Here is a 144,179-nt window from a genome sequence, read left to right as displayed (position 1 = left end):
GACCTTAACCCCTCCCCTCTCAAAAGCAATCTCAAGCTAGCTCTTCACATAAGCAACTTACACACCAAGTTTTGTCAATATCTATCAATGCTAACTAAAGTAATTGGGCAGAAACCATTTTTCTATTTTTAGTAACAGTGACCTTGACCTTAGCCCCACCCCCCTCAAAAGCAATCCCAAGCTAGCTCTTCCCATAAGCTACCTACACACCATGTTTCATCAATATCTATCAATGCTAACTAAAGCTATTGAACAGAAACCAATGTTTGACGCCCGCCCGTCCGCCCGCCCGCCTGCCCAACGACAACCTCATTCTAATAACCTGTTTTTCGTTAAAAACCTGGTTAAAAATTAATATCACTTTGAAGTGAAATTTTGTCATTTTATAGCAAAGGAAGAACTTCACCACCAAAGCATTAGTGCATATAACCGGTATCCCCAATTATTATTGATGATTGGCGATATTTAAGTGAATTATGTTGCTTTTGATATAGCAAAATTTTATGTCAATATATTTACTATGAATAATAATAAACAAAAGGCTTTGTTATTAATTTCTGTATCAGGAAAAAAGTGACGTTTCTGTTTCCCAAAGAACATTTTTTCTCAATAATAAGTCCCTTAAAAGCTTAGCATGTTATTGTGTATTTTTCGAATTTTAGTGAGTTCTAACACTTTTAAGTTATCTTTACAATAATCATGATAGAATATTTTGTTAAATCGAGTTTAAGTAAGTTTACCAAATGAAATCAAAAACATAACCGATAGCCCCGATAGCTGAGTGGTACAGCGTTCGCTTCAGGTGCACACGGTTGTGGGTTTATACACCAGCTGCTTTCAAACTGAAAGATGTTAAAATATGGTACCAGTAGCTCCATTGCCTAGCGCTTGGCATTTAAAGGCTAGTAATAGGGAAATGGTGTAGTCGATACTGGTTTAACACAGGAAAGTTGTATCCCATAAATTGGTGCTTTACACCAAGCACATTAAAGAACCAAGAGGTCTCTCTGCAAAGAGCTAGGGTTCCCACCAGGATTTCTTGTATATCACTTTGTTTCTTCAAGTCTTCCAATATCTGGATTTGACTGCCGGTCACTTCTATATCATGTCACTTATGGCTACATGTCTACTTTGAAGACGATTTCAGATGTGATGGAGCCATGGTGGGGTCAAGCCATAATGCAGCCAAATTTTTGGGTGCTAGCAGACCTTCATAAACTCAAATAAACAAACAATCAAACATGATAACATATTTATTTTAAAAATAAAGGACTAACAGTTTACTTATTGCCACAATTAAGCCCCTGACTTATGCAAAATAAATAATACTTTGCATAAATTGGCTTTATCAACAGAATTTTGTCCATGTTAAAACTGTCAAACAGGAACAGAAATGTTGTCACTGTACAGAAATTTCAAAGCTTATACCTTTTGTAGTTTGTTATATTATATATTAGACAAACATAACACAAGACCTATTTATCAAAGACGAAAAACTGAACAACAAAACTACAACAGGAACAAGAAATGTAACAAGGACTGCTGTCAGTACAGACTTGTAAATGTGTCACCTTCAAACAGGGTCAATAGAACATCCAAACTGCAGACTGTTGGACGCCATGTTGACTTTAAGCCTCAACATTTCAAAACAATGCAGGCAGAATAAGCAGAAAATCCCCAAAAAGAAAACATCAAAAGGGCATGGTGCAATTTGAAATAAACTGACTCACTTACCAGGGGCAGATTTGGAGTGGGATGGTAGGTTGTTGGTTGGACTCACTCGCACATGCTTCTCCTGAAATTGTCAAAGTGATCTCCTGAAATTGTCAAAGTTTTTATGTCAATTAAAAAATATATAACCATAGAATAAACCAGAATACAAGATGCACCATTTCAGACTACAAATACTCAGTTTTCTGGAAAGAGAACCCCGAACCCATTTAAGACATTTAAACCATGTATTTTTGGCACAAGGAGCCAAAATTCCAGTCCAAAAGTCCAAAATTGCGCCCCCACTCCCAAGAAGTGCCCTCTCTTATACCAATTCCTGGATCCACCCCTTGCTATCATTATAACACTGTCAAACAAACAACACTTGGCAAGATACAGCCAAGGTTTCATAATTCTCGTTGACACAAGCATTAGTGGTACATTATCCCTTAATTAATGCATGTCAAAAGAATGAAGTGGTAAATATCAAATAAATGACAAAACAATGTAACATTTCATAACGGCCTTTTGAGAAATGTGAAACTGGCATGAAACTGATGCTATTTTATGCAGTACAACAATAAATCGTGTATTATAATGTAAAATGTGATTTACCTCTCTAGTCTAAAAGTGATAAGAGCTTTTTAAATCTATGAATTATGTCAAGGCAATAGAAGCTTTTCATTTTTTCTGGTGTTAATAAGAAAAGAAACTGATATTTTTCTTAAACTCGGAAAACAGGTGTATGTTTCAAAATGACAAGTGTGCTAACTTAGCTTCTGAATGCAATTGAGTGAACCCATATATTGTCAAAGTAATAGTTCCTGCACGCAACACCCTAGTTAAATAAATTATACATAATGAGCACATAACGTTTTGCACTGTAGCTGGCTCAATGTACTGGTTATGGTTCTTATTTGAGAATTAAGTCGTCATAAAAAAACAAAGAAAAAAATCTCCCACATGGTAAGTAAAAAAATAACCCAAAGTTGCAAAGAAAATCTTATAGGCCACCACCAAAACCATGGATCTTATATGAGAAATGTATATAAAAAAATCAGTGTTTTTCTGACCAATTTTGGGCCTATTCAAATTCAAAAATTGATACTTTTTTCCAATTTTAGGAACAATACTATTAATAAGAAATTACTTCTGACAATTATATTTTCTCAACAATTTCCAGCAGTTAAATGGGATCTGACATTTGAACTCCAGACCTTGACCTTAAAGTAACTCGCTCATGGTTTGTAAAATGCACTTTTTTTTTCAATAATGAAATAAAGTGTGTCGAATCATAAGGAGTTTTAAAACAAAAATACCAAAAGCTGGAACCCTTCCGCAAATGTTGATATTTGTTTAAATAATGTCTTTGAAGACCTCAGTTTTCATTAAAGTAAATAACGTGATTGATAATTAAATATGGCTGTGGTGTTGCGTGATTGGTTGATTGACATTATCATGTGATGTTATCAATGCATCCTCTACAGATTCAACATATCCACCACTTTTTTTAAAGTCCTGCTGGCCGTGTGGACTAAACAACTGTTTTCTACTTTTTTCTTGACTATAGCGGTGTGAGTTTGAACCCCACTAAAACCAAAATACTTTTTTTATGCTATAACTGTATATTTTTCTGCAATTTCGATATCTTAGAGTAAAATAATGATAAAATAAGTATTTTCAGATGCATAACCTGGAAAACTAATTTTTGGTCCAAAAACATGAGCAAGTTACTTTAAAGCAACATCTCCTTTAAGATAAACTATTTTGAAAATCCTCCCTGGGATTTATAATTATAGAGCAAGTATAAATAGGAGACAGATGGAAAAATGGTTATAATGACCGGGTAGATAGCTCAATGGTAGAGAGTCCGCTTCAGGGGCGGAAAGTTGTGGGTTAAAACCCTGGCAGCATCAAACCAAACGACGTTAAAATATGGTACCATTAGCTCCCTGCCTGTTGCTCTAAAGGGAAGTACTAGGGAAATGGTGTACTCAGTACTGTATGTATGTATTTCTTCAGACCTTGCGGTCAAGGATAACCCATGAAAGTGCAAGCACTTATTTCCAATGGGGTCCTTTGTTTTTTGCTGAAGGGACAGCACGCTGAAGAGACAGTGTTGGGATACAAGGAAGTCCGGGTGCGATACCCTAGCTCTTTTTCGAAGAGACCCCTTGGTTCTTTTACGTGCTCGGTGTAAAGCACCGATACACGGGGTACAACTTTCCTGGGTTAAACCAGTAGTGAGTACACCACTTTTCCAAGCACTACCCTTTAAATGCCAAGCGCCAGGCAAGGGAGCTACTTGTACCAATTTTTAACGTCTTCTGGTATGACGCGGCCAGGGATCGAACCCACGACCTCCCGCTCCGTAGGCGGACGCTTAACCACTAGGCCACGGAGACTGTTAATCCCAAGAAAATTGTTTGCTATCCAAACAGTTATAAATCAAATCAAATAAGTTGTGTTTTAATTGATATAATTTCTCAAATATTTTCAATTTAACATATTTCTCCCATCAGCATTTTACCCTGCCATAATTATTTTGTTTATCAACTGGCATGTTTTGGCAGCAGTAATAAAGTGCAGATTTTAGACCTTTCCTTAATCCATGAACCCTATGTCTGTTCCTATATATACCAAAAACAAACTCCCAATTTCCTGCCTTCCTCATTACATAACCTATTTTACTTTTAAAAACAGTCTGTACCGCCAATTATGATATGCCATATCAATTATTCCCATGATATTCACCAATTACTTCTTAGCATGCTGAGCAAATTTAGCCAATCTAACTCAGTGCATATTCAGCCATTGTTTATGTTTCCAGTCTTATAGCTGTTGGAATATGATAGCAGTTCACACATACTTGTTGGTTTTCTGAAACTAATGCTTCATGTGAGAAATTGCAATTCTAATATTACTTAATATCAACTTATTAAATGTCAAACAGCATACTATTGGTACAAACTGCCATGAAAAAGCAAAAAATTAGGCAATTACTCATTCTAAAGAAGTGAAAATGGGAATAAACAAGCAATCAAAACATATACTTAAAGCAATGCAGCCATTACTTAGAGAAAAAATAATTCCCAATACAATTGACAAACAATACCATTGGCAACAGAATAGTGTTTCCTAGAAAAGAACAGCCAATACCATTTGTAACAGAATATTGTTTCCTAGAAAAAGACAGCCAATACCATTTGCAACAGAATATTGTTTCCTAGAGAAGGACAGCCAATACCATTTGCAACAGAAGTGTTTGATAGAGAAGGACAGCCAATACCATTTGCAACAGAATAGTGTTTCCTAGAGAAGGATAACCAATACCATTTGCAACAGAATAGTTTTTCCTAGAGAAGAATAACCAATACCATTTGCAACAGAATAGTGTTTCCTAGAGAAGGATAACCAATACCATTTGCAACAGAATAGTGTTTCCTAGAGAAGGATAACCAATAACATTTGCAACAGAATAGTGTTTCCTAGAGAATGCTAACCAATACCATTTGCAACAGAATAGTGTTTCCTAGAGAAGGATAACCAATACCATTTGTGACAGAATATTGTTTCCTAGAGAAGGACAGCCAATACCATTTGCAACAGAATAGTGTTTCCTAGAGAAGGATAACCAATACCATTTGTGGCAGAATATTGTTTCCTAGAGGACAGCCAATACCATTTGCAACAGAATAGTGTTTCCTAGAGAAGGACAGCCAATACCATTTGCAACAGAATATTGTTTCCTAGAGAAGGATAACCAATACCATTTGTGACAGAATATTGTTTCCTAGAGAAGGACAGCCAATACCATTTGCAACAGAATAGTGTTTCTTAGAGGACAGCCAATACCATTTGAAACAGAATAGTGTTTCATAGAGAAGGACAGCCAATACCATTTGCAACAGAATAGTGTTTCATAGAGAAGGACAGCCAATACCATTTGCAACAGAATAGTGTTTCCTAGAGAAGGACAGCCAATACCATTTGCAACAGAATAGTGTTTCATAGAGAAGGACAGCCAATACCATTAGTGACAGAATATTGTTTCCTAGAGGACAGCCAATACCATTTGCAACAGAATAGTGTTTCTTAGAGGACAGCCAATACCATTTGAAACAGAATAGTGTTTCATAGAGAAGGACAGCCAATACCATTTGCAACAGAATAGTGTTTCATAGAGAAGGACAGCCAATACCATTTGCAACAGAATAGTGTTTCCTAGAGAAGGACAGCCAATACCATTTGCAACAGAATAGTGTTTCATAGAGAAGGACAGCCAATACCATTTGCAACAGAATATTGTTTCCTAGAGAAGGATAACCAATACCATTTGTGACAGAATATTGTTTCCTAGAGAAGGATAACCAATACCATTTGTGACAGAATATTGTTTCCTAGAGAAGGACAGCCAATACCATTTGCAACAGAATAGTGTTTCCTAGAGAAGGATAACCAATACCATTTGTGACAGAATATTGTTTCCTAGAGGACAGCCAATACCATTTGCAACAGAATAGTGTTTCTTAGAGGACAGCCAATACCATTTGAAACAGAATAGTGTTTCATAGAGAAGGATAACCAATACCATTTGCAACAGAATAGTGTTTCTTAGAGGACAGCCAATACCATTTGCAACATAATAGTGTTTCCTAGAGAAGGACAGCCAATACCATTTGCAACAGAATAGTGTTTTATAGAGGACAGCCAATACCATTTGCAACAGAATAGTGTTTCATAGAGGACAGCCAATACCATTTGCAACATAATATTGTTTCATAGAGAAGGACAGCCAATACCATTTGCAACAGAATATTATTTCCTAGAAAAGGACAGCCAATACCATTTGCAACAGAATATTATTTCCTAGAGAAGGATAACCAATACCATTTGCAACAGAATATTGTTTACTAAGCAACCAATACCTTTGGCAACAAAATATTGTTTCCAAGATATGGACAACCAATACCTTTGGCAACAGACAAATGTATCCTGGACAAGGACAGCCAATGGGGACAGACTATTGTATCCTGGACAAAGACACCCAATGGTATTGGGAAAAAAATGCTTATTTCCTAAACATGGACAACCGATGACTGTGGAACAAGACAGCCAATGACAAGGAAAGCCTAGACAAGGAGAGCCAATGATATTGGCAATATAAGAAAGTATCATAGACAAGGAAAGCCTAGACAAGGAGAGCCAATGACATTGGCAATATAAGCTTGTATCAACGACATGGAAAGCCCAGACAAGGAGAGCCAATGACATTGGCAATATAAGAAAGTATCATAGACAAGGAAAGCCTAGACAAGGAGAGCCAATGACATTGGCAATATAAGAAAGTATCATAGACAAGGAAAGCCCAGACAAGGAGAGCCAATGACATTGGCAATATAAGCTTGTATCAACGACATGGAAAGCCTAGACAAGGAGAGCCAATGACATTGGCAATATAAGCTTGTATCAACGACATGGAAAGCCCAGACAAGGAGAGCCAATGACATTGGCAATATAAGCTTGTATCAACGACATGGAAAGCCCAGACAAGGAGAGCCAATGATAATGGCAATATAAGAAAGTATTATAGACAAGGAAAGCCTAGACAAGGAGAGCCAATGACATTGGCAATATAAGAAAGTATCATAGACAAGGAAGGCCTAGACAAGGAGAGCCAATAATATTAGCAATCTAAGTTTGTATCATAGACTAGGAAAGCCTAGACAAAGACAGCCAATAACATTAGCAATATAAGCTTGTTGCTTAGACAATTGTGTTCAGACTAGACAAGGATCAATAACATTGGCCATTTAAGCTGGTGTCGCATAGACACAGCCTTTACCATTGCCAAAAAAGGACAGTAAAGGACAATTGACCAAAGAATTTTAAATACAATTCTGATTTTAGGCAAGCAAATATTTGACAAAATGGACTAACTTCTGACACAGGATTAGTCATCAAGTAAAGATTGATATATCTTATATATCTTATATATTGATATTGAATATCTTATCCAGTTTTCTACAATTGGATTCTGGATATCATACTTAAATTATTTTTTTAAACTTTAATTTTGACTTTTACATTACTTTTACAGTGACATAACCACAAAAATGTTGCGTCAAAATAAATTCATAATGTCAAATTTATGAATTATGTTTAATATGTGCAGATTATTTTAGGAATTAAAGCTCAGATATTAAAATAGATTCAAAACGTGGTAAAGAATTCTTTATCCTTTGAAGCAGATGTTTTAATACTTTAGTCTTCAAAAAATATCCTTAGCACATTAGTCTGCTCATTTTTCATTGAGATAAAAAAATACCGCTCAAAATTTCAGGAGTCAAGAACAGATATCTCACGGAAACTTGTGTGTAAAATATGCAAAAATGAAAAACCAGTACCCTCTCCTCATCAATAATATCTGCCGTATATACTTTGATGTGAAATCATAGCAACAAATTTCTTTTCTTAATAGAAAAATTCTCCATTACTAACAAATGAACAACATGTTAATGTGTTCTGCATTATCAAATGCTCGCTAGCAATGGATTTTAAATAACGTGGCTTAGAGCCTGTGTAAAAAAGGCATTATTTGGTGAAGGCTAAACTGTTTTAAATTCAGCACCCTGCTACACCCAGTAATATTGAGATGTGAAATAAATGACTGGAATTTTTTGGAATTCAGATTTTGCCATAAACACTCATCATAATCTATGCCATCAAATCAGCACCAATTTTAACAGACACAGTAAAGATGGTTTATGTCAAAAGTTGAGGCCAGAAAGGACATTGTCCCCTTCTTATATATCACAAAAAGTGCAGGTGTGCCAGTTATTTAAGTTAAAAAAATACAGTCAAACCTCGTTGGCTTGAACTCGCTTGGCTCGAATTCCTCATTGGCTCAAACTAGATGTAAAGGATCGATTTACTTAAAATGAAGGTAAACAGTCCCGCTTGGCTCCAATTTTTCGAGGCTCGATGTATTATTGCAGGTCCCTGTGAGTTCAAGCCATCGGTGTTCGACTGAAATGACATCGGGCAATTACTTTTTATAATATTTTTATAAACAATTCATATAAACATGTATTTTTTTATTTTTTATAATAATCAACATTATATGGGTTTATCTACATGGGTCCTAAAAACGGCTAAACCAGGGCAAATAAAAAGGATAAAACATTATGGCGGTTATTTATTTTCATTATTATTTATTTGTTTATAAATCCGAAGCCAAATGGCCAGAAAGTACATTCCTTACCTCATCAGTGGCACGGCCAAGTGGTATTTTTTTTATCAGTCTCAAAATCAGAGAGTCCCTGGGGCCAAGATTACAAACAAGTCTAAAGACTTAGTTCAAACTCAAGCATACACACCATATCCCCCGGCGGGGGGGGAAAAAACTCCGGAATTTCGATCCATCCCCCAGAATTAAAAAAAAAAAAAAAAAAATTTTTTGAAATTTTACATCAGGCAATAATGACAAAGTGAAACCACAGTATGTGAGTGAAACTCTCCAAAAGGAAACTTTTACAACAAGTGATCAATTAATTTGTAGTAATTATCAAAGGCAAAGAAATATTACTCTTTTGGAAGGAAGAAATAAATAATATTTATTCTATTCTCTTATTGTCTGAAAGTCATCAAAGCTGATAGAATTAAGCACAATTTTTCTAAAGACTTTGGAGGAAGGTGAATTTAATTTAATTGTCTCGAAAACATATTTTTCCAATGACATATTTTGTTCTGCAAGTGCATTACAGTATGACATGACAGTGTATCATAAAAATATGATAAATCATGACATAAAATAATTCTGTATAATGAAAAAGTTAAGAGGTTTTCAAAGCAAACTATTATGTGAATACACTTGTTCATACTTGCGTCTAAACATACTTTAAAATTTCGCCAACTCAGACCTGCTAAAAAAATCCCCCTGAATACAACCAAAATCCCCCTGAATTTTCAGCCTTTTGGACAAATCCCCCTGAATGGTCTCAAAAAAATACGGCATGTATGTATTATTATTTATTTATTGGTCAACACTATTTTTGTCCAATAGTAAGGCTGTATTTTTTAAGAAAATTTTATTTAGTAAATCAGCAGTCAGCTGTTTTTGATTTTGATCAGGTGAAATAATCAGTGGCTGGCCAAGTAAATGAGTAGTTTGCACAATATAATGTAGACCACTAAAAACTTACTGATTATTAGTACATGTATGTTCTTTACACAAAATAAATGGTTATGCGACTGTGTCTTATCAAACCATTAATTTTATTTTTGTAAGTACATACTAACATACAAAGTTGAATTTAGTATTTAGTAATAAGCTTGTTAGTTTGTACTTATAAAAGTTAATGGTTTGATGTGACACAGTCGCATAACCATTATTTTGTGTAAAGTACATACTAACAATTGTATTACTTAATACCAAATTAAACTTTGTAACTTTGCAACATCTATCTCATTTATCACATTTATTTCATCAATAGTTTCTTGCACATTAAAGTGCAACGAACCTATTAAAATCTGATTATTTCAAACAAGAAACCAATTTCAGCGCACATTAAAGTTCAAACAGTCATGCATGGAGCCTACATCTGCATACTCAAGTAATATTCTGCATCCAGTACAGCCATTCCTAAGCCAGGTACCAACAACCATTTAATTTATGTGTTTGATAATTTTGTAACTCATTATACTAATGGCCATTAGGCTTGAGTTTGGTGCCAATGTAATATATTGGTTGATAAATATGAGAAATATAATGGGGCACGTAAAGGGGGTGGGCATATGTTACTTTTAAAATTTATTGATGGCATTTCGATGAAGTGAAAGTTTGCGCTTTGAGACCTTGTGGCTATCCTTTCACTATCGGTGCCGTCTTATCCACAGATATCTTTTTTTATTTATAATTCACAGTAGTTCACCTAGATGCAGTCATTGAAATTAGAAGTTTGGATATAACAAGCCCAAATTCTTTTACTATATTGCTTGGCATCAAATTTTTTAACAAGCCCTGCTATATAAAATTCAGAATTTTAACAAGCCCGGAAGACATTTTACCAGTGCAGGGCTTGCGGACTTGTGTTAATATTGACCACTTTAAACGCTGTCATTTTTTTGATAATTTTTGTACTTGGCAGACTCGAGACAGGGGTACATAACGAATGTCAAAATGATTAAAAAGTATTCCTGAATGCTCATAATTGTGGCAATATTTCACAGTAGTTTTAATATCTGTATCAAAACTAAAAGCTTGATTGGTCAGATTAGGAAAAGTTTATATAACTTTGCAAGTAAAGCATTCAATTTGATTAATGACACTCTCTAAATATTTAACTAAAATTTCTGATCTTAAGATATTTTTGTCATACACTCTTTGATATAAAGATGGCATCATTTCCCCCAACAAGTTCAATTTTATAAACAATTTTTTTACTGGGTCTGCTGGGTTTTCTTTGCATATGTAACAGTCTTAAATGGTGTACTGTCTCTCAATGAAAATGTGAGAAGGTCAAGTGGTCTATGTATCATTCTTTCACAACGGTTCAGTCATATCTGGAGCACTTGGACACAGCAATGGTTTCAACCAAAGTTAATAGCATTGAAAGTGAAAACCAGCTGGTTGTCCAGTTAGCATAGTGGTTATGCACACTCGCTTCTCACCAAGGCGACCCGAGTTTGAATTCCGGCCTGGGTGCATGTGAGTTTGGTTAGTGGTCACCAAGCTGGACAAGTGGGTTTTCACTGGGCACTCTTGATTCCTCCACAACTAAAGACCACACTCATATGCAACATCATGCCAACGAGATTGACTAAGTTTAAGTTATCATAACTTTCTTCACAATTGTGGTAAAATATATAATGTTTAAACTAAAACCAGCTCAAGTAAAGTCTTAAACACTAACTCAGCTTGACAGCACCACCTTGCATAACGACCGTCAACTACAGTTGGCCAAGGCATTGTTCTCCAACAACCTCCTAACTAATAGACTAAAATATACGAAGAATATATGTGTATGCACCCAGATCTCTCTTCTAGCAAATGGTTTCACCGTTGGCGCCCCTTCCAACCCTTAAATCTTGATCAGTAGCAAGCGCACAAAAGATAATTGAGTTGCCTAAATGGCCATTAGTGTAATTACACTCAAATATTATCAGCCTTCACCGTTATCTTTTTTCTTTGGGTATACTTTAATATGCATCAAGAAGAAAGTCATAATTATGCAGTCCTGACATTTTTACTGGAATTCTGGTTGCCATGGTTACCATTCCTTCCTCACAGAGTGATGTAACTTGGACCGAAATAAATTTGCTAAATTAATTTTTATTATACATTGGTAAGTTCATAAGCTGATTGACAAAACTGAAAAAAGGCAGATTTGTTTGGAAAAGAAAGTACTCACCACATTTTTTTTCTATTATTTCTATCATTCACGTCAATAAAAACAACGGAAGCTTCATCAACCGCCATAGGCACCATTTATAAGTAGGCGACATTGCTGGCCTCTTTGTCTTGGTTAGTAAAGGGGCATAACTCAACAAATATTTTAGTCCCAGTAATGTGTTGTTCATATTTTCATTGTGAACTAGTGTATCCTGTTTTATGATAATACTTTTCAGTTTCAGGTTATGCTATGTTTACACTATGTTCCCAGTGGCCACGGCAGCCCCGTTTGCCCGAAACTATTGCGCCGTAGGATTTTGGCCATTTTTGTCTCCATAAACAAGTTTTGTTAGGTTGTGCTAAGTTTCCTTACGTTTATCAAGGTAACCGTGACAAGCCGTAGGGGCGAAAAAGTGGTTCGTCTAAGGCGCACTAAGGTCCGGGCGCGGTCTACCAGGGATGCATGTACGTTGCGTCCCGGTCCGATTAGTTCTGATGGGATCCCTCACGTTGTTCACGTCTTTATCCAGGTCTGATGCGTTTTCCACGTTTTGTCAAGGCCTCCTACCCATCGAACGCAAACACTGCAGAGCTTTGGATTACGTTTGTGTCCACAGTATAAAGAAAATCCCCCAAGCAGAATACTTTGACAAAGTAAACATGAATTCCCAAGATGAAGAAGATTTTGTGTTTTCTTGTTTGTTTGCTGCGTTTATTAAGTCTTTGCGTCAGTCAGAAGGCCAGCAGGAGTTGCAAACAGTGCACAAGGCAGGAAGAAGGCCAAGAAAGCGGAGAAGGTCAAGATCCCAGTGGGTTCGCGCATGGTTAACGGAATATAGAAGACAGCAGCAAGGCCACCACTACGCAACCATTCTCACCACGGAGCTCCACAATGAAGATATTAATGCTTTTCACAATTATCTAAGGATGCCCCCAGGACTCTTTGACGAAATCCTTGTGAAGATAACACCAGTTATGGAGAGACAAGACACAAAGTTTCGCTCTGCCCTACCACCTGGACTGAAACTGTCAGTGACTTTGAGACACCTGGCCACGGGGGACAAATACTCGTCACTCTCCTATGCGTTCCGGTGCAGTAAGGCATCCATCTGCCATATGGTGCCAGAAGTATGCAAAGCCATCGTCGAAGCCTACAAAGATGAAGCGTTCGCCGTTCCTGTGACACCCGATGAGTGGAGATCTCTTTCCCTGGAATTTGAAGACAAGTGGAATTTGCCTCATGTAGTGGGTGCTCTGGACGGGAAGCATATAGCCATTAGCAAGCCATCCAACACAGGCTCCTTGTACTACAACTATAAGGGATTTTTCAGTATCCCTCTGCTCGCCTTGGTGGATGCCCAGTATCGTTTCATATGGATTGAAGTCGGTGGAGTGGGACATATGTCTGATGCCCAAAATATAATGACTCTGAGCTCAGTGAACTTCTTGAAGAATCCAGAATAGGGTTGCCCCCACCATGTCCTCTGCCTAACATTGATCAGAATCAGGACATCCCATACTTTATACTAGGAGATGATGCATTTGCCTTAAGAGCCTACCTGATGAAGCCGTATGGGAGAAGAGTGATGCCAAAAGAAGAACTCATCTTCAATTACCGGATATCCCGTGGAAGACGTGTGGTGGAAAACGCTTTCAGGATCCTGGCCAAGAGATTTCGATGTTTCCTTGGAACTTTGGAACAGGGACCAGACACAGGTAAGCATCACTTTGTTACTATAACAACGTTCTCATGATACTTATTGAAAGGAATTTTAAGCCGCTTACAACATTATTTTCAGTTATGTCACGACAGTTACGTTAAGCATGATGTTCCTTGGTTTCACCAGTACTATGCAGGGGCTCTGTTCTATTATGCATAAAAACACCCCAGGTGCCTCCGGGGGCTTCTTAAAACATCTGAACTCCATGATTTGTCTGTCACTGTTTAGTCTTTCTATGAACAAAATCATCGTTTCGGTGTCTTAGTTATGTATTAGAAAAAGATTTTATTTTGTTTGTATTTTTTTCATCAGTTCATCAAATGGAGCACAGTTGCTTTAACTATATGATATATAAATTTTAATCAAATTACAGTGCGAGACATTATTGAAGGGTCTGTCATGCTTCATAATCTACTGAGGAGAAGGTTTCCAGTCATCCCAGTGAGCGAGGTGGACCATGAGGATGAGGAACACAATCTGGTTCCTGTAAACTGGAGAGACGAGGTTCAATGGCAGAACATAGATGTACCGCCAGAAGGAAGGAACAGAGACACGCTGGACGCGAAGCAACAACGGGAGTACCTGTAAGGATATTTCAGCTCCTATGCTGGAGCAGTAGAGTGGCAGGACAGAATGATCCAACCCCAGTGAAAGATGAAAACATTTAATGACTAATGCGACCAACAAATTTGCCAACGACTCCACAACCGCGCAGTCTAATCAGTGCCTTAAGTGTTCGCTTCTAGTATAGTGTCTATCTTGTAGAATTGTGTAACTAATTCCAAAAGTTAAAGTAATCTCGGTACTGGGCCGGGTAATTGCTAGATTGGGCATCACCAAAGACATTATTTGTCATTACGTACAAATTCAGCGACCACTTTAATCATACGTAGTATGATTAGAAGAAGTTTGCGAAGACATTTTGTAAGATATTGTTTTATTGACAAAATGATAGTAATAGACGTTTAAACAAATTAAACAGTTATAATGTCTGGACTTATTTTTATTATGTACATGCAAGATTACTTAATCCTGAAAACTGTAACCAATAAAAAAGGTATTGAACGTCTAATCACAAATATTATTGTGTCTTCCTGAGCATTCTCTCGTAAATGAAATGAAATCTTCTAACATGAATCAGTTCTAAATATAGAAATAATTTTCTAAGGATTTAAGGCTTATCATAAAAACAAAATAACAAAAATACAACAAAAACACACATATATAAATTTACATTTGTGTTGAACACTACACAATAATAAAACAAGTACTGTAAGTAACACTTCACTTGTCCCGTCTAGTCCAGTTGCTTCTCATAGGCCGATGTGCTAGAGCTATTTATCCTTCTCTTTTTGCTTGGACTTGTCATGTTGCTGGTGATCTGACCCGCCAAGAACGAGATAAGGGTCAGAAATGAGCATCTGGGTGTATGAGATGTCTTGCCCTTCGACATCTGATGTTGATAGTGACTGTGTACACGACGACCGCTGTGACTGATTTCCAGTGATGGGCGGTGAACAGGCGATGTTCATCTCAGGAAACTGCTGCTGTACCCATGGTCGATCCATTGAGTGCCAAATATCGGGTGAGTTAGTCACCTCAGACGGCCACTGTTGGACCGAAGGCTCCCTCGGGCGACCGACTGGACGCTGGTCTGGAGGCTCTCTGCATGCAGCCAGGTGTCGCTGTGATTCTACCGACCAGAGCTGCTGTCTTTCCCCTTCGTTATGGCACTCCTGCAACGCCCCCATAATTTTGGCTTCTGCTTTTCTTCGGATAGCTGGCGGGAGACTTCGAAGACATAGCAGCCAAACGCATTTGCTGGGTGTGCCTGATTCTGTCGCTGGGTCAGGAATATCTCCAATAGGCCCACAAGGGCATCTGGGTTAGCGCCGGCTGTAGACAACGTGTGTGTAGAAACTGGAGTGTCAGTAGATGGAGCATCTTCTGGAGCCTCAGGACCAGGTGGAGTTTCAATAGGATCAGGAGATGGTATAGCAGAGGAGGCTGTAGTAGAAGAAGGTTGAAGTCGGGCATGGAAGCTCGCAACAGTCCTTCTGGGCATCTGAGTAATGTGCTCCGACAGGAACTGGAAGTGCTGCCAAATCCACCTGATGAAATAGAGTTTAAAATTTATTACTCATAAGAAAATATCTGTATAAAATATAATCATTGTAATCATTGTTACGAGATAATTAACTATAAACTATTTCTATAGGTAAGGATGTTATTACAAATAATATAACAAGATTTTAAAACAATCATGGCGTAGAAGTAAAGTGAGACTTACTGTTCGGTGGCAGTGAAGCCATCTGCAGCTTGCCCCGACTTAGTGGCCACTTTCTTTAGCTTACCAAGCTTGGTTCGCATGCTGTCGTACCACATCTTGAGCTCGTTTGGGGTGCGCTTCATCAGCATGGCCTGCTCCACCCAGAGCCTGTCTTTCGCCGCCGCATCTTTGTAACCAGAAAGCCTCTTGGAATACAATGTTGAGTTCTGTTGGAGGAAGTCAATAATGAGCTCCTTTTCTTCCTCCGAAAAGTTAGTAACGATCCTAGGAGCTGCCCTCTTCCTTGCACAGGAGTCTACCTCTACCTCTTCAGCCTCACTTGTAGGAACCGGGTCAGTAGGAGCAGTGAGCTCCTCTTGAACTGGCGGCGGTATGTAGGGAAGAGGATTTTCAGACTGCTCCTCAACTGTTGTTACCTTTGCAGGACGGGGGCCCTTCATTTGTCGCATCTTTGGTGGCATTTCAGAGCTTGATTAATATAAACAGTTATTCGATGTTTCCTCGTCGAGTGCTCAAACTAAAATGAAGCTCTCCTGCCTGGTGCGGCCTTTTTATCCACATTTCAAGACTGCGTGCACCATGTCAGCCGTAGTAGAACTCAACATACCCTAACTCACTTGCCGCACCGCAAATGAAACATAACAAAACGGCTATCGTCCACCCTAGCTTGCCATGAAAACCGTGACAAAATGAAGCACAACGTGACAAAACTGGAAAGGAACTTCAAATGCGGGGGATTACATATGATTCCCGCCCCCTATGGACGATTTATAAGTTGTGTAACGGCCTATTACGTACTGTCACGTGTCATTGCGTTTACCCCGTTTTACTACGACCTACTACGTTTCTCATCCACACCGTGGCTGCGGTGGCAAATTTTTTGACAGTTTAAAATTCTGGCCCGGCATGCACGGCAATAACGGTCTGTCACGTTTGCATACCTCGTTCCCCCGCACTGTCTCACGTTTATCCCGTTTTCTCCACGGTGGTCTGAAACGGGGCTGCCGTGGCCACCGGGAACATAGTGTAAACGTAGCATTATGGCTAACAAGTTTTTGTATTAAACCTACTACTGCTTTCCAGCAGCTTCTAATAATAAGTTAGGACTAATTTAGGGCTATTCTGAACTAATTTTAGGATTGTTATAACAACTTACTAAAAAAATTGGAAGTGTTCCAGGAACCACATAACTTTCAGGGGCTCACATTGTAAGCCTGGTGTATTTGAGTGAGCCATCTTGCACACCAGCAACAACCAGTACCAAGCTGAAGGTCGTAACTCCACTGGTAACTAAATGAAATGCCAAACAAGAAAAATATTGTTAAATACAGAACTTTGAGATATAAAAGTAGGGAAAGTACTTGGTACTGAATAGGCGTATGCCAAGAACAAGTGTTAGAAATGTGAAAATTAGGAATACTGTAAATTTGTGTCTTTTTTAGGAAAAAAATAGGACTATATAGGAATTTTAAGGAAGCTGGAAAGCCTTTGTCGATGATGGCTACAGCAAGGCTATGCCAATACTACAGATACTTTTCCCCCCAAATATTTAACTGTCAAGCTTACATGTTACATGCATATTCACATTACCTAGCCATGTTCATGGTAGACTTGGTGGCCCTTTGCTGACTTTGGTGGAATTGAAAGCTGTCCACTGTACAGCAGCCAGGGTCTTCTGTTGGATGTTGATGGCCCTTGTAAATCGAAAAGTGTCCACTGTACAGCAGCCAGGGTCTTCTGTTGGATGTTGATGGCCCTTGTGAATCGAAAGCTGTCCACTGAACAGCAGCCAGGGTCTTCTGTTGGATGTTGATGGCCCTTGTGAATCGAAAGCTGTCCACTGAACAGCAGCCAGGGTCTTCTGTTGGATGTTGATGGCCCTTGTGAATCGAAAGCTGTCCACTGTACAGCAGCCAGGGTCTTCTGTTGGATGTTGATGGCCCTTGAGAATCGAAAGCTGTCCACTGAACAGCAGCCAGGGTCTTCTGTTGGATGTTGATGGCCCTTGTGAATCGAAAGCTGTCCACTGAACAGCAGCCAGGGTCTTCTGTTGGATGTTGATGGCCCTTGTAAATCGAAAGCTGTCCACTGAACAGCAGCCAGGGTCTTCTGTTGAATGTTGATGGCCCTTGTGAATCGAAAGCTGTCCACTGAACAGCAGCCAGGGTCTTCTGTTGGATGTTGATGGCCCTTGTAAATCGAAAGCTTTCCACAGTTTTCTGGTATCAATTATCTAGACAGAACTAATGGCTGAATAATAAACTTATCCTGATATATTTCTAAAATAGTATAGATAATTTTTTACTTTCATAACCAAAATTAAAATGCATGTTCTAAAAATGACTTGCACTATTTTGTTTAGAAATTAAGAGAATTATTAAGTGAATTATTACACTACTGGTCAAATTTAGCAAGTTGCTGGTTTAATTGAATAGAGGACCAAAAAATTGTTTGTCTTTAAAACTACCTTTTTCTTTTGCTTACCAACATGCCTGATATTTGACCTCAACTGTTCATAAAAGCAATTCAAAATGGTGTGGGTTCGATCCCCACTAAGGGTCGTTTCTCATGGCCTCTAAAAGTGGACACATGCAGGAAACAGACTCTTTATAAGATTTTATAAGCTATCAGCTTCCAATACAATTGAGCTCAAAGAAATCAGTATAAACTATTAAGACTAATACATTTTTGTCATATAATGTGCATAAATCATCAAAATGACTGATAACAAAGGCACAAACCTGTTAGAAGTGTTGTCTTGTTCGACAGTGTCATCTTCTGCAAGATAAACATTATAATGAAAGAGCACTTTTGCACAAAAAAAAGCAAAAAATTATTTTTTGAATTTAAAATATAATTAACTATTTGCTACATTTAAGTAACATGAAACACATTTTAATGAAATTTGCTGCATCATCTTGTAAAATTTACATAATTTTTCAATCAGTAGCATCCCTCCATTCTTTTGATTTCATTTCCCCCCATAAATTAGCAAATAACAAATCCGTTTCTTGTAAGCATAGGTTATCATAATAAATTAATTATAATATACTATACGTTTGAAGGTGCTTTTAAACTTTGAACTTCTGTTTCACTAATGTAGTTTCATAATTTTTATTTTCTAAATGTGAACATTAAACACAGATAGATCGGACACTAATGGACAGAATTCAAAAGGGCTTTTGAATAATCATCCTATTATTGTACATTACTATGTCAACATTATTAATGTGTTTTTGAAAATGAATGTAAAATATTATATTTGGGAAATAATTGTAGTGGTATATGAAAATAAAAGAAATTTGCCCGTGACTATATTTCACATAATAGACAATAAATGGACGATGTCAAATGGAATCCAAATATTACATCTGTAAAAGGCTTTGAAGATTTCCTCTTAATAATTTTTTTTTTTGGAAAGTTAAATCTAGTTGTAGTTACAGAATGTAAACTTATGAACTTCTCATTTTCGTTCAGGAAAGAATTAAAATTGAAATTCAATTCAGTTTTTCTAATTACATATATTTATAGGTCCCCCCCCCTCTCCTGGTATATTTGATATTTCTTTGAAAGCATGCAGTCTTCCCATTCTTGACATTACTTTATATATAAATGATACATGTACTGTTTTATTGTATTAGGCCAATATAAATGATTCTGCATTAAGCAACTTATAGTTCCTTAGTGCTACTGTTTATTGAAGTGCATTGTATCTGCTGCTATGCTATTTGTAACCTCTTTTGTGTTCAAAGGTAAAAACATTTCAAACTAAGATTTATTAAACATATGCAATACATAGTACTGTTATTCTAAATATCGAAACCTTTTTGTCAAAATTGTAACTTGATAACTGCATGCACTTTGAATATTACTGTTTTTGAATGTTGTAAGGGCCCATGGGGATGGCCCCGACCCCATGGTCCCTATTACGGGGCAAATAAAAGGGGTCCTCGAGATCTCAAAAAGAAAAAAACTGCACATGGAAGGGCTTCAAATCAGTATTTTATAATGAAATATTCACAATATATTGCCCGACATGTCGCATGTTATATTGTTTGCATCAATAACTTGTGTATTTGGTGCTGCCCACAATCTTTACAAACAGCCCTCTTATATCTATGTTTACAATATATCAATATATATATATTCTTTTCTGAAATAATTTAATTTGGGGAAGTAGCCAAATTTCAGCAAGTATTGTTCAAAGCATTTAATGACAATCGGGTTTTAACAACAGCACAATATGTTACTATTCACATTACTCAGGAGAAATATATTAGTGAAAACATATCAAGACTTCTGGCGCATACGCACTAGGGTAAATAGCACATTCCGTCACTAATCAATTATGCAACTATACACCAAATGTGTTTTTAAACCAAATATTATCAAACAAATGTATTTCTAAATCAGAAACTCCTTTGAACAGAATTTTAATGTGAAATAAATGGTAGTATTAAATGGCTTCAATTTTCGGCAAATAGTTATGGGAATGCACTAATGAAGTGGGTTTTGTCGCTCTGTGACAATGATGAGTTTTCTTTCTTAAAAAGCAACATTGCATGTAACAATAAAAAACATTTACGGCTTCTTTCTCATCTCAAGCCAAGAAGCAGATTGCTATGATAATGTATGTCCTCTGCAGAGAACATTTAATAATTAATGATAACATATTCAACCAGTATTCAGATAGCTTTTATGGCTTGTAAATCATTTGTAAATTGCCCAGCAGTTTTATTGACTAAGGGAAACAACTCAATATGAGAATCAGCCCTCTTAATCACCAAGATATAATTATTAATTTTCCCACAACATCGGGCGGAAATGACTGAAAAAGCACAATTAAGCATCTGGAAAATTAACAAAAACACGAGCATAAATCTGATATAAACTATTACAGAAAACGTAAAAACATTTATGTGAAATGGCAATATCAATGACTTCTGGTAGAACTACTGAAAAAAAAATCATCAAGAAATATTGACAAAACTTGAGAAAAAATAAATACATTTCGGCGTAGATTTACTTGAAAAACAAATTTATAAACCCATTCACACAACAATCTACCATTATATCTCATTAAGTTGAACTAATTTCCCGTTTGCATACGACTGGGATGTATTTTTCTAAGAGATACTACGCTCTCCCTCCAAGGGGGGAAAACACATTTGATAAACTGCTGATGAATTTTTGAAGTTAGGTGATGGCTTTTGAAAAAGCCGCAAAACCCTTAGAAAAACATCTAAAAATCTTTCGTCAAAATCCTGTTTCATTTTTAATCCATTTCTCATACAAAATCATCAAGAAAAACGCATAAAGGAAAACATTAAGATCATATCTCGTTGTGTTTTCTCATTAAAATACCCATAAGTAGCTTGGAGAGAATTATGATAAACGTAAATGTCTGCGTATTGTGCACAGGTAACACTAGAAAATGGCTCAATACAGCCAAACACTAAATGTTTCAGAATTGAATTAGCAGTAACAACAATCACAAAAATTGCATCAGCATACAATAGTAAAACAGTCATATAATGGTATATGACTATATTATGTTTAACTATTCTATGCTGATGCAATTTTCTACAAAAACATCAATTATAGCACAGTTCCAATAACCTCATGGAAGTTTATCATTAAACTACCTACATTTATGTACTTGACACAATATATATGATGCTAAATCAAATTATGACCTCCCTCAATAATTTATAATATACTTATATACTTATTTTTATATTGAATCGAAGTTTCAAAGCATTTGGAGCTTCTCGGCCATTTTTATTGAAAACAACCTCGGATGTATATCGTTACATCAGTAGAAGTAGTTTGTAATGTTTTTTATTATATCATTAATTAAATGTAGTGTTTTCGCTTGTATAAATTTATTGATCTAAGTTTAAATTGATTGCCAGTGAAGTGTATTATTGCACATAATTAAGATTCCCAAATGTTTTAAGTCATTAAGTTTAACTGCTTAATAAAATTACTACGCGATTAACTTGCAGCGGACTTAAACATACAAATTTTTTAGTATGGAAACCATCGATCCGAGGTTGTTTTCGTAAAAAATGGCCGAGGTGTTCCAAATGAATGACAAAGCATACATTTGTTTGTGCAGCAGAGGTACCATGTAACTAGTAAAACTTTCCATTAGTTTATATAAGTTATTATTTTGCATAATTTCTAATATAAATCCCTAGTCAATATAATTACTGCTTCTTGATCAGTCAAGTTTGGTTGACGGTCAATAGTCCATAATTTTCTTGTCTTTCAAAGCTATTCTTTTGGTTTATTTCATACTCAGCTGATGAAAATTCAATATAATACTCATATTTATATCTAAAAATTAATGAATTTGTCTGGAAATAACACAACCAGGGCTAGTGATTTTGAGGTCGAAAAAAGTGAGGATAAAATCTAACAAAACCTGCCATGATAGAGGCATTTTTCTATTGCAATATGCTGAATCTAAATTATATGGCACAACAATATATTAATTTGATATTATCTGCATGCATTCAAACTTCCCTTTTGTCGGCAAAATTCCCTTGCAGTGAAAAGTAATATTGAATAAACCTGATCAAAGTCTAACTTTCTCTCATTAAAAATTACAGCATAACTGTTGTTTTTTTCTGGAAAATAAAATGGAACACAAAGCGCTTTCCCAATCAGAAAGGTCCTGACCCACTTCCAAAATCGCAGAGAAAAACCTAATGCAAAATATTTCATGCCATGTATTAAAACACTTATTGAGAGGATTGTTGGTCAAAACCGTTTATCCAGTCGGACTGCAAAGTCAACAAAATAACTTAAGGGTGAACAAATCCTTATAAGTGTTTATAATCAACCTTTTTTTTAAAAGCCCCGATATATAAAAAATTGAAATTTTAAGCAAGCCTGAAAACACATTTTACCATTGCATTTCGACCACTGATTGCCCACAATCTACCTTTTCCGACCCTGAGAGAATTCACTGTTGACCGAAGAGCCATTTCATAAGAGTATAATAGATTTTTTTTTTTTTATCAGGGTTTCCTGGTGTCAAATGTTACACTAGGTCTAACCAAACCATTGTTTGTTGCATGATTTTGAAAATTCTGAGGATTCTATTTTCATTCTGCAACTGCACTGCGCCAGTGTTAAAGCAACACTCTCACAGATTTACCATTTTTACAACTTTTTTTATTTTTTGTCTTGGAAACAGAATTTTGTTGCGTAAATATCTGCAAACCAATGATATAATGCACCAGTCAATTGAAACGACGCCCCCCCCCCACCCCCACGTCCAAGGGTATACTGAGGATAGCCGGGGAAATGGGCCGTGTTTTTACCTTTCATGAATGCGATGGTTTTGTCATTGCTTTAAATATAGCAGGGAATGGGCCTTACCTAGGGTCCCTGGGGTGCGGGGGCATTTGGCCGGGATTTTACCATCTATTTGTCCCCGCAGGGCAGGGATTTTAGCCGGAGTTGGCTGGACCAAAAGTCAAAATCCCCACTATTTCCCTGACCTAGGGGGCCGTGGTTACAATTGACTGGTGCATAAGTTTGCTGACAAAAGATCAGATCGCACATTTTCATATTTTCGTTCAAAAACTAATTAATGTTTTATTGCTTAAACCGTTACTAATGGTTTAAGAAAAAGCATAAAACATAAATTTCTGAACTTAAATATAAAAATCTGCAATCTAATTTTTTGTCAGCAGTCTAACATAACTTGTTTCCATGGATTTTCGGAAAAATTGGCTCGTTGACAAAAAACTAAAGTTGTCAAAATGTTCATTCTGTGAGAGTGCTGCTTTAAAAGAAAATGTCAAAACATATTACAAACTTACAAATAGGCAATTAAGGGCAATTCTATATATATGCTATTAATATTTCATTAATATTGTTTAAAAATTAACAACAAATAATTAAAATTGATAAATGACATCAATAAATTTCTAAGAAACAAAATTGGAAAAAATATCATTTTATATAGATCTAATAATATAATGTTATTTAAAAAAAAATATATAAATAAAAAAGCAATATCAAATGACTGAAGGGCCATATTTTAGTGACCAAGCTAAGTGACGATCACCTGTGGACACGAAGGTCCATGGGCATGGATCTGATTAGACTAAAAACTATTTTTTATCTTGAACGTGTCTACTTAGACAATACCTCGATTATATTTATGAGCTGATACTCGGTAGTCTGTGTTGTATCTGATGCAGTAGATACATTGAAAATGCATCGGATTAAAGTTACAAGAAAACGTTCAGTATTGGGGAAATGACATGCCGTCTGCTTAATTGACACCTTTTCCCGCCATAAGTCATGAGACTGATTTCCACATGCAATATTTTTTCGCACTCCGTCCGGATGGGCGGTCATTTCAAAACAAAGTTGTGTTTTTGCCCCTATTAATTGGCAATTATTTTAAATCTAATATGAGCAATGGCTCTTGCTAAATCTATATTAAAAGCAATTAGTTCATGCAACCTCACTGGTGTAGCAAACAACATAGAGGTATTGTTCATCACCTTTAAATCGAAAAGTCACATAAATTCGCGACAAAATGTCTACTAAAATATTCATTATTACTATAAAGGAATAATCCTTCTCAGTTTATATATGTTTCTTTGTGTCGATATTTTGTTATGAAATATTATTTTTATTGCCAATTTATTGCAGAAAGAAGATTCTTAAGTTGTGTATGTTGATAGCTTTCCGAGTATTTTTCCTGCAACTTAACCGTACCTGGTACTGGGTGTAGGATTTGTTTTTGGTCCTTGTCCGTACACATACCTGATCAATTGAAGCCTACAATAAAATTAATATTAACCAATAGAGTAGTGTATCAATTGTGTTTCATATAATGTGAATCATTAAAGCTTGATTCTTGTATAATATATGATATCTAAGTCTGGTTTTTCTATTGACTTTTGGGCAAAATTTCGGCACCATTCCAAACCTTAAAAGTATATATTTTCCCCCAATTTCTGTGTCAAAATAATCCTCTGGGTTGTCCTGTTAAAATACCAGTGAATATAATGCGAATGTTATTGTCTATACCAATAGGCGAGTAGTTCTTGGACCCGTTTTGAAGTGTAACCGATATATTCTCCTGATTATTTCTGAGTAAACATTATTGATGATAAATTTCAGCTCTTCTGTAAAATAATAAAAAATTAAATTGAATAAAAAAAAATATATGAATTAAATATTTAAATACTATTTTTATAGGCTTAGAATGAGGTGTTCAAAAGGGGTCAAATTTTAGGTTGACAGAAGAAGTTCTTTGAAGCCTTCTGAAATAAACAACAAAACCAGAAAGCCTGCAATGCCGCTCGTTTTTATTTATTCTGTTTTAATGGATTTTCTTTTATTCTCATTAGGATGTTTTGAAAGGAGATGTTACTGCACTGGACAACAAAGTGCTTCAAAATCACATTTCATGCATACAGACATGGATGCATGCCCTTGTTTCTCATCTGGCAAGTGTGTGTGAGAAAAGGAGATTGGCTCAAGCACTTGAAATTTCCGTAACCTGTAGCAAATACTACACAAAATATATGGACCATGTTCCCCCAGACAAAGCCAGCCTCGTGCCACAACTGTTGTGCAAAATTGTGGAAGGTGTAGCACAGTCAAAGGTTTGAATTTTAAATCATCCGAACACTTTCTCAAGTTCCTTAAATGTTTTAGGAATTAATTAAGTAACAGATTGAGGTATTCAAAAATAAGTTAAAGATTTGGTTGATGTGTAATGTAATATTTGGCTAGAAATAAACCTTAATGCCAAAAAGAGATCAAGTTTGTTTCTTTTAGAAAACACCAGCTTTTCCAAACAAAATTGTTTAGGTGTCCAATTTTATTTTATTAAAAAACAACAACACTTAAATATTTAAAAAAAATATATAAAAATGGGTGTTTTGTTTCACATAAACTTGGGAAAAAAGATTGTTTTAGCAACTAGAATTAGGCAGAATTTCAGCAACTTTTAGTCAGAAAAAAACACACCTTGATTTAATTTTTGTTACTGGCTTTTGAATTTATACTTCAGGAACACATTGTTGCCACCTTAAAGCTGTCCGAAGATCTAATAGTTATGTTGGAACACTATAATGTATACAGGAAATTTGAAAGTGGTTCATCTTTCTTGTTCGCCTGTTTGTGGAATGCCTCTGTCGCTCTCTTCAAATCTGGCTGTTCAGGTTTGTATTGGTTTAGAGCCTGTATTATATAAAAAAAATACTTCTGGTTTTTGTTACCTACCTTTCTACAAAATAGGCACCCAACCCTACAGTTTTAATAGTCCTTCAGTTAAAAAAATGTAAATGTAAAAAAATATAACAAAACAACTGTGTGGTTTATGCACCAGTCAACTGTCACCACAGCCCCCCCAGGTCTGGGGAATAGCGGGGACTTTGACTTTCGGTCCAGCCAACCCCAGGTAAAATCCTGTGGGGACGAACTGATGGTAAAATCCCCGCCAAATGCCCCTGCACACAAGAGACCCTAGGTAAGGCCCATTCCCCGCTATCTTTTGCGTGAAGACAAAACCACCACATTCACCCGGTACTGCGGGGCCACCTGAAAGGTAAAAACACTGCCCATTTCCCCGGTATCCCCCGGACCTGGGGGGGCAGTGGTTACAATTGACTGGTGCATTAATATGTAGTTTAAAAAGTTTTTTAAATGCCATTCCCCAATGATGACAACAACTTTTTAATATTTACCTAAAGAATCATATTTTTGTTTAATTCTTCATACCCTTCCTGTTTTTTTAAAAAGATTTAGTCATAACTTCACAATGTTTTTGTTTTTTTTGGCCTTTTCCTCTAGGATATCAAGTTAACACCTAGTCAAAAATAGTACAGGTATGTACCTTCTGGATACCAAGGTGTTCACCAAGCCAGACAAGTACAGTTGGTTTTCTCTGAGTACTTGAGTTTATCGAACAGCACCATTTTCTTTTGTAGCATTGCCGTAATAATACTGTTTTAGATTTTTGTTTAAAATCTTTAAATAAAATAAACTTAATCAATTTTATTAAAAAAAGAAAAGAATGCACCATTTATATTTCAGAAAATGATTTTCTGAATGAACTCCAGCTGAGAAAATGTGCAGTCACTTTCTTGATGCAGTGCTACGGAGAGCATAGCAAAGCTTTGGAGAAGGTTTCTCGTGTCACTGCATTTTATCACAAGAACGTGAAAGAACACCCAGAGTGGGCAACCACTTCATCTATAGAGATTGTTGTGGATTTTTTTGAAGATTTATTTTATACAGCCAAAAGATCGATAGCGGATTCAGCCGGTATTGAAGAGGAACAGGATGAGATAAGAGTTTCGGCTCTCGGCTTAGAAGTGAACTTTGTGGATTTTTGTTTGAAGGTATCGGAAGTAGAAAGAGCAGAAAATATGATCTCAAATCAGTCCGAGAAATTTAACCATTCACTTATGCCCCTATTGACAAGAGTTTTAAAGCTGTATGTTTCCTTACACAAACTAGGAGAAAACAGTTCATCATCATCAGATTGCAAACTTGGCTTGGATTTGGAAAACCTTGGTACTGAAATAGGACAATTTGCTAAGGAGAAACGTCTTTTTGAAGAGGAGTACGTGCTAGCTCTGTGTTTAACACAGATAGTACAGAATTGTGGTCGTAAAGTTTCGAAACGATTTGCATCTGATCTGACAGGCATTAAAGATCTGACCTATTTTATAAAGCAAGCACAGTGTGTTGTGGGAAATTGTGTGGAACACTTTGAAAGAATTGGTCAAGCAGATAAGGCGGATGATGACATGGTGTCTAAGCTACAAACGTGGAGCTGTCAACTGTACTTCAGAAGGCTGCAGATGCTCATGACTCTCACACTAGCCACAGGTGCGAATATTTTTACCTAGGGCCTAAAAAAATATCCATTGTTCAGGTTACCCGACATTACACATGTACCTACGAAATAGGTGCTGACCCTGCTGATTTTATAGTCAGTTGGTAAAAAAAGTTAATTATGTGTTCTAATATGTAGTTTAAAGTATTTAAAGCTTTTTACAGGAAATAACTTTAACACCAAAAGTTCTCAAATGATGACAATATCATTCTTACATAAAGCCATGTAAAAAAACTGAAAAAATAAAAAGTCTACCGGTACCTACCCTTCTGTTTTTGAAAAGGATGTTACCCTAACTGAACCATTATTGTTTAGGCCTAGCCAAAACAAAGCTCCTCCAATGACAAGGTGCATGAATCAACAGAAAATTGGATTTATAGAGAAATGTTTTAGAAAATATGTTCAAAGAAATTTAATTCCAGAAACAGTTGTAACAGTAAGGTCAAACAAAACAACGTTACTATGGTTATTGTTACATGCTGATAATAACAAACAGGCTAGGTCGCTGAGGATTTTTTTTTATTTTGAAAAAATATTTTATCATTATTCAATGAATTGTTTACATACAAACACATCCTGACATTGATGTTGCTAAGAAAGTAACACAATACATGTAATCAGTATATCGTTGTACAAACAAAAGTGCCACATAATTTATATTTCAAATAATAAAATGTAATATTAATGATTGGCATCACTTAAAAAAATGGTCATTTTGGAAACCATATCTACAACATTTTACTTATTTGGCCTAAGTTTATTCATGTAAATTGTTTACAGATCAAATTATAGATTCAACAGGCAATCATTCTCGTTCTCTCTTCAGCACTCTTGTTTGTTATTTGCATTCTTATTTTATATTCAATTACCTTCTTGTGATTTTAGCAATCGTCAGACTTTCTTTAATGCTAACATGGGTATACTTATTCCATTTATTATCTAGAAAAAAGCAAGGAGGAAGGGGAAGCTAGTCAAGAATTTCTCAAGACCTTCTGGTTGTTCGAAGAAAGTCTGAACAAGTATAAAATGCTTCCAGCGAGTTACATAAACTCGTACAGACAGAACATAGGTGAGACCCATAACACATTAAATTGTATCGACCACACAGGTGAGACTAAATTTAATAAACTTGTACTGGAAGAACACTGATGATACTGGATCACATGTTCATGTACCCATGGACCACCGGACCACCAGTGGAACTAATTCACAACAAAAAAACGTACCAAAAGAAAAAGGTAAGACTGAACACATAAACTTGTACCGACAGAACACAGCCTCAGATGAGACTTATCACATGAACTCATACCAACAGTCTCTGGTGAGACTAATTCACATAAACTCGTATCATCAGGACACAGGTAAGACCGAACACAAAGTCATATACTCGTACCAACAGGACACAGGTGAAACTGATTCGCATTAACTTGTACCAACAGAACACAAGTAAGACGGAACACATTCACTTGTACCAACAGAACACAGGTGAGACTTATTTACATAAACTTGTACCAACAGAACACAAATGAAACTGATTCACATGAACTCATACCAACAGAACACAGGTAAGATTGAATCACATAAACTCCTACCGACAGAACACAGGTAGAACTGAACACGTTGATTTGTACCAACAAAACACAGGTAAGACCAAACACATTAACTCATAAGATCACATGTAAGACTGAATCACATAAACTCATAGAGCACAGGTGAGTGTTAATGACTTGATATATTTATAGCGATAGTAGGCAAGATGATTTAAGGCCCTTGACATCTTGAATGGGATGTTTACATAAAAAATTGTTAGGCTTTCTGATTATTGGGTCATATTTTATTTTGACCACTAGGGCATCGATTTCCCTTGTCCATTAAATAAGCCATTTAAAACAGGAGCAACATTCTCTATATATATATTGTAGAATTTAATAGGCAAAGAGACAAACAAAATAGTCTAGCTTGATCCCCAAAGTCAGAAGCCTCAATTTGGATAAACATCAATTTAAACCAATTGGCACCAATGGCAATCAGGACTGAGCAAGAATGTTTCTGAATGTATATGTATATTTGTCTTTTCTATTTGCACAGCTGAGTGTTTGATGGCACCCATGGCAAACCATGCAAGTGTGTACAACCAGTATTCTAACCAGGCCATCTACTGTAAAATCAGTGTCAACCAGATGGGGAAATGTGGCAAAAAGGTATTCCCCTTTCTAGGCAGTGTGAATGCAGCTGGTTTTAATTATACCCCCACAAACGAAATTTGAGGGGGTATATATGAGTGAGCTTGTCGGTTGGTCGGTCTGTCAGTTTTTATGGTTTCCAGACGATAACCCATGAAAGGCTGGACAGATTTAAAAAAAATTGGGTACACAGGTGTAACATCAGAAGATACAGGTCAAGTTCGATATTGGGGCTGGTGGGGCCAAGGTCACGGTCACTGTTACTAAAAATAGAAAAACGATTTTAGGTCGATAACTCATGAAAGGCTTGACAGATTTGAAAATATTTTTGGTACACAGGTGTAACATCAGAAGATACAGGTCAAGTTCGATATTGGGGCTGGTGGGGCCAAGGTCAAGGTCACTGTTACTAAAAATAGAAAAACGGTTTCCGGATGATAACTCATGAAAGGCTTGACAGATTTGAAATTTTTTTGGTACACAGGTGTAACATCAGAAGATACATGTCAAGTTCGATATTGGGGCTGGTAGGGCCAAGGTCAAGGTCACTGTTACTGAAAAAGAAAAACGGTTTCCAGACGATAACTCATGAAAGGCTAAACAGATTTGAACAATTTTTGGTACACAGGTGTAACATCAGAAGATACAGATCAAGTTCGATATTGGGGCTGGTAGGGTCAAGGTCACTGTTACTAAAAATAGAAAAATGGTTTCCAGACGCTAACTCATGAAAGGCTTGACAGATTTGAACATTTTTTGGTACATAGGTGTAACATCAGAAGATACAGGTCAAGTTCGATAGTTCCTTCAAAAACTAAATGAGCAAATATTTACCTTAAAAGTAATTGACACTTGGAAAGATGAACAAACAAAACAAATCCAGCATGCTTCATTTGAACCAGATGCCAGTGGAATACCAGCAGAACTTAAGTATGGCATATTTGCCACAGTAGTGCTTACTACAAATATTGACCTGTCAGATGGACTTGTTAATTCGGCTACAGGAACAGTCCCGGGATTTATTCCCAGGTGGATAAGGATGCATTCAAGCCCAAATATGTACTTGTAAAATTTGATGATGATCGTGTTGGAAGAAAAGCTCGTGAATGCTCTAGATGTCTTATTCCAGAAGAGATCAGGTAGAACATCAGCTAGTTTTTCTTGTCAGCAGTGTAACTTCTAAATTACTCAACAGATTTAAATAAAACAATACATGCATGATAAAAGAAGATGCAGTGTGCAGTAACCTTGGAGTTATGGCCTCTTTTCAAAGGAATGGTTTGCCATTCCTGTGTCCAGGCGGCATTTGGGGGTATTCGTCACTCCTGTGACAGTTCTAGTTATTATTGTCAAATAGAACTTTATGTGGATACCGTTTTTAGCTGGATATTGGACCAAAATCTCTACAAAAACTGTCTATTATTGGATATTCAGTCTGTCTATCATGAGATATTCAGTCTATATTTAATATATACAAATTTATTTAAGCTTGATTGTGAAGAAAGCTGATACATGTAGCTTATAGACTCAACTCTCGAGTCCGTTTCCTGGGCAGAAACCAGTCCAGTGTCATTTTTGAGAGGCCATGAGAAAGTACCCCTGGTTGGGATCAAACCCACGACCTCTTGGGTGAGAGGTGGACACCAATACTACGTGACCTCTCTCACCCCTAGTTCCAATCTTGATTAAAATTTTCATTTTTTTTTAAATGGGAGCTGAAGTATTCAGTCAAAACAAATGATACAAGCTGAATTCGCAAACAGGACTAAGTATTGGGTTCAAATTTTGGCCTTAGTTAAAAATAAATTACTCATGAATTCCTAAAGAATGAAGCATCAACACTTTTTGATGTATGTATAGTGCCAATTTTTTGCTATTTCCTACTATGATTTATTTTCTAGGCAAGCCTGCAAATGTACGAAATGCAGGTTCTTGCTACAGAGAAAGGACGTAAATGGTTAGAGGGAAGTACGTTAGCCGTTGAAACATTGATGGCTTACCCAGCAGGCCTCACAACTGTCACATACTGCTGGGCTAAGCTAAAATTGAGCGCAATTTCCTTGGAGCAGGATGAATTCAGGATGACGTAAGATAAAGAGGGATTTATTGTCAGTTTTCCATTTTCTTTTTACTGTACCGGCTTGGGTTTGCTCCCCACTAAAACCAGTGGTCGAAATTAACACAAGCCCGCAAGCCCTGCACTTGTAATATGTATTCCGGGCTTGCTCAAATTCTGAATAATATATATAGCAGGCTTGTTAAAAAAATTGATGCCAAGCAATAGTATAAGAATTCGGGTTTGTTCATCCTAAAGTCCAACTTCGATGACAGCTAAAACCAGTTGTTTTTTATATTTAATTGTATTTTTTTCTGTAATTTCATCATCAGAGTAAAATAATTATATAGTGTGTTCATATGCATTACCGTGAAAAAAACAATTTTGATCCAAAAACATGAGCGAGTCTCTTTAAACATTTATGAGATCTCCTACTTGATATGTTTTGTTGTTGACCAATAAGAATAAAATATGTAGAGAAAAATGGGCAGTGTATTGTGTTTTACAGGACCTTTTTATCAGCTGTGAAAAGCGTGCACGAATCCCTCCCTGGTAGCTTGACGGAGAAAGACGTGTTGTTTGCTGAGTACCGGAATCTCCTGCAGGGAACCAAGTAAGAGAAGTAACATGCAACAAATGAGAATATATTAAACAATTTCAGTGTTTAGAAAGGAACTCTTCAGCATTAGACAAGTTTGTTGTCTTTATCAAGGCACATTAATGCTAACAATTTATTACCAAGAATTCATCAAACTCTTATCAACTCCTACTATGAATTATGTATTCAAAAGCATATTTTTTTAATACATGCCATTTTTCTAGGGCTCATGACAAGACAGATATATATAAATAACTGTGGGTCAATTGCTCAGAACTCTGGAATTTTAATGGATATACTCGTGATATTCTGTATTTGAGACAACTGATTCACAGTGTGTGTATACCACATGATAAATTATGTCATATATGCTACGTCGGAAGGCAACATTTTGCTTAAGATAAAGACTTAAATCAAAGATAACTTTTTTTTACTTCACCATTTTAAATAAAACAAAGGGCAGTCTATGCCACTTAAAAAGCCACGCCTTCGTTCTATTACCGGAGTTTCATAAGGTGATTACTTTTATCAAACACTTCGACAGACCTGTTTCCAAAATAATGTTTGACAGTGCTCTGTCAGACGGCCGTATTGTGAAAAGGTTTGTCGAAGTGTTGTAAGAAACTAAACTTTCAATCAAACTCTGGTAAACGACTGAAGGCAGGGCTCCGTAAGCGGCATAGACTGCACTATGTTTCATTTAAAATGGTGAAAAAAATAGGAAAGTAATCTTTGTTTAAAGTCTTCATTCGAAAAACAAAATATTGCCTTCCGACGTAGCATTTATGATGCAATTTATCACGTGGTATAAACACACTGTTTCAGCTGTACATGTTTATATTTAAATATGTGAGCACATAATCAAATATTTCATGTTTAAAAGTTAACAACAATGTCATTAATCAAGTTTGTTTGCAAAGTTCCAAAAAAATCTGCCCAGTATTAACTAAAAATAGATGATCTCATTGGTCATGCAGTCAGTGCTTGCTTTATCCGTGTTTCAGGCGAAACTTTGAAGCCGAGTTCTACGTGCTGTCTGAATGCCTTGACATTGAACTCTTGGACAATGAGCGAGCTGAGGTCTTGATCGAAGTAGCAGAGAGCATGTTGGTTAATGGCACATCATATAAAGACAGGTGATGACAATATTTACTAGCAGCCATATTTTTTGGTCGCAGTTCTGTTTGAATCATACTATAAATAAGAACTAAGACATTTAAGGGCTATTCCACCCCTAGAAGGCACTATCAAATAGGACCATCCCCTTAAGTCTGTTTTATTTTGTACTGATGTCCTTATCTTTAGCTGAAGGCCTACTATTCCATGAAGAAAATGGTGGAATGGCACAATCTCTGAATGTGTAAAATTTGACACCTGACATTTACACGGTGATGATGCAAAGCGGATTCTTTCCGTCCACATTTTTCATTTGCTGGTTCTATCCGGCACCGATGTGGATACTATCCATAACATCGCAACAAAGTTCAGTACATCTCAGTATTTTCTTCGCATTGTTACTGTTATCGTTTTGGATTTAGGAAAATATCTTCTTTTTAAAGAATGACCATATTATTAGTGAATGTAAATCTATTTCTATTTAAGGGATGTCGTGTCAAATTAACCAAAAACAATGAAGAAATTGTACATGAAAAACGTAGGCGACGAGCAGAAACAGTGTTTTTTGTTTCTATTTTTGAAATATTACTTATTCTAACATATTATATGAATGCATAGCAGTTTTATCCTTAGAATCATGCTTCAAGTTAAACTAAATTCATTGTTTTATCGGGTTTTAAGAACTTTTTTTCGATTTAACACGGCAACGGAATCCAGGGTTTGTGGTCACCGGATTCTACTGGCACGTTACATGTTATATTGTTTTGGAGTCTGTAAGTTAGAGGCTAGAGGATTGTGTGTGTATTTAGTAAGGGTATACTCTGGTATGCTCGACCGAATAAAGGGTTGGGCCTAGAGTAGGCTGAAAAAGAAAAATCTGTGTTTATTGTAGCAGTCTCAAACGTAAAAGAAGGGTCGTGACACTTAGGTCAAATATAACGTTTGCAAAACATATATTTATCATATACTCGAAGGCACTCCCTGTTCGGGAGTGGGGGTGCTAGGTATATCAGGTTGCCTTTTACACATGCAGAAACAATTCTTTAGTCTAAGTCTGATACTTAGAAGTGTATTTAAGGTATTAGTTTAACTCACTGCTCATTTGTGTCGCAAATATGGCATGAGTTCTATATTCATAAACATTGTTACTGTAATTATATAATCATGATGCCTTTTCCTGATATAGGAAAACAGTCATTAAAAGGGAAGATGAATTAAAATTATGCAAAATAAAAGTAATCAATAAAAGTGTGTTATTGTATGTGGGGATGAATTATTTTAGTTTACAGATTATGGCCCAGGGAGTATTGCAATGTAGAAATTGTACAAGTCTCGTGCATGCCTTTATATTTGCCCGTGCACATGCGCATGCATCAGCTTCTAGATTCACGTAATAAAGCCAATTAATGACTAAATGGATAGTAGTTAAAACTAATCAACAATTTGTTTCTTTTCAGGACTTTTGTTAATTAGCAACTATGCTCCAAAAATAACGGTCTTGTTGCAACAATCGAAACCAAACAAAAAATAATCATTTGTTTTCAGGCAACAGCAAAGAAGCATTAAGTTATTATTTACTTTAAATAGTATAAGCAAATAATTCTCAAGACTTTGTAACTCTCATATGTGAATTAAGGATTTTGGATTTTGCTCCATATTTATTCATACAAGATGATCTAATCCCGTATCTTAAGAGTAACAAGTTATTAGTATATTTTGTTGTTTATGTCATTAGAATGCCTGGGAATGATATATTTGTTGATTTGATCTTCTTTTCCGGCTGAAAACAAACAAACAAAAAAAAGCAATTTCAAATCTTGGATAGAACCTGGTGCGAGTGTCAAAATATATCCGGTGCCCAAATTTCTATACAACTACTCATAAAAGATAGAATCCAAAGCTCCGCTGAACCGACAAGGGAGGACTTTATTTCCACTTTTTATCGCAAAGAGTATATACAGAAGCAAGAAATTAAACTACCGGTATACCTACTTCGATACATTATTTGAAAAGATAAACGTAATTATCAGGATGTAAATAGATGAAAGTAAGAAAATATTAAGGTTTCGTTTGCATGCTATTTGCTGTCAGAATTATGATCGCTGTTTTATTTTCATTCGTTTAGATGAATAAAAAGATATGGGGCTTTCATTTTTGTGTTTGTTTGTCGATAGTTGATGGAGTTATTCTTTAGGTATAAAACCACAAACATAATTACAGCACTTGTTGTTATTTTCACCGATTTACAATTCGGCATTCCACTTTTTAATGTAAACACGACGGAGAGAATATGCATCGTTGCCGGATAGAACCCGAAAATGAAAAATGTGGATGGAAAGAATCCGCTTTGCATCATCACCGTGATTTATATACTTCTGGTACCTTAACGGTCATCACTTTTGTAATTGATATTTAAATTAATTGTTTAAAAATTTCTCTGGGCAGGACAGGCATTTTTATAACACAGTTTTCTGTATATTTTAACTGCAAAGAGCTAAAAAATTTGTGTGTGAGTTTGTTAGGTGGTCAACAGGGCAGAGAAACTCTTGTTTCCTCCTCATTTCAAGAAAACACTCTTGTTCAAAACATTGTGCCAATGAGAGTGACTTAGCATTTTAGTTGAAATAACTTTCTTCACAATTGTTTTTAGATAAGTTAAAACAAACATTCTTTAATGGTTTTATTTTTGCAAATTTTCACAATTCCATCATGTTACTGACAGGTCAGTAGAAGATATTGCAGAAGAAGCTAAAATGCTGATTGGTGAGTCACCAACTGCTGAGATGAGCCTGCTCCTGGGACATTACTACTTTATAAAGTACCTCCTCCAACACAACGCAGACATCAATGATAAGGTATAATCTTTTTGCGGTGGATGAAATTACCATAAGCCGGCAAGCTCTGAACTGATTAAATACTTAAGCTCTGAACTGATTAAATACTTGTCTGCTCTATTTCTGGATTTCATCTGCTCTATTTCTGGATTTCATATAGCAGGGCATGTTAAAATGTTTAGCGCCAAGCACTAGTGTAACAATTCAAGCTTATTATCCAAAGGTCTTATTTCAATTTTTGTTCGCAGTCATGTTTTTAAAAAAATTAAAAAACTTTTGATAGTGTAGTAGTCAAAACTCTCTAATGGTTGGAGTTTTGAAGCCTAAACCAGTGGCACTTTCTCATGACGTCATAACAGACATCAGTATTGGTTTCTATCAAAAACACTGTTTGATTAAAATTCTATAAGCTATCAGCTTTTGTCGCAATCAAGTTTTATAAAAAAATAATTATTAACTAAAGTCTTTTAATTTTCATTTAACAAAACAACTCTTGCTGGTGCACTTGATGGAAATGGCAAACCGGTTTATATTTCAGTAACTGATTAAACGGTATTTGAAGTATCATTCTTGTGTTTGAAAACTTCAGACAAAGCAGGTTAAGCTTGATGTAGGGGTCGAGGGTGTCTCTATGTTTAACTCAAATCGCGAGATGAGGGAGCTAGTGCCACTTTCAACCCAGGAGAAGTACCTAGCAAACATCACAAAGGCCCTTGAGCTCTGGGAACAAGGCGCTAATCATTGGGCATCTACGCAAGGTGAGTGGAGAGTGGAGCATATTTCTTATTCTATAGTCATTCCCAACCCTAGTCTAGGGTTTAAGCCCGGTTATAAAAAGGACAGGGTGCTGCAGAAAAGGGACAGGGTGTTGAGGAACAAAAGGGTACATTGTATTGGGCAGTGAATAATTAAAGTATTATTAGGTTTCAACTATTAAATATGTAGAGTTTGTTAGAATTCTTAATCTTTTTTCATGTTGTAGTTTAAACGAATGAAATATTTGATTATCTTAAGGGCTATTCCATTCAAACATATAACCCCCGCTGAGAAGGCACTTTTAAAAAAAAAAATATATACCACCCTCCTATAGAAGCAAATTTACCCTTTCAGGACCCAAATAGCAAAAAAAGACTCCCACCCATAGTGTTGGGAATCGGTTGCAATTTTACTATCGATGATCGGTTCCACTCAAGTAACCGATTATCGATAGTACAATCGGTTTTTAAAATGCTAGATAGTACCTGAGTTGTAGTTTTATTCAGGTACAATATTAAACTCTTAATCATTATATGCATATACCTTATGTCTATGATTGAAGTTATTAAGTGTTGTTGTATAAAAAAAGTTCATTTCCTTGCGCATTGTGGCTTTCATCAGCCATATTGTTAAAGATAACATCTGAACACTTACAATTTTTTTTTTTTTCGATAATCGATTATAACTAAATACTATCGATTGTCGCCGATTTCAGGCCCAACCAATCGATTTTCGATTATAATCGATCATCGGAACATCACTACCCACCCATATACTATTTAAATAATTTCCTTCACTCGTGGGGTATATGTTTTACGGGAATAGCCCTATGCATTTAATTGTGCTCTTGTATAAAAAAATTAACAAAACAAAATCATTCACAAGCCCAGCTGGATTCAGCCTTGTTCTTATTTTCGATCCCTGGTTTAATGCCATATTTATGGTTTTCATGTGTCTTTTACAGCAGTATCCAAATACTTGCAACAACACTGGGAAGTCATCTTGCAGTGCGGCATACGACTCAACCTTCTGCTACAGGTGAGTTTCAGATTTCATTGCATTTTCATATTTTATCAGTATAATTTGCACAATATGGACTGGTCCATTTTGACTGGTGCATGGATAGTTGTATTGTAATGAAGAACATTTTATGTCAAGTTATTTCAGTGTTGTTCAGTTTAGCACAAAATGATGGAATCTTTTTAAGCTTGTCTGTTTTTTAGCAAGAAAACAGACATTTTTTGCAAGGAGTGGTGTCATTAGTTGCACTGTTGTTGGCTTGTTGCTTAACATACACATGTTGCCAACAACATTATGTACAGGAAGGCCTGTAACTCTGGCTACAATAATAATTGATTTATGCCCCTTGTTCCAATTTGAAGCATGGATAGACACATTGGAATTACTTTGTCAGGCAGCTGTAGTGTCTTTTGAATAACTTTGTGTAAATGTAGTCATTAAATTCATTAAGCTCTCATAGTATTATAATTCAATTTGTTACAGCCAGAGTTGGCTGTCCGGACAATGAGAGTAGCCCAGGGCATAGCATGCCAACAAAAACTTAAGAAGGGGGTTACGGAGACAACAATTCACCTGGCATCCAGTCTCATTCTGCAAGGGCAATATGCAGAGCCACATGATATCCTGTTTGGTCGTGGGCTAGATGAAGCAAACAAACAACTGCTGCTTGTCAGGGCTCAGTATTTTATGTACACAGGACAGGTAATGACAAAGATATATCAAAATATATTTTCTCTGCTTCTTTTATCTTTTTTGATGAAAGATCATGTTATTATACCCCAACAAACAAAGTTTGAAAGGAGTATATATATTGGAGTCACTCTGTGGTTGGTCAGTTTGTTGCAATTTACCATCTGGAGGATAACAGAAAACTACTGAATGGAATTTATTTTAACTTTCTATGAGGATAGAACATACTGGTAATGAGAGGAAGTGCAGTGTACAAGAACTGTAACTCTATTTTAGCTTATTACAGAGTAATTGCCCTTTGCTACTTTTTCATGTTTGGACCATAACTTTAAAACTTCTGGATGGAATTTAATTAAACTTTCATACAATGGTCAAGCACAATGAGATGAAGTGCAGTGTAGAGGAAGAATAACTATTTCACCTAATCACATGAGTTACTGTTCCTTTTTACTTTTTCTTGTCTGGAGCATAACTTGTTGATGGAATTTTATTAAACTTCATACAATGGTAAGGCACAATAATCCAAGGTCCAGTGTAGAGATGACAGATTGTAATTGTAACTTTTTGTAAGCAGTGTAACTTATAAATTACTATATGGATTTTAATAGTGCAACATTTCGTGGTCAAGCATCTTGAGTGGAATTGCAGTGTACAATAACCTCGAAGTTATGGCCTTTTTTCAAAGAAATAGCTTGCCATTCCTATGTCCAGGTGGCATTTAAGGGTATTCGTTACTCCTGTGACTGCTCTTGATAGTTTTCACTGCCCTTATTTTCACTGCAATATCAATATAGATTTTAGTTCCCATATTTCTTAGGTTGAAGTATATGAATAGTCATCACCAAAATGATACCAAGCTGTTGTATTTCTGACTTGATATAATCATCTTCATCATTACAGAATTCCAGCATTAAATGCCTTGTTTAAAAAAACACACAAAAAATACTAAAACTTAGTGAAAACAAATCACTTTATTTCAAGCCCCCAACCTTCTAAAAATGATGTGGGAAAATAACACTAAAATGCATAATTACCTGACATTTTTCAGAGAGAAAAGGCAGTTCAAAGTCTGGAAGGCTACCTTAAGGGGGACCAATCAGTTGGTACAACAGCAACCTTGTTTGATGGCATTGCACGTCGCCTTCTGTCCATGTGCCTGTGTTTTTGCGTGAATTCGATTACAGCAAAGACAAATGGCGTGAATTCAGACGGAGCAAAGACAGATGGAGTGAAGTCAGACATAAGGAGTTCAGACGGAACAAAGTTAGATGGAGTGAATTCAGATGGATTGAAGTTGGGCAAGGTTCAAGGGGTGGATGGATCAAACACAGCGTGTCATTTACTGAGTCTGGCGTACGAGGGCATGCACCAACATCTGTCTGTCTGTGACTGGGTGCTAAAAGGGCATAAAGACAAGAAGATGGGTTTGTTGATTTATGTGACACCATTGTATCTGAATTTTATCTTAGTGTTTTAAACTTGGGGGTCCTGTCACTCTGGTTTTAAGTCTTGTGATTATATGGGGTTACAATACATGGTTTACACTCAATGATGGGATATTTTGGAGGTCCCCAGGATTCACATTTAGTTTTAAATGGGAGTCCCTAGCTTGAAAAATTGAATTTGGGCGTTAGATAACATTGTAAATCCATCTGCTGACACATTGCTTAAATAAAGGGATTACTGTGAATAATGATTAGTAGAGGATCTTTATGGACATTGATTGACAAGTTTCTACAGGCGAAGGTCATTTGAATATGACAGTTTTCCAAGTTGGCCTATTTTGTTGAGATGGTTGCTTTTGTGATTGACTATCTGGGGAAAAACTTGGAATTTGGGTCCTTATTTTAAGAAGAAGGATGTTTATGTAAATGATATTTAGTAATTATGAGATGTTTGATAAACACGTATTATGTTGCAGACTTATGGTACTTCCAATATGAGCTCGTTCTGTCACTGTACCACTTGTGTCAGCTCTTCCGAATGGTGGGAATGCCTCGGGACGCTTTCTGCTTTCTTTCCATAGGAGTACGCCTCACCGCCCATCTCTGCCTTCCAGCCTGGTTTGTGGTGATATATATCATTTCTGTAAACAATTGTTTTTGTTTACATTTCAATATTTAGTCAATTTTAATCATCTTTGATTTACAATGGAGATTTTCTAGATCTGTGTGTCCGGAGGCATCTTTGTCACCGGCCTCATTATGTTAAACATTTAATGTATTTTCCTATATTTGATAATCATTCAAAATTTCTACATGAAAATAGCAGTACTTAAAACCATTTAAAATTGAAGATATTTTGAAACTTGGTGCACATGTTTACAATAACAATGTGTGCATGTGTTACAATTTACATAACTCAAGCTTAATTTTTATTGAGTTATACCCTTCGACCAAATGCTCTCATTAAAAAGATGATAGCTGTGTTGCATAACATTAATTGAGCAGTGTTTCCAACAAATCAACATTTCTACTGATTGTCTAAAACAATTAGATAACTTAAGTATTGTCATAATCTTAGTGTCATTGTTGTTGGCTCCTTCCTCTGCAATCAAAAACTAAAATCACCCATAGAGTTGAAAATATTCATGAAACTTGGTACACATGTTGACAGTTACAATATTCACATGTATAACCAGGCTTTAATAATTGTTAAGCTATGTCCCTTTATCAATGGAAAGAAACAGACCAGCATGCATCTTCTCTCTTGTTCTCTTCTTATTCATTTATTAACTGGTGATCGTATTTCGTTAGGTGCTGTCTCTTCTTAGCTGAGAAACTCCAGGTCCACGGAATGGAGGCAAACTTCTCCAAAGCAATGACGGTTTTAGATCCCATGTTTCGTGTGTTTGATATTAACACAGACTTCAGCTCGTTGGTGAATGAAGCTGAGGATGAGGGTAAAACTGCGGACGAAACTGAGAAAAAGGTGGAAAATACCTCCAAGACTCCGGCAAATAAGAATGGAGCTCAGAATCAAGGGAAAAAAGATAAAAGAACGCCTGAGAGAATAGGACATTGTACCGAGCTAAGCTTGGAGATCAAAGAGAAGCTCGAAAAGTTACAGCCACCTGATTGTAGCTGTTTGAAAGAGGTAGATAAAAAGAATCATTTGTGCTGCTCTGCTGTTGAGCATAGACTGTGTATAATCTCTGGAGTGACTCTAGCTGACTTCATGAAACAGGCAGGTCTACCACAAAAATCTGCTTCAATCTTAAACCATCTGAACAACTCCTATGACATTTTTAGAAAAGGTCCTTACTTGAATGCCAAACCATTTCTTGAAAAGGAAGAGGATACAAGGCAAGGCATATTGAATGGGAGAGGTTTTAAAAAAGATCAAGAACTGTTTTCATCCTGTTTAACAGCCACTTGCATCATGGCGGAATTGCATTTGAACAGCAAAGACTTCAGTGCAGTGAACAGTTTGTGGAAAATGACACAGGAACTTGACAAACAGGGATTTCTGACAAATGTTTTGCATGGAACAGTGTTGCTATCGCGACTGGCTCTCTGTGAGGCATCCAGTGTTCTTCTATCTCAGGTACGGAACAGCCAAGTGCAGAATTCCAAACTTCAAACAAACTTGGAAAGCATGATGACAGACATAGAGCCTCTTTCTTCCAAGAAAACTCTCTTTAATGAACCTGTAGAGGTTGATGATGTTGATGAAGCAAAAGAGGACAATGATACTGCTACTGCTGACAAAGCTACTCTTCAAAAGAAGGTCATGTTTGATGATGCAGCTAAGAAAGTGGAAGATGAAATAAAATCTGAGAAGAAAGATTCAGCATCTGTGAAAGCAGACATTGGTAAAACTACAGCTGCAAAAGTAAAGGCTACACCTCTTAAGCAGAAAAAAGTAGCTGATGTTTTGGCCACACCAAAAGTATATTCACAATTAGTGAATGTGTTTGCTAGTACAAAGAAAGTCAAACCAGCAGCTTCAAGTATTGCTCAAACCCCAGCCACAAGGATCAGAGACTTGAATGAACTCATTGCTAGTGATGATGAGGAAGATGTATTTTTCCCAAAGAAACGACCAATTACTCCGTCAGTATCCAAGTCGTTGAAAGCAAAGACTGAACCAAGAAACAGGACCATCAAATCAGAAAAATCAACTCTTCAAGGGACAAAAGCCAACCTGGCTTGCAAACTGAACTTCATATATCAGGATGATGATGGCAATGAGAGTGAAAAACAGGAAACAAAAGATTCAAAAAGAAAGTTTTTCAAAAGTAAGCATACAATACATGAAGAAAAAGAGCATGAAGAAGATAAAGAAATTACAGAAGTGAGCGAAAATATACAAGATGAGTTCACAGTTAAAAAAGATGTGTATGACATCAAATTAGAATTGTTCAAAGATATAAAAACCTCTCAACAGACTGTAAAGCCAGCTAAACAACCTTCAAAAGGTCGAAAAGGAGTGAAGAAGTCTGTGAATAAATCTGCTCAAGAAGCTGTGTCCATCATAATTAGTTCACCTGATGCTGATCCTTCAGAGGTTGTGGCAACAGATACAAACAGTGAAGAGAAAGTGACAACATCAAACACACAAAATGAAAACAGTATTAAAGATAAATCCAAGATTGAAATTGATGTGTATGACATTGAAACAGAGCTATCGCCAGCTGTGAAACAAAATCAGAAGTCAGTAAAGTCTGTGAAAGGATCAGCCAGAGCAGGGAAGAGAACTGTGAAGAAAAAAGAAACTGTAAAAGAGACTAAGGGTTTGGTTGACAGTGACACTAGCATTAGCTGTGAGACTGGCTCAAACAAGGGAAGCACTAAGAAAACAAAAGTCACCAAGAAAGCAGCTGCAAAAGAAACAATAAGTCAGTCAGAGCAAAAGAAGGCTGATAAAGAAAATAAAGATACTTTAAATGTTCCTGAAGCTGTTTCTGAAAAAAAGAAAGTAGTAAAACCGGTTAAAAGAGTAACAAGAAGTGCTAGGAGTAGGAAAACGGAGGAACCTGAAAGTGTTAGAATGCTTAACCCAGGCGCGGAGCTAGGTAAGGGGAATTTGGAATTGAGAACATTAGATGCTGAAAGTGATGTTGATCATCAAGATGCGAAAAGTAATGGAGATAGTTACATTGATCTTTGTATTGAAGGTGAAGAGGAATTATTAGATGATATATGTTTACCTAATATTGGAAATGAGATAGGATTAAGTCCTGTTGAAATTATTAGAAGTCATGTACATGGTGGTGGTAGAATTGACATGAGTTTGGAACCGGGAAAGGATATTGCACATGAATGTGATGAAATTGAAAGCATGAGAAGTGATGTAAAATCAGGTGGGAAAGCAGCAAGAGGAACATTAGCAAAAGCTAAAAAGGACACAGTAATCCGAAAAAGTGATAGAAAGAGCAAAGACAAGGTGAATTCAAATAAAAAAGTTGGTGCAGACAATCAGCATGATGTGGAAGATGATATAGGTGAGGATAGTAGTAGAGAAAGCATGAGAAGTGGTCGACTGTGTTCTACACAGGGTATGATGGAGAAACTGGGCTTTATGGAACTACTTGATGAAGGGGCCAATGCTGAACCATGTGTGGGTAAGTTTTGGTGTAGGGGTTTCAAGTTTAATTGAAAATTATCAGGAAAGGATTTGAAATTCCAAAGTTTTTTTAAAATATATGTAGAAAACAATTGTTTTATCAAAACTATGTGGCTGCAGAAAACAGAAGAAGGTAACTCTAATTATTAATATGATTAATTATGAGTATTACAAAAAGAAGTAGTTTTAATGAATTATGGAGAGTCCGAGGGGGGGGGGGAGCGGAAAGGCTCTATTTGCTACTTAACTTTATGTCACTTAAAACCTTGTTTCATTCACCCCCGATATGGAATAATAAACTAACCTTCAAGGTTTTTAACTGTGTTTGGGTTAGTTCATTCTAGCATTTTAGATGTGCAAAAAGAATATTTAGAGAATAGCAATGCTTTAAGTGAACCAGCCCCAAATGAAGTGTTTATATAACCTTTTATGTAAATCACAAGTCCATAGTTAACTTGATGAGTTAAACATAGAGTCAGAAATATATATCTTATTTTATGGCTAGTTCAAGAAATGTTTGATTTTGAGGACTGCAATTTCAGCGAATGAAGGTGAAACCAGTGCAGAAATCTTTAGCACACTCGAGTTCCTTTACAACCAAATGAGCTGCCGTCCTCCAAGCCCACAGCATGCAGACCTTTGTAACCTGTTAGCTTATCACCACTTCGAGCGGGACACTGTAAAGGCTGCATTCTACTTGAGCGATGGACTGGCAGTCACCTTCAGGCATCAGCTGCTGCTTAACCAAACCAAGAAAATGAGGTATACTGGATATATGGGAACATGTTGAAATACTATAATTCTTAATAAATTTATGCCCATCATAAGATGGAATGGGAATGTATTAACGATTCACCTGCAGAGTACAGGCAGCATCAACTTATTATTCAAGCTCAAACTTGAGAATTTTTTAGTATTGTGCTCTGCATTGGAGGACAATAAAATAAAATATGAAAATAATGCCACAATAAAGCTATTTATCACAGTTTGAAATTTTCTCATGTGTTTAACACAAATTATTCAGCTCTTATTGAGGTGACTGAACAGGTACAGAAAATAATGAACACTTTCTGTGTTAAACAAAGCAACTTTTAAATTTGAATTTGCATTGTTTTACAGGAGAGTGAAGTACAACGAGAATGACGGCGAAGTAAAGTTTCCCCCATCCATGTCATTCTCGGCTTTCTTCAACCAGAGGTCTGACAGCGTAGAGACCATGATTTCATCTATACCCTCTGGTCAGTATATCATGAATAAGGAAGACGTTATTTTGGTACTGAATTTTGATATTGGTAATTTCATTAAGTTGCACTATTTTTCTTCAATTTAACATATAATCAACTTGTTAGTTTCAACAGTTTTGGATTTCACAAGGTTCCCGGTATGGGTGAAAGAATGATCCGCGAAAGTTACCAGAGTTGTTTATATCCTCAAAGGTCTGAAGACAGTATCAGCAGGGATGATAAAAATGCATAATAAATCCTGAAAACAGGTTGATAGCTGTCCCAGTCTTTCATACATATATTAAGTTTTGTTTTTTTATGGACATTTACATTAAAACAGTATGAAGTATTTTGGAATGGATATAAACAGCTTTGAAACCATTTTAGTAGGGGTCAAACTTGGTACACGTGTTGCCTGAGACGAAATGTACATATACAGCAAGACCAAAGCTCTAGCTGTAATAATATTGTTGAGTCATGCCCTTTTTTGTCTGAAAAACAAAAGATGAGCATTTGTTTAGTCCATAGCATTCTTGATTTCTACTAAATGAGAAACATGTATGCATACTATCTCACCAGATCTTTAAACAGAACATTTCTGTAAATAAGGAGTTGATTTTAATTTTATCAATCATAAGCGGTACAGAATATCACTTTAATGAATGATGCTGGGTTTATTACAGAGTGGAGTGTGGTTCAGGTGTCCGTGGTGAGTGCTGGGTTGTCATGGAAACAGATGGTCGTCACACGGTTTACACGAGACAACAAACCTCTGGTCCTCAAGCTTCCAGCATTTAATACCAAGAAGGTAATATAGTGTTTTTCAATTTTGTTGGTCACAAAGTATTCTAAACATTTGTCAAAGGAAAGAACATTTTCCTACTTTGTATTAATAATACAAAGTAGGAAATATTAGTAATCCGTGAATCCAGATGCTGTGGTATATATAAGGGATGGCAACGAGTAGTAAAATTGGTACTCGAGTACTCGGACAATCTTTCGATCGAGTACTCGGGTACTCGATTACTCGGAAAAAATGAATTCGTTTTCGGGAAAGACAAGATCGTGTATACATGTATCATTCATGACGTACATTGTGCGTTGGTCGTAGTATTGTACAATATAGCTGGAAAGTTAAACCCGGATTTTATTCTAGCGTCTAGATAGTCGAGATTTATAATGAACAATCAGAATTACAATGAACGAATATTAATTGCATACATAAAAATAATGAACAAAATACTTTGTACTGTATTATTGTTGTTTACCTCATTAATATTCATAATTTTTTATTTAAACTATCAACCAATCAATTGTGATAATCATTGCAAAAATAGTTCAAATACGCCCATTAAGAAATCAATGCTCGTAACGGTAGCGTCCATTGTTTGGTGAAAGGTCTCTAATTGGTAAACAATAGAATTGTGTAGGTGAAAGTTCCGCTATCAAAACTTCGCTAATTGACATCAGTGCTGATTGGAAATAGGGACCCTTTGTTGACAGTTTGCAACTCTCAACTAATTTATTAGGGTCAATTGTGTACACAGCGCGGAAAAGAGGGACCGTTAATTGTCCTCTTGGCAACTAACCAGATCTGTTGCTTCGTCTGTAAATTGTGTATTTTGTGATTTTTATAGTTTTTTATATTTTTTTCCGAGTACTCGAGTAGTGATTTGGTACTCGAGTACTCGGACATTCGATTGAGTACTCGAGTACTCTCGTACTCGTTGCCATCCTTAGTATATATGGATGATTTGTAAGCATATTGGTAATTGCAGCTACATCCTTATTTGGGTTAGGAAATTATGTCCAAGCAGCCAATCTTTTGAAATTAAAAAATACAACTGCATATAATATACATGTTTGTTATCGTCATCATTGAAAGCTAAATCTTAATGAGCTCTGAAACCATAAACTAATAAAACATAAATGGGGCTACAATTAAAAAATGGTTTGTTTTGCCTATAACATCTCCCATACTGAGATTGTTATGGTAGGTAGGTGGGTAGGTATTATGTGATCATTTGGTACTAAGGGGGGGATACTAAAAACTGTTGGATCACGAGTACTTTAGTCAGTAGGTAGCGTTAGGACAGACAAACTATTCATTATCTTTATATGGGATCTGTCATGAGACGTCATATAATGCACAATTTTATTCATTTAGTTCAGAGAATATGTTAGTATGCAAGCCTTTGGCTAGCTTTATACTATTAAACTGAAAACATGGTACAGCATGTGATAACGATATAATTGTACTATGCATTGTTCAATATAACAATTACATGTCTATGAAATGCTATATTTTAGGGAAGTCAGGTGGTTGAGGACTTCATAAAGATCAAACAGAGTGTCCACATGCTGTGGGGGGAGAAGGACCGGGACAAGTGGTGGAAAAAACGCTTCCAGTTTGATGAGCAACTCAAGGTAAATGGTTATAGAACACTGTTCAAGCTGTCATTGGATGAATAAAATTTGTAACACAGATTTCAAGTAACAGTCTTTTAAATGCTGCTGCACAAAGTCCCAAGGCTGGCATGAGCCATACCTTCTGGGCTTTTTTTCCCCCAAATTTGTATAGGCCAATAATTTTGATATTTTAACATTGGCCCATTTGGGCATACATTTACTTTGTGCAAAGCATCAGAGAAAAGGTGAATTTTCTTCACACTGTATTGTTTTGAAGTGATACTGAACCACTTATAGTAATACACCCCCCCCCACCCCCCCGGTCCAGGGAATAGCGGGGACTGACTTCCAGTCCAGCCAAGCCCAGGCAAAATCCCCGCCACGGCCCATTTATCAAGGTGCCTCAGGTATACCCCCGGACCTGGGGGGAGCCGTGGTTACAATTGACTGGTGCATAATGTCTTGATATATTCTGGCTCTTTTACCAGTAGTCTCAATCCACAACATACTCTGAAAATACTCTGAAATATTGACTTGTTAGATGGCTTATCTAACATTAATTTTTCTTAATTCCCCAGAGTCTGGTGTCCTGCATGGAGAACCTGTGGTTTGACCACTGGCGGTGCGTGCTGGCCCCGCGAGAACACAGTACAGCAACATTGGAACTGGTGCAGTCAGAGTTGAAAGCAATCGTAGGGTCAGTGGTGGATACTTCAATCATAGAGGTGAGTGTGAAGTAATTAAGTACAATTACTCATGTATAAAGCTATTATATGGTGCCATGGTTCCCCCATATATATGTGTAGTCAAAAATCTGAGTATTAAAGCAATAAATACAAAAGAATGGTGAAATTATGAAGTACAATTTCTCATATAAGGTATATTATGGTGACATGGTTCCCCTGTATAGCCTTGTTGCTGAATCTTTGACAGTTAACTCAATAAATACCAAAGAATGGTGAAATAAAGGATGTCTTAACATTCGTAATATATTATGTATTTGCCTGGTGCCTTTAAACCTGGTCTTTGTTAAATGTTTGGCTACTGGGCTTGTCCCTTTAGTCTGGATTGTATAATTAGACTTAAAAATATAAAATTTTATATTTGATTGCCTTTTTCCCAGTCCCCCACTAAAAAATACATTTGGTTTGTGTTAAGCAACTCTATCTACGAGCTAGGCACGACCGAACTATTTTGATAGTCAGTTGGTAAAAAAAATACATTTTTTTTTCTTTCTTACATTAAGTCTAATAAAATAAACAAAAATGCCTACCTACCCTACCTGTTTTAGAAAAGGATTTTCCCCTTACCAAACCATTTTTTGGCCCTTTTGAATATTGTTGTTTGAATTACATATCTATAAAACAGGTTTTTTATATTTCTTCAAGGTTTTCAACTGTCTTGACCAAATAGTTATAACTCAGTCTCTTTTATTTATTTTGGATTGCAGTTCCTTCTGTTGGCAGCCAAACACCTGGTAAAGGGGGAGTTGGAGAAATGTTGTCTCAAGTTGATCCCCAGTGTTGATATTGTTATAAATGGTACAATCTCCATACTGAAGAAGCACAAGACTTCCACAAGCTCTGTGAATCCTCATCTTGTCCTCATACTGGATAAGGTAACAATTTAGTAAATACATGTACCAATGTTTATATATCATTCATGTGGCAATTGCTCAATGTTAATGTTATGGGAGTATAGATCACATTCAGTGATAAATCTAATAATGAACTGTATTAAAGAGTGTACAGCTTCCTTAAAGAAGATACAGTGATTTATTTGGTCAAGTTCACAGTGATTTTGTTTAAAAAACGGGTTTTCTTGAATCGAAAGCAAGCAAATGTTTCCTTGTCCGTTTTCCCAAAGAAATATGTGGAAGTATTGGTATGGATTTGGTATCATCAGCATGGATTTTTTTTATCATTTGCCATCATACAAGGAGCTTTCAATATATTTACATAAAACTTAGTGCATTTGTTGCAAGGAACAATACAGAGATGTGTAGCTCATCCAACAACTCTGGTTTTCATATTTGTTTAGTCATGCCACTTTTTGATAAGAAGACAAAAGATGTTGCGTTGATCTTATTTAAGTTCAAAGAATTTAAGTCAACAAATAGCATTAATCAAGGTTAGAATAGGCTCTGGGAATTAAAAAAATAATTCAAATACAATCTTATGGAGACTCGGGGATGTGTTTGTCCGCCGATTCGCGGAATTCCGCGGATCTAATGGTCCCAGGGACCCCACCCCCCCCCCCACCCCCCCCCCCCCCAAAAAAAAAAAAAATTTGCTTCAAATTTAAAGTCAGAAGAACCCTCAAAAGAGCTTCTAAAAAGCCAGTTTTTCTTCTACGGCAATGTGCTTTTGACCCCAAAAGTGTCCCAAGAACCCATGGCCGAAATGGTTTCAGCCCTCCAGCTTTCACGTCAGTCACATCCCTGAGACTGTAATGGACTTGGGTAAGTGTTGTTTGCATATGTGTAAGTCTTAAACTTCTTTTTTTTCCCAGACTGTGCAGCAGCTACCATGGGAAACCCTGCCGCTCCTGAACAAGATGTCCATCACCCGAATGCCGTGCCTCTCCTACCTGCACTCACAACTTTCCTACCTCCAGTCACTGGAGAGCTCAGTGTATTCAAGGGGAATAAACATGCGCAATACATCCTACTTCCTGAATCCAGGAGCTGATTTGAAGAATTGTGAGACCACATTCGAGAAGTGGTTTGAAGGGTTAGTTTCCCATGATGATCGTATGAAGTTATATTGGTGTAAATGTTTACAGTACCAAAGAGAAATTTGAGTTATTCATAGCAATATTGTTCTAACTTGAAAGAGGTATTACAAACTTTCTCTGTAGAATAATTTCATATTTTATATTTAATTTAACAATCAATTACTCATTTCTCTACAGTAACAAAAGCGCCATAATGTTACTGATTAGCTACATATCTATGGTCAATCAATGTCAGGTTGGTATAGTCAATGTTTGTCGTTGTCTAACAGTCCACACACAAATAAATGTTTTATTATAAATGTTAAAAGTTAATGTTTCATGACGTGAACTCTGTGTTTCAGGGAGAAGGGGTGGGTAGGTGTGTCCGGCAAGCCCCCGACAGAGGCACAGTTTGTTGAAGCCATCACGAGCAAAGACATGCTCCTGTGAGTACCATATTTACCAGTGTAAAGGTCACAAAGATCAATCATGTGTACCATATTAACTGGTGAAAAGTCACTAAAATAGATAAGTTGTACCATATTTACCAATGTAAAAGTAAGTAGTAGTTAATAGGATGTAAGAGTATTAATAAGATATACCATATTTATCAGTTTACAAGTCACTAAAATATATAATGCACTGTGAAAAAGATGTAATATAGAACTTAAAAATGGCACCATGTTACTAATTGCAAAGAAATAAGGAAAATATTGCAATGTTAAAATTCCTCACCTACTACATAAGGAATTATACAACACAAATTTAAAGATTTACTTAAAATCACCCTTTATTTATTTTTTATGCAACATTTTGTCACAGATGTTCATAGCAATAAAAGGGTATGAATAATAGATGTAATGTATAGTATACCGGTAATGATTGGCTATTTAGCACCAAACGGAGGGTATCATGAAGATAATGAAATATTACCCGACTCATAACAACAGCAGCAGCAGAAGCTGTGCCCATAACATGTGTATTCATAAAATTCTATATTTCTTACTTGTTACATGAAGTAAATAAACTGCAGATAATAAAATGTAAACTTTATTTTCAGTTACATTGGTCATGGTAGTGGTGGCCAGTATTTGGGCTATGATGAGATTGAGAAGCTGACCGGGCAGGCGCTGGTTGTGTTGATGGGTTGCAGCAGTGGGCAACTACAGGCCAAAGGTCAACTGGAACCCGCAGGCATGATGATCAGCTATTTCCTGGCAGGATGGTGGGTGACATTTGTAGCTTATTTCATACATGAACTAGTTTGATGCAAAGTTTATTATAATTTATTAACTAGTTTGATGGTAAAGTAGTGGTCAATTGGTCAAAGATCAATTGGAGCACACATGTTAAATGAACAGCTGTTTAATTTCGAAGCATAATGAACAAAGGTTTTTTTTATTTTAATGAAATATAAAAAATACTGTGAATTGATTTCCTTGGGTGTAAATGGAAGAACTTATGACTGCATAGAAACAAGGTTGTTTTCAATATAAAAATAATATAGTGTTAAGTCTTTTGAAAAACAGGACAGCTGAACATGTAAAATGTGAAGAAAATGCTAAAAACTTCCTCAAACTTTATCAAAGGATCTAATAGGGGCTCCATTGTTAATAACTGTTTAAAAATGTGACAGTATGTGCTCTTTTTGCAGAAAAGCTTTAGTAACGCTTTTAAAAATTATTTAAGGATTGGATTTCAAAATTCTGATCTGACAGGTATAATAATTTGCCAGTAGTTGTTTGAAAAAAATTGTTGCCAACATAAAATCTGTAAAGGAGTCCCATTAACACACTCGTTACTTCATACATTTCTTCGCAGCCCTTGCATGATGGGAAACCTATTTGACGTGACAGACAAGGACATAGATAAATTCACAGAGGAGTTCCTGAAACTGTGCATGGCAGCGAAACCAGGCACATACATTCCCCTGCTCATGCAGAAGGCCAGAGAGGTGTTCAAGATGAAATATATAAACGGATGTGCACCCATTATGTATGGATTACCCATGTTCATCAGCAAGAATTAAGTTTGAGTCTTGTTTCTGCCAAGACAAAGTACATTTACAGTAACGGTTGTGAATGGGTCGTGTATGGAAATGCTATGTTTTAAGCAGACTGAATCTTACTACGGTGTATGCCGAGATAAAATGTAGTTATGACAACAGTTGTTGGCTAGTTCTGTATTGATTTCCCATTTTTAAGATTGTGTCCATGTTCCAAGATATATGATGTTTATTTGGATGAAAAATGTTCAGAACAACATGCCAAAGCCTATGATACAAGATCCATATTAAGATGCAAATTTGCGCATGTTTATCCGAGAAAACTGGTGTTCAGATCATGCCAACATTTCATGTAGTAATGTTGACAGGTTAAATTTTGTGAGGTTTTAATATTTATCACTTTTTGTGCAAATCATTCTGATTCTGAATTAAAAAAAGAAAATGAAATAAAAATGAAATATAATTTGATGATATCTGCCAATGATTAATTCAGTGCTATAAATTTTTACCTTGTAAGATTGCCCCCAAAATATCGCAAAAAAAAATTACTGTGAGTTTTAAACAGTCTACCGTCAGTGATCTGAGCCAGTAAGTTATAATGTGTCCTTGGTCATAATTGGATTTTATTTATGTATTATGTATATCAGGGATGTCTTCATATATACAAGTTATTGATCTTGCTCAAACATAATAGGACACTACTGAGGACATAGCTCCATGAAAATGTGGTAAAGCTCCATGAAAATATGGTAAATTTCCATGAAAATGTGGTAACGCTCCATGAAAATGTGGTAAAGCTCCATGAAAATGTGGTAAAGCTCCATGAAAATGTGGTAAAGCTGTATGAAAATGTGGTAAAGCTCCATGAAAATGTGGTAAAGTCGTTATGACATATCTCACATTCTGAAGCTGCATTGACAGCATTGTAGTTTGCCACCAACTCATAAAGGTGTCATCAATTTTGTCATTGTCTGTAATTACTATTTCCTTATTATAGAAGTATGTACTTTTGCTTTGATTTCATGTGTAACTAGACATTGATTCTTGTATATGTAACATTTGATACTGTACTGACTATACTGAATGAAATTATATAAATGATATTTAAATGAAATGGACAGTATTTGTTTTTGCAGGCCTTCAAAATTGTATAGCTGTAGAGTTACATGTAATACTTGTGTGTGTTTCACAATCATAATTTGTGAATGCATTAACACAAATTGAATCATAATTCATTATACATATTTAGTGCTGTGATGTTTTTTTAATTAACCATAAACATTTGACCGCAACTTCAATTATTGCTTATACCACTTGTTTATACAAAACTTAAAAAGCATTTTATAAACAATATGGAAGAGCTTCAATATACTTCATATATCATGTTAGTTACCATTCAGGGCTATTCTAGTAAAACATATAACCCACAGGGGGAAGGCATTTATTTAAATGGTATAAAGGAGGCTCCCCTTTTCCCCTAATTTGGACCCATCTAGGGTAAATTTGCTTCTGTAGGGGGTGGCATAATTTAAAATTGCCTTCCCCTCGGGGGTTATATGTTTAAATGGAATAGCCCTCATTAAAAATCTTTGGAAGTTCATAGCAGGAATATAAAGCAATCAAACAGCCATAAGTCCATTTTACACACCATAATTACCATGTTTGAAAATAACCTAATCAAACCCTGTTGGCTCAACTTTAAGCGACTGGCCAAACTGTTTCAAGCCTTGGGAAATTCTAGCAAAACGAGAATGCTTAACATTCAGTTTGAGCCAGCAAGGAAATAGAGCACAGCAAGTTAGAGCCAATGGAGGTCGACTGTACTTGTATACTAGAACAGTAGAACTACATGTACAAGTACTGATTCTGATTTTTTATGTCACATATTGCACATTGTTACTGGTACTATTAAGTAACAGTAGTGTGTTTTTCAGGTATTCACTTGTAGATTGTTTCTGTAAATAGATGGTATAATGTTTATAAACATTTGTTTTGTACTGGTCTGTCTTGTATACAAATAACTGTGTGAATGACATAATTTGTGAATGATGAAATAAATATTTATTTGAAAAGTTTTTTTTATTGTCTATTCAATTATCTCTCTCTTTTGATATCTATCTTTAAGTTAGTGCTTTAATACTGCAAACTGTTGTAATTGCCCTGTTATTTAGGTTCAGATTCTCAATGCAACCACCTTTATCAAAATAGCACTGTACATCAGCCTGCAGAATTCTATCGGGGAATTACTTGGGGCTCTCTTATTATGTGCCATTGCATGAGAATTATGCTTCTGAGAGCTCCAAAGCAACAGCTGAAGCAATGCACCTCTGCACTTTGATTTAATTTTAAATACTACGGATACGTTTAAACTTTAAATGCAATCATAGGCTTTAAAATACTTCAAACCAAGGAGTTTCAGGAGACTTTGCCAGGAGGCTTTGCCACCTGCGACCCTCGAGGAGATGTTGCCCTAACTCTGGACCTTGGGCATCAAGTTAAGGGGATTTTGCTTTCAGCTTTTCTCATCATTATACAACCATCTGGAAAATGGGACATATTTTAGATCCCCAATGGTTGGTGTGGTTTCTATCAGTTTACATCAAATCTTTACTTGTGTAAAAAAAAACATGGACAATATATTAACATGGCCCCTTATTATGATTTGACTTAATTGACTGTGACCAATTCTCATCCAATATTTGCTAAACTTTGTCCCAATGTTAATAGTGTATACAGATCCGTCTAACAGCGTTCTTGTTAATTTTCATTATGTGTAATATTTATAATAGCAAGACAACAATTTTCTCTAGTTTTCACTTAGATTTTATTATGCAACACAACATATGACAAATATAACAAATCTGCACTTACTTCTCAAGAAAAGTTTAAGCTCGGCTTATCAAACTAAACATTTGGCTGATATGATGAAACCAAGTGCTGGACATATAGATTAACAAGTCTAAATGATAAACAAATTTACAAAAAAAAGTACAAATGTAACAGTTAAAATTGCATGCATTACTTTCCAATATAAAGATAAAAACTTCAGATTTTAGAACAGTTTAATAAGGAATTCTTAAATATACTTTGGATAAGTTCCAGTAGTTTTTACACAAAAAGATAAGAAACTTTTTACAGTACATGTTAAAATGTGTCAAACAATATGGAAGACATTACAAAATAAATCAATTAACATTCTCAGTATTGTTTGAATAATCTTGACACAAATGAATGTACAAAATTAATCAATTACTCTTTTCAATTTTCAAGTAAAATATTTCTTTTTCTCACCAGCATAATGCAGCAGGTTTTTTTAACAAACACACCATTTGCACAGACAGCATACAGCAGGCTCTCAAGTAGGTAAAACTTCTCTCTACTTCCTTCTTGGAAAAATCTACTATCCCTATTTGTTTGTGAAAATAGTTTCAAAAGGGTATTCCAAGATGTCCTTAGAAGGCAAGAAATGAAGCGAACAATTACAAAATTTCAAAATGAAAGGCCATGAAAAAGTACCCATGCTGGATGTATTTTTGGTATTTCATTTTATATATCAGTTATCAGCTCGCAATACCCTGTCAAATGGCATCAACACTTAAATCATTGTCAATGGGTTGATGAACTGATAATCTCATTTGTTCATCAGATCTCTTCCACTAATCCATCAAATCAAACATCCCCAGTGGCTGGCTCCCCATGCTGCTGGTATGATGGGAATGACCTTTCTGGTTCTTTCTTTTCTTAGACGACTTTTTACCATGTTTTCTTTTTGAACCAGAGTTGCCTGAAATACATTGAAAAGAATTACAACAAAAGAACGAACACTGACATCAAACCGATGTTTTCAGAGGCATAATAAAAGGGGGCATAATTTATCAATTATTAAAGTCAGCGTTATTAAAGGGCTTTGAGGTACATATGCATATTGTCTCTTACAACATGTGTACCAAGTTTCATTTGAATATCTCAAACAGTTTTACAGTTATGGTTTAAGGTTATATTTATATGATGATGCCAACACCAAGGCTATCCCAACACCCAATATTTTAAAAACAGACAAGGTAAAATACACATGTTGTCCAATATTATTTTGTCCCTCTTTTTCCTAAAAACAATCCCAACTTGGATTCGCAACATAAGGTATACAACTGTAGGGTTTTAGGCAGGTTTTAAAGGGCATGCTGCTGCAGGAGAGGTTCAGTGTGCTAAGGGAGAAAAAGGAACATTGTATGGGGCTGCAAAGAACTCGGCTATTTTGAAATTTTAAGGAATTGTTAGGAAATGTGTTTAATCAAAGTAATGTTAAGTTTCATCTGCCAAATTTATTATTAAAGTTTGTATGTATTTATGATCATATTATAAGTTTTGATCAAAACAAAAGATGTCATTTGTTATCTTATTTAGTTAATTCTTTGAAGGCAGAAAGATGCACATTTGCTGGTCTGCATGATGGCAGAAGGGTGCTATCAAAACAGATCGGTAGCTATGATAATTGCCACACTTTAGATAGCCAACGTTAACTGACGTTACAGTCCTGTGACTCAGTGTAAATTCAAAAATACCACGTAACAGTACTACGTTCTCACTACTTTAAGTAAGCCTGATTTGGCAGGAGACAAAGCTTCTGATATAGCTTTGGACAGAATGCTCTAACAATACATGTTTGTATAACAAATAGCAACGATCAGGTAAGTTGAATCTGAACTAAAAGCAAATAATTCTGCTTTGAAAACAATTCAATTTGAACCGGCTGTTAAGATTTGACTGATCATCGCCGTCCATGTATGAAAGGCGTTTTCTCTAAATGCGCTAATACCAGTGGTCCTGAACATACACTTACTATTATTTGTTGAAGTGGAGTCAGTAGGAGATGAAGCGTTAGACGCGGCCTCCCATTGTAAAGATTCCCTCAGTGACTGACTGTCACCGTCCACGTACGTGTCAATATCAACATGGTCGTCATCTTCACCACCAACACTGCAAGTACAAATGTAAAAATGTTAATATCCATAAATTATGATTTATGAATCACTAGTTATATCTATACTGTAATTATAATCACAATTATTATCAATATTACTTTATTATAAGTATTATTCTTATTATTTTTATAATTATTATTATATGTAACTCTTGTAAAAACTGCATAATTACCCTAGTTTCAATTTCATTTCATAATCTGATGCCAAGGAGAGGGAATAGCAAATAAAACAGTACAGTACATTCTTTTAATTTAGTTCTTACCCTGTCCCCAGTAAGAACTGCCTTACATGTCTTCTTTGGTCATCTGAATGTTGTGGACACTTGTGAGACCTGGAATAGAATGTTTAGTATTGTAGAGATAAGTTTGAATAAAAAAATCATCATTTTTTTTCTCAAGCCTGCTGTTGTGTTGTCATTCTAAATCCTGAAAAATTATTCTTTTCAAAGACTGAAATTGATATAAAGTGGAACGTCTGAAATCTGGAGCAGCAGGCCTGATTACTTCTGTTTGTTTAATCATACACAGTAATTCTTTGCTTTAAAATATATTGATAAAGAACTAGGAAGTCAAACATCTCAAATGGTAAACGGAAAATCCTGATCTTGAAAATTTAGTTTAAGTAAGAGGATTTCAGGCCAAAAGCAGGGCTGAGTGGCTTATGTAGATCCATGTCGAAATTGTTTTCAAAATAATTTATATCCATTCCAAGGCACTTCTTACTATTTCAATGCAAATGTCTAGTAATAACAATCTTAAAGTGTACGACAATCTTAAATCTTGAAAGCTCTCAATCCAGATTTTAGACTTTATCCTGAATTTAATCCCTGTGTAAAACTAATCAAAAGTTTGAACACTGGTGGATTCTTCATGCTAACTTGTTTGGTTTTAAGTTTTGAAGATTTCAAATATAAAGCCTATTATACATCAATTGTTGTTGCTTGATGACAAAGATATTACCACTAACTGATACTTAATTCCCCAGTATCCAACCTACCTTGTACACATCTTTTTTGTGTGACCCGATATAACGCCACAAGTCTGAAAATGCAAACATATTTTACTGCCCTTCAAAAGTCCACAATCAAAATTGAAGAAAACCACACAAGATATTTTATCAAAGAAAGACAACATTGAATCCAAATCACTAGTGCAGATCCCAAAAAACATATATAGCTTAACTTTAAATTGTTCACAGGAGAAAGATTCATTTCCAGCTGCACAAAAAGAAATTATTAAAAAAAACTATTGCAAATTTAATTTCAAGAAAACTACTTACAGACATCAAGAGTGTTTTCTTCTCCTCTGAAAAAATAGGAACTCATTTTATTCTGGTTGTATTCATACAAGAACTTATTAAAAATACTATCCATGAACAGAAAGCTCAACTTTTAAACCTTAAGCATTCTTCATAAAAACAAGTGACATGGATTTTTTTTGTAACACATATTCATCTTATTTTACACTGCATGTATATAATTAAATGTACTTTTGAGCATTTATGTAATAAGTTACAGATGTGTAGCTATTTCATGTTTTTTGTATTAACAAGACTTCAAGATGATCATCAATCCTCAGAAGGGGTGAGAGATCTCTAGTGGTATAGGTGTCCCCATCTCACCTAAGAGGTTGTGGGTTCGAGCCCCACCAGGGGTTCTTTAATGGCTTCTCAAAAAAGGACACAGTACTGCTTTCTGCCCAGGAAATGGACTCGAGAATGCTTTTGTCACAATTGAACTCAAATAAATTAGTATAAACTAAACTTATCCTCAGTTGTAGTAACACAGTAGCGTCAAGTCAAATAAACAACATGCAAATGAAGCATACCCAGAGTCATGAACTCGTATCCCCCGATAGAGTCTGGAGTGTCTGCTCTCTCCTGCTTCACGCCAACCTCTCCATACATCTCACCTGGAAACACAAATATCATAATGGGTATATGATATTATACCGCCTATGTGGCCTTATGTTATGGTGTCTGCCTACAAAGTAGCAGTTTGAAGGTTTGAGCTCCACGTACGGCTTCTCCTGATATGAGCAGTTGCTGACCAAGCAACTAGTTTAAAAATTGGTACCGATTGCCTTCCTGTCTGTCAGGAGCTCTGCATTTAGAATAGGAATCAAAAAAAAATGTTTATCAATCAAGGTGTCTCATAAGTCCAGTGAACAGGTAACCCAGTAATTAATAGGGGTTACACTATAATAAACAAACGCTTTACTTTACTTTTATAAAGTCAGAATATCTAAATATATTGTACGAAACCTGTCAAATGTGATGCTCTTATTGAAACAGAAAACAATCTAATACCTTTAATGTTTTTATGTCGAAACAGTTTAAAATTTATGTGAAGAAGGGTTTATGGGCTTAAAATAAACAACAGCACAGATGTTTGATGTTTTTAGGTACAAAGATTCTACCTGTAGAATACCCAGAGCCATTTTTGAGTCTTGAATTTTTGTGTCTTCTGGGGGAATTGCTTCTCTTTTCTTTCTTCAAACGCTTGACTGAAATAACAATTTCACCATACATATGGTACTGAATGCTCTTTTGCACATAAAACTGTCATACAGTTTACAAACTCCACTGAGATTAAATATTGCAAACGTTACAAAAAAAGAAATAAAGTCTAAAGCTTGAAAATTGTGACATACAATAATTTTATCACTTCTAAAAGGAATTGGGGGACAAGCAGTGTATATTTGGCTGAAAAAGCAAACTAAACAGATGATGTCCAGAAATTCAACATCATATCTAAAACTTCATTTGTAAAAGGCATGTAGAGCCCTTTACGGCTTTAGCACAACTGCATTAAATTTAATAATGAAAACACTATTGTAACCTCTTTTATCCGCATAGAGCGACCAGTCTGCATCATTGTAATCATCCTCGCTATCACCGCTGTCATGTTTCATACCATCTCCTGTGAGCCTAAAAATGAAGAATTTCGTTAAACAGTTGGTTTGAAATATATAGTGTACTCATTGATAATAAAGATGTCATCTAAAATTGAAGCAAATCCTTATATTGTTGATGCTGTATTGTCAAACCTTTTAGATAATTTTCTACGTATGAATATAATTATCAGATTATGATAGACCTTAAAATACTTCTTAAATCAAGCCCTTTTAAATCACTCTGGCACAACCAATTCCAAAACTTAATTTCTACTCCTGTTATAATCATGCTCTGCCCAGTACCTGTCTTTGAGCACCTTTTGTGAACGTCTGCTTGCAATACGAGAGCTGTTTCTCCCCATACCCATACACTTCTCCAGGTGTGGGGCAAACCTGGAGGCGGCCAAGTTACGATGGCAGTTTGGACATATACATTCCAGTTGCTTCTTAGCTGGTGGATTCCCAAACACATCTACTCCTGCACGGTCAACCATAGCTGTGATAATATTGAACATAATATTATATAATACTAGTATGTGAAATTGTTAATTTTTGGGATGCCTTTATAAGTCTTTATGTATAAAATAAATGTGTTAGACAGTTAGTATTGCAAAAAAAGAAGAAGTTATTTTCAATGTAAGTTGTAACAGGTTTTTTTTTGTAAAAATCAGGACATTACGAAAAGAATGTCAAATTATTGTGTTTTCAGCAGACGTAACATTTAATTTTCTCATTCATTATCAAAACTTACATTAGGCAGGATTTCATATGTTTATTGTTAATTTCATTACTTACCATGCTCAAGCTTAGACCTAAAAGATAAAAGTTTACAAAACTACTAAATTTTACATGGACCAGCTTTCAAATCTTACAACAAAGTCAATGCTATGATAAATAGTATGTACATTTAAAAATTCTAAATAGGGTAATTGAACATTTTCTTAAATCTTAAATGATAGAAATGCATAAACAATATGAGTCAGTTATCTAATGAGTCCTTGTATCCAAATTAAAATGAATGATTGACAATTGATATACATGTATTTATGACTATTTCTGGTACCAACTATTATTCTGTGATATTTTTTTAAGTTGTCAATAACTTGAAAAATATTAAGAAAAACAGCAGGCCAAGCAGTAACATCGAGATTCCATATTACTTACTGTGGGTCTGTGTCCCCAAGGAATAATGTCCCAAGTTTACTTGACCTGTGTACTTCGAAGCATAGACCAAGAGTAACATCATCTATGATGTCATTCACTACGAACTCTAAGGCATCCTGTAAATTGTAAATAAATGAAAATGATACCCTTACAATCACTTTTTAAAGGAACATCATTACAAAAGTGTATGCTGCCATATTATTGCCAAAGTATTGGTATTTGGATATACCACCATAAGCAAAAAAAATATTACATCAAAAATGGCAAGATAATAACAACACATAATTACATGATTAAGGTCAACAGCCTTAAATAAATAGACTCAAACAACTTTGCATATTAAGCGGCTTTAACAAAAGTTAATAGGCAGCAAGAGTTAAAGTACAATGTGAAGTAGAACTATAAGATGATAAAGGCGTATCAAAATGTCAAAGTACAACGAGAACATCCGTGACAACAAGCCAAAAATTCGATAAAACAACAACAGCAGATCAGCAACAACAACAGCATCAATGGCAACAACAATGCCATTATTTGATACACCACCACAACCACATCACAGGGATACCACCGCCATATCATAAGCAAACATAACACACTTTTTGTAATTACCATTTTTTTTCAATAATTTTGACAGATGGATTCTACGGAAATTACCATTTTTTCGGATACAAATTTTCGGACACGACAACGATCGAATTAACATGCTTGAAACATCGTAAAAGGGTTTGTTTGTGTGCATTTTATAATATAAAACGGACCTCATATTCTCCATTGTTTTCCGATAGTAATTTGCTTCTCTTTTCTGCCATTTTTCCACTTGTAATTATATATTGTTCTGTTGACTTTTTAACGGAAGCTGATTTTCTGTTAGACAAAACGGCATTAAATTGCAACAGGTCTCATACGCTTTACAGTCAAAAGAAATGTGTCAGCAATCTCCGGAAAAGTCGGGGTAATCTGTTTTCTATTTTTCAACATGATTTAAAAAGTTGATAAATAAACCCCATACACATATGTAAACATTTTGCAGGTATACTAATTAAATGGTACATTGCTTCGCTTTGGTCAAATGATGGAGACCGTCTTCGAACACTCACATTTTACGGGCCCTGCGAGGACTAAAATCCTGAAAACCCGAAAATAAAAGCACAGAAGGGTACATTGTTATGCCTTTTTCTCTATAATCGAAGCCATTCGACAGCACATATTATGAAAATTAAAGTGTTTTTTCGGTAATTCCACCAACCGTACATGTTACGTTACTTAATGTCAATTGTAACCACTGCCGTCGCCTCCCCCCTCCCCAGGTCCGGGAAATAGCGGAGACTTTCACCTACGGTCAAGCGAAGCCCGGGTAAAACCTCCGCCTAGCGGGAACGAACTGCTGGGAAAATCCCCGCCAAATGCCCCCCCCCCCCCCCCGAACACCATGGGCCATAGGCTTGAAGTTACGGGCCCATCCCCAGCTATTTTTGGCACGAAGAAAAAACAACCGCAAAACCCGGCGCTGCGGGCCCACCTGTAAGGTAAAACACGACCCATTACCTCGACTATAGCCCCGGACCTGTGGGAGGCGTGGTTACAACTGACTGGTGCATAAGGGCCTCGTCATGGCCTCACTCCTGATAACTCGGCGTAGGTAATAGCACGGTATGTAGTGTTGGTACTCACGTTATTTTATTGATTTTTAAACGATCCGAATGGGCGCTATAAAGCCGGTTGCTGAAAGTGTAGCGTGCATATATATTTTTATTTTTAGACACAGACGACTTATGGTGGTTGGCCCGTAGGCAGTCACACGTGGCTGTATGAGACCCATACCGACGCCTTGCATGCACATAGGCCTGCTGTCACGGCCCCATTTGACTTTTGATCAAATCGTATAATTTCCGTTGCGGGCCCCGTATAGTACACTGGACCCAAAATGAGATCGTATTCGGCAAGTCCCCGCACGAGCAGCCACGACTTAGTACGACCGGTTTGCAGACGACAGAACATGTCGTTCGGACATCCCAAACCCCACATGTATGACTCAACTGACATAAAATGAGTTAAGTCACAGTAAAATACGGATTTCGATATAAAAAAAAAATACTTCCAAAATCTAATTAAACGTTGTTCAAGGTTGTTCACAATAAAAAATGGCAAAAGTATATGCTTTTTTAGCACTTGTGTGGGTCACGCTAGCCTTGGACGTACCTGGTGCGCGCATCCATCTGTCCCAGATACATTGTTATGCCTGATACCCGGTAATGTTAATGGAAACTAATTTATAAATGCAATTATACCAACATTAACAATACTATTTGACGTTTCTTAAAGCTGTGATGGAACGGTTGTCACAATTCCTAGACTTTGCACATTAAAATATTGGAACACCCAATTATGAAATGTTAGATTATTCTGTCTTGTTAAACGGCGTCCTTCTGATCTACATTTTGCTGCGCATCCCTACTCAGTGTGTGTATACCACGTGATAAATTGTGTCATAAATACTACGTCGGAAGGCAATATTTTGCTTCGAATGAAGACTTTAAACAAATAACAGATAACTTCACTATTTCTTCACCATTTTAAATGAAACATAGTGCAGTCTACGCCGCTTACAGAGGCCCGCCTTCGGTCTTTTACCAGAGTTTGATTGAGAGTTGAGTTTCTTTAAACACTTCGACAAACCTTTTTACAATACGGCCGTCTGACGGAGCGCTGTCAAAACATTATTTTGGAAACAGGTTTGTCGAAGTGTTTGGTGAAACTAATCACCTTATCAAACTTCGGTAATAATACGGAGGCGGAGCTCTTTAAGCGGCATAGACTGCCCTTTGTTTTATTTAAAATGGTGTAGTAAAAGAAAAGTTATCTTTAATTTACTCTTTAAGTCTTTATTTTAAGCTTAATATTGCCTTCCGACGTCGCAAATATGACGTAATTTATCACGTGGTATACACACACACACTGCTACTCATATACTCATCGTTTTTCCCCCTGGGTACCCATTATTCTTAAATATGTGCTTCAACAAGTTGGATTTTTTTTTCATTTAAATGTGCACATATGCTTTGGACCCTCAACGTTTTCCCCAGTACTGTACCAATGGTTGTGCGATATGTGAGTCCAGACTGATGCACTTCAGCAGATTTGAAAACGAAGCACTGGATCTATATGCCAATACAAGGCAGGCAACCATTAGATCGATCGACACCGTTATGTGTTATTATGAAAATATACTCGAACGTGTCTTCATTGGTAGTACCGTAAGAAACGTGAACGGTAAGTATGGTCTCTTATTTTTGAAGTTCAGAGGTTAATACGAGTTATATTAAGCTCTCGGAATTTAGTTGCACATAGGATTAACTACGTGTTGTGAACACAAATCAAAATCTGATCGTCTAGAACTTGCATTACTTACTAGAGATTAAAGTGACACTCTTATTCAATATCAATACACACACATATATTACAAACATAAATTTTGAGTGATAAACCTTTAACTACTTACTAAATAACGCATTAATGGGAAATATTAAATATTAATTACTGATTATGTGCCCGTGTATTTCATAGCTATCAACGCCAAGATATTTAATGATTGGTGAGTGCTTTAAGATTTAGTGCGATCTACTATCGCCAGATAAGGTAGAAATAGAATTTCTGCACCTTTCTATCAAATTGAACGCGGTGTCCTTCATAAGAACCATTGTTTCCGACAGTGCATCTTTAAACTGTTTAATATTTTCACAGTAAAAATCTGGATATATTCATAAAAACTGTTATTGTTCCGTGGGTGTTAGCAAGTCCGATGGTTTACACAATTGTAGCTTTTTTCACAAAAGTTTACCTCGTTGTACATTTTAGTACTTTGAAATAATAATTCATCTTATAAGTAAGGAATTTGGTAACACATTATTGATATTATCATGCTTTGATCTTGTTTAATTGTAGATGCAATAAATTGCTCTTGTTTGCCAAAATTAAACTAGTTTTATTTTTCACAGTTAAATATACATGTATAATATGTATAATGTGCTTAATATTCATTTTTACTCTGACATTGTTTGCACTGAAAAAACACGCGAGATCTATAAAGACATGTGCGAACGTCCGATGTTGGGGCGCTTCCCAAATGAGGCTTCCTATTTTTTGTAATAAATTTGTATCCATTACAAACGTAAATAATTCAAAAAAGTGATATATCTAAGAACACATAATATACTTGAAATATACTTAAATCTGCCCAATGTGTGCCTTAAAATAAATCGAAATACATAATTAGAGTTACGACGATTATTTAATTGTGATAACGTATTAATTTACCAAACACCAAGTAAACCTTCGTATCCAACGATGTAACACTTTCATGTGCACCACAACGGTTCATATGTACCATATCCTTTTCACTGGCAACACAAAGTTCACAAAACCTAGTGCATCAAGTCACATAATAGCAAATAAAGTTCTAAAGTTTGTTAAGAGGCAATCTTGTGTCAGTAAAAAACAACACATATATATGTGAGGGAACTACCAAAACAAACGGAACGATAATACGTACTTCTCATGAAAATCCAGATATTACGATTTCAACATTAACATTAACTCTAGTAAGTTCTAGATGATCAGAAGTTTTGATTCAGTATGTTCAGAACTTTTACATTGAACGTAATACATAGTCAATCACATGTGGATATACATTCCCCGATTTTTTTTTCCATTTTTACTCGTATAAACTGAAAATAAAAGAGACCACATTCACCGCTTACGTTCAATTTCCACTCATCGGCTTCATGTTCAACGAAAGACACGTTGGAGGGTTTTCAACGCATACCAAAAAAGTGCCAGTAGAATGAAGATATTGGATATTGGTACTTCGAAAGTAAAAAATATAATTATGATATAGATTACGTCACAATGGCAAACACGTAACATACTATAGCGACAAACAAACATTTGACCCTTTTTAAATCTGCTTTTCAAATAACATGTGATTAAGAACCATTTATCGTATCTTGGTAACCGTGAATCGGTACAAAACAACACCGAAGCTCCCTGGTCACTCCGTATGATGCCGTCTCACCATTTATTGCAATTTAGTATCAGCTATCAGTAAAACGTTACTCTTCCTTGTAGGCACGTCTCTATGGTTCACAATTTTTGTCCGCCTTTCTACAGTTCATATAGCTAAATATGATTTAAATCAATATTTTAATTTTGCGAAACAAGCCCAGTATTCGTATTCTTGATAAGCTTTCGGTCCCGAATACATGGCAGGCATTTTAAAGAGTCTTTCATTGGTTTATTGGCACTCTGCATGTGAAGTTGTCATAATTGCTCATCGATCAAAGTTGTTATTTTAAGAAGAAGAATTATAGATGTGAAAACAAAATGCCTGCAGCTGGAAAGATTTACAAAATCCAATTGCACGGACGGGTCCTACATTTTAATAGTGTTTTGTAGCCGTAAACAGTGAAAGCGAAAGTACAAACGGCCAAAATGTACTGCGATTTGTTAAAATAATGTATCATGTTTTTAAAACATGACTTTAAAAACTAAGTTAAGATGTATAATATAATTTAATATAAATAAATATTTAGAAGTATGCAATGAAATGAATAAAAATTGAGCTCGTTTCTTTTTCTGATTTCGAAACCATCTAATTTAAATATTCACCTCTTCTACGGGTTTCTTTCGTTTATGATGGCGATTTTGTTTTCCTTACATTGCGTGTGATTTTCGGCTTACACTTCAACATTTGATCAGGTAATTATATTCTATATCATGTAAAAAAATATATGGAACCTAATGGCAATGACATTTACCATATAGTTTCACAATCAAGCGTGTGTTTTCGAAATTCGAAAACGAAATAGGTCAACTTTCACATTCGCTTTTCGAAATGCGTGTGTTGCCCTGTATGTCAGTTAATTAAAGGTGAGTGAGTATTGTACAAAAGTTCTTGATACATTGAATTCTATATTAAGCGTCACGTTCGATATCTGTTCTTGTGGGTTGCATTTTTATTGTGTTATGCCATGAAACATTTTGGAAAATCAAAATGGCCTTCGGCATCATGGAGTCTTGCGCTCCGCGTCACGTGACTTCAAATTCTGAAATCGAGGCTGTGCTGTGATGTGTACTTTTCTCATATTTCCGTTATATAAAATGCCTTCCATTTAAAACATTTTTTTTTTCATAATATTTTTGCTTGTCAGTGCGTTTATGACATAAATAATCAGCAAAAAAAATAAAAATTATTATATTTAATGTGTGTAGGTTTTGAGAAAATAAAACTGAAAGTGAAAGTAGGTGGAACTTGAAAGTGAAACTGAAACAATTTTCATTAAGGATGATATTATATACAACTATGTCCTTTCATTAACTTAAGGTGTTATTTATATTAAAAGGACCTTGATGGTATTATCTAGAAGTAAATAATGTAGATTTGATTGATTCAGTAAATAAGAGTGATAAAACCTTTCAGTATTTAATCATTTATGCTGGCATAATGTAGCTGTGTATATTTTTATATTAATGACTGAATTTTGTGTTTATTTTCAGAAATTTAATAATTTTATTTCATTTCATCAGTCATGATTCCATGAAATGAGATATTGATGCTTATTTGTTTTATGTTTAGAATCCAAAGTCAACAATGTCGATTGAAGAAGGCCGAATTACGAGTCGTGCCACCCCGACGAGCAAGGGGGAAAAGACTCGCTACATTCGGCCTGTAGAAAGACAGAGAATGCGCCCATGGTTGATTGAGGCCTTGGAGAAGGATGATGTTCCCGGACTTACTTGGCAAACTAGAAACCAGGGCATCTTCAGAATCTCTTGGAAACATGCTGCCAACCAATGTTTCCATATGCAAAATGACACAAACCTCTTTGAAAGATGGGCAATACATACAGGTGTGAAATACTTAATGAAGAATATGTTAACTTTTACTAGATCCACAAGATTGTAATGTATTCATTAACTTAAAAGAAATCATAATTCTGTCTGAATTGAAACTTTTCCAGTCAGTAGTCAGTTTTATTTGGTCAACCAAGTGTAAATACTGTTTATGTTACAAAGAAAAATGATTAAAGGGCTTGTAGGGTAATAAAATTTATTTATAGATTCAATATGTTACAGGTCGTCATGATGACAGTGATCATAAACGCTGGAAGGCAAACTTCAGATGTGCACTCAACAGTTTACCTGATGTGATGGAGCTAAAAGATCATGGGGTGAAGAAAGGGAGTAATGCCTTCAAAGTGTATAAGTTTCTTGATGAGAAAGAAACAAAGGCCAACCGTGAAAACAAGGCTCTGGCTAAGATTAAGAAAGGTACATGTACTAGTAAATGTTAGAATGTGACCTTATTATAGCTTTGAAGAAAAGACTAAATATCTTTCTGCAATTATTTTGAAAGAATGACTTAGTCATATTTAAGTGTGGCATGTTTAATTGCATTTAATATTAAATAATGGAGGAGTTCTATGAAAATAGTAAATGTACTTAATTTTCCCAGTATTATTAAATATCTTGAAAGTTTATTTTAATACAATTTTGTTTGTATTTTTACTTAAAAGTTGAATATGATCATTTTCTTAATTCCAGAAACAACGTTCACTTCTGTGCCGGACAGACACACATATTTGGTAAATATTGTATATAATTAATTTATTTATGATACTCAAAGATATTTTTATTGCTCCTCTTGGAAAGTAAAAATGTCTACTTATATCATCCTGCGTTGGAAATATCAATTTTGTACAAAGCATACATGCCATATTTTCTGGAGACCATTCAGGGGGATTTGTTCAAAGGGCTGAAAATTCAGCGGGATTTTGGTTGTATTTAGGGGGATTTTTTTAGCAGGTCTAAGTTGGCGAATTTAAGAGAATAGAATAAATAATTAATTTCTTCCTTCCAAAATAGTAATATTTTTTTGCCTTTGATAATTACTACAAATTAATTGATCACTTGTTGTAAGTTTCCTTTTGGCATTTCACCCTCATGGAGTTGCTTCTTTGCATTCAGTTTCACTCACATACTGTGGTTTCACTTACTTTGTCATTATTGCCTGATGTAAAATTTCTAAAAAAAAAAAAAAAAAAATTCTTTTTTTTTCTTATAAATTCCGGGGGATTTTTATCTCCCGCCGGGATACCGGGGGATGGATCGAAATTCTGGGGGATTTTTTCCCCAGCCGGGGGATATGGCATGTATGACAAAGTATTCATCATATAAATTACCCTTGGCCATGAATACAGTTTCAAGTGGCAAAACTTCAAATTCTCATTTCATTGTAATTATTTTCTAGTTAAGTTTTGATGATGGAATTTCCTGAATTTTATAACTATATTCAAAATAGTATCATTATTCACATTTTTTTTTGTTTTTAAACAAATGAAATGAAGATGTTTCTTTGTACTTTAATAAAAGTGCTTTTCTGACTTGAGACTGTTTGTATACATGGCTCCTGGTAATTGCATAAAATACTTTTTCCAACCCCAACATCATTCAATCACATATAGTTTTTACTCTACCCGAATGAAAAAATAATACTTATCCCCAAATGTTCAGTTATCTCTGGAATTTTCATTCTACTATTAGGATTTTAGGTGCTTCATTTAATTAATTATTTTTGAGTTCTTAACTAAAGTACATTTTTTAGTTTTTAAACATATTTATTTGGGTAAATTCACATATTAACAACAAGTATAATAAAGAATAAGGGGTAGGAAAACAAATTTGGCCAACAGAGAGCACATATTGATAAATTGTAATCAGTATATAATTTTAAAACAAGCCATGCCTGTATTTGCCGAAAAAAGTGGAGAAGGAGTCAAATATTTGCCATATTTGGAGCTAGGGTGTCTTCCCCAAAGTGAAAGGACCCCCCCCCCCGACATAATTAGGCTAACATTGTTCAGCAATACAGTTTATATGTAAAATTTAAACCTATATTACAAATATGTGGTATTGCAATTGTAATATTTATTAACATTATGTAATTTTAATTATTTTCTATTTCAGAAGTCCAGTGAGTCAGGAGGTAAGTAAAGTGTTCAAGCTGTTCAAACATCTCACAAGTTCTGCTTTAAATTCTGCTATAACCTTGGATTATGATGTTATAACTATGAATTATAAATACATGTGTGACTAGTTTTTGAAATGTTTGTATTCTTTTAAAATCAAATTAACAATAAGTCCATTCTACCTTCAAACAAAAAACTCTCTAAGCAGGTAAGGATCTGAAGTCAGCTAAATAACATCTTTCTCAGCATACAGCTTGTTTGTGTGTAAATGAAAATTACCATGTTTTTAGACGAAGCATCCAGTGCTGTGGGTGGTATCCCGAACCTTTCCTGCCTTGTGCCAGCCTCGTCTGATGAGATGTTGGTTGATGCAGGCGGAGACGATGATGCGGGAAGTCTTGATCACCTTCAGGAAATACTTACTGCTGCAACAGCATCGCTTGCTGGTGAGTTAAGCTCAATTGTGAATACACCAATAGTATGATATGAATCAGTCTTGAAACCGTTTTCAGAGTAGAAACTAGAAACCAGAAAAGAGTATGTTTCCTTGTTGGGCTTGAACCAAAGACCTCTTGGGTGAGAGGGGGACACTTTAACCATAAGACCACTCTCACCCTAAGAGCTGGTGAATTCAATAGTTCTCCACTTATGTTAATCTTACTACTGTGAATTAGTTGATTTTTGTGGTGATCTTAGCGCTAAAATTGAAATGCTAAATTTGCAATCAGTAATAGTATTTTTAATACAAAGCTTACAATGGTGCAAATAGAATGCCTTAGTCTTTAAATAATTTATAGGATATATTCTAATGCAGTTTTTTAAGTCTTAATTTGACAATTAAACACATACCACTATGTATTCTAGAACCAATAAATGTAATCATACTAAAAAACAACAAATATAATCCACACATTTATTTATCTATATTTTCACTATATTACAGAGGGCATAGATGCCTCTGCCCTGGAGCAAATCTCCATCGAACAGCTGAGCCGCATGGGCGAGGTTTCGAAGATGAAGCTTGACATTCGAGACTCCGAACAGAGTGAACCATCTGAGCCAATGTGTAAGTGTGATGTCATATAGCTCTTGAATTTGAGATTCAGTTCAATAACTTTCTTTTGAAACATTTTACAATTTAACAAAGAAAAAGTCCAGTCTAATTAACTTTAGTTAATAATCTCTAGATGCCTTAAAAGAATAACAGCTTATGAAATATCATCTTTTATCAATAGTATGTATGATGTCTGTCTTCAATTTATAGCCATAGTGTCTTTGATATGTCTGTCCCATCTAAGATCCACACATTATCAATTATCCTAACCTATCATATACATTTCCTGCCGACATGTTACTGTGCAGCAGGTGTCAATAGGTGTTTACCTCCTGTGTTCAGCTATTCCAGGACTAAACATATATGGCGTTAATCCACTCTTATTCCTTCAGATGTGTACCTGCGCAGCTGGTGTCAGCAGGTTTTTCCCTCCTGTTATTAACTATTCCAACAATATATCTGTATGTCTTATATCACCTATAAGTCAATATTTCTTGTAGACGTGTACCTGTGCAGCTGGTGTCAGCAGGGTTTTTGGTTCTGTTATAAACTATTCCAACAATATATCTGTATGTCATATACATGTATCACCTTTTATCTATATTTCAATATTTCTTGCAGATGTATACCTGTGCAGCTGGTGTAAGAAGGTGTTTCCCTCTCGTGTTGAGCTATTTCAACATTTCCTGGTTGAGCACCAGGAGCGGCTCCTTGCAAGGGAGGAGTACCATCAGGAGGGTTCCAATCTTCAGCGTGAGATTGAAGACCTCGAGAAAAAGGTGTTTAACTTCACAAGGGAAAAATTCAAGGTATGAAAACCATTAATGAAGTTTTTGGGATTACACAGTGTTTGTCTAGTCTTTTATTATTTTTAAAACGTCTTAGTTATAGACTGATATAAAGTTTTTGTGAATGTTGTCTAACTGTGCCCTGTCTTATCAAATTTGGGTGGGACTTAACATATATTTGCCAATTTAACAATTGACGGAGAACAAAATAAGTTTTTGGACTAGTTCTAAGTGCAGTCATTGAAATAAGACTTCTAGGTGAACAAGACCAAATTCAAACATTAGTGTTTGGAATAAAACTAATTACCTTGGCAGAAAGAAAAAAAAATACAGTGCAGGGCTTGTGGCTTTTGCTTACCTGATGTCCACTGAAAGAGGACAGTGATATATATTGGTATTGGTTCTACAATGCATTGATTACTTCTAAGTTGGCTGGATTTTTTTTTATAACAGGCTGTGTGTAAAACTTCAGACTCTTTTATGGTGTCAAATTCATTAAAAAGTGTGAGGTGATGCTGATATTATAATTAAGCATGTATTTCTTACTATATCTAATGTAAATCGGTCTTTCTGGTATTGCAGTCCAAGGACTCTGGCGAGGTGATAGAAGATGGGCAGGTGGTAGACATAAGTACGACCCACATTATGACCAGCCAGGACGTCTACATAGAGGACCAGGCCCTCGACCTGACTGTCACCCCAGCCCATGTCCCCACTGTCATCAGGCAAGAAGTTGCCCTTGACCTGTCATCTGGGGCCATTGGCAAAAAGCATAAGTTCATTGTAACTGCCAGTCCCAGTAAGGGACAAACAAAAGTGATTGCGAAAAAACGAAGGTCTGGAGCTCTTGATATGGACTATATAAAAAAGTTTGATGAATTTGGAATGGTCGGAAAGGCTCAGACGAAGAGACAGCTATCACTGGTGACCAAGAAGAAGGAGGAAAAAGAGAAGATGAAGAAATCAGAAGGAGGGAAAAAAGATGTGGATCCTGCTTCTCAACATTCGATGGAAGATATAGCTCATGCTGAGATACTGATAAGTCTTAAAAGTGCCGCAAATGAGGATGAAGAAACTGATGATGCTGAGGAAGATGCTGGAGATACGGACGAGGATAGTGAGAAAGGGGAAAAGACACAAGCTGCAAAAGGAGTTAAAAGGGCTAGAGCTGACGATGATGATGAGGAGGACGAAGATGAAGATGATGCGGCTAAAGCTTTCAGATGTGGTATTTGTTCCAATACATTTTCTGATGCAGCTACACTGTATGCCCATGTTACAGAGCACAAGAATGAATATAAATGTGGAATATGTAATGAAGTCTATGATGATAAAGACAACTATGTTCAACATCTTGTGACTCATGTTCCTTCAGCTGAACTATTGCAGGAGGCAAATAAAAGCCCGCCCAAAGAACACAAATGTAACTTTTGTGAAAAAGCATTTCCATCTGCTAAAAAACTTGAGAAACACAAAACTGAACATTATACAATCATAGCCATGAAGACTAAAGGTGACAAAGTAGCTATGGTTGTTCATCCAAAACAAGGCAATGATGAGGCAGACACAAGAGTGGCGTTAATTCACCAAAAACAAGCTAATGAAGTGCCGGAAACAAAAACAAATCCTGCAGGAGAAATCGAAAAAGAAGCAGAAGTAAAAAAAAAGTCTGTACCTGTTGACGGTAACCAAGATGTCTACATTGTATATTCTTCTGAGGGTGGGGATAAAGTGTGTGAGGTAGTAACAGCACCAAGTGAAACTTCAAGTGAACATGAAGGAATGGAGGTAGAGAAAAATGCTGATACTGATTCGGTTGATGGAATGCAAGCAAAGATCGAGCTCAGTAAGGCTGGATCTAAAGAGATCAATGAAGGTACAAATCGGAAGGCTGTTAAAGAAGAAAAGTCTCAAGAGCAAACCAAGGGTAATGTTTGCAAAGATGGACAAAATGGTGAATCTCAGCTACCGGCTTTTTCGGAGATTGTGAAAGATGTAGATGAGTTCTTCATTAAAGAAACAAAACCTCAATTGAAGAAGGATGTTAAGGAGGAACCTGTTGGGGAAGATCCAGAAGATGAAATAGAAAGCAAAGGTGAGGAGACTAGAAATGAGGAAGAGTTGATGGAAATAATAATAACAAATCGAGAAGAAACCGTTGAAGAGATTTCTGAATATGAATTCAAATGCATTATTTGTAAAGAAGAACATGACACCCAACAAAAGCTTAATGAACATATGAAACTGCATTCAATATTTGAGCTGGCAAATGCAAAAGGCTCAATAGAAGGAAATGAGAAAACCAGCACTGAAGGGGAGAAGAAGTCAAAGGTGTTCATATGCAAATTGTGTGGATCAAACTTCAATCAGTTCACAGATTTGAAGAAACATGTAGCAAGTCACTTAGAGAAGTCAAAGAAGAGGGAAGTCAAAGAGGGAGGTCTGAAAGAAACTGTACCAAGAGCTAAAAGAGGAAGACCACCAATTCGAAAAGTTCCAGGAATGAAAGAAGGAAATGAAACAGGACGTACTGCAACTTCAAAGCAAAAAGCTAAGACAGATCAAGCAATTAGTGAGAAGCTACAAGGTGGTACTAGCATTCTAGCTGCTGCTCTCAAGAAAGGGCCAAAGTTTCAACTATCTCCTGCCCTATTTGAGAAAACTAAAGGAGCTGTAGAAAAGGTTGATGAAAGGGGTGATGCTAAGCCAAAAATATCCGAAATTAAGAAAAAACTTGAAGCTCCTCCAAAACCTGCTATAGTTTCTGATACAAGTGAACCTGAGAAAGAATCATTTGTTGAGACAAAATCCTCCAATAGTACAGAGATAGTGACTGAGCAGAATGAAGTTAAAGTCAATGATTTAAAGGAAAAGAAAGAAGATGAAAGTTTTGCATCAAAGTTGCTCGTTCAAGGGGTAACTTCATACCTTCAAAACAAAGATGGCACAATCACTCAGGAGCAGAAAATTGAATTTGTCCCTACACCAATAGCTAGTATGCCTATGCCAGCTGTTGTTACTCAAAACATAAGTAGTATCACAGCAACTAACCCACCAGCCAAATCTCCACAAGCTGCTAATATTCCAGTCATTAACCCAGCAGTTATTTCAAACCTTGTAACTATGGGTAATATCACAAGTATTGGGAACCAGGCAATAAACATTGCAGGAAAGGTTGCTCCGGTCAATCAACTTGGTCCAGTTAGAATTATGACAGCAAGTGATATTAAAAATGCAGCACCACAGCAAGTTATCTTTTTGAAACAAGGAACCCCGCTTCCGGTGCAACTAGCCACCCAGTTGAGTGCTTTACAACAGAGCGTTATGACCGCCCCACAGATGCCAACCTTGCAGCAAGTAAGCCTTCCTGTTACTCATTTTGGCGGACTTCAGCCAACTGCAATCTCAATTCCTCAGCTGACCCAAGTCCAGCAGACAACGATATCCATTCCCCAGCAGACAGCTGTTCCTGCAACTGTTATGCAGTCAGCTGTTCCAAAAACTGGTGCTACAAAGCCAGTATGGACACAATATGGATGGAAATCTCAAAAATCTCAGGCTGGTACTGCACCAACAGTGAAGCAAATGATATCCGCTCAGAAGTCTGCTGCAATGAAAACAGGCCAAGGTCACAAAACACCAACTGTTCTTCCAGTATCATTTGTAAAATCTCTTGGCACTGCTACAGGCAATATCACCATAGCTAGTGTGGCACCTGTTTCATCTCCCAAACCCGCAGTAACGATCCCACCCAAAATTACAATCCCATTGTCAGCTTTGCAGGTGCTCCCAGCTGCTTCTGTGGCAACAAATGAAACTACAGCCTCTACAACAGTTAATCCAGTAATTGCTGAACACACTGATGCAAATTCAAAGGTGAATCCCCAGGTACAAAGTAACCTTTTGAACATGGTACTGGCAAGAATGGGACAGGCTGGATCAAACGTTTCTGTTATTACTACAGCAGCTACTTCTGTGGCTGCTTCTATCAGTTCAACAGGTCCTACAATTACTGCTGTAAGCTCAGAGGCTTTTAAAACAGCTGTTGGTGGGAAGTCATTGTTGACGGCTTCTGTGTTGGCAGGTTCTTCTGACGGTAAAGCTACTGGGCAGTTCACAAAGGAGGAGTTGCTTCAGCAAGCGAAATCACTGCAGTTAAAAGACGGTCTGTTTCTGTTCTGTAGTAGGTGTAAGCAAGCCTTGACATCACTGGAAGAAATGTCGGCTCATGTTTGCAATGCAAACAAGGTCACAAGTCAAACTCCCAGTCCATTGAGTGGAATCAACCTAACCAATGTTCCCTCGACCACTTCTGAACCAGCCCAGAAGGTGCAGAAAACATTGACAACAGATGATGTTGCAGCGGCAAGAAATTCAGCCCCCTTGAAGTCTGGAATGACTGGTACAGCTGTAGCTGCAAGTAGTCTTCTTACAAGTCAGCAGAGCAATGTTGGATATGGAAAGAATAGCAGATGTCAGCATTGTGTTGGTGATCCAGTCTCTGTAGGGTTTCATCAACTGATAGCTCACAATAACGAGTGCAAGATCTGTTATGCCAGATTGAAGAAAGTGGAAGTCTATCAGCATGCAAATATCCACTGTATGAACGTCATGAGGAATTGTATTCAGTGCTTAACATGTAAGGACATTTTTGTAGCCATGGACTTGTATAATGATCACAAAGACCACTGTGACAAAAATGCTGAGTATACAACAGTAAATCACCCACTTGTTAAGTGTCAGGGGTGCTCTCTTCATTTGAAGAGCACAAATATTGTACTGTGGCATGTGAAAAAGTCTCATATTCAGCGTGTGTGGTATTCGTGCAGCATTTGCGACAAGACTTTCCAATTCTGGAAAGATGTAAAATCATCCGTCATGGAACACATGCAGCTTGAAAATGGTGGCAATCCACCTGATATTAGCTTCTGTCACTTTTGTAACCTTGTGTTTAAGGACACCACAGATAGGGTAGCCCATGAAAAAACCCAGGAACATACGAAGAATTATTTCATGAAAGTTAAAAATCTCGGAACTGTAATTGTGTCTGGAAAGTCCCAAGGTATCGTATTTCCAACATCTTTTGAAACTAGCAACATTGCAGACGAGCATCTTAGAATAGCTGATAAGCCTGAAGCCATGAATGAAATTGTTGATGACATTTGTTGCAGGGAATGTAGTTTGCGCTTTAAGTCCTTGTTTCAGCTGAGACAACATAGGGTAATAAGACATGGGGAGGTCATGAAGGGTCGTCCCAAACTTCCTCCGGTTTTGAACACATGTGAAGCATGTAGAAAGACTTTTTTAGTGCCATATAGGTTGAAAAAACACCAGGAGGTGTGTCACAAATATATTCAGAGTAAATTTGGTGGTGCTAGCACAAACAATAAACAATCGGGAGTTGAAATTGTGACCAGTAAGACAAATGCCACAGAAGTTTGTGATGATGAGGAAAGAGTGGAAACACAAGATATTGAAAACAGCTAAACATTTGAATGACTTTTAAGAGAATTTATAGGTACTGTATTGATATTGTAAATAGTAAAGACTGAAAACTTTTTTGAAAGTTTATCAAAATTTATTGCTGTAATAGTTGCATTGAACATACATAAACGGGTACTAGTAAAATATTTCAAATTTAACATAATATACAACAGTGTACCTGTATTACTGCAGGTTTTCAATTGGAATATTATAACAGCTTTAAATAGTGCTTCAACATTGATGCTTTAAGGCTATGTATTAGTATACGTATGAAGTGCTGTAAATACTGATTTTTGTGTCACCTGTGTAACAGGGTAGACCCATGGGGATCATGTTGTCCATCCTCATCTGTGTCAGTGACTTTGCTCTTAAAGAACCCATTTTGACTTAGACATTTTTTCTTCAATCATGGCAAAACTTGGTAGCGATGCTTATTGGCATAATATCTCATCTGAGTTTGATTACCAGTCAGATTGCCATTGACAAAATGATTGGCATATTACCGATAGGCGACACACCTGATTCATGACTCTAGATTAGCCTCGTGACAGGTGTATATTACATACAGAGCAGGCATGTGGAAATGTATTCAACTTTATCTTGGAATGTAGTAGTTCATATTCATTTGTTTGTCTTCATTAACCAGAACTTAACCATTGCATAAACCATTTATTGGGAAACTACTATATGACCAGTGCTCCAGCTAGCCCGTTTTTCAATGGCGCAGCGCCCGTGCCCCTTTTCTTACCGCCCTGCCCCCTTTTTGAGTATTGCCCTTTTCACAAATGCTCTATTAGCACCAATTATCCCGTTTGTGCCCTTTTTACTATTGAAATCATTATAAAAGATCGGCAGCCCTTAATCCGCTGTCATAATTGAGACAAATTACGTAATACTTATGATAATAGTGTTCCCGCTAGGTGTCACCATGCCCCCATTGACTGCTTAAAATATGCCGTACTGCCCTTTCATCTTACCATGTGCCTTGTCCAAGTCATATGACAGCTAATTGTGTATTTGTTTAGTGAGCAGACGACCTGTGTATTCATAATCGGTCATCTTCTAATCCAATAATTAAGAAGAGACAAATAGGGAAACATCGGCAGGAGGCGGAGCTATTGAATATCAGCCAATCAGAATATACATTGAGAATTCGTTCATTTAATGATGAAAATTCGTAAATGCGATAGAAAATGCGAAGGGATGGTGAAAAATGTTGTCAAGCACAATTAAATCTTTTAAAATAATTGTTAATTGTATTGTACTGAAGAAAATCGTCATTTTAACATTGTTGATTTGAAGCAGAGGGTCACTGCCGATTTGTAAACATAACAAAGGTGGCGCTAACACAATCAAATACTTCACTATTTCAGTAAATGTTTTTTAAAGTTTATTTGTAACATATTATTGATGAAAATGTCATTGTAACCCAGAAATATATGCTGATGCTTTATGTAGTGTTTACCTATCGTGGTTATGATCATGTCAAAATTCGCCGAAACCGCCATTTTGTCAGAACGAATTTCGGAGTTATTTTATCAATGTTCTATGTTTTATAAGTGATTTTTAAAGAAAGGGCAGTGATTTTTATTGTCATTTTATTCTAAAACATTAGCATATTAAACATTATTTTACCAAAGACAATTAAAAACAGCCAGGCTGAATGTAACATTCGTACCCAATCCCGATCGTACCAAACTAAGATTCGTCACCTAAATATTTGTTTTTTGTGTATTTATTTATTTGATTGCTTCAAATGTTTAACTGTCTTCGATTTTTGGAGAAATATGTGACATTGCACTAAAGGAGACTCCAGACAAGTACAATCATACTACCACAGACAAATTTTAATTTTGATATTATTCAAACACACCCTTCCAAATTTGGAGAAAAAAACAAACTTTTTTTGTTCAAGTCTGGAAATCATGGAAAATGATTTAAATTGAGTATGAAAACAAATCAAATTCTAGGTGGAGACCCGCCCCCCCCCCCAACCCCCCCCCCCACAAAACAACAACAAACAAACAACCTTGTGACAGGGGTGGACCCCTCCCACAACCACCCCCAATCGCCCCTATACGACTCATGTAGTTGCCCTTTTCAAAACTCCGCCCTGCCCTTTTCAAATCCTGGCTGGAGCACTGATGACTATATTCTAACTGTAACATTGCTTTTATTGTGGTTTGTTGTCTTTTTATGTTTTAACTTAATGTATTTGTTAGTTATATTCTCGTATGAAACTTAATCACTGTTGTGTGTAATAAACATTAGAGATAACTTTTTAGAAGTGCTTACCCGGTACTGTTATAAAGACTTAAAAGTGTGCAGAAAAATAAGTGCTCAAAACATTTTTAGTGAATATTTAAGTATGTTTCTTTGAATTGTTACCATGATAAAATATTACTGATTGCCTGACTCAAAGTTGATGGTGTATGTAAACAAAAATACAGGTACTGTCCTACGTCATTTTTCAAAACCGTTGCCCCAATCCATTTATGGCTTGTATATACTCGTATATTTTAGCATCAACATATTAAATATAATGCAATGTCATGACATTTTTGTATAAAATTTTTGCAATGCCGACATTGCGCTCATACTAAGTTATAGTGAAAATATATTTGTGTTAAATTTGGGGCTTCCTCAATTGCAAGTTACCATCTATTGTACACTGATTAAAAAAATAAACTTTTATGAACATAGTACATAGTTTATATGTAAAATGTGCCCATTGCTTGTAGAAAATGCTTAATGTAGACTGATGCGCTTCACAGCTGATCAGATGTATCGATTTTCCAAAGCGTGTAAAAATTGATCAATGTCAAAAAAATGTCATTTTCCAATTTAAATATGTATCTAGATTAAAATGCATTTAACACTGTAGGAGGGCCTTGCAGCTTCATTACTTGTTAATGTGTTTAATTGTTAAGCCTTGACTAACTCAACATTTTAGTTAGATTGTTGTCTCATATGATCATAAAATGTATACCAAATCTTTGCAGCTATATGTATATTTGTTATTGTATGATTAAAATATATGTATGTTATGTAAATGCATGTAGAATAATACATAAACTACTCCCAATAATTCAGTTCTTGTTTCTGGATGGAAAGACTACAGAAGAATAGTTACAACTGAAAAAGCTTTCAGCTTTTTCTGTTTGAATATTTTTGTGCTACTGTTTAAAATATTGCCAAAGAAATATTGAAATAGACAGATACACTCATAAACATGATAGCATTGGTAATCTAAAACCCAATAAAACAAGTCAATAGTGTTTAATAAGTATTTCGCAAAACTAGAAGAGTAAGTCTATGTCAACACTATTGTGTGTATATGACAGTAGATATATTCAGGATAGCCCATGTACATTAAGACTTTTCCAATGGCGCCCTTGTGGTAACACAGTATTGGATAAAGAAATTAAAACAATTTTTAACAGAGTCTTAAATAAAAAAGAATGCACACTGCATGTAATGGTTCTATAAATGCAGTTGTACTATATGTACACTGGGAATTTGAAAACCACTGACTCAAATTAATTGAAATTATTCAGGTTTATTTAAGCAGTTCTTACCAACTTTCATTAAAAATTAGAAAGTGGAGCCAATCATCTTCAGTGGTCACAGTACAAGACTACAACAGCAGCCTTTTGGAGAGAATGTACATGATTATTTAGGTTGTTTGCCCTGTCAAACAAGGGACATAACTCGACAATTAAAATACCCAGAGTTATGGACCTTGATATGCTTGTTTATAATGTCTCTGTTAACATGTACAACTACAACTCACACACCAAGTTTCATTTGAATATCTTCAATGTTTTTTGGGTTATGGCTAAAAAGGTTAAAAGATACTTGACAACATTACACTATGGCCATCACAATACCTTGTGACTGGTATAGACTGGTTTTCTGTGAAAACACAGACTGGTGCATATTGAATCTACAAATCTAAGTTTATGTCTGTTTATTTGATTCTGCAATACAAATTAATACTTGGCATATTTTAACATAATCATTCAATAATCATTCAATTTAATTTGATAATGGCCACCAGATATGTACTAAAACAAGGTAGTAACAATAATAATACATGTACATACAAATTATATTCATTGACAGTCGTTGTCAACAATATGTTAATACTTGATTAAGTTATCCGACAATAATATTCTTGCATATCGGACATGTGTTTCTGATCATGTGACCGGTGCTGGAAAAGCTCATCTTACACCCAATGTAAGATGAGTCACGGGCAACAACGCGCCACTTCTTATTTCTTTTATTGTATGGTTTATGAAAAGTATATTCAATAAAGCGCAATCAAATATATAAGTATGCAAAACGTTTGATTAAAACTGACAATAAATAATAGTAAAAACGTGACTTTTAGAGGGAACTATTTGACGTCAATAGTGATTTAGAATTACTCTGGGCTTTATGACGTCGGTAAACAAAGTTGCACGTGCTTTTAGGTGAAATGTACAAAAGTGCGTTTGGTACGTCAATTTTTCTACAAATTCATAATTTTAGGTATGCAAGAAAAAATATCAATCATATTTCCGGTCCGGATCGAAAAATCCGACCCTCGGCAAGCCTCGTTACCGGCTTAGGCGCGTGCCCTCGGGTCCGATTTTTCTATTCGTTCCGGAAACACATGATAGATACTTATAATCTGAATATCTTCAGCATACCTGTATGAAATAAAACGCAAGCGCATGAAAAACTGACGAACATATTCAGCATACCCCGTATATGTAATTAGACTTTTAGGCAATACAAATACATAATATATCACAGTCAATGTGTATAGGATTTTATTTACATCCTTAAGAATTTTATGAATATATTTATATCTGTTCTACATTTTCACTAGTGAAAATCCCATTACCCAATAAATGACAAAACGTTTAGGCTAAAACTCTAAAGTTCAGTTAAAATCCAGATTAACCTAATAAATGAGAAACAAGTGCACCAAAAGTGAATACAAACACTTGTCTTGTTTATGTTGTTCAGTTAAACAAGAGGCATAACCCAATCTGAATTATAACCAGAGTTGTTGGTCTTGCTAAAAAATTATCACTGGTGACATTTATACCCAAATTTATATGCATATTAATTACACATATTTATACACATATTAATTTGAATATATATTGAACAGTTTTATATCAGTAAATTCGGTTCTGACTAAAGTTTTTGCATGACATCAACACAAAGGTGACTAGACCTCATCTTATTTTCTTAATGGATCAGCCATTGCTTATTTATTTCTTGGTCATTTATTTTAGCCTGTTTCTGTCTGTATATCCATCAAACACAAGGTCAAAATCCAAGCTGCTGGTCTTGTTGCCATAGTGACCACTGTTGTCATTGGTTACCATGAGAGTGAGGTCCTTCTCACACCATCTAGGAAAGGGAAACAATAAGCACTTTGTTAACATAGTTAAGTGATAAATCTAGAATTTAATATTAAGTATTTAAGTCCAAGTTGGATTTCTTTGTAAAACCTGCGGCAAGTTGCTTAAAAACTTTCCAGCGAAATCAGACTTCTCCTGCATAATGATAAGTAAGCAGAGAGCACCATGTAGAGGAATCTATCAATTGATTTCGGTCATTGCTTAGGTAAGGAGTGCTCAAGCTATGCAGTAGGTACTATGAGGTACTCTGCATTCACAACTTGCCTTAGCAATACTATCTAATACAAGATGTCATGAAAAAATTGAATACCAGAGTTCAAAACCTGGAACATAATGAACATTTTTTTTTTCTATACCTTGCAATAATGGTTAAAGTAAAACATTCTTCTTATTCATTTTCATACATTATTACTCCTAATACTTAACCAAGAAAGCATACAGTAGGTTATATGTTTTGAAAGTCTGAGCTGTTCTTGAATAGGAATGAAAAATACATGACATTAGAGGTTCATGTTAAGTAGATGTACCTTTTTGCCGTATAGATGTCCTGCGCTGATCCCAGATCACTTGCAGCATGATCCACTAGCAACGCTCCTGTAAAAGGCATAATGAGGTTGACAAAAAAAACCAAGCAAAGTCCTTGTAACAAAGAGCCTTACAAGCCAGCAGTCATGTTTGTTTTGCTTTTTTTCTATTAGGTAAATACTAAAGACACATGAATGACATATATGTACATAGGTATGTCCTGGTTTCTGAAAGCAGTTTAGAATCTTTGCTTGCCAGACAAGACTTGTTTTGGGCATTTCTCTACGAATTTTGTGGCCACACCAACTGTTTGTTCATCAGGTTTTTGCCAAGAAAAAGTTGTAGCAAGCGGGCTTTTGTTAAAAAAGGAAGCGTGCGAAGATAAGAACAATCTTTCCCATAAAATTAATATTTTAAATGATAGTCCAAGGTAAAATTTGATTATAACTTTATTATTCCCTCCAATTGCATTTATCAATGTTTTTTTCTACCAAGGCAATTTAGGGGACTTCAGATAGCAATGCTCCTGACAGCTGGTTTTTTGATGGGCCCATGAAATGGAAAATAGACTTGGCCGCCTTTTTTAATGGAATACCAATAACTCCAGGGATTCTAATTGTTTTCTTCATACATGGCTGGGATTTTGCAAAATATTGCAGTATTTATAACTTTGGTTTTAAGTTGTAACAAGAGCACCAAATGTCATACGCCCAATCTAATTCTACGACACCAAGTTTGGTGATAAATGGCTGTATGTTGAGCAGAATTTAGAGAGCAGACGCTGTAAATACAGTTTTTGCCAATTCAAGGATCATAACTCTGGAGAAACTGAGGCAACATTACTGGTTGTTGATCCTGACCATGATATTCTGCCCATACACATTCTGGTGATGATTGGACAAAGGCTTCTAAAACTGATGACACAAGATTGATTTGAGGTAAATTATATAAATAAAGTGTGATAACTCTTGAATGACTTGATTGGTATGAATGGTTATCGAACTTGTCCGAGATATAATGTCCATACACATTCTGACTAAATTTGGTGATGATTGGACCAAGGTTCCAAAAGAAATTGATCGGACAAGACAGATTTGCGGTAAATTTTATAATAAAAGGGTGATTACAGTGACATAAGTGATATGGCTTGTAATCAACTTGTTCAAGATATTATACCAATACACTTTCTGATCAAATTGGGTGATGTTTAGACAAAGGCTTCTTAAGTTATTGGGGGTACAACAAACTGGAAGCCATCCATCCTTATGACACAGGTAAAGCTATAATATGACCCAAATTTTTTTTAAACAAATGTATAAAAAGTAGTAGCGGTTGGTTTGCATTTTCTAAAAGATAAGTGTGGTAAATCCAACAAACAAAACATAAGTTTGGTGTATCCAATAGGTAGAAAACGAACAAATTTGGGGAACTTGTAATTTGCTCAAACTTACCAGTATAGGTTCGACACAGACTGAAGGCAAGGTCTCGCGCAGCTAACTCCAGCACATCCTGATTGGTGGCATTCTTCTGCACAAACTGGACAATTGCCTGGCTCGCATTCACCACCTTAGTAATCGGTAAAATAAACACCCCAGCTGTTTTCACCATCAGTTCATTTTAAAATTTGATAAATTATGTTTTTCACAAATCTATTGTACATAAATCCAGTAAGGATAAGTCAATTTTCAAATGTTTGACTTACTGTATAAAGATTGAAACTTATTTTAGGGGCATTCAATGGACGAATTCTCTGGTAAAACAAGTTTCATGAATCCCATACAGAAAAATACAAAAAATATCAGTAAATGATTTTTTTTTCAATGATGAACAATTACAGATTAAATTGTTTCACGAAAGAAAAAAAAAACAAATCAGTATAAACAGTGCATAATATACAATTTCTTCTGAAAAAAAAATCATTAAAAAAGTTCACCTTCTCAGCAGACTTTTCCAAGTGTGGGTTGCTGACATGGCTCATTCTGGAGGCCACATCCTGCACAAAGGCAGTCAAGACTTCGCCCCTCGACTTGGCAATAGCTCGAAGTACATCAAGGGACAGAATGTTTGTCGTGCCTTCCCAGATTGACAAAACCTAGCATGAATTAATGCAAAAAATTATACACCGGATTATTGTTTGTTTCATTGAGATATCGATTATAGTGAAATATAATCAATAGCTCATTGAAATAATCAATTTTTCTTTATGCTTTATACTGTTTAAAAATGAAAATTCATCCTATGAAATCCAAAAGCGGGCCAAATCAGTATAAATTGTTAATGTCACGTCATTTCGGAAATGACTTAATTGATATTTTGCCTCAGTTGTGTGGGCTCTGACATTTGAAAAAAAAGGGCCAAAAATTTAAATCTGTGAATAAAATTATTCCAAGATATCAATTATAACTCTTTAATAATTTTCCATAAACCACCAAAAAGCAATTATAGTCTGACTAAATGCATACTGGGCTCAAAAATGAAATACTTAACATTAGGATTTTCTCTTTCTAAACTTCATTGAAATTGAATTACTTTACTTCCTTCTATCAACAAACACCAAATAGCTGTTGGCAGGTACTTAATAGCATTCGGAGCTCCTCGGCCATTTTATTGAAAACAACCTCGGATGTATTTGGACGGTTTACATACTCAAAAAGTGGTACGTTTAAGTCCGCTGCAAGTAGATCGCGTAGGAATTTTATTTAGCAGTTAAACTTTGTGACTTAACTCTTGGAATTTTTAATTATGTTTGCAATAATTCAATTCAATGGCAATCAATTTAAACTTAGATCAATAATACAACTCTGAAACACTACATTTAATTAATGATATAATTCAAAATTTTACGAACTACTTCAACTGATGTACCTGCATACATCCGAGGTTGTTTTTGAAAAAAATGGCCGAGGAGTTCCGAATGGGTTAATAGAACAGAATTTTGAAAATCCAGGCCATAAATAATTCCATTTTCAACAGAGTTACTAATGCTTTAGGCAAAATAAAGCATTTTCTGTTATTTTTTAAAAATAAATATTAAAAACCCCAGCTCTTACTTGTTTTGTTAACATTTCACACATCATTAATTTGTTTAATCTCTGACCCTAATAAAATGAGAATGAGTCCCTTTAAGTATAAATATATTTAAATAATAAAAGATTTAGTGAGTGCAATCTTGCAACCTGTGCATCCCTTAGGATGGATGGTAGTCCAGTGTCCTCTATGTAACCCTGGCCACCAAAACTCTCCAAGCCTTCTGTGGCAACTGTCAGGGCCTGAAGAATAGTGAAAATTTGTAGTGTCAGAGGTATTCAGCAAAGACCCATACATACCTTATCCCTAGGAATTTTGCAATCCCTTAGTCTCCCGGTGAGGACATTAACATCTCGCAGGATTTAAAAAAATTAAATATATGTATTTGTGTGTGACTGTGAGTGTGTGTGTGTGTGGGATTGAAAAAAAATCCCTTAGAAAGCTAGCCTTCCAGAAATATGGTAAGTATTGCCACATTCTAGTGTAACATTGTGCCAATGAGCCTGATTTGGAAAAGGTTGTAATACTAAATTAATATTTTCTAGCAAAATAAACAAGCTTCCTTAATAAAAAATACTACCTGTTTGCCGCTATACAGTTTAGACAAGGGCACAAGCAGCCGTATGAGGTTTTCATCTTGGTCATCGGCAATACCACAGTCCTCCCTCCCCAGCAGTCGTGTGTTCTCCAGGCACAAAATTAGGGCACCTCTAGCTTCAACCTATTAGGGAAAAAGGGTTGAATACAAGTTCTGACAATTGTTTATCAACACTATTCACAATAATTTTTTTTTTCTTTTTTTGCTACATGTACATCTGTTGTGTAGGAAACTGTTCTGTTTTACTCTTTTTCTTTGTGTTAAGACATTTCCATCAATTAAGCTTAAATTTTGCTGGCCGTCTTCATAAATAAACTAATTAAATAGAGACAAGATAACTTTGACATATTTAAACTTATATGCAATTTTCAGGGATGGTTAAACTCAGGATGAATTCTGAAATCAGTATTGAGGGCTTTCAGTCTTAGACGATCATATAATAGTAAGGAGAACCTTAAAATGGATAAAACAGCTTTAGAAACAATTTTAACAAGGGCCTTACCCCACTAAGGGCCAGACTCCTTCATACTCAAACTTAAATTCAGGAGTTTGATTTTTGGTCTTTTATCATCTCTGAATATTGTTCAATTCCGGAAAGGGGATTATTCACAACAAAAGCAGTAATAGACAAAACTATCACACCTCCATACTGGCTAAGGTCCTAACATGGAGAGGATAGTTCTTCAGTGTGCGTCCAAAGGCCTTCCTTCTTGTACTGTAGTCCCGGGCAAGGTTCACCATTCTGAAATTAAACATAAGGGTATGTTACAGATTCAGAAAAGTGCTTGTATGTTGCAAATCCGAGGATTGAACCCAGGATCCCTTGCTTGCATATCAAGTGTTTCACCAACTGAGCTAACCTGCCAGGACAACTTACATACTCTCTGACCTTTGTGAGTCAGTACCTCGACACATATACTGTTGGTTGCTTAAAATTCAATTTGTCCATTCTCGTGGCTGTTCCTGTTAAGACCCTTTTCAAAACGATTCATTTTAACGAGACAAAATGAAATAAAACATTGCAAGTTAATGTTAATGCACATCCAATTTTCTTGGCTTATCAAAAGTCTTAACACAAGAGTTATTAAAGCCAGAGTAATGGACCTTACTACACACATGATCACTGTCATTGCTGACATGTGTACAATGCTTTATGGGAATTATATTTAATAGTTTTCCCTCAACACAAAAATCCACAACAATGCTGCCAACAACACTAATGCTGATAACAACAACAATGCTGCCAACAACAATGCTGCCAACAACAACAATGCTGCCAACAACAACAATGCTGCCAACAACAATGCTGCCAACAACAACAATGCTGCCAACAACAACAATGCAGCCAACAACAACAATGCTGCCATCAACAACAATGCTGCCAACAATATTGCTGCCAACAACAATGCTGACAACAACAATGATAACAACACCACCATCAAAGCTATGATAATATCTCCACTTTCTGTCTTTAAAAACCAGACCAGCTAAAAATGATCTTCAATACCGTAAACTTGTTACTACACCATGTGAAGCATGCACACACACTAGACATACCTTCTCATACTTGAGGCTGCAGCCAAGGAGTTGTGCATTCTTGTGATTTTCAGCATATTGCTAATGGCCGGTACCCCTCTACCTTCATCCGATGTCTGCAACATTAAATTGTGTTTCTCTTGAGTACATTGTAAGGGCATGAAGATTTACCTGCGCATGCTTGAGACGGCCATTAAAGCAGTGTGGATTCTGGAGATTTTCAGCATATTGCTGATTGCAGGTATGCCCCTTCCTTCATCACACATCTGCAAGTTTAAATACACATTATATGGTAAAGCCATCCTTTAATACATCTTTGTTTGCAGGTGCCTGATCTAAGCTATTCTCGATGGCAAGGTAGGTAGGAATTTTAAGACCTAAAAATAAATGAGAACAGCAAATCATAAAAACGGTTTGCAGCTTATCGAGAACCAAAATATGAGAGAGTTTTTTTGAGCTGGTTGGTCTGACACAGACAAACAAACAGCCTAACTGGTCTTTCTAGGAGGGGTTTCTTTCATTTAAAAAAAATTTGGTTAAAGTGTAAAACTTTAGTCAGTAAAGGTAGTCATTATGACAAAAATGGTCAGTTTATTTATTTCCAATGGTCAATAATGTGCAATTAAAATATATGTAGAGACATGAAGGCAGTATTTAAAGAAAAGAGTTAATCTTTTAAGCCTTTAATATTGTCCACAGGTCCACAGACATGGCCCTCTTACCATCCAGGCTACAGCGCCATCTAGCAGAAGTTCAGCAGTAGGAAGCTGCCTGGTACCCAGCTTGTTCTTCAACTTCACTATTTCTATACCATTTAGGGAACCATCCTCCTTATGTACCTCCATATAAAAGAGTGATAAGCCTTTTGTACCCTGCCAAATGAAGCAAAACATTTCATAATACACAGTATTGAGTTATTATAGGAATTCATTAAAGTTTCATTTATAATAAACCCTGCTAAGCATGTAAGTATATGCACATCTCAAAAATGTAAAACAACTAAGATGTAAATCAACATATTGTCTCTGGCAACTTCTGTATCAAGTTTCATTTGAATATCTTCAACGTTTGTTTTTATTTTGGCCAGGGTAAAGGTGGTTGCACTTGATGCTGCAGTGATGATGACATTGCTCAGATTTTTTTCTTTGAAGAACAGACAAACTAATAAATATTTTTTTTATTTTTCCACCTGCACTGTCTGTCCATGTTTGTCAACAACCCTGGCCAAGGTGAAGGTCATATCAGCGTCTGTTGCTGAGGAGAACCACTTGTAGCCGTACAGACGGTATGAACCATCAGCTTGCTCTACTGCCACTGTCTCTGTGCCATTTGCTATGGGAAATATATTATCTAGAATTATTATTATCTCATTTTTTGTCAACTTTACTTACATGTACTGGTATCTTCCTTTGAGTTTACATTAGTAGTTTATAGAAAATATAGTGAACGCTAAAATATTTACTGTGGTCTACTATAGTCTCATAAAGGTAGATATACTGTGTTTTATGCTCATTTCTTTAAAATAAAAATCGCTATCCTTCATAAGAACCATTGTTTTTTTTACATTTATTCATCCTTTTTGGAATATTAAAACACTGCTATTAATTGTGGTAATTCTTATTTGGGAGTAAGATTGCATCTTTAAGTGATATTGTATTTTATCCCTTTATGAACGTGAGTTTCAATGGCTGTTTACCAACATCTGATCCTCCTCGTTTTTCTGTCATCCACTGTCCAGACGTCCAGAACTTCTGTGGGTCACGAGATGTCAGCCGCATAAACGCTTGTTCCTGAAGACTCGGCATGGCTTCACCAAGACTCTACAACAAAATTAATGGCTGTCTGAATTAAATATACTTTTCAAGAGATTTCAACTTTCTGGATATGCAATAGCAACCCTTATGGCAAAATTAATCATTGACCTGATTAACACAAAAATGTGTTGTTTAAATTTAAAGCAGAAGTAATGTTTCAGTTTCAAATTCAAAATGATGCATTGTCCACAATATCAGAAATTTAAAGCAAAGAATACACATGGCAAACTGGAAGAATGTTGCTCATTTACCTATACTTTGTAAACATCCGAGACACATCAGACTGTGTTTGTATTACCTCAATGATTTTAGCAGCTCCATCAGTCATTGCTAGAGGACAGGAGTATAGTCCCGATGATGGACAGTTCAGATAGAGCTTTGCCATTCCGTACACACGACTAAAACATGTGAATATTTAAGTGTAAATACTTTGTTGAATACCCTGTACAATTTGTGCATGGCAGGGTAGGGCAGGGTTCCCACTGGTGATTGTCACTGGCACCACATGCAACAATTTTACATATGAGTAGAGATTGAAAATTGTTCTAAAATCATAATTGATTAATGGAAATAATCAGTCAAACCATTTTGATTAATTTTGACTATTACATAGAAAATAAAAGTTAATACATATTTTTTAAATAATTGTATTAACATTAGAGCAAAATCTTATGTTGTATTTTTAATATTTTGGAGTATCTTTCAAAAGTTCGATTTACAGTGATATTCCATATTTTTCTATATATATACTAGAATATAGCCAGATAGTGATTACAGATTCCAAGATTATACAATTGATTATTGTTGACCAACCTCCATTCAGCAAATTCTCTTTCATAAGCAATAGCAATAAGCCCCTCCTCCGCGGAGATGTCATGCATTTTCCTCCATGCAGGTCCTGTAACAAGCTGATCTATTCGGCATCCCCAGGCCGAGTACTGCTCCAAGTAGGGCTCCTGGATTTCACATTCTCGACCAAGCTGGTACATCTCGCCTGCCACTCTGTCTCCAAACTTGATAAGGTCTGGTTGAATGGCTTTGAATACCTAAAATTTCATGAGAGAGTCTTTTTATTGTGGATTACAATATAATTTAGTCTATATACTAATAAGTAACTTTTTTAGCAGACAATACTTATAACGATACAGATATATTCTAGACACATGTAAAGTGTATTCAGCCACTTCCTTAATCTGGGCAAATATTAAATTTTATCATAATTACATATGTATCTGAAAACTAATTGGTAAATGTACAATTGTACAAAGTTTTAAGTACATTTGCTGATTATTAGACCCCACTCTATATCTATATTTCCCATGTGTGACTAATATGTATTGATTAAGCAACCAGAAATATTCAAATGACTTTCAAGTCTTTCAAGAGAAGTCTGACAAAAATTGATTAACATAGAAAAAATCATTATTTTTGGCATTTTTTATTAATGATTATTTCATTTGTAATAATTATGTCTGAAGGCCTAAAATAGCGCAATGCAGCCCATATTACAGATATTTTATGTTTAGTAGTTTTTTTTATATTATGTGTGTTGTGTATTTTTTTTATAAAGGTGTCAGATTATTTAGACACCTTCCTGAAAAGCAGAACAAATAATAATTAACACCTTTTAAGATTAAGAATGAGTATAGAGTAACAATATATTGTATAACAAAAAACAAGGCATGATATTGATAACTTGTCTTGTGTGCTTTCACAAGCAAATTGATATACATGTATAAGAAAGCATTGGGAAAATTAGTCATGGCTTCCATGACTCAGTTATTGTTGTTTAAATATAAATATTTTGGGCAATACAGTCTTGAGTAAAGGCCCACCAACATGACAACAGTATAAAAACAAAATGGTTGATTTTTATGTGTAGTTAAAACTTAGGAATTATTTAAGGCACAGATTGCTTTTAAAAGTTATTAAAACCTTTCATTTTAGAAAATAAAGTATTGATCTAACCCAGTATTTTAAAAGATGATACTTAATTATAATGAATAAAAGGGTACATCTTAATTCCGACATGAGGCTGTTGTTTTTCGCAATGCCAGTGTGGCTGCATCTATGTGTAAGTCACCCGAGGCACATTATAAAACAAAAGGGAGTGTAAGAAGCTTGGACAGAGGAAAAAATGATTTTTTTAAATCCCAAACAGACCAAAAAGCAAAGAGAATTTACCTTCTCAGGGACATGTCTTTTCAAATATGACTGAAGCAGTGGGTCCTCCAGGTATTGGTTTCCCAATTGAGGTTCCTCTTGAATAAATGTCCCATGTCGTGCACAAGCAAAAGGGAACTCTTGTTCCCTCAACACATTGTTGATTTGAGGAATATGTTGTTGGCAAAGATAAGACTGAGCATAATAATTTCGATGAAATGCTTGTTTTGATATGCAGCATTGGTGGAGTTGTCTAAGATTGCCTAGTAGTGTCCTGCATGAAAGCATGTTTAATCTGAAAGTGAATATACAATACAGTACAATACAATATACATAAAACTACATTGACTGCGGCAAAAGCAACAATTGGATTAGCTAAAGAACTTCAGCGAACACGTTATATATTACCTTTTTTAATGCGTTGTAAACATCAAAAAAATAAATATCAACATTAAAGTTATGGAAGCCAGAACTACAATTGGATACAAGCAAAATACATTCATTTGAAAGAAATTAATATAAAAATGAACTGACATTTAGATATTGACCTTGTTTATCAAGATAAACATAACAAGTATTCCAAGTCACGGAATGTAAACAAACTTTGACCACTTGACATTCATGGCAAAATTTGCAATAAGGGGAGTAACTCAACTAATGTTTGGTGGCACACAACATTTTAGCATTTTCCGAATACGTGCAAAGCGGTAACTTCCCCATTCGGTTTACACACGACGCCTTTCACTTTCAAAAGGCGCGTATTAATATGCAGTAACACATATTCCAAAATTATGTTGGATGGGATGGAGTTGATTCAGGGATTCTTTTTATATTATCTGATATAGAAATATAGAAAAAAGCTCTTTGTGGAAAATCTATTCCACAAATATAATACAAATATGAAGTAAAAAAACCCATTCACTTTACAAATATACATGTACATCGGTCAGAAATTGATAGCACTCGTGTGTCATGATTTCAGGCTGAAATGTCTTACCTCTGTTGTGTACATGGTGTTCGCAATTATATGAATGTCAGTCGAAGATTTTTCAGATTTTTGTGGCTCAATTCTTTGTTGACGCATTTTGACCAAAGCACTTAAACACGAGTTTCGTTGAGCAGAATTTTGGCGGTCTACATCATTTTTTCATTGTCTTTTAAAGCTACACTCTCACAGATTGACCGTTTTGGAGCCAATTTTCGCGTAAATGTCTGAGAACCAGTGATATAAGACTGCTAACAAAAGATCCAGATAGTTCGATAATTTATGATTGTGCCGAAAAACTGATTTTTCTTAAAGCGTTAGTGACGCTTTTAGCCACAAAACTTCAATTTTCTTTAACTTCAAAATATTAAAAACTGTTATCTGATATTTTATATATCAACGCAAAATTGTGTTCATTCCAGGACAAAAAATATTGCTGTGCACTATGTGCATGCGCTGGGTATTTTTTTTTAATTGACAGCTAAGGATGTGGCTGTTTAAAGATGAACTCTTAATCCCAAATAAGATGTAACACAATTAATGCAATTGTTTTAATTTACTGAAAAGGATGGAACCATATCGAAAATAATGGCCCTTATGAAGGATACTGTGTTTAAGTTGAAAGAAGGGTGAAGAAAACATGGTATTTTTACCTCATGAGACGATAGTTGATCACTGTTAATAGTTTAGCACTCACCAGTACCATTTGTGTGCGCTTTCTGCTATTGAAAACATGGTTACATCTTTTCACAGCCATTAATATTTTCCATCAATGCAGTATTTAGTAAGTAGTTAAAGGTTTATATCTCAAAATTTATGTTTGTTATACATATGTATGCATTAATTTTAAATACGAGTGCCACTTTAAGCAAACAAACAAAAATTCAGTGTCAAAATGTGCGCTACTTTGGTAGTTTCTCATTCCAAAGCGAAAATAGATCAGAATGGCGTAAATAAAACGATGTCTTCCTCGAGTTTCAAGTTCATCTCTATTTACTCTCAACACAAAATTATGACACATAGTATCTACTATTACTGCAGAATAAGAAGGGGATCGCCAAGTTCGAATTAGAATAAGAGACGTGAATAACAAACCAAAGTGAGTTATAACGACATTCGTTCAATGTCAAAGCTGAATTTTGAACACTAGTTTGACATCCCTGTAACATGTAGTTCACGGCTACCATACTGGGTATCTAACAACAGCCACAAGTGTAACAGCACGACGCCCCAAGATTTGCATGTTTACCTCGGAACTGAAAACCACCAACCCTAGCAACATGGACATCAAAATTGAATCAATATTTATACAATAAAGAATTCGTCTTTGTTTCATGTTAAACCAACATTTATACAATAAAGACATTTTCTATGTTTTATATGTTTTATGTTGAACCCATATTTATATAATAAAGAACTGTTCTTGGTCAGTTGTATTTGTTCCATGTTAAACCAATATTTATACAATAAAGACTTCGTCTCGCGGGTGATATTTTGTTTTATGTTGAATCCATGTTTATAAAATATACAGACCTCGTATCGTGCCTTTCATTTTGCTTTATGTTGACCCATATTTATACAATATACAGACCTCATATCGTGCCTTTCATTTTGCTTTATGTTGACCCATATTTACGGTATACAAAGACCTGTCCTCGGTTTTATTCTGTTTTACGGGTTTAGCATTTGTTGCGTGTAAGAAAGGAAGGTCAAACTAATAATGTTTTTTTCTTCAGTTTAATAATCACTTGTAATTATTCATTATGCATTTCATATTATTTGTATCAAAACACAAATTAAAAAATAAATGAAAATGAACACAAAACACTAGAAACTTTATATTATGACAATGCAATCGTTATATTACAATGTGTCTTTGAACTTATTCAACATACACGTCACACTAGACATTTTCCCTTAAAGATGCGCTCTTACTCACAGATAAGATTTACCACAACAAATACTATTGTTTTAATATTCCAGAAAGGATGAACAAATGTCAAAAACAATTGTTTTTATGAAGGATACCGAGTTAAATTTGAAAGAAATGAGCATTAAACACGGTATATCAACCTTATGAGACTATAGTTAACCACAGTAAATATTTTAGCGTTCACTAATCATTTAATATTTTTGAGCTTTCTGCTATTAAATACACGGTTACAATCTTGTTAGCAGTAATTAATAATTTCCATAAATGCATTATTTACTAAGTAGTTAAAGGTTTATCAGTCAAAATTGATGTTTGTTATACATGTTTATGTATTGATTTTGAATAAGAGTGTCACTTTAAAAAAACAATACATCGTTTTATAGTGATGACGGGGTATATTTCTTTAATTAAAACTATTTTATATACTGTCATTTTCGAATTCAACAAAATGTGAATTACAACAATCTCAAATACAGCGAAACTGAGCACATAATCAACCACGAGTTGGTTTTGAAGGAAGATGCCGCACCCTTGGGAGATTTGGTTGTCGGCTCTAGAAGCCATGATTCCACGTTTAGCGAGTTACACAGTTCAGTGCGACACTTCTGTTCACACGCTGGGTAAACCCCTTCCATCGCGCAGCAGTTTGCCCCGGTACACAATTCCTGGGGTGGATAACATGAGCGGTAGACAGAACGCACTTGGGTCCTTTCTGAAAATATGATTTAAAAGTTAAAAAGTAAGTACCGCCAGCTGGAACAGTATTCAATATTATTCTTACCCCTATATTCAGATATGCCTCAGTGATTCCATTCACTCTATTGGCAAGTTATTTTTACAGTCTAATCAAAACAGTCAGATTCTACTTTTAAACTGAAGTTAGATCGAAGTTGGTAATTGAATAAGGCAATATCGTACTTATCATTGCCCTTAGGCACCCCTCATTGATACCATTGGTCAGTTATTTATATAGAGTCCAATCAAAACACTTGGATTCTAATCTTAAAATTGAGTAAAATCTGGTAGTTATGGAATACACATAACATCAAAAGTTATTCAAAACCGTAAATACTTTCACACTCTATTTGAAAAGCGCATTTTCTCAAAGAAGATAACATGTATGTGGATTAAAAACATGCGTCAAGACTCCAAAGAAAATTAATCGACAGCAAAAACTGTACTTGTGAACAACTTGTTGTTTTTTAACAATTACTCAAGTACATCATTTTGCTCTAAAATTTGTTTCTTTAAAATATTATCAACCTTTTAAATCATGCAAATCTTTTATGTGATAAAATGATTTGAGATCGAGATCGAGACTTGACTAGTTTTTTGATGATATTTTGGCCTGATGTTTTTTACTTTCAAAATATTAACATGTACACCAAATTTCCTTACGAATGCACCTTTTCTAAAGTCCATCATATTTGAAGGACATTCTCACTAATCTGACTCAGACTGGTCCTAGATGGACAAGATCTCTCTTATTTCGTCCTAGTTAGATATTATGTGAATTTCAAAATATAATTTATTAAAATTTTAATTGACACTTATTTGAATTGCTTTGAAAACTAGCCTAGGTTGAAGACCGCTTTTGTGTAGCACTGGTTGGGCGTCTGGCAAGGAAGAAGAGCCTTTGATGCCGCCTTGGAGTCGTTTGCGCATACGTAATCGACTGAGGGATCGCCGGATATGGTGTAGGAACACGAGTAACAGTCGAACGCTTCTGAAACATGATTATCATTCATGGGAAAAGTTTCTTTGTTCATAGCGGTATGGAAAGAATGATCAAGTATTTGACAGTTCACTAATATTTATCTTTGCAAGAACATAGAAGTGGAGAATGTCATTTTACACACATTATATAGACACACTTATCATATGAGACAGATATTTTTAATGCTACAAAAGCATATTATATCACGCCTCCAAAATAAATGACACAACACCATTGGTCCAGGACTGGTCACGCGGTGACCCCATATTTTGCCATATTGGGACATCAAATGGCGCCTATTTTCCGATTCCAATGAATAATGCGTTGAATAAATGAAATATGTGAAAACAACTTATGTTACGGGGTTAGGTATGGTTTCATGCGCCCCGTATATCCGATATAGGGTCACCTACCAACCCCGTGACTTATGATATTCTGTTAACATCCGGTTAAAATCATCGAGTTTTAGGCGGTACTATTGCTAATTCCTCTATGAAAAAGAACCAAATTTGTCATTTTTTTAGTGGCTGTTTGGTTTTGTTATTGAAGGCTATATGTAGAAAGTGTTTTTAATTACTTGTGTTCATAAAAATAATGCACATTTTTGCAAGTATTATATCAATAGAGGCAAGAATGCACTGTTTAACCACTTCCCACGTCATGCGGGTCTGTATACATTTTCAAACCATTTGGTGAAGTTGCAAAAGAAATGTCATATTTTTATAAGTAATTTTCTCATTATACTTACAAGATGTAACTTATGATACAGGATGCATTTAATACACTTTATTACACGGTGACTTCAAAGAATCAACCATAAGACCCAGCCGAATTACCAGCAAAATCCACATTACTGCTTACCCTTTAAGAATATATTCTTTGTTTTTATGTTATGGGAATTAGATTTTGATCATTCTGGTACACTTTTCTGATTTAGGGATTATTTCATTTCCAGAAAGAAACATACGTCGAGTCAGTTGTGAAAAGTTTAGATGATTATCTTAAAAACTAAAACAAGTCAACTTAAACTTTTTGAGTTTAAAATCACTTTTTGCTCTTATAATGGCAAACTACTGTTGTTTTGTAATACAACTTGATTTGCATATAAACAAAGAAAGATATTTATTATTTAAAATTTAAGTTTTATTTAGAATTAACAGATGATATTGATACAGATAATATATGATGAAATATTTTATTGCTAGGCAACCAACATATTTCCTGTATTTCTACCTTTTGCTCAAATCCAAGCAATATTCCACATCCATTACCAAGAGAAAGACATAAACAATATGAATGTGATATGTTAACCATCATTTAAATACATTAACAGGATACACTCGCTAAAACGTTCATAATACATTTAAATTTGTTACAGGTTTTTGGATCCCAAAACAGGACAATACTTCTAGAAACAAGATTGTAATACCTGCATGGACGACGAAGAGACAGAAGCAGAAGACCACAGCGAGGACGAAGGAGGCTTTCTGGTCCATGGTTGATATAATCTGAAACTGAAATCACAGAAATAATTGTATGCCTTATCAATGAGCGTATAATAAGATCGCTTTACGAATATATTTTAGAAATCAACCTACATTTTCAGCCAAATGACATATAAGCAATCTTTAAGTACTAGGCTTGATCATTAGCAACTTTCGTAGGTCCACAGACTGCCACTCATCCGATACACACACCCTATGTTATTGAAAATGTGTCCGCAAATGCGGTTGTATTCTTAGTCAGTTAGATGACCTGAATTAAATCTTAATAATTAAGAAGGCTTCGTTTGCTACGCTTATTTCGCTCATTCTTAAACATTAAAGATGCACTCTTACTCCCAAATAAGATTTATTACATGTAATACAATTGTTTTAATATACCCAAAAGGATGAATAAATGTCGAAAACAATGGTTCTTATGAAGGATACCGAGTTTAATTTGAAAAAAAAGGCGCGGAAAACACGGTATTTCTACCTAATGAGATGAAAGTAGATCACAGTAAATATTTTAGCATTCACCAATCATTTAATATTTTTGAGTTTTAGCTATCAAATAAACAGAAACAATCTTGTTATTATTAATTGATATTTCCATAAATGCATTATTAAGTAAGTAGTTAAAAGTTTATCACTCGAAATATACATTTGTTATAAATGTGTATGTTTTGATTTTGAATAATAGTCACTTTAAGAATCACATCCATTAGCTATTACCTCATCCATGCTCTATCTTATAACTGTGTTATGAAGCAGAGAAAGACTAAATTTTTCTATAGTGTTATCTCTAAATACATGTTATTATGTGATGAGAATACAATCACCTGTGAATTTGTGAATTCATACCTATAAATAGATTGCAATATTTTACTAAGATATTTGCGAGAAAATTATAATTTACTAGTAATACTAGAAACATAATTTCTTATATTTAAGCTGCACTCTCAAAGATGAAGCGGTTTTACAACTCTTTTTTTGAATGAGCCGTTTTAACGTAAACATCTGAGAACCAATGATATAAGACTGCTGACGAAGGATCAGATCGTAGTTTTTAACATTTACCTTTGAAAATTATCTTTTTATCCCGAAAAACTCATTTTTTAACGTTAATAACGCTTTTAGCCACTAAACTACAAATTTCGAACGTAAATATTAAAAATTGCGAAAAGATATTTGGTTACCAGTCTTATATTATAGGTTTCCAGATATGTACGCAATAATTGTTCAGTCCAAGGCGTAAAATATAAAAAAAGTTGTCAAAACGGTCAACGGTTAAATATTCAGCTTTAGCAGGACTCGTTTACGTTTGCAAATGTCAAACACCGAACAAAAAAGTTTTCATTCAAAATGTGAGCAAAATACTTTTCTTCAATGATGATCCATTAAAAGTGCAAATTAGAGCTTAGGTGTTATTAAGTATTTTGAAATGAGACAGAAAATCCCATATTTGGCAAAACGCTCCAGTAACGCTAGTGAAAATGATTTGAATGACTTAAGCCTCGGAATAACAGAATTCTGTAGAGTATTTTCTAGTCGCTGTTAGGTGTGTTGTTCATAAAAGTAGTAAAATAACTCAATTTGATTTTTTTTTTAAATGTTGCTAAATAAATCTAAAAACTAGTCACTTTAAGTACAAGTATTCATTTGCATTTCTTGATAACGATAGTATGTAGTTCAATAATGCAGGCGAATAAAAACAATAACATTACATCACATTATACAAGTTTGTATTTCATATCTATATTACGATTTGAATATATGTACAAAGCGTTACATTTAGAAAAACGGTAGTAAATTTATAGAAAATGAACAAGAGCGCATTGGACTACACAACACTATGTACATCAAGAAATAAATTAAAGTAATTTAAACACTTACCTTTTGTTTTAACTGTAGGGAGTTAATTTAAGATATACTTCACACACGCCTGCTCATAACACAAGCGATTGATCAGAACACTACTAGTTCTACTAGATGATTTTATTCTTAAAAAAGCACGTTAAATCGTGATGTTTAACGCATACTTAATTTTGTTTACTCCTCCGCACGTTGTACATGTATATAGTATTTCCACACAATCATGACTAACTTAAGTATGATCTATAAACAATGACCATAGGGCGTATCAATATCTTTCTACTTATCATGCCTTTACATTGTTTGTCAAGAAACGCATTCACAAAGCACATGGTCATACATGGCCTTAATGTTTTTTAAACCCAAAAAATTCACATTAAAACATTCGATAGTTTATAAAATGTAACTTACCTTTTAAATTCAGCTGCTGTTATCAGAGTATCGTATTGTTTAAATCAAAATACCCAGAATGTTATCATCCGATTACAAAGTACTGATAAAAAAGCATGTAACACAAATATGGTTGTCAAACGATATGATATGCAAATTGAACATGTAGCCCTAGGCGATGCTACATTGTTACGCATCCTACTAAATATAGACATTAACAACAATTAACATATTAGCATGCATTGTTTCAAGTTTAACAACAGTAATTGTAAAGATATACTATTTTTACAACGTTTAGAGATGAGCGTATGATTTAGTTAACATGTATTTGAGTTGCCGTGCAATGTATGTTGAACTATGTTCCTGAAACTTTGGAGGGGGAAACATTTGTTTTGTAGAATAAAATGTTGCAGTAAGTCCAAATTCGTACTTAATCTCACATTTATATTTTGTTGTTGTTTCGTTGTTGTTTTCTTTCGTTTTTCGCGAAACAAAAATGTTATTAATAACCTTATTCAACTTCAAATTTAAAATAAAAAGAAAGTGAAATAAAAAAAATCTTATTATTCCAATTAAAAGTACGAACACTGCCATTCAGGTCTCTGTGTGCATTTTGGATGGTACTATTATAAGCGATTATTCACTGTTTATGGGACAGTTAGATCGAGTGTCGAATAATTACTTAGCTCAGCAAATTTACGGATTAGTCAGCTTCATGAAATATGATAAGAAATTCCGAGGCTTTGTTTCTGATGGACATTTTTATTTATACAAAATACGGGCTCAAAGTTGGGTTAAATGACATTATGACTTCAGGTTCTTTTCAACTCAAGGCATGTGACAATCAATTTGAAAACAATACAAATACACCAGAGTTAGTATGTGATCAATTGCGTCATAAATGGTCATAAATGCTACGTCGGAGGGCAACATTTTGCTTCGAATGAAAACTTTAAACAAAGATAACTTCACTATTTTGTCACCATTTATGCGCCCGTTTGTAAAACAGGCGGCGTCCATAATGATGGCCTCCAATTATTTAGAAGCCTTTATCTAATTATCACCAAATTTAGTCAAATTCTGTATTGGCATAAAATCTCGGGCAAGTTCGATAACCAGCCATTTCGCTCTAAAAACTCCAGAGATATCGCCCTTTAATTAAAAAACAGCAACACAAAATTGGTCTTTTCCGCTCAATAACTATAGAAGCCTTTGTTAAATCATCACCATATTTGGTCAGAATGTGAATTCGCATTATATCTCGGACAAGTTCAATAACCAGCCACATTGCTTGAGTCACTAGAGAGAGTTATCTCCCTTTAATTATAGATATTACCTCAAATTAGTATTGTCCGATCAATATTTTTGAAGCCTTTGTCCAATCATCACCAGCCATGTCGCTTGATTCACTACAGAGTTATGTCCCCTGAATTGACACAAACTGTTTTTACAGTGTCCGCTTTCTAAACTTGGCTTGATGTACAACCACTTATCACCAAACTTGTGTCCTCAAACGAGAACGGGCGTATTTGGTCACATTTGGCGCTCTTAAAAGTAAAATTAATGTTAGTCGAAGTTTAACCTTCATTCTCTCCACTTCATTGAAGTAATTTTGTTTCTTAATCCCAATCTACAGAAGCCATGTTATTTGCAACATGGTTTTCACACTGGCACTGGATTTTCAAACTCAATCATTTTTTTTAAATATAAAAAAAATCTTATAATTCCAAATATAAAATTATAATACCAAAAAATGTGAAAAAAATATTGAAAAATTATATAATATCTCAAATGTATACACATGGACAGTTTGTCTGAATAAACTAAAACTAAACATAATAAGTTACGATCATAATTAAAATTGCAAAATAATAATCAAAGCATTGTTTTCGACCATCCGTTTCAAAAACCAACAAAATTCCGAGATGGAATGACCTCAACGCAAATGATTGCGAATAGGTCAAAGTCATTGCCTTTTATTTGTACGGTAAACTTAAATTATCTAAACATGGAAACTTCGTGCTTTAGCCAAACTAAGATACGCTTTGTTTGTGGTTTACTACGTTATATGGTATTTGCATTATATTTTATTCTTTAAATTGAAGAACAAGAACCAAACCTCCTTGCTTTTTGTTCACGTGGTCTAAGTCGCAAAAACACCCTCGCTACGCTCGAGTATGTATTTCATAGAACCGTTTACTCGTTCTATCCTACACATATGCAAATAATAAAAAACAACAACACAGCAACCTTACGAAAAATAATATATATATACATCAAATGGCGATTTTTCCTCGCTCTTGATTTCCATACATCTGGCCGGGTGGAACATGGAACGATGTTAGCTGAAAGTGGTTCATGCATACAGCTAAAAAGTGGGTGGAATTATTAATTTCAGGTAAGCAATCAATCATTAGGATGCAAAAATGTGTTAGTGCATTTTAGATATTAACATTGAGAAGTTTTATCTATATTGATTAACCATTATAATATTTCTGTATGAATGACATTTTTAAATACCAACATAATGACGTCACTTTCGCGGCATAATGTAACAAAAAGAGGCGAAAACAACAACAACAAAATACTATGATTAAATATCAGTTTGTTTCTAAAAGCTGCACTCTCAAAGACTTGACGTTTTACAACTTTTTTTGTCTTGGAATGAGCATCTTTTTGCGAAAATATCTGCAAACCAGTGATAAAAGACTGCTGATAAAAGATCAGATCGCAGATTTTCATTTTCCGTTCCAAAACTTATGTGTTATGGCTAAAACCGTTATTAACGGTTTAAGAAAAATGCCAAAAAAAACGCATAAATTTTTTGAACTTAAAAATCAAAATCTGCGATCTTATTTTTTTGTCAGCCGTCTTATATGACTGTATTACATGAATTTTCGCATTACTTGGCTCGTTCCAAGACAAAAAAAAAAGTTGTCAAAACGATCAATATGTGGGAGTGCAGCTTTAAATTACGTATGTCAATATAAAAACGGTTAACATTTTAATAAAATTCGTAACATATTTTTGTCTTTAAAATATAACTTTAACAGTAGCATTTATTTTGAATAAATTAATAAAACTATGAGCAAGTATTTTCTGTTTTAAAATAAACTGACTTGTTTAAAGAAAAATACAAGAGACAGATAAATAAAAGCACAGGACCATATTTACAAACGTCAGGAGTCTATGACTGAGACTAAGGCTCAGTAAACTGAATTCTTAAATGTTTCATAATATCTATAATATAACTGACTTTGATAAAAGGCGTTTGTCTGATTGAAGAACATAATGTTTGTAACAGCTGATACAGCACTTTCGACCATATTTATTCAAGTTATGACATTTTTACAGCAAAATTTAAAATTTTGCTTTTCTCAAACGCAGGCCCAGCTCATTTGGAGACCAAACCAAATAAGATATTAGTTAGGGATATAAAGTTATTTATATTACACAACATGGACGACTGGACACACTTGTTCTATTGAAAGAAGGCAGGGGTTTGTTAACGGTCTTACCAAAGTGTGCATAATATGATTGCAACAAACAAAACGGGGGTTAATACAAAATTAACAAACAAAATTAGCAATTGAAGTATATAGTTTAGTGAGTCTTCAATCCGTTAAATAACTTTTTTATCTTTAAAGTTATGATACCAATGTAAGGTTCAGATCGAAGATATGTGCTTGTTGCCACATACATACAGTTTTCCAAACATAAGGAAAAAGTCCACTTAGCAGGCAAACCAAATTACGTCCTCCCCCTGTATAGTTTGTGCCTTAAAGAGAACTTTCAACAAACTGACGTTAAATAAGCACATTTTTATCATTTGATGGCTACTATATATAATAGAATTTCCTAAAATATTTCTTTTTAATATCACTTACAAAAAGACACATACAAACCAAGTGAAATTCATCTTCAATTTCATTGGAATCACAACATAGGCACTATCTTTGGTTCTGTTCAATGTTATTACTAGTAGGTGCACAGACAGTCATAGTCTACAAAAGAAAAATCGTAAATATCGTATTTATAATGAATAATTGCGACTGGTCGTTTAGATGCATATGGAAAGTGCAACTAATATTGCACTTAAAGCTGCACTCTCATAGGTATACCATTTTTAGCTCGACTATTCGAAGAAAAGGTGGGCTATACTACTCGCCCTAGCGTTGGCGTTGGCGTCGGCGTCCGGTTAAAGTTATAGGACAAGTTGGGATTTTCACATATAAGTCCAATACTTTTCATTCAATTGAGTTAATACTTCACACAGTTGTTCAGGGCCACCACATGATGAGGTTAGATAACTCCATATTATTCTTTACACAGATTATGGCCCCTGATTGACTTTGAAACTTAGGTTAAAGTTTTAGGGCAGGTTGGGATATTTATAAATAACGTCTATACTTCTATACCCTTTGTTCAATTGACTTAATACTTCACACGGTTACTCAGGACCATCACACAATGAGGTTACATAACTCCATATTATCCTAAATACAAGTTATGGCCCCTGATTGACTTAGGTTAAAGTTTTAGGGTAGGTTAAAGTTTTAGGGCAAGTTGGGATTTTCACTTAAAACTCCAATACCATTCATTCAATTGACTTAATACTTCACACAGATGTTCAGAGCCATCACATAATGAGGTTAGATGACTCCATATTATCTTTTATACAAATTATGGCCCCTGATTGACCATGGAGCTTAGGTTAAAGTTTTAGGGCAGGTTGGGATATTGTTTAATAACTTCTATACCCTTCATTCAATTGACTTAATACTTCACACACCATGTTTAGGACCATCACCCAATGAGGTTACATAACTCCATATCCTTAAAACAAGTTATGGCCCCTGATTGACTTAGGTTAAAATTTAAGGCAAGTAAAAGTTACCTAGGACCATCACACGATGAGGTTACTCCATATTATCCTTATTACAAGTTATGTCCCCATTCTCATTGACTTAGGAACTTACTTAAGTTTTATGGCAAGTTGGGATTTTAATAAAAAAAACTATAAAAGAACTATACCGTTCATTAAATGCACTTAATAAAATTCAAATTATTTAAGACCGTCTTACAACAAGAAACATAACTCCGTTTTAAGCCTTAATACAAATTATGGCCCTTGAATTTTTAATATTTTTTTTAATTTTTTTTTTTTTAATTTCCTTTTAAAGGCATATTTGTATATTCTTAACCACATTTTCATAATGGGAAATCAAGTTATTTGAATGACTTGCGTCATTGTTTGGGCGGGCTGGTGGGAGGGCAGCATCAAAGTCACCTTATGTATCGAATAATTTTAGTTTAAGTTTTACATAAAGAGACCAAACTTGGTATTATTACATCGATATTGTATTCTAAGTCAAAGCGGCGTTGTCGAGCGCGCTGTCTTACGACGGCTCTTGATGATTTTGTTGTTTCCTCTAGTAGCTTACACAATGGTCGGTGTCCGGTTAAAGTGTTAAGGCAAGTTTGGATTTTCACTTATAAGTCCAATACCCTTCAGTCAATTCACTTAATACTTCACACAGTTGTTCAGGGCCATCACATAATGAGGTTAAATAACTCCATATTATCCTTTATACAAATTATAGCCCCGGATTGACTATGGTTAAAAGGGCAGGTTGGGATATTTATCAATAACTTCTATACCCTTTATTCAATTGACTTGATTCTACACAGTTGTTCAAGGCCATCACACAATGAGGTTACTCCATAATATCCTTAGTACAAGTTATGTCCCTATTCTCATTGACTTAGGAACTTACTTAAGTTTAAGGGCAAGTTGGGATTTTAATAAAAAAAATCTATACCCTTCATTCAATTGACTTAATACTTTGCACACTCAATGACGACCATCTTACAATAAGATTACAAAACACATGTTTTTGTTTAAAAAGTTTTTCACATTATATAAAATGGACATTTTGTAATAGTCTAGTATAACAAGCATTGTCATAGAAATTAATTAGTCAATATGTTACCGCAAAAGTACATATTATTTGAATTTGTCACCATTGTGCACTCTATGCCTCATGGGTCTACGACCTTCTGGTTTATTATAAATAAAATTTGAAACTTGAAACTTATAATCCCCACGGGGTAACGACTGACAATTCGGTTAATGCAGGCCATGCAGATCATTCAGAACATGTTCAAAATACGTTTCAAGAACACTTGTTGGCGGAATGGTACTTACAGAAAATAAACAAGGCACGTTTTCACATTTTCAAATTGAATGCTCTACAAAATGAAAATCTGGGATGCAATGATTTTGGTCATGTATGGAGATGTAGGTCATTATATGGAGATCATCCTTGATGTCCTTTTTATTGCACAAAATTAAGCTTTAATATATATTTTAAAAAAACTGTTCGTACTACATGCCTTGATAGTCTGCACAAATCCCACCGTTTTTATAAGTATCATAACATACTCAGTGTCTATGAAAACTCCAAAGTAAGTTTCCCAATGGAAATATGAAGTGTCCAAAATTGTGAGCACAATTATTTCATTGTACATTCTAATTGTAAAGGGTTTCCAATCTCAAAGATTTTGTCCGTGTACTATTTAGTCCATTTTCACAAAGCTGGCATTTGATTGAAACAGTATTTATTCTTTATAAGTACATTTAGCAAATACATACATTACATACATAATAATTAAGGATTGAGGAGAAAGCTAAGAGCTAATATTTATACCTCTCTCGTTATCCGAAGCTTGCATTTGTAAGCATTACTGAGCATTGATATTTCTCCTCCGTGTGATGTAACTGAAGCTGACCTAAATTTCATGGAGATACATTGTCTTAAACATGGGTGGAAAAGTGACATACAGAGTAAGACTAAGTGACCTAGATTCTGACCGGACATGACTTTTAATCGAAATCGTATGAAAACACTCTGAGAAGATACAAGTTCATGACGATTTGGTAGAACATGTGTTGTTTGTTTCCGATATTTGACATTTAACGAACTGACCTGCTTTTTAATTTGACAACACATTTCGGCCAAGTTACTGAAAATTGGCTGGACAACAAGTTATATAGTTATATAGTTTAAAAAAAATGCAGGTTGACCACAGGCAATTACCAATCATAATAGGACACCAAAAAACTAAAGTATTTACATAAATATTTCAATGTAAAGAAACATTCTCTTTTTCAATTTTATGGTTTCCTTCTTGTCCTGGAAGCCGGTGTCTGGATATACTTCATGACCAGATTTTTTGTCTGGATTGCCCTGTTCAACGCTCCGTTGCCACCATTTTCTTCGTCAGAGTTATTCTTCCGTACACGGCGTACTACTTTTGATCCCCTTTTCACGGAGAATACGACTTGTAGGACAATCAGAGCAACTGAGAGGAGAAGCACAATCAATGCGAGAATAAGATTCGCTGTCGGATTCGGTCGGCATGTCGTCAGAGGGGTTTGACTCATGTCGGCAATCTGTTGCAAACAAGTGCTGATCGGGAAGACTCCAGAAAACACCAACGAGAGAAGAAATCCGATGACGTTTATCCAGAAGAGCATCCATTGTGTACCAGCCTTAAATTTAAAATCATCTGAAGTAATAGAACATAAGGTGTTCTCAATAACATGCATAGTATGCTAGTAACAATTTGAGTCAAAGTTGGACGATAAAGTAAATACGTCACTCCTAAATTAAAAAAAAAAATACATCTGCATTTGACTAGTAACGTGAAAAAAAAAACCAAACTTACCATAAATGTCCCGTGCATAGCATGTAAACACTAATTCAGGCAAAGCACGTTCTTACAAATTGAAATCGCCGGAATTGTATAAGTCATTTTCAGCAAGACCCTTTATAGCGACCTACCCATGTTATGCGCCTGAAGCAAACAGATTCCCTTCCGTTCTCAAGGGGTTTGCTGGCCTCACGTATGAATATGACAGCAACCACAGAGTAGACCAGGCCCTGAATAAAAACATGTAGCTGTTACTGCACCTGAGTTTTGAAAAAAAAACTCGGCTTGTGCCAATACGATTTAAAATGTAAGAATAATTTACCTGAATATATCAAATAGCCATAGTGTACAAATAAAAAAATATGAAAAGTTTTTTTCAAAAAAAGGTTGAAGAACAATTAAGTTAAACTTTAATATTCTTTGATCTATGATTGTGACACACGTGATCACAACATTATATAAATCACTTCCGTTGGCATGACTTTACACGAGACCGTGGTCTCGGATGGACCACCCGGAGGAAACCCACTTGTTCTGCTTGGTTACCGCACACCTAACTCACATGCGAAGAACAGAGACATGTTGATATTGGAGTAACGATCAATTTTTCTGCGACTACAGGGTAATGATTCTAATTGAATTACAGTATTCAATGGGACACATACATTTTAGTAAGTGAATATAAAATGCATATAGAACACAAATTAAACGCACCGTTATTCCAAAGAAGCAACCTCCTCCAACACTAGCGGGATACTCATAATATGGCGCAGTTGCGAGCACCGCCGATAGCCCGAACATGAGCAGACAGACAGACATTGCAACAATGGCCACCATGAGGCGCCGTAACACCAGCAGAATCCGCGCTCTCTCTCCTAGGTGTAATATATGAATTGTTATTTATTTACATGAGCTGGTCAACAGTTACGTTTTTTTGTGTAAATATTTTCATTTAGATTAATGTATTTTATTTCATTTAGATTTGATATTTATAACACATTTATCGGCTAAAAATTGAGAGAAGTTTTGTTAAATGATTGTATTCGACTCGAGTAGATTTTTTTAAATTTTGATTTCGGCAATTCGTTGCGAGCAAGTATTGATCAAGAAGACTATAGCACCTCGTGAAATCCGAATCGGAAATAATCCACTCGCGTCAAATACAACCTACCGGATCAAAATGTAGTACTTATATCTTAACATGTTTCACTTTACGCCTATCAACTTCCTTTTCCGTTTTTGCATTTAGGCCACAACAAATTGATTATTTGTTCGTCGGATTTGCCGCACCTAAAATTCGAAAAACGGAAAAAAAAACAAAAAACTTTTTGGCCGCGCATATTATCTATTTTCTACTTCTGAATTTCCTCTATTTTCCGAATTTCTTTTACTTAGAATTTAAACCTGCAACGTCGACTTTGCCGTTTTTTGAAGGTATTTCCATGTTTTAAATTCTTCGCGAGCAAAATTTCCTCGTGTCAGAACAAAATCAGGTCCGGGTAACCGCAAAACAGCCGATATTTGTTGACAGTCTTTTTTGTCGGGAACATTTTGCAGTATTTCCGGTATTCACCGGCATTAATTTTCAGGTTACTTTCAGTTTTAGTAATGTAAAATACACGTCAGTGTCAAAGTCAATGGATTATAGTCTTCAGTAAACAACAACAGTTTCACAGCGTCGAAGGCAATAATTATTTATGTGTGTTTTAAGTAATTCATTGTCTTGTACTTAAAATTTAGTGCTAAATAATAAATAAATCGCATTTTGAGTGCAAGACTAATATTAAAATACACGGACATACGACTTACAACCATTTAACATGTTTTCGTGAGTAATGTTTTAAATTCTCAGTTTTCATATACTCATAATTGTTATAAACAGATAAAAATAGTACGACTTGTAAATGATTAAGAAACAGTCTGTATTTATGCACCAGTCAGGTGGCCCCGCAGTGCCGGATAAATGCGGTGGATTTACCCGGGGTTGGCTGGACCGAAAGTCAAAGTCCCCGCTATTCCCCCTGGAGGGTGGGTGGGGGGGGGGGTGCGTGTTGTTTTCTTTGATCGATTTGTAGAAAGTGGCCTGTTATTAAAGTGGCCTGTTTCTTACGGGCATTGGAGCTATGGAGGCCTTCATGTATTTTTTTTTAAGGCACGGACCTATAAACCATAGGTTCGTGGTCATGGCGTTGTCTTGAAAGGGAAACATCTTTATTCCACCACCTGCTCTAATATAATGACCGATGCCACATTTGCAGATTTGTTTGATATTGCTTCAATTATGTTGTCCCGCAATTTAATCCACAGCGTCTTTTTTAGAAATGTTCTCTGTGTTATTAACATTTTCGATCTTCTGCCATGTCAAAGTCACTACAATCTTCTGCCATGTCAAAGTCACTACAATTTTATATGTGCTTCAAGAGGTTCAGACCATTTAGACCTGCCCCAATATTTAGAAATGCTCAAATGATGAATTACTTTTACTAGTCTAAAATGTTTTTTTTGTAATAGTAAGTTAGATTATTACGGAATGAATCGATAGATTTCTTTTGGTCTTCGAATGATTGCACGTTACTGTGAGGAATGTTGTCTTTACAATATATCCACGTTTAAATTGCTGATGAAATGAAAGTTAATAGTAAAGCGCTGGATCTTATTGCCATGTGTTAAATATGGAGATATATTTTCATGCCATACAACCAAAACCTTTTCATTTATAACTTAGAACCTTTGTTTGCAATTAAAAAGCATTGTATGATAAATTTGGTAAGAAATAAACATTTTTTTTTAATTTTTCGCTTTGCATTTGCCTTAAATTTTTTAAAAAAGTATTTTTATTTGTTTTTTTTCGTTCGCTCGCTCCTGCTTTTTTTGGCAAAATCCGTATAACGAATGATAAATTTGTTGTGGCCTTATATAAAGAGAAAAGATAATTGTTTTGGCGTTCACATTTGGCGTTTATGGATTTTTGATTTCACTCGGCTAGCCCCTCTTGATGGCGCGCTGATGTTTCATTTGGATGGCAGTACGAGCTAAACTTTAAAACAGTGAAACATAGCAAATGAAACAGTGAAATATCATTTTTATTTCACTGAGGAATTTCTATAGACCACAATGATCACTCAATTTTCTGTTTCTTTTATAATACTGAAGATAAAAGATGTGTCCATATCTTTCATGCTTTTCGACGAAATATGGAGTTTTAAAAGGGAAATAACAACAGTGAGAACATCAATTTGATATTTTCACTGCAAACTAAGGATTGATAATATCAACTTTAAGAACTACTTTTTAAATCAAGTGCAATTACTTCCCTTTGATTAAAGCCAAACACAGCACTTTTGAACCAGTAAATGTTGCCCAAAATAATGATTTGATAAAAAAAACGGTTGCATATGTTGTTATGTGTAAATAAATATATTTTTGCAAATAAATAAAGGATATTACTGTTTCTTTTATGCTTATTTTTGGAGTTTCATTGGTATTTCAATTTATTTTCTTAATCATCCCCTTTTTGAAAAGGTTGTTTATTACGCCACTATCCGTGGGACGCCCCTCACGTGAATTATATATATAGCTGATGACGTAGCTGTCATTTTTCTATTTCCGGTTTGTTGAGAAAAAGTTCTCTGAAATTCTTTTTAAAGTTAATTATTTGCTCCTTTTTTAGTGCAAAGATTTTATGAACAGTAATCAATGAAGTTTTATTAGTGCAAAAATAACGTAAACAGTTTTATTTTAAGCGGGACATGAATACATAACCAAATTACTACGCCACCATTTATTGAATGAAAATTTGAAAGGTCGAATGTGTTAGCAAAACAATTCTGGAAAATCATTGGATTTAAAATATTTTCCTTAGCTTTAGAGTGTGTTTCATGATACATGGATATTAAGTCATCTTACTGTCATAGACCAGTCTGTTTTGCTTGAAGACAGGTTGATTTTAAGGTAATGATGAGTGCCACGCTAGTTTGTTGACAGTTTTGAGGCGTGTGTTGGGTAAAAGAAATACAGTTAAATTGTTGTATGAAATTCCGGGAAGTTCGCGTTACGTATTACAACGACAAGCAGTTCAAAATACATTTGAACGATGATATAACATTCTATTTATGTTCGAACAGCTGTTTTCGTCTGTTATTAGTTTGGTGTGAAAGCAAATGTTCGAACATTCAGCTTCAAGATCAAGAAAATGTTTGTGTAAATATAGAGCACATTTGTTTGTTTAGTGTAGTATCGTTATTTATTTCACCGATTGAGCACCAAAATATGTATTTCAAGAGAAGCGTAGCCACGAGTGAAATATTTACTTTTGCTGCTCACGATGTGAAATAAGTTACGATCTTACACTGAAACCAGGAAGTTTTCTTTTATTATTTGTCTCAAAAGATATAAAATGACATTAAATTGAGGATTTTAGGAAAAAAACGCGCCATATTGTATGCGAATGTTGCGTCATTTCGGAAATGACGTCGTTTAAATTGCGTGCTGACGTTTGATATGGACCGGAGAGCGGGCTCAATTCCTAATATTCATTTTTCTTTCATGCCTTTCGATGAAATATGGGGTTTAACCAGTGAAATTACAACAGTGAAAATATCAATTTGATATTTTCACTGCAAAATAAGGAGTGAAAATATCAACTTTCAGAACGACTTTAAATTCCTTTGTTACATGTACTTGCCTACTAGACTTCAATAAATTATGTAAAAAATATGTTAAAAATATAAAAGAAATGTTTTATAAATTTAGATAAATATATAATTGGAAATAAACAACTTACCGTTTATTACCGGTTATCTCGTTTATCAAACATTTTCCTGATCTTTGAAGCTGAATGTTCGAACATTTGCTTTCATACCAAACAAATTACAGACAAAAACAACTGTTCGAACATAAATAAAATTTTATATCATCGTTCAAATGTATTTTGAACTGTTAACCATTGGAGTACGTAAATTGAGCTTCCTGGAGAATTCACACAACAATTTACAGATAGATCCGATATTTTTTACCCCACCCACACCTCAAAATGTGTCAACAAACTAGCGTGGCATTTACTCTTTATCTGGAAAACAAACATTTTAAAGCGAAACAGACTGGTCTCTGACAGTAAGATGACTAAATATTAACTTACTATAAAAACACACGTACATGCAGTCTTAAACTCAGAAAAATGGTTAAAATCCAATGAGTATCCACATTTGTTTTGCTAACACATTTGACCTTCCAAATTTTCATTCTTTAAATAGCGGCGTAGTAATTTGGTTATGATTTCATGTCCATCTTAAAATAAAAAGTGTTTTCATTATTTTTGGAACATATGTGCACTAATAAAACGTCATTGTTTACTGTTCATAAAGCTTTGCAATAAAAAACGAGCGAATATTAAGCTATAAGAATGAATAGCAGAGATCTATTTCTCAGCAAACCGAAAGTAGAAAAGTTGACAGCTATAATTATGCATGAGGGGCGCCCCACGGGTAGCGGAGTAAAGCCCACCCTTTTCAAAAAAGGGGGTAATTCAGAAATAAATAAAAAACAAATAAAACTCCGAAAATAAGCATAAAAGAAACAGAAAATTTGTTTATTTCAGTGTAAGATCGTATTTAATTTCACTCGTGATCATAAAAAAAACTACATTTTCACTCGTGGCTTCGCCACTCGTGAAAATATGTTTTTTATGACACTCGTGAAATAAAATACGATCTTACACTGAAATAAACAAATATCCTCTATTTATTTGGCTGATAAATAAATCGCCGAAAAGCATATAATACTACATGATATTTCACTGAAAGCATTAAATGTCATATTTTTAGATCAATTATATAATATCTTTACGTAATCCTAATAATAATAACAACAATACAACATACCTTCACTCATGTTTTTTTTTTAAATAATATCTCCTCTGCTATGTGATAATACTTCAGTGACAATCAATTTTCAAAAATAACACGATCGGACGATTTCTTTTGTGATGAACTTAGACTGTAAGATGTTATTTGAACGCAATTGAAAATTTGGGAGAACAGATGTCTCATTTCAATTATGAAATATTAACAATCGCTATATAAATACTAACACCCGTGGGCATTTTTGTACGATTACCAGACCTTCAGTTTATACCGCTATCAAAAGACAAGAACAATTTGTTCTGATACTGCGTTCTCTTACCATGGAAAACAGGTGAAATATGTTCATTGAACATAATTCGATTTGATGCTGATGCTAAAGTCGTCCTCTCGAATGTTTTTACCTTATGTTACTCTTCCTCACTTACCAAACACAGATATATCATGAGCAACAACAGTAGCAGCAACAACAGCAACAACAGCACCAACAACAATAATAACAACAGCGATAACAACGATAATAACAACAGCAGCAATAGCAACAACAACAACAGTAGCAACAACAATAACAACAACAACAACAACAACATTAACAACAACAACAACAACAACATTTAATCAGAGGAAACCGATATTTAATCAACGTGATCATAAACAAAATAAATCAATCAAAGTGATCCATTGCAAATAGGTGTTTAACCACAAGCGCTTAGTGATTGGATTATATGTGGACACACGGTGAAAGGTTGAAGTTCACGTCTTGGTTGTTTCCATACACTTCCCTCAGTATAGAATAGAGCGTAATGTCGTGGTTATAGATGTTGGTCTTACCGGCGTACTCAGTACTGCACGCCGTGGAACCACATCTGCATGTAATATATAATATATTGATGTCGTGTTTATAGATGTTGGTCTTACCGGCGTACTACGTTCTGCACGCCGTGGAACCACATCTGCATGTAATATTGAATATACTGGGATGTCGTTGTTATAAATGTTGGTCTTACCGATGTACTCAGTGCTGTCGCTGTGGAACCACATCTGCATAAATTATAAAATATTTGCCTGCGTGTTATATAGAATATATAGTGATGTCGTATTTATAGACATCCATTCTCCATGCGTACCATGTGCTGCACGTCGTGGAACCGAACCTGCATATAATACAGAATATAGTGGGATGTCGTGGTTAAAGACGTTCATCCTCTCGGCGCTCGCCATGATACACGCCGTGGAACCGCACCCGCATGCAGTTAAGTGCATGTAATTGTGAAATGTCGTGACTAATGATGTTGGTCTTCCAGGCGTACTCCGTGATGCACGTCGCGGAACCACACCTGTGCGTTATATAGAACACAACACGATGTTGTGATTGTATAATGGTAATCCCGGGTTACTCCGTGCCGCAACAAGTTCAACCGCACCTGCATGAAATATAGAACACAGCACGATGCCATGCTTATAGATGCTGGTATTTCCGGTGGATTCGCACCAGCGCGAAATATAGAACACAACACGATGTCATGCTTATAGACGTTGGTATTTCCGGTGGAATCGCACTAGCGCGAAATATAGAACACAACACGAAATCATGCTTATAGATGTTGGTATTTCCGGTGGAATCGCACCAGCGCGAAATATAGAACACAACACGATGTCATGCTTATAGATGTTGGTATTTCCAGTGGAATCGCACCAGCGCGAAATATAGAACACAACACGAAATCATGCTTATAGATGTTGGTATTTCCGGTGGAATCGCACCAGCGCGAAATATAGAACACAACACGATGTCATGCTTATAGATGTTGGTATTTCCAGTGGAATCGCACCAGCGCGAAATATAGAACACAACACGATATCATGCTTATAGATGCTGGTATTTCCGGTGGAATCGCACCAGCGCGAAATATAGAACACAACACGAAATCATGCTTATAGATGTTGGTATTCCGGTGGAATCGCACCAGCGCGAATTATAGAGCACAACACGATGTCATGCTTATAGATGTTGGTATTTCCAGTGGAATCGCACCAGCGCGAAATATAGAACACAACACGATGTCATGCTTATAGATGTTGGTATTTCCGGTGGAATCGCACCAGCGCGAAATAAAGAACACAATACGATGTCATGCTTATAGATGTTGGTATTCCAGTGGAATCGCACCAGCGCGAATTATAGAGCACAACACGATGTCATGCTTATAGATGTTGGTATTTCCAGTGGAATCGCACCAGCGCGAAATATAGAACACAACACGATGTCATGCTTATAGATGTTGGTATTTCCGGTGGAATCGCACCAGCGCGAAATAAAGAACACAACACGATGTCATGCTTATAGATGTTGGTATTTCCAGTGGAATCGCACCAGCGCGAAATATAGAACACAACACGAAATCATGCTTATAGATGTTGGTATTCCGGTGGAATCGCACCAGCGCGAATTATAGAGCACAACACGATGTCATGCTTATAAATGTTGGTATTTGCAGTTTTCCGCGCTGCACGCCGTGAAAACGCACTGACATGATTTATAGAACATTGCGTGATGTCGTGCTTATAGATGTTGGTATTCCCGGAGTACTCCGCGCTACACGCCGTAGAACCACACGAACATGATTTATAGAACACTGCGTGATGTCGTGCTTATAGATGTTTGTATCGAATCGAGCATCAATGGAGCTGCCAAAGGTGTGCGTCAAGCATGCGTGAATAAGCGGAATTGCCATGGAAATACTTGCACGTACACGTTCATCTGAATTCCATTCACATTGGCGTTTGGCCCGCGTCGATCGGCGTTCATGAAGACGCTGCTCCCGACGGCAAAGTACTCCTCTTCCGTCTGCATGGCGTACTGTCCTGGCGCCCAGGCGTGATTCCCCTGAGCAGCTTTAAATGCGTTTGTTATCTAAAAGAAAGGGAGGCTACTCGTTGTAAACATAGGACAGTGTGATCTAGTCGTAAAGATATTCACCCTTTATCCGCAAAACCTTGGGATTGAGTCTCACCATGGCTCAAAAAGGACATAAGTAATGCTTTTACCCAAGAATCCAACTATCTTACAGAGCCCTGCCTTTATAATCGAGCTAGATTTCACGCAACAGCTCCTATATAAAACCTGACGCCCTGATTGTATTCGACAAATTTAAACATAAAACGTCTTCAACACACTGGACGAGAATTATACTTAAATGTGTTCTCTGAATTTTACAAGACACAATAGTTTACTCTAGTGAGCATCCATCCAGCCAGTCCGTAGAGTTTAACCGTGTGAGCAAACTCGTGGACGAGAATGTTGGATCTGCCGTAACGGTATGGGTCATTGTCGTTACACAGGATGTTGTCGTCTAGGATTCCGGTCCGCTGGCCCCCTGCTCCCGCCAGTTTGAAGTACTTCCGGCCGTCAAACGTACACGACGCACTGCACTGCCCGGCACAACCTGACGGGGCGGGAGAAACACTTATTAATAGTTAGATGACATGAAGTAATTTCTTAATGATTAAGAGTAGGCGGAGTGAGCTTAGCGAACGGAGCCACTCTAACTCATTCTGAAATAACCTCTAGTCATATAACTGACTTAGAACACAACCTCATTGGCTAATACATTGTCGACGCAAATTCTGACGCAGGGAATGTGTATCGGATGAGTGGCAGTAGGCGGACCTTTAAACACCCGCAAAAGTGGAAACTTTTAAAGTCTAGTACTTAATTATTGCCTATCTGCAATTTTATTGGCTAAAAATGTAGGTTGTATTTTAAGGAGAGATACTAACAACAGCGGCCTTTTCAGACATGAAATTCCTGATAGTTTAAAATAATGTGAGTAATGTGTAATACGTGTTACCAACTGTGGAAATCGATTACATTATTTTGAAAACAAGTACAATGTAAATGTGAATATGACTCGTGTTTCTCAACGATGAACAACTTTCAAAAAGTAAACAGACGGATTGCAAACTCTTGATATCTTAAAACAATGTAAAGGACATACACGCATGGTCTTGTTCACAGCATCCGGCCGGGTTGGCGACGCTGTAATATTCGGGGAAGATAGTTATATGCTCCCAGGATGTGAAAATACCAACAGTAGCATGGGAGGCAAGGCGGTTGAATGTGGCGCTCGACATGTGACTCGTCATACGATGGATTATTTCAGCGCCCTGGAGTAGAGTGATTGATTAGTTGGTTAATGAATGTGGTCAATTTATTGATGTGTTGGTTATTTGATATTTTTTGGCTTAAATGTGTCGGCATAATGAGTGAATTCTTGATTTAATAAATGGATAAATGATTGATTGATAAAAAATAATTAATTAGTTGATTTATTTCTTGATTAATTGGTTGGTTCAATAAGTGAGTGAATGATTGATTGAATAAAAATGAATGATTGATTGATAAATTAATTTGTTGATTGAACTGTTCATTATTTTGCACGGTATTTGAAACAAACACTTACTTTACTTTAGTCATGATTTGTTAGTTGGTAAAAAGAGGGAGTGAATGGTTGTTTGAATGAAAAACGTATGACAAATTGCTTGGTTGATTGATTACTTGATTGATTGCTATATTGATAATCGATTCTTTATTTCGCACGATATTTGACATAAACACCTATATAACTTTAGTCATACCGTATTTAGGGCATGGTCGCTGACATGGGTTGTGGCGTCAACCCTGATCCTGTAGCCCCCAGGGTCGTTATGGTTGACGGCATTCTTGCTCACATATCGTGTCTTGTAGGAGGCACGCAATAGCCGTTGTAGGGAGGGATGTTGGTCAGTCCTGGATTGGACAAACCAAACAAAAGGTTAAAAGTATTACAATACACATACTCAGATTCGAGACGTTAGTGAAATTTGGTTCATAAACTCGTCGTCAGAATACTGTGTACTATTAAAGACTTCCCTAGTCCAACATTGTCTTGATAAACGTCAAGTTTGTCTAAGTCTGGATTTAATTTAAAACCTACCATAATCATAACTCTAGCATCATAAAGGCAATGAATAAGCTGTTGGAATTTTGTTTCAGTACTCTTTTCGACAGACCTGCACATGGTGGTAACATATTTCTTACAGCGGTTGATTAACGAATTTACCACTTAACAAACTGTGTAGTTCACCTCAAAATACTCATTCAAAAAGAGAACAATATTTTGTTTTTAGAAAATAGCAAGGAATAACATTTCCGTGTCGACTATAAACAATCTCTTGAGATCATTTTAAGTAAGTACAACTTTCTAATGTGGGCGAATTATTGGTGCAGTTCATTGTATTTTCAGTGGATTTTACCCCGTAAGTTTGGCACGTTCTTAAAGTAAGCATTATACTATAAATCTTATCACACTTTTATGAAGATCTGTGGCCTAACTTTCTCTAGAATAAATTCCATTTAACTCATATTTATTTTTTCTCAAGTTATTCAAGAAAACCTCCATTTCCGGGCGAAAAGGAGTCCATAACGTGGGGCGTATTCACTAGCACCTTGAGTCTGAATTAAGATATTTATTCTCAGAAAAGCTAAACTTTCATCTTGTTGTGAAAATGCTTTCATAGAATTAAAGATGCTGTTGTACATATTACCAATAATTTGTGTTTCAATCAAACAAACATCTTTTGTGAATAAATGTAATATTTCAGATATTATGAATCAAATAAACTCGGTATCTTTCACAACGACCATTCTCTTTGACCTTTATTCATCGTTTTTTGTATATTAAAACAATTGTATTAATTGTGGTAAATATTATTTGGGAGTAAGAGTGCATCTTTAAGTAAATACGGATACAATGGCTATAGGTATTTAAGAACAGTTGCTTACGAATTAACTGGAATCACAACGCCGACGGGGTCCCACGCCAAGTATTCTGGCACCGGCGGTGGAATGCATCCAACATCTGCCCAAAAATGTCAATAACAGCAATGGTCTTCATGTATTTTTGTGTGTAAGAGACATATTAAAGATAAGTTAGTAAAATAGTTTCAACTCACCACTGAAAATAACAGCAACGAGAATTATACCGAAAAGTGTTGTTGCCATCTTGGCGGTCGCAACTCTAATGTAAGATTGAAGTATGAATTTGAATAATAAATCTCATTTCGGTCACTGTGTACTTCATTTTATCTTGTGCTACTATATGCTCCTTCACACATTGTCATACATTTTGAACGTGCACTGTCTGCCCCTTGTTTGTCAAGGAGTGTTATTCTAAATTGCAACTGAGATATCATCGTCGGTACTTCCTTCTGTTATGCACCAGTCAATTGTAGCCACGCCCCCCAGGTCCGGGGGTATACCGGGGATAGCCGGGGAAATGGGTCGTGTTTTGACCTTTCAGGTCGCCCCGCAGTGCCGGGTGAATGCGGTGGTTTTGTCTTCGCGCAAAATATAGCGGGGAATTTGCCTTACCTAGGACTCCCTTCCCTGCAGGGCGGAGATTTTACCCGGGGTTGGCTGGACCGAAAGTCAAAGTCCCCGCCATTTCCCGGACCTGGGGGTGGGGTGGGTGGGCGTGGTTACAATTGACTGGTACATTACACTCCATACATACCGTGGGACAATTGACCGACAGAATCTCGTTTAAATGAATATGCATTAGGCAGGATAGACAAGTCTTTTTTCTAATGAATTTGCATGTTACACTTAAATATTGTTCAATAACTTTATATTGTCAGTAGCATCCATGACCATGTGGTCTTGACTACTGTCAAATATTATTGTACTGAGAAGGCGGACCCGGTTCAACATCGGCAATCGACATAATATTTTCAACCGTAAAGCATCTGGTACCAATGTAACTGCCTCATTAATTATTCATGATTACGAGATTTTCCAAGCCAAATTACCCACGGTACACAACGAAGCATAGCGTAGTGTGTATCGGGGGTTTCCGACGATGTTGCGATATATGTATGTAACAAAACTGAAATACAGTAAAACTGCGATCGCTCGAGGACGCCGGGGTCCGAGCTGAAACTTCGAGGGAACCGATGTTTCGAACGACCCGAGTTTCAATTTTCCAGTCTGTTATGAACTAGTGTATTCTTAGTTTGAAGTCGTCAAACCGAATGTTTACTACGATACCAATTATGTGTTTGCGTTGTGGAAATCGCTGATATGTTTAGAGGCTGTCGTATAATAAATGTAAAAGAAAAAAAAGTTATAAAGGAATAAATAGTTACGTTTATTTTTACAAAAAGCACATTATCTAAACAAGCAACATTTAAATATGACAGTACATATTACGGCATTTTTCAGAATTAAGTTTCGCAAAATCAAGGATTGATGATTGGCGCATCTTGTCTGTCTCGTGAAACTGTTTAAAGTCATAATTTAAATAAGTAAGGGAGCCATAAGGTTTTATGCATGATTTGTGTATTTGGGACTGGATATTGTGCTCGACTCCTCGACTTATTTCGGTTTCGATGCAGTGTCTGTATATTTTATATGAAAATAGAAGGAAAAATGTTCGGAACCAAGCTCCGACCTCGAGGGACGGCGGTTCTCGAACGACCGCCTGTTCGTTCGACCGCAGTTTTACTGTATTGCAAATGTCATTTTCCGTAACACAAGTCATGTGAAAAATATCGGTTTACAATGGAACTCCACCAGAAGGCGGGGTGGAGGTTGGGCATACTCAGTGAATCTAGGCAAACCGTACTTATTTTCATGGAGCTTTGTCAAAATTCTGAGGTAGAAGGCATCAAAACAGGTATCAGCATGGACTAATATAATAGCAAGTGCGTTAATTTTTGGATTTATATATTTAGGGAAGATTATTGTTCGCGTTTGGCGTTCACGAGTAACAAACAATTTTCCTTTTTATCATATGCCTAAACGTGGTATTAAAAGAAATTCAACTGCATTTTATTAGAAAAAAGCACCAAACAGTAATTACTAGAAAAATCTTTTGGAAATGACGTCAGGTATTATGTCCTAGCCTTGTGCGCGCATTATCGTTTACCAGAGTGATGATGCTATGCTTACCAAAGATTTATCATTATCAAATCTCTGATGAATGAGAATGTGTGCGCGTTGATGTTTGGATTGGATAGCACAACGGCTTAAATTTCATAACGGTGACAAATATCAAAGGAACAGCGAAATGCCATTTCTATTTCACTGATAAATCTCAGTCTATAAACCACTGGAAAGCATATGATAAATAGCGCATATTTGTTACATTTCGGTGTAGGATCGAAATTCATTTCACTGAGTGATTACAAAAACAATATATTTTTGGATTACGAGTGAATTGATTTTGATCTTACACCGAAAATTTAAAACATCGTTTTCTTTATACTGCAACATAAGAGATATGCCACTGTTTTTGTCGTTAATTGGAAAAACGAGTGGTAAATATCGTGATAATGATAATTTAAAAAATGTCAGCTTGGAACATTGAACGCTACATTACTTCTGTTCAGCAATACGGAGACCAAATTATATAAGAGCAAAACAACAGCAGTGAAAATAAATGATATTTCACCGACAAGTATTACAGAAAAAGATCATATTTGTTGATTTCAGATTCGCCACATGTGAAATTTCGCCACATGTGAAATAAATTACGATCTGAAATTACACTTGTCGCTATTTATTGAATGCAATGACCAAATAACACTTGTCGCCATTTACTGAATGCATTGAACAAATAACACTTGTCGCCATTTACTGAATGCATTTACCAAATAACACTTGTCGCCATTTACTGAATGCATTGACCAAATAACACTTGTCGCCATCTACTGAATGCATTGACCAAATAACACTTGTCGCCATCTACTGAATGCATTGACCAAATATCACTTGTCGCCATCTACTGAATGCATTGACCAAATAACACTTGTCGCCATTTACTGAATGCATTGACCAAATAACACTTTTCGCCATTAACTGAATGCATTGACCAAAGAACACTTGTCGCCATTTACTGAATGCATTGACTAAAGAACACTTGTCGCCATTTACTGAATGCATTGACCAAATAACACGTGTCGCCATTTACTGAATGCATTGACCAAAGAACACTTGTCGCCATCTACTGAATGCATTGACCAAATATGCATTGACCAAATAACACTTGTCACCATCTACTGAATGCATTGACCAAAGTACACTTGTCGCCATCTACTGAATGCATTGACCAAAGAACACTTGTCGCCATCTACTTAATGCATTGACCAAATAACACTTGTCGCCATCTACTGAATGCATTGACCAAAGAACACTTGTCGCCATCTACTGAATGCATTGACCAAATATCACTTGTCGCCATCTACTGAATGCATTGACCAAATATCACTTGTCGCCATCTACTGAATGCATTGACCAAATAACACTTGTCGCCATTTACTGAATGCATTGACCAAAGAACACTTGTCGCTATTTACTGAATGCATTGACCAAAGAACACTTGTCGCCATTTACTGAATGCATTGACCAAATAACACTTGTCGCCATTTACTGAATGCATTGACCAAATCACACTTGTCGCCATCTACTGAATGCATTGACCAAATATGCATTGACCAAATAACACTTGCCACCATCTACTGAATGCATTGACTAAAGAACACTTGTCGCCATCTACTGAATGCATTGACCAAAGAACACTTGTCGCCATCTACTGAATGCATTGACTAAAGAACACTTGTCGCCATTTACTGAATGCATTGACCAAATAACACGTGTCGCCATTTACTGAATGCATTGACCAAATAACACTTGTCGCCATCTACTGAATGCATTGACCAAATATGCATTGACCAAATAACACTTGTCACCATCTACTGAATGCATTGACCAAAGTACACTTGTCGCCATCTACTGAATGCATTGACCAAAGAACACTTGTCGCCATCTACTGAATGCATTGACCAAATCACACTTGTCGCCATCTACTGAATGCATTGACCAAAGAACACTTGTCGCCATCTACTGAATGCATTGACCAAATATCACTTGTCGCCATCTACTGAATGCATTGACCAAATATCACTTGTCGCCATCTACTGAATGCATTGACCAAATAACACTTGTCGCCATTTACTGAATGCATTGACCAAAGAACACTTGTCGCCATTTACTGAATGCATTGACCAAAGAACATTTGTCGCTATTTACTGAATGCATTGACCAAATAACACTTGTCGCCATTTACTGAATGCATTGACCAAATAACACTTGTCGCCATCTACTGAATGCATTGACCAAATATGCATTGACCAAATAACACTTGCCACCATCTACTGAATGCATTGACCAAAGAACACTTGTCGCCATCTACTGAATGCATTGACCAAAGAACACTTGTCGCCATCTACTGAATGCATTGACCAAATAACACTTGTCGCCATCTACTGAATGCATTGACCAAATAACACTTGTCGCCATCTACTAAATCTACATCTAAAATAATTTTTCAAGTTTTAAAGTTTGTTTTATAATACATGGACGTTAAACACATTCACTGTCAGAGATAAGTCTTGTTTTTCACCTAACAATGGTACACAAGTGAAATACACGTTTGATTGAATTCGTTATTCATACATATATGGCCTTCATTGAACTTGATATGATTCGGTGTTAATGCAGAAGTCTTCCTCTCAAATCTGTTTATTTCAATTTTACTATATTTCACATAACAAAACGCAATCAGCTATCACAAGTCAATTCTAAGAAGACAATAACAACAACAGCAACATATGTACCACGAAGAGCAACAGCAATAACAACAACAGCAACATATGTACCACGAAGAGCAACAGCAATAACAACAACGCTTAATCAGTCGAAATTTAAATTTAATTGACGGGTTCATAAACAAAATGAACCATATGACTGTAATACAACACATTGTTAAATTCCAAACAAATTCATAAGTGTGCTTAGTAAAAGGGTTAAATCCGGACGCACGGTGATAGGTTGTAGGTTATGTCTTGGTTGTTTCCGTAGACCTCTATCAATATAGAATAGAGCGTGATGTCGTGGTTATAGATGTTCGTCTTACCGGCGTACTCCGTGCTGCACGCCGTGGAACCGCACCTGAATATAATACAGAATATAATAATGTCGTGGTTATAGATGTTGGTCTTACCGGCGTACTCCGTGCTGCACGCCGTTGAACCGCACCTGAATATCATACAGAATATAACGATGTCGTGGTTAAAGATGTTGGTCTTACTGCGTACTCAGTGCTGCACGCCGAAGAACCGCATCTGCGTGTAATATAGAATATAGTGATGTCGTGGTTAAAGATGTTGGTCTTGCTGGCGTACTCAGTGCTGCACGCCGAAGAACCGCATCTGCGTGTAATATAGAATATAGTGATGCCGTGGTTAAAGATGTTGGTCTTGCTGGCGTACTCAGTGCTGCACGCCGAAGAACCGCATCTGCATGTAATATAGAATATAGTGATGTCGTGGTTAAAGATGTTGGTCTTACTGGCGAACTTCGTGCTTCACGCCGTAGATTCGCACCTGAATATAATACAGAATACAGCGTGATGTCGCGGTCATCTTTCCGACATACTTCGTGATGCACGTGGCTATAACTCTTAACTATTGTGTTAAACTGCAGCTCGTTAAAAATATTAGTCTGAGATGTACCTTGAATTAGCATTTTTTACATTGTTCTTTCTCATAATTATATGGCTGTCCAGCGAGCGAAGCGTGAAAAATAAACGGCTAACATTTAGCTGAACGATTGAATGTACAAAATAAAACGAAATATCTTCTCGCATAGAACAATGCAGTATTTGGGGTCCTAGGTCGTATTCAATATACAACTTAAGTAAATCTTATGGTCACACATCACTGACACTATTCACTGTATGGGACCGTTATTTATATAGAGCAATCCGATTAGCTACATCGTTCTTAGATTCAATTAAGGCCGATAGTGAATACAACCCCAGACCGAATTTTTCGATTCGGTAGAGCGAGGGATAATATTATATGTATTTTTACTGTTAAGAAATTTAAACCCGCTATCACTTCAAAATCAAACGTCTCACAGGGCTTGGTCACAATTTCAAAAACGTCATTTTCGAAACGACGTTCGCATACAAATTAGGGGTCTTTTCTGCACAAACTATCATTTACTTTCATTTTGTGTCACTTTTAAGCATATATTAGAAGGAAAAAAAATGTTTGTTTCGGTATAACATCGCAATTATATTAATTATTCATGCCTGATTGATAGGGCCTGATGTCTAGTACGAATCAAAGCACCGACAGTGCTGCCAAATGTATACATCCAGCATGTATGAAATATCATAATTTGTATAGCAGGCATGAATTAATAGAATTGTAACGGTAAGAGCATGCACGCACGTGTTTATCTGCAATCCCCCGTGCACATTAGTGTCGGGCCCGAGGCGATCAGCGTTCATGAAGACGCTGCTTCCGACGGCGAAGTACTCCTCTTCCGTCTGCATGGCGTATTGTCCTGGAGCCCAGGCGTGGTTTCCCTTAGCGGCGTTAAACGCGTTTGTTATCTGAAAGAAGGGAGATAACCCGTTGGCAACATGGGCCAGAATGATCTAGTGGTATAGGTAAACGCCCTCTATTCATGAAGCCATAAGATCGAGTCCCAACTCGGCTCTAAAAGGACACCCGTATTGTCCCCAAGCAATAATCCAACAAGAGCGAGATTTATATCAGACTTCATAATCGAGCTAGTTTTCACGCACAAGTTCCTATATAAAACGTCCTGCCCAAACTGCATTTTATTTGAGTTTGACGACGGTGAGAAATGGCGAAAACTCAGAAATAGTAGTACTGAACCGAATGCTAAACTAAATTTTCCCCCACAAACAGGAGGATAATTGAAAAAAAAAATAGTTTCTCTGACCTAAATTTATCAAGGGACCATATTTACTCTTGTGTGCATCCATCCATCCAGTCCGTGGAGTTTAACCGTGTGAGCAAACTCGTGGACGAGAATATTGGCTCTGCCGTGGTAAGGGTCCGCGCTGTTACACAAAATGTTGTCATCAAGGATCCCGGTCCGCTGGCCGCCGGCTCCCGCCAGTTTGAAGTACTTCCGGCCGTCAAACGTACAGGACGTCCTACACTGCCCGGCACAACCTGCACGTGTTTCAGACATGCAATTCCTGACAGATTAAAATTACGTGAGTAACAATGTGAAATACAACGTGTTTACAACCAGTAGAAATCGAGTACAGTATTGTGGAAACAAGTATATGTAAATTAGACTCGTGATTTTTTGCGATGAACCACCTTCAAAAAGTGGGCAGAGGGATTGCATACTCTCACACAAAATCACATTTAGTAAGGAGTATTAATAGACATTCTTGGTCATATCTAAAAACAATATAAAGGACATACACGTATGGTCTTGTTCACAGCATCCGGCCGGGTTGGCGACGCTGTAATACTCGGGGAAGATAGTTATATGCTCCCAGGATGTGAAAATACCGACAGTAGCATGGGAGGCAAGGCGGTTGAATGTGGTACTCGACATGTGACTCGTCATACGGTGGATTATTTCAGCCCCCTGGAGAAGAAGGATTAGTTGGTTGGTTAATGAATATTGTCTATTTATTGATGTGTTTGTTTATTGTTATTTGTTGGCTTATGTGTCGGCAGGATGAATGCATTCTTGATTTAATAAATGGATGTAAGAATGATTGATAAAAAAATAATTGAATAGTTGATTGATCAATAAATTGATTTGTTGATTGCACTATCCATAATTTTGCAGGATATTGGAGACTATAAGTAGCTTCCATGGTCGAGAGCGTAAGATAGCTTTACCCCAACCCGAGCGTAGGGTGTTTTGCGGAAACGCGGTTAAAAAAACAAAATAAAGTTAAAATGTATTTTTTTGCTGGAACAATTTTGTGCGTACTAAAATAATTTGCGTATAAATATGTGAAAATTCAAGCTTGTCATGGACATGCGCGCAGTGATTCGGATTATGTAAATAGTCAGATCTTTCTTTAAATAGTTCTGAAGAGAGTGCAGCATTATTTCTTGAATGCGGCGTGAAAACATTTTTGGTGCCATTTGAAGCGAGAAATAATTAATTTTGATTTTAAGTATTGCCACAAGGCAAAGTTTCCTTGATGCTACCGACGACGGTCTTCAACAAGGGAGGTAATTGTATGATCACTTACTTTGGTCATGATATGTTGGTTTGTAAAATGAGGGAGTGAATGATTGTTCGAATGAGTAATGTATGACTGATTGACAGATTGCTTGGTTGATTGGTTACTTGATTGATTGATATATGAATAATCGAATTATTTCTTCACATAATATTGGACATAAACACTTTACTTCAGTCATACTGTATCTAAGGCATGGTCGCTGACATAGGTTGTGGCGTCCACCCTGATCCTGTAGCCCCCAGGGTCGTTATGGTTAATGGCATTCTTGCTCACGTACCGGGTCTTGTAAGAGGCACGCAACAGCCGTTGTAGGGAGGAATAATTGTCTGTCCTTAATTGGAGACACCAAACAAAAGCTTAAAAGTATTACAGTACACACACGTTTACTTTTGGGTGCAAGATAATGCATACGTTACTGAACGTTAATGCCAGCAAATTCATATTTCAACGAACTTTGTATAAATTATACATTACTAAGAAGTCCTCGTGTAAGTATATTCGTATGTTTTGCTCATTCCCAGTTCAACTGATGCTCTGTCTTATTTTCATAGCCACAAATTACTCTTACTTAAAAGGATACTATATATAGGATAATTTTTTGTTTTCGAGTAAGGTAGTAGTAGAGTTTGTCTTTCACCACAGAAATTGAATAAACTATCGTTGAATGGTGCACAGTTTTCAGCATTTACGGGTGGGGTAAGATTTTCACATTGCATGTTGATTTTCTGGCCATTTTTTTGCCAGTGTCATAATTATGCAGAGTGATGGGGCTTTATGGGCGAGTGATTATTGAGGTCGGTTGTTGGCGAACTATTGATAAGATACTGAAACATTATTTGTGCTTTTCCACTGACATTGCAGAATAGAAAAGAAGTTCGTTTTAGCGGTTCCATGACCACCTGATTGAAGATTACGTGGTCTACTATCCTAATAAACTAAAATTTACACGACACCTTGTTATTGCATCGATTTGTAAACAAGTGACATGATAAATAACGACATTACACTGAAAAACAATTATCCTTAATATTTTCACCGAGTGAGCACCAGGAGCTATATTTTACGAGTGGCGTACTCCACAATTCGCCATTTTTAGTCGGAGTCTCAGACTCAAAACGTTAGTGACTGTCAGGGGCGTAGCTAGGGCCTAAAACACTTGAAGGCCCGATTATTCTATATGACTTTTGGGACTTTTATATGCACATTATACACTCTCATTAGTAATTGTAAGGATTACAATAAAAACAAGCAATACACCCTGCACGTACATGTAGTTTGATTAAACACCAAACTTGCCAGGGTTAAAAAAATGTTCAAAGTGTTTGAGTAGCTATTAATTTTAAATGCATACTTGGGTTATTTAAATTTTGTCATTTTTCATAAAAGTTGTAGGCCCAAGGCTACAACGCCTATATGTAGCTACGCCACTGACTGTGGGCCCATTTATAATCGTCGCCAGAATGTGGTTTACAACTCAAAGTTTCCCTAGTTTCCCTAATATCATCTTATCAACGAGTGTACGACAAAATTGTAAGCTCATAAAATGAGTGTCACAAAATGAATTGAACTTTTGACAAATAAAATCAAATGAACTTTGCCTAACTGACCAAGTTTTGAAACAGATTTTGCATTATTGAAAAGTGACCTTACGATAAGTACGATGATAAGAAGGCCCCATGTATGCCTTTTAAGTTTAAAACCACCATTTTCACTATGAATACTGATAAACTGCGGTGTGACTTAATGTGGACCTACAATAATTATAACTCTAGCATCATAAACACAATTAATAAGCTATTGATCTTTGCTTTCACTGATCTTTTACACTGACCAACATTTATAATCAAACTATCGCCTTTTTATATATTATTTTAAAGAAAGAAAAAAAGAATTCTGTTAATGTCAGAAAATAGATACATCAAGCCCACTAAAATATCGTTTGACAACAATATACATGTAGTTATGTCCGACATGGAGTCTTTAAAAAGGAAGTTAAAGAAACATAATTTTATCGCGGTCTTTAATATATTTCAATTATTAATTAGTAGGTTTATATTTTCTCATTTGTTTCAAATCATTTTTTTTTAAATAATTAATTTTAATTTTCTTAAGTGGGATATCTATTAGTACAGTACACTGCCGTGATTTTTGTCATTATAATTTTTAGATCAGTGGTCTTACTTTATCCTGAATAATTTTTACATTCAAAATATTTCGTATCTCTCAAGTTTTCAAAGAAGAACCTCAATTTCCGGGGCGAAAAGGTGTCCATTACCAGTAAATGTAACAGCTTAATAGGTTTACGAAGAGGTGCTTACGAATTGAGTGGAATCACAACGCTGACGGGGTCCCACTCCAAGCCTTCTGGCACCGGCGGCGGAATACATCCAACATCTGCCCAAAACAATAACAACAACAGCAATGGTCATCATGTATTTTTGTGTGTAAGAGACACATTAAAGATAAGTTCAGTAAAATAGTTTCAACTCACCACTGAAAATAACAGCAACGAGAATGAGACGTATTGTTGTCATCTTGCCGGTCGACACTCATTTAAACACAGAAGTCTCAATCTGTAATTATTCTCATTTCGGTCACTGTGTACATTTGATCTTGTGCTACTATTTGATCCTAAAGATAGTGACACAATCTTTGAACGTGACCTTTATGCACTTTGTGTGTCATGGAGTGTTATTCAAAAATTGCCAATACAGCATAATATCACGGACCTATAAACCGATAATATGTAATATATAACGAAACTGAAGTATTACAAATTGCATTTTCAGCAACGCAAGACATATAAAAATATATCAGTTTACCATTGAACTCCACCAGAAGGCGGTTGGGGAATGGGAAAACTCAAAGGATTTAAGCAAGTTTAATTTATTTTCATGCAGATTTGTCAAAATCATGCTTGTCGAAGGCATCTAAACATGATTTAGGAATTTGAAACCCGGCAATTTCCCTCCATCTTTCAGCAACTACACGTTACCTTAAGTTAAAATATTGTCTATAACGACCCATGGGGTACAGTAACACGTCCAATAATAATAATAATAATAATAATAATAATAATAATAATAATAATAATAATAACTTTATTTATAATAATAATAATAATAATAATAATAATAATAATAATAATAATAATAATAATAATAATAACTTTATTTAAAGAAGGTAACACATTAAGACATAGGCATCATATTATAAACAAACATAACACACGACTTATTTACAATGTGGCCTTCTGAAAGAACATACACACGCACACACACATAAATGCTTAGAATGAAAACGTAAGCATAAATTTATGTTATTTCAAACGGGTACGTATTAAAATGTTATACGAAAACATAAAGAAACATGAATATAATACATTAATTATAAGATCAATGCCGAACAATACATCAATTTGTACCTAAAGGTTAACAAATCGTATCATTAAAATTTATTAACTGAGTAAGTAGGACAGTCACACATGTATTTAACACCTTAATCGAGATATATATAATGTAAAAACAATAGTCATGGAATTATGTGTACAATACTTACAACGGTTTTTGCAATTGATGATGTAAAAAGAACTTCTTGCAGCAGGCTTTAAATGTATTTTCCGTGTTCGATTTACGTATTCGTTCTGGTAAAGAGTTCCAAACTGTCCCGCTGTAGCATGCAAACGAGTGTTTCCTGTATTGAGTTTTATGTCGAATGTGGGCAATGTCTTGTCGCGTAGAAGATCGTAATCCATATCTTGTATTGTTTGATAACTTTATAATGTCTCTTATATAACTCGGTGTAAGATTGTTAATAGATTTATATACCATAACAGCCGTTTGATATTTGCAACGGTATTCAAATTGAAGCCATTCTAATTGTTTAAATAATTCATGCGATGGCGACCTAATAGGCTTAAAGAGAATAATTTTAGCAGCTCTTTTTTGAAGCATGGTTATTCGTTTCGTATGCGTTTGCTTGCTTTTCCCCCTAACGCTACAACAATAGTCAAACATAGAAAGTATATACGATTTCTAAAACAAATGTCTCATTTGATCCGTTAAAAAGTAATTAAGTCTTTTTAAAAGAGCTATCTTTGCAGTTACTTTCTTGCAGACAAAGTCAACTTGCAGGTTTCATGACAATGATGAATCAATAACAATTCCAAGCAATTTCTTCGAAGTTACATTTTCAATAAGTACATTGTCTACGAATAATTTGAGTGCACATGCATTTCTTAACTTTGCATTTGAACCCAGCAACATGCAATTCGTTTTCAATGGATGTATTGCCATGTTGTTTATTTTGCACCACTCCGATATTATATCTAAATTTATTTGCAACGTACGTTCAATTTCCTGCGTATTTGAACTTTTTGCATATAGGGTAGTATCATCAGCATATAAGTCAATCAAGGACTTTTCTATTTCAAAGGTAATGTCATTAATATATATAAGAAAAAGAATAGGTCCAAGAATGGATCCTTGAGGAACTCCAGACCTTATACATCTTCGTGAAGATTGGAAACCCCCAAACTTTCCAATTTGGTGTCTATCTTTCAAGTACGAAGTTATCAGTTGAACGGTATTATCACTGAAATTGTATAATTTCAATTTATGTAAAAGTATTTGGTGATCTACTAGATCAAAAGCCTTTCGTAAATCAAGGAAGAGAGCACCTACATAGTTTCCATTGTCAATTCCATCAATCCAATCATCAATTATTCTTATCAACGCTGTGTGACAAGAATGATTTTCTCGAAACCCAGATTGAAATTCATGTATGATATTCGTATTTTTTAAAAATGTTTTGATTTGATCTGCCATGTGCCGTTCAAACACCTTTGACAGTGTTGGAAGGATAGAAATTGGTCTATAATTATTTTGATCATTGCGACCAGAAGATTTATATATAGGCAAAACCTTAGCCTCTTTAAATGAGTCTGGGAATATTCCTAGCCGTATGCTATTATTTATAATGGACGTTAGTGGTATAACAATACAATCACCACATTGTTTTAGGATATTAGGCCCTATTCCATCTAATCCTGTAGCTTTCGCCGTATTAAGCTTATCAATATACATTTTTACCTCTAATGGGGTGATGTAAGATATATCAAAGTACTGACCCTTTAGCAAACTATTTAATTTAGTACCAAGTTTTGAAAAATGTGTTTCATCGAACACTGATTTACTGATACAATCGGATATGTCAGTAAAATGCTTATTGAACACGTCTAATATTTGTGCATCGCCAACAACATTTATTCCGTTTGAATGAAGGTATTGTGGTAATATTATACTATTATTGTTTGTAGTGTCATTATTATTATCATTCAACTCTCTGAGGTTCTTCCATAACACCCTAGAATCTTTACAGTTTTTAACAGCTTTATTGTAATAATCTTTCTTGGTTTGCCGTACTAATCGAGTAACTTTATTTCTTGAAAGTCTATATTCCGACCAATGTTGACGTTTTTTCAATCGATTTCTTTCTTTTATAGCCAACCTTATTTCGTCAGTAAACCAGGTTGGTTGTGTTTCAAATTTTATTCGTTTTTCTTTCAGTGGCGCATGGTGCGACAACACCTCATTCAGTCGCTTATATAAAACTTCCATGGCTTCATTAGGGTCTTGAATTTGTTCAACCTCATTAATATTTACCTTGTTAAGATCAATGCAGAAGGAAATATCATTAAAGTTTCTGAACGACCTATATTTTAATGTATGATGTCGATGCGTGTTTTCTGAAATCTTTTGTAAACGGGCAGCTCTAGTGAAACAAACAGGAAAGTGGTCACTTATACTTAAATTTGATACGAATGCTTCACATACTCGATCCACTGAGTTCGTATATACATGATCTATAATAGAAGATGTTTTCTCTGATACTCTTGTAGGAACATCTATAAGCTGATTTAATCCGTATTTCATAATACAATCCTGCCATGCAGTAATTTTAAATGTCTTACATTCGGCATTATAATTTATATTAATGTCTCCGACGATATGATACTCTAAATTTAAGTCCTCAACATTCTTTAACTGATTATTGAACATATTAATCCATTCTGACTTACTATCAGGTGGTCGATAAATAAAACACATTAGAAATGGTTTGGTATTGCAAAAAGATACTTCAATCCACATTGCTTCAATGTGTTCAGACTCAAGTTCTTTTCTGCGAATAAATGGTATATTTTCCCTAATGTACACCAATATTCCACCGCCCTTTTTAGTTTTTCTATCTTTACGTTCAAAAATATAACCAGGAACGTTTATTATTTTGTCTGATATTCTGTCGGTCAAAAATGTTTCACTGAACCCAAAAATATCAAAAGTTTTGCGCGATGACATCAAATAATATTTGATTTCATCAAACTTTGGCAATAAATGTTGGATATTCAAGCACGCAACGTGTAAACCTTTGCAACGAAAAGGAAAAGGGTCATCGTGTTCATTTATAAATACTTGTCTTGATATTGTTTCATTAGTGCTATACTTGTGGTTGCATTTTAGGTTGTTGCTTTTAGCAGAAATAGTATGTCTAACACATGCACAATTATAAAAATTACACTCTGAACAAATATTAAGCAAATTTTCAAACCTGTTCTTGCTAGCAAAATTGATTGTGTGACTGTCAGTAAATCCCTAATAGAAACGTCGTTGACATGCTTCTGTTGCATGATTATCCATATTGCAGTTCGTACAAAAGTCTCTAGTCTTGTTGTAACTATGTCCGTGCATAACACCTTCATAAGAGGACTGTCTATATGGATGAGATTGCCCGTGCTCATATCGTTGTTCCGCAAGTCCATAGCCAGTTCTTCCGGTCAACTCGTTCCTTCCGGTTCGCTGTCGCTCTGGCTGCACATATCTACCGCTTCCGGTGAGCAAATCTCTTCCAGTGTCATTTCGGCCAGGATGTTGATACCCGGGAGAGTGATTCATTCCACTATCCTGTCGCGCCGGATGTTCCGGTGAAATTATTCCTTCCGTAGTCTTGTCGCGCCGGAAGTTCTGGCCCGGAGCTTCCGGTGGGGTGATACCTTCCCGTCAGCTGTCGCGCCGAATATTCTCGGTAGGCGCTTCCGGTACAGTGATTCCTTTCGATGTTCTGTTGCGGATGTTTCTGATAAGGATGTCGCATAGGATAAGAATAACTATCTATTCTGGTTATATCGTTTCTTCCGGCCTCAGGTCGTTCATTACTAGACCATCCGGTGTACCGATTCTTTTTGGTAAACTGTCCTACCGGATGTCTAATGTTAGCGTTTGCGGTGAATTGGCCCGTTTGTTTTTCGTGCCGCAATTTTTGGTAACTGCTCCTTTCGGCAATGTTGTCACCTTGCATTGACGGTGTTGGAGAATCCCTCGTGTCTGCAATATTTACACGGCGATTAATACATTGAAATATCCTTGTTTCACCTTGGTCATTAATGTGGATACCATCACTATGGAAGAGATGTTGGACCACGTTGCCATTTCTGTAGACGAAGGAGCTACATATATCCAATACCTCAGCACCGGTCTCTGCACACACACGCTGTACCAATTCGTTTATCGGAGATACATTTGCATCCCGTCATGGACACACAGTGCAAACATAAACTTTACATTCACACTGGCGCAAATGTTCAACGGTTTTCTTGAGATCTCCATAGATTTTATCCAGTGGAGCCCTGGCAGCAGCATCATTCCCGCCGGCGTAGATTATAATAGTGCGCCACTCTTCATTGCTTGTAACATTTAACTTAGAGCAAATGTATGATAACTTCTTGCCTGGATTAACGTCAAGTTCAACTTTTGGATGCAGACGCCGAAATTTCATACATTTGAGGATTGAATCGCCAATCACCAGTGTTTTTGTTTTGTGCTCAATCGGTCTCACATCGTTTTCAAATTTCAAAAGCTGATTTTATCCAGTGGAGCCCTGGCAGCAGCATCATTCCCGCCGGCGTAGATTATAATAGTGCGCCACTCTTCATTGCTTGAAACATTTAACTTAGAGCAAATGTATGATAACTTCTTGCCTGGATTAACGTCAAGTTCAACTTTTGGATGCAGACGCCGAAATTTCATACATTTGAGGATTGAATCGCCAATCACCAGTGTTTTTGTTTTGTGCTCCATCGGTCTCACATCGTTTTCAAATTTCAAAAGCTGTTTTCTGTGATGTTATTTTTTGTAGAAACTGGTTTTCTCTGCGATTTTAATGTTTGATTTAGTTGTTTCACTGCGTCGGATATCGACTGCAATTTCTTAGCATTGGATTCGTTCATTTTTTTCACAAGACGATTTTAACTGCATAGTACTCGATTCTACATCTTCAAGGTGACGGTCAGTAAAATCAGAGTTTGTTTTATTTTGTCTTTTGACGCTGAACATTTCATCCCGTAGTTGAGCAAATCTCTCTTCTGTCTGGGTAATATGATATTCCAAATTAGTTTCTAAACGACTGACAGATTCTTGTAGACCTTTGAGTAAAGCAATGGTTTCCGAGATGGGATGTTGGAAATCTATGGCATCGACTTCGTTTGTACTTGTTGTTAGCGAATTTTCTACGCGGCATTCTGTATCAGTATGCATTCTTAACTGAACTTCACTGTCGCAGTCAATTAAAGTGACTGTTTCTTCTTCAGACTGAATAACAAGGTTCGATGGGTGCAGCAACTCCTTTAACGATAAATTAATATCTTGCACCGTTACGCCCCTTTCAGCTAAATTATTTTCGATAGAAGAGACTATTTCCGGCAGATGATCTTCGTGAAACCACTCGACTTTTTTTCCGTTGACAAGACATGCACAGGCCGTATGATACATATTTAAGGTATAATGTCCCTTACCATTGTTGACCTTAAATTTAGTCTCGACAATCCGCTGTTTTTTATCATGAACTTGCGTCTTCAAGGTCTGGCCTTGCATTTCTCCCGAGCTGTAAAATTGTTCAGCGGCAGCCTTAAACACTTCGTATGTTCCTGTGTTGAACCGGAACATAGTTCCTCCTCCAGTGTTTTCAATAGTAACAGTGTCTCTATCATGACACTGGAAGAGATTTGCTCACCGGAAGCGGTAGATATGTGCAATCAAACAATCGATCAATCAATCAATCAAATTATCTATAACCACATGATTGTTGGACGTTTTATTATATTTAAATTAAGCCAATTAGAATTAGTGATTCAAACGAAAATTGTATAAAAGAGGAAACCAGGAGTATCCCTATCGCATTACATACAACAAGTATTTTGTATGGTACAGAGAAAAGGCAACAACTTTAATTGTAAAGTTTATTTTGCAAAAAATCAGTATTCGAACGCTTTATAATGTTTAAAAATAATGTGAAGAAAATAACTTAAACGTTAAATAAACTCGCTCATATTTTTGGAAATGCACTGTTTTGTATGACAAAATAAAATGTGCCAAATCATTAGGAGTGTTAAATCTAAGATACCAAAAGCTAGAACCATTCGTCATATGTTAATATTTACTCAAATATCGCCTTTGAAGACCACAATTTTCATTAGCGTTAACAACGCTTAGAACACTTAGGTAAAGCTTTGTTGTTTCGTGACTGGTTGTCTCGGTGGCTTTGTGGTTTAAGCGTCGTTTTCTTTTCTTTTTTCCCTTGACTTTACCACCATGGGTTCGCACCCGACCAAAATCAAATACCTTACTATTCTTATAAAAGTGTTTTTTTACAGAACTGTTTGCAAGGGTGGGCTATCTTCCTCTGGAATTGAAGCACAACGATTAAACACCATTCAATATTAAACACGAACCAATCAATATTTTTTGGCTTGTCACTATGTGTCTCCTATTTGCCTTCCTATGCTACATAGAATACCGTGCACTTCGTAAGGTTTTAAAAGGGCTACATAAGAAACCTGACATGTCACATTCCGTCCTGCCACTCCATTCATTTGTTTATAAACGTTTGCAAAAAGGTACATCCTTTTGTTCCATTTAGGATGAAGAAATGAATCCTGTCCAGTAAAATATCAGAACAGGGTCTGTTCCATTTTCAGTCTGACAATATATGTCAGAATCTCCATAAACATAAATACTTTATGTTGTATTAAAGTCAGCTGACGTTGGACCGAGGATTGGGTAACTCGGTCGCTCTGGAATCAACACGAATCATTTAACCATAGGACCTTTTAAAATGCTTAACACAAGATAAATATCTCACTTTGTACTTACATGACTTATTTTCGTCAATCTGACGTATCAAAACAAAACAAATATTTAAAAGTGGAACCTGATATATTATTTCGTTCTCTTTAATGGTAGTTACAATCAAGTCGATATAACACGTTATTGTTTACTACATTATTAATGCTTTTAATAATTAAACCGCCCCTAGTGTTTGCTATATATTTGACCTTTATTTAGACATATGTCGATGACTAAATATATTTTGTGTTCGGTAGCTGACACATATCTGCCTTATATTAGCGTATTCGTAGTGCAATTAAATTATATGTCTTATTCCCACTGGGGGTTTATTATCAAATATATAAACGAGAGAAAGTTGTCACCACAAAACAGATTATCGTTATGCTCTGTACGCTAGTTACACACACTTTTGAACGAAGCTAACTTTTTGTCGACGTGTTGGCTATCAATCGAAATGTGAGTAGGAAATGTCCAAAAGACCTATTGCAGCCCAAGATTTATTTCTATTATTCGTAAATATAAAGAAATGACCAAACGCAAAAATAGAGAGTGGGACTATAAGTTCAAATAATGTTTGCTAAATTAAGAAAGATATTGAGTATGAATGAATAACAAAACTAACAAGTTTAATATTTATCAAACGTTGTGCAAACCTATGGAATGTAAATAATCTTTTTAAGTAATTAAATAAATAATAAAAAAGTTCACAAAAAGTTTCTTCACAAAAATTGCCATTAAAGCCAGACTTTGAATATCTGAAGATACAAATGCAATATAGCATAAACGTTACAATGCCTTTTTAATAAGTTTTTATAATATCAGTATTATAATATCATTATCTTTGGTGGTTGATTTCTTTATGCAAAAAACACCCGAACGGCCCAGCTTTATGCAACACCTGATGGCGAGATGTCGGCAGATATTAGTAGTAGTAGTATAAGTTTTTGTTGTTGTTGTTGCAGTAATAGTAGAAGCAGCAGCAACGGTAGTAGAAACACCAGCACATACATCAGCATCATGTAGAAGTAAAAGTAGTAGTAGAAGAAATTGTTATAGCGTTACCTGTAGATCAATATTTTAAACAATAAAGAACAATTAACATGTATCCTACGTTGAGTGAACGGCGAATTAAACATATTTTATTATCCATTGTGGTAGCATTAATAGCGCAACAAAAATTGTGTTTATATTGATAAATATTACTGCTGTAGTTTGGTTAAGCTTATTGAACATTTCTTTACAATGGATAACTATCATTTCAGAAAATAGGCACAGACAGTCACCCATTTCTCCATTGGGGAAGATAACTATTGGCCGCCATTTCGGTCCACAATTGCTTTACTGAAGTACCGGAAACACTGCCGTTTATTGTTTAAAAAATCAATGCATTGAACAGTAGTTTCATATTTATGATAAAAGATCCACAGCCACTTAACTAGTTTATTTTTAAAAGTAGTTTCTGTTAGAAACGATACCAATTAAAGACGACATCCTTTAAGTTGTTCAAACCAAATATTATGAATTGTAGTTTGATATTTATGTTGGATTCAGAAAACCAATTCCCCGTTTTATGTGGCGCGAAGACAAAACCGACGCATTTACCTAGCACTGTGGAGCCACCTGAAAGGTAAAAACACGTCCCATTATCACAGCTATTACCGGTATTACCGGTATATCCCCAGACATGGGAGGCCGTGGTTACACATGACTGGTGCATTATTGATAAAAAAAAACTATATATATATATATATATATACTCTATATGTTTACATTATGAAATCTACCTTTTCTCTCAAATATTTGTCTTTGGGCTTGTCCTTGTAGTTACCATTTGTATAACCATGATACAATCTGCCAGATTACCAGATCCGGACACCAAAAACCAATGTACAGTCCATGGTAAAATTATGATGCAAACAGCCAGATTACCTGATCAAAGTATCAAGGTACAGGCCATTGTATTACCTTGATGCAAACAGTCAAATTACCAGTACCGGCCTCCAAGTACCAAGGTATAGTCCACTATATTATCGCGCGGCATATAACCTGATTACCTAATCCAAGGACCCAAGTCCCAAAGTACAGTCCATGGCATTACATTGATGCAAACAGTCATATTACCAGACCCGGCCATTCAAGTACCAAGGTGGTCCATTATATTATCACGCTGCAAATACCCAGATTAGTAGATCTAAACACCCAACTTCCGAGGTACACTCCATGGTATTACATTGATGCAAAGAGTCAGATTACCAGATCCGGACACCGAAGGACCAAGAAACAAGTTATTGAAACTAAATACGAGCGTTTCGCGAGAGAGCATTATTTTAATTTAGTGCGTAATGGGTGAGGTAACTGATTCGAACCATGGTGTCAAGTACAACTTTCAAAAGCTAGCTTGGGTTATAGCTGAATAGCGCTGTAATTGATCCGCAGGCATAAATATTCAACAGTTCAGGCCCGCCTATTTTTAACCGGGCCGATATAGAAGTAAGTGTATGGGCGAAATGTATTGAGTTATGATCATGTTAACCGGTTTAACTGCATCCCTTGTCAAAAGTGTTATTAACTGAACATCCAAGACGGTTACATAAATACCGTTTCAATATATTTATCATGACTTTAAATGATTATGGAACCTTTTTCTATTGCCCTGTGGAGTTGTTTGTCTCGTTCGATGAGTGCCAGTTTTGTCTTTTATCGGTGTGAATATTAATATAGATGCTGTTTAATCCTGGTGTCACTCATGGAGTTCATGTTGCATTAGTTTCCGTGATTAATCAAATGTTTTATTTCTTACGTGCATTGTTTTCCGAAGTTTTTCTTTACATTTCCGTTCATTAACCGCTTATTATAAAAACAGCGATAAACATGTTTTAAATGTCATCGTATTGTGTGGTTACATAAACTATTGTAAACACTTTGAAACAATGTCGACCTTCAGAGCATTATATTTCAATGAGACAGAGTGGAAACAAATCCTCCATTGATACAACTAGCTCGTGACTCTTGCCAGGCTACCACCATTCTTATTTCTGATGCCCGTTGATCATTGCATTGACGTACATTAACGCGCAGGTGTAATGGATAAGTGTTGTCGGTATATTTTGATGTCTGGATTTGGTAAGTTGTTCCGTTCTTTTTTTTCTTACAGCTGATGTAAGAGTAGTTGTGTCAATTTTAAAGTCGACGCGTGTTTCAGAACTAGGATTAGGATATTTGGTAATATTTGTGTAAGGTGTACAAATACTAGAACTTTATTGTAATAAGAGGTAGAAGTTGGACTTGATAACTTATTTTTAGAAGTCATCTTAGAACCTGAATGACTAACTAAAACAACAGTCGAACATGAAGGTCAAAAGTAAGGACGAGCTGAATGATGAGCTAGTTCAATATTACCCTTAAGCATCAATCTGTATAGAAACAATACTCAACAAGCCCGGCTTTGGCCTTGTGACATAATATTATGTAAAAATAATAGTTCCCGTTTCAATTATTTTAATATAACGTTGGATTTCCAGTACTGAGCTTTGTTCAAATTCCAAACCCTCCCTACTCGTAGAGTGTAATTGCTTAATATAAAATACGTATATTATATTAATCTGCGTTGGTACATTGTGGTTCACAAACACTATTTCAGCTCTTTTAAGTTACATATGTTCTGCCAGAGAGCAGTATGGAACAATATCAGTGGTAGGGCCTGCGTTTGTGAACAGGGAAGTAACACTGAAAGCAACACCGTTCAGTCCTTGGGGGTGTGACGTAGTATGGAGATACTTAATGGAAAATGGCACACTATTACAAACAATAAATGGGTCACATGTTATAACATATTCGGAGGATGGGTCATTCTTTCTGAAATGGTGGGCTTCAATTGAATACAACAGATCCGACTTCTACGCCGGATGTTCAACAAACACAACGATAAGAACACGCTTAATATCTTTAAATCTGAAAGGTAAATATTAAAGTCCATTCCAAGGTGAAAACCAATCTTGTAATTATACACACCAATCTATATTAATAGAAAGTGTGTGAGTTGATCTTTGTTTCTTCTTCGTTTGTTATTTGGATTTAATATTTAGAGCCTTCTTACATAAATGAATGTGTTTTTATTTTACTATTTGGCCTGTCCATGTGGTTCCTACTGTTTGTTTTCATCTTCATAAATACAAAACAAAAATGGTTTAGTTGTGATAATTAAGCTTATTTGTGTTATAATTTATTTAGATATTGTTGGAAATTGTGGAGCT

General features: G+C 35.7%; 10 protein-coding genes across 13 annotated transcripts in view; 3 read left to right on the top strand and 7 right to left on the bottom strand.

Moving 5' to 3' along the window:
• The window catches only part of LOC128234521 (uncharacterized), a 14,626-nt gene extending 4,274 nt beyond the window's left edge, over nt 1-10,352 (bottom strand). Inside the window, exon 1 of the mRNA XM_052948780.1 lies at nt 10,312-10,352. Coding sequence (XP_052804740.1) covers nt 10,312-10,352 — 41 coding nt within the window. The remainder of the gene's footprint in view (nt 1-10,311) is intronic.
• A 14,145-nt stretch (nt 10,353-24,497) lies between these two features.
• On the top strand, nt 24,498-55,194 carry LOC128236307 (uncharacterized). The gene is made up of 26 exons (XM_052951209.1): nt 24,498-24,631; nt 25,501-25,758; nt 26,169-26,319; nt 27,194-27,994; nt 28,945-29,070; nt 30,090-30,202; nt 32,086-32,270; nt 32,749-32,853; nt 33,843-33,974; nt 36,677-36,809; nt 37,378-37,546; nt 38,509-38,582; nt 39,048-39,266; nt 40,303-40,678; nt 41,176-41,317; nt 42,011-44,820; nt 45,365-45,584; nt 45,942-46,060; nt 46,729-46,853; nt 48,356-48,472; nt 49,033-49,179; nt 49,905-50,072; nt 50,966-51,186; nt 51,532-51,615; nt 52,230-52,394; nt 52,991-55,194. Exons 1-26 carry the CDS (start codon nt 24,560-24,562, stop codon nt 53,196-53,198), a joined length of 7,440 nt encoding a protein of 2,479 aa, XP_052807169.1. The 5' UTR covers nt 24,498-24,559; the 3' UTR covers nt 53,199-55,194.
• Nucleotides 55,195-55,973: 779 nt separating this feature from the next.
• LOC128234855 (ataxin-7-like protein 3) lies at nt 55,974-63,078 on the bottom strand. Its single transcript, XM_052949402.1, has 12 exons — nt 62,976-63,078; nt 62,215-62,330; nt 61,846-61,862; nt 61,354-61,546; nt 60,996-61,084; nt 60,574-60,660; nt 59,983-60,066; nt 59,435-59,460; nt 59,153-59,196; nt 58,419-58,487; nt 58,015-58,151; nt 55,974-56,958 (listed from the first exon to the last, which is right to left on the bottom strand). Exons 1-12 carry the CDS (start codon nt 63,024-63,026, stop codon nt 56,831-56,833), a joined length of 1,041 nt encoding a protein of 346 aa, XP_052805362.1. The 5' UTR covers nt 63,027-63,078; the 3' UTR covers nt 55,974-56,830.
• A 4,814-nt stretch (nt 63,079-67,892) lies between these two features.
• On the top strand, nt 67,893-81,644 carry LOC128234795 (uncharacterized). Its single transcript, XM_052949313.1, has 9 exons — nt 67,893-67,971; nt 68,849-69,122; nt 69,349-69,543; nt 69,817-69,857; nt 71,239-71,257; nt 71,531-71,686; nt 72,184-72,306; nt 72,916-73,103; nt 73,665-81,644. The coding sequence occupies exons 2-9, from the start codon at nt 68,864-68,866 to the stop codon at nt 78,567-78,569; spliced, it is 5,886 nt and encodes a 1,961-aa protein (XP_052805273.1). The 5' UTR covers nt 67,893-67,971; nt 68,849-68,863; the 3' UTR covers nt 78,570-81,644.
• An 896-nt stretch (nt 81,645-82,540) lies between these two features.
• LOC128234717 (acyl-CoA dehydrogenase family member 11-like) lies at nt 82,541-94,267 on the bottom strand. 3 transcript variants are annotated; one of them, XM_052949144.1, is made up of 15 exons: nt 94,187-94,267; nt 93,674-93,947; nt 92,303-92,535; nt 91,788-91,887; nt 91,372-91,495; nt 90,865-91,007; nt 90,398-90,547; nt 89,697-89,791; nt 88,782-88,881; nt 88,122-88,262; nt 87,691-87,783; nt 86,448-86,606; nt 85,966-86,080; nt 84,517-84,583; nt 82,541-83,978 (listed from the first exon to the last, which is right to left on the bottom strand). In XM_052949144.1, the coding sequence occupies exons 2-15, from the start codon at nt 93,938-93,940 to the stop codon at nt 83,852-83,854; spliced, it is 1,914 nt and encodes a 637-aa protein (XP_052805104.1). In that variant the 5' UTR covers nt 93,941-93,947; nt 94,187-94,267; the 3' UTR covers nt 82,541-83,851. The 3 variants fall into 3 exon arrangements, with proteins under 3 accessions (XP_052805104.1, XP_052805105.1, XP_052805106.1); XM_052949145.1 differs by having other exon boundaries at nt 94,201-94,261; XM_052949146.1 differs by having other exon boundaries at nt 94,061-94,198.
• Nucleotides 94,268-96,358: 2,091 nt separating this feature from the next.
• On the bottom strand, nt 96,359-102,201 carry LOC128235010 (uncharacterized). Of its 2 annotated transcripts, none has more exons than XM_052949685.1 (4): nt 102,055-102,201; nt 99,717-99,801; nt 98,147-98,296; nt 96,359-97,282 (listed from the first exon to the last, which is right to left on the bottom strand). In XM_052949685.1, exons 2-4 carry the CDS (start codon nt 99,781-99,783, stop codon nt 97,026-97,028), a joined length of 474 nt encoding a protein of 157 aa, XP_052805645.1. In that variant the 5' UTR covers nt 99,784-99,801; nt 102,055-102,201; the 3' UTR covers nt 96,359-97,025. The 2 variants fall into 2 exon arrangements, with proteins under 2 accessions (XP_052805645.1, XP_052805646.1); XM_052949686.1 differs by lacking the exon at nt 102,055-102,201 and adding an exon at nt 101,665-101,829.
• A 7,009-nt stretch (nt 102,202-109,210) lies between these two features.
• Nucleotides 109,211-110,568, bottom strand: LOC128234520 (uncharacterized). The gene is made up of 3 exons (XM_052948778.1): nt 110,464-110,568; nt 109,881-109,979; nt 109,211-109,588 (listed from the first exon to the last, which is right to left on the bottom strand). Exons 1-3 carry the CDS (start codon nt 110,566-110,568, stop codon nt 109,211-109,213), a joined length of 582 nt encoding a protein of 193 aa, XP_052804738.1.
• Nucleotides 110,569-116,220: 5,652 nt separating this feature from the next.
• On the bottom strand, nt 116,221-121,650 carry LOC128234519 (uncharacterized). Its single transcript, XM_052948777.1, has 7 exons — nt 121,632-121,650; nt 121,432-121,507; nt 120,246-120,396; nt 119,606-119,774; nt 118,842-119,053; nt 118,361-118,521; nt 116,221-116,473 (listed from the first exon to the last, which is right to left on the bottom strand). The coding sequence occupies exons 1-7, from the start codon at nt 121,648-121,650 to the stop codon at nt 116,329-116,331; spliced, it is 933 nt and encodes a 310-aa protein (XP_052804737.1). The 3' UTR covers nt 116,221-116,328.
• Nucleotides 121,651-126,512: 4,862 nt separating this feature from the next.
• Nucleotides 126,513-132,282, bottom strand: LOC128234518 (uncharacterized). The gene is made up of 7 exons (XM_052948776.1): nt 132,240-132,282; nt 132,067-132,142; nt 129,929-130,079; nt 128,964-129,132; nt 128,494-128,702; nt 127,947-128,110; nt 126,513-126,657 (listed from the first exon to the last, which is right to left on the bottom strand). The coding sequence occupies exons 1-7, from the start codon at nt 132,280-132,282 to the stop codon at nt 126,513-126,515; spliced, it is 957 nt and encodes a 318-aa protein (XP_052804736.1).
• Nucleotides 132,283-142,940: 10,658 nt separating this feature from the next.
• LOC128233824 (uncharacterized) overlaps nt 142,941-144,179 on the top strand; it is a 9,651-nt gene continuing 8,412 nt past the window's right edge. Inside the window, exons 1-3 of the mRNA XM_052947682.1 lie at nt 142,941-143,049; nt 143,567-143,884; nt 144,157-144,179. The exon at nt 144,157-144,179 is cut by the window's right edge and continues 274 nt beyond it. Coding sequence (XP_052803642.1) covers nt 143,010-143,049; nt 143,567-143,884; nt 144,157-144,179 — 381 coding nt within the window. The 5' untranslated portion in view covers nt 142,941-143,009. The remainder of the gene's footprint in view (nt 143,050-143,566; nt 143,885-144,156) is intronic.

This window comes from Mya arenaria, chromosome 5 (assembly GCF_026914265.1).
Source record: "Mya arenaria isolate MELC-2E11 chromosome 5, ASM2691426v1".
NCBI classification, from domain to species: domain Eukaryota; kingdom Metazoa; phylum Mollusca; class Bivalvia; order Myida; family Myidae; genus Mya; species Mya arenaria.
Note: the sequence above shows the minus strand (reverse complement) of the source record. Positions and strands in the feature narration are given on the sequence as shown.

Excerpts from the sequence above, each read along its gene's own strand:
- LOC128236307 (XM_052951209.1), top strand. The coding sequence starts at position 24,560 with ATGGCTCTTGCTAAATCTATATTAAAAGCAATTAGTTCATGCAACCTC. Across the intron at positions 38,583-39,047 it reads GACTCAACCTTCTGCTACAG|CCAGAGTTGGCTGTCCGGAC; the intron begins GTGAGTTTCAGA and ends AATTTGTTACAG. Across the intron at positions 52,395-52,990 it reads AGCTATTTCCTGGCAGGATG|CCCTTGCATGATGGGAAACC; the intron begins GTGGGTGACATT and ends ATTTCTTCGCAG.
- LOC128234855 (XM_052949402.1), bottom strand. The coding sequence starts at position 63,026 with ATGGCAGAAAAGAGAAGCAAATTACTATCGGAAAACAATGGAGAATAT. Across the intron at positions 61,085-61,353 it reads CAAAAGGTGCTCAAAGACAG|GCTCACAGGAGATGGTATGA; the intron begins GTACTGGGCAGA and ends CTTCATTTTTAG. Across the intron at positions 56,959-58,014 it reads CTCCACTTCAACAAATAATA|GCAACTCTGGTTCAAAAAGA; the intron begins GTAAGTGTATGT and ends AATGTATTTCAG.
- LOC128234795 (XM_052949313.1), top strand. The coding sequence starts at position 68,864 with ATGTCGATTGAAGAAGGCCGAATTACGAGTCGTGCCACCCCGACGAGC. Across the intron at positions 69,123-69,348 it reads AAGATGGGCAATACATACAG|GTCGTCATGATGACAGTGAT; the intron begins GTGTGAAATACT and ends AATATGTTACAG. Across the intron at positions 71,687-72,183 it reads TGCAACAGCATCGCTTGCTG|AGGGCATAGATGCCTCTGCC; the intron begins GTGAGTTAAGCT and ends ACTATATTACAG.
- LOC128234717 (XM_052949144.1), bottom strand. The coding sequence starts at position 93,940 with ATGCTTTCATGCAGGACACTACTAGGCAATCTTAGACAACTCCACCAA. Across the intron at positions 91,888-92,302 it reads AGAGAATTTGCTGAATGGAG|TCGTGTGTACGGAATGGCAA; the intron begins GTTGGTCAACAA and ends CACATGTTTTAG. Across the intron at positions 87,784-88,121 it reads AACTGTATAGCGGCAAACAG|GCCCTGACAGTTGCCACAGA; the intron begins GTAGTATTTTTT and ends ACTATTCTTCAG.
- LOC128235010 (XM_052949685.1), bottom strand. The coding sequence starts at position 99,783 with ATGGACCAGAAAGCCTCCTTCGTCCTCGCTGTGGTCTTCTGCTTCTGT. Across the intron at positions 98,297-99,716 it reads TCTCTTCGTCGTCCATGCAG|AAGCGTTCGACTGTTACTCG; the intron begins GTATTACAATCT and ends ATCATGTTTCAG. Across the intron at positions 97,283-98,146 it reads AAAAGCGGTCTTCAACCTAG|AAAGGACCCAAGTGCGTTCT; the intron begins GCTAGTTTTCAA and ends TCATATTTTCAG.
- LOC128234520 (XM_052948778.1), bottom strand. The coding sequence starts at position 110,568 with ATGTCTGTCTGTCTGCTCATGTTCGGGCTATCGGCGGTGCTCGCAACT. Across the intron at positions 109,980-110,463 it reads GTTGCTTCTTTGGAATAACG|GGCCTGGTCTACTCTGTGGT; the intron begins GTGCGTTTAATT and ends GTTTTTATTCAG. Across the intron at positions 109,589-109,880 it reads GCTTCAGGCGCATAACATGG|GCTGGTACACAATGGATGCT; the intron begins GTAGGTCGCTAT and ends TTTAAATTTAAG.
- LOC128234519 (XM_052948777.1), bottom strand. Across the intron at positions 119,775-120,245 it reads GCGACCATGCCCTAAATACG|GGCGCTGAAATAATCCATCG; the intron begins GTATGACTAAAG and ends ACTCTACTCCAG. Across the intron at positions 119,054-119,605 it reads CTGTGAACAAGACCATGCGT|GTTGTGCCGGGCAGTGCAGT; the intron begins GTATGTCCTTTA and ends CCGCCCCGTCAG.
- LOC128234518 (XM_052948776.1), bottom strand. The coding sequence starts at position 132,282 with ATGACAACAATACGTCTCATTCTCGTTGCTGTTATTTTCAGTG. Across the intron at positions 132,143-132,239 it reads CGTTGCTGTTATTTTCAGTG|ATGTTGGATGTATTCCGCCG; the intron begins GTGAGTTGAAAC and ends TGTTTTGGGCAG. Across the intron at positions 130,080-132,066 it reads GTTGTGATTCCACTCAATTC|GACAGACAATTATTCCTCCC; the intron begins GTAAGCACCTCT and ends TCTCCAATTAAG.